General features: G+C 46.8%; 39 protein-coding genes across 39 annotated transcripts in view; 20 read left to right on the plus strand and 19 right to left on the minus strand.

Moving 5' to 3' along the window:
* Positions 1-2,662: 2,662 nt before the first annotated feature.
* Positions 2,663-4,194, minus strand: F5147DRAFT_778356 (uncharacterized protein; the record flags this gene model as incomplete). Its single annotated transcript, XM_041442122.1, has 8 exons — positions 2,663-2,783; positions 2,835-2,989; positions 3,041-3,232; positions 3,281-3,419; positions 3,469-3,659; positions 3,708-3,822; positions 3,868-3,999; positions 4,058-4,194. 8 exons carry the CDS (start codon positions 4,192-4,194, stop codon positions 2,663-2,665), a joined length of 1,182 nt encoding a protein of 393 aa, XP_041288151.1.
* Positions 4,195-5,195: 1,001 nt separating this feature from the next.
* On the minus strand, positions 5,196-6,768 carry F5147DRAFT_656624 (uncharacterized protein; the record flags this gene model as incomplete). Its single annotated transcript, XM_041434137.1, has 8 exons — positions 5,196-5,382; positions 5,434-5,689; positions 5,839-5,882; positions 5,945-5,975; positions 6,059-6,136; positions 6,160-6,261; positions 6,610-6,700; positions 6,721-6,768. The coding sequence occupies 8 exons, from the start codon at positions 6,766-6,768 to the stop codon at positions 5,196-5,198; spliced, it is 837 nt and encodes a 278-aa protein (XP_041288152.1).
* A 705-nt stretch (positions 6,769-7,473) lies between these two features.
* On the plus strand, positions 7,474-8,737 carry F5147DRAFT_778357 (uncharacterized protein; the record flags this gene model as incomplete). Its single annotated transcript, XM_041442123.1, has 4 exons — positions 7,474-7,662; positions 7,712-8,350; positions 8,389-8,625; positions 8,684-8,737. The coding sequence occupies 4 exons, from the start codon at positions 7,474-7,476 to the stop codon at positions 8,735-8,737; spliced, it is 1,119 nt and encodes a 372-aa protein (XP_041288153.1).
* Positions 8,738-9,421: 684 nt separating this feature from the next.
* F5147DRAFT_656626 (uncharacterized protein) lies at positions 9,422-10,452 on the plus strand (the record flags this gene model as incomplete). Its single annotated transcript, XM_041434138.1, has 3 exons — positions 9,422-9,647; positions 9,706-10,001; positions 10,045-10,452. 3 exons carry the CDS (start codon positions 9,422-9,424, stop codon positions 10,450-10,452), a joined length of 930 nt encoding a protein of 309 aa, XP_041288154.1.
* Positions 10,453-14,183: 3,731 nt separating this feature from the next.
* On the plus strand, positions 14,184-17,694 carry F5147DRAFT_818412 (uncharacterized protein; the record flags this gene model as incomplete). The annotated part of the gene is made up of 17 exons (XM_041443607.1): positions 14,184-14,284; positions 14,351-14,471; positions 14,874-14,975; positions 15,025-15,438; positions 15,516-15,609; positions 15,660-15,758; positions 15,807-15,958; positions 16,013-16,049; positions 16,100-16,545; positions 16,621-16,670; positions 16,732-16,763; positions 16,811-16,901; positions 16,954-16,996; positions 17,050-17,268; positions 17,323-17,419; positions 17,472-17,544; positions 17,601-17,694. 17 exons carry the CDS (start codon positions 14,184-14,186, stop codon positions 17,692-17,694), a joined length of 2,265 nt encoding a protein of 754 aa, XP_041288155.1.
* A 478-nt stretch (positions 17,695-18,172) lies between these two features.
* On the minus strand, positions 18,173-19,326 carry F5147DRAFT_656628 (uncharacterized protein; the record flags this gene model as incomplete). Its single annotated transcript, XM_041434139.1, has 7 exons — positions 18,173-18,269; positions 18,316-18,407; positions 18,456-18,557; positions 18,679-18,954; positions 19,017-19,088; positions 19,173-19,244; positions 19,291-19,326. 7 exons carry the CDS (start codon positions 19,324-19,326, stop codon positions 18,173-18,175), a joined length of 747 nt encoding a protein of 248 aa, XP_041288156.1.
* A 981-nt stretch (positions 19,327-20,307) lies between these two features.
* Positions 20,308-21,396, plus strand: F5147DRAFT_656629 (uncharacterized protein; the record flags this gene model as incomplete). The annotated part of the gene is made up of 3 exons (XM_041434140.1): positions 20,308-20,625; positions 20,681-21,145; positions 21,181-21,396. 3 exons carry the CDS (start codon positions 20,308-20,310, stop codon positions 21,394-21,396), a joined length of 999 nt encoding a protein of 332 aa, XP_041288157.1.
* A 4,726-nt stretch (positions 21,397-26,122) lies between these two features.
* On the plus strand, positions 26,123-27,512 carry F5147DRAFT_656630 (uncharacterized protein; the record flags this gene model as incomplete). Its single annotated transcript, XM_041434141.1, has 5 exons — positions 26,123-26,230; positions 26,670-26,757; positions 26,800-26,944; positions 27,125-27,275; positions 27,315-27,512. 5 exons carry the CDS (start codon positions 26,123-26,125, stop codon positions 27,510-27,512), a joined length of 690 nt encoding a protein of 229 aa, XP_041288158.1.
* Positions 27,513-34,330: 6,818 nt separating this feature from the next.
* Positions 34,331-35,194, minus strand: F5147DRAFT_818418 (uncharacterized protein; the record flags this gene model as incomplete). Its single annotated transcript, XM_041443608.1, has 1 exon — positions 34,331-35,194. The coding sequence occupies one exon, from the start codon at positions 35,192-35,194 to the stop codon at positions 34,346-34,348; it is 849 nt and encodes a 282-aa protein (XP_041288159.1). The 3' UTR covers positions 34,331-34,345.
* Positions 35,195-36,292: 1,098 nt separating this feature from the next.
* On the plus strand, positions 36,293-36,732 carry F5147DRAFT_778368 (uncharacterized protein; the record flags this gene model as incomplete). Its single annotated transcript, XM_041442124.1, has 2 exons — positions 36,293-36,561; positions 36,633-36,732. 2 exons carry the CDS (start codon positions 36,293-36,295, stop codon positions 36,730-36,732), a joined length of 369 nt encoding a protein of 122 aa, XP_041288160.1.
* Positions 36,733-37,612: 880 nt separating this feature from the next.
* Positions 37,613-44,626, minus strand: F5147DRAFT_818420 (uncharacterized protein; the record flags this gene model as incomplete). Its single annotated transcript, XM_041443609.1, has 32 exons — positions 37,613-37,853; positions 37,908-38,820; positions 39,063-39,325; positions 39,376-39,590; positions 39,644-39,761; positions 39,814-40,348; positions 40,403-40,478; positions 40,527-40,875; positions 40,925-41,123; positions 41,193-41,481; positions 41,537-41,620; positions 41,667-41,804; positions 41,852-41,888; positions 41,946-42,015; positions 42,065-42,096; positions 42,147-42,403; positions 42,453-42,574; positions 42,632-42,675; positions 42,725-42,787; positions 42,843-43,023; positions 43,077-43,106; positions 43,160-43,319; positions 43,371-43,587; positions 43,654-43,692; positions 43,743-43,808; positions 43,856-43,898; positions 43,948-43,960; positions 44,022-44,042; positions 44,102-44,291; positions 44,345-44,444; positions 44,502-44,514; positions 44,570-44,626. 32 exons carry the CDS (start codon positions 44,624-44,626, stop codon positions 37,613-37,615), a joined length of 5,175 nt encoding a protein of 1,724 aa, XP_041288161.1.
* Positions 44,627-44,729: 103 nt separating this feature from the next.
* Positions 44,730-45,808, minus strand: F5147DRAFT_818424 (uncharacterized protein; the record flags this gene model as incomplete). The annotated part of the gene is made up of 4 exons (XM_041443610.1): positions 44,730-44,772; positions 44,821-45,125; positions 45,175-45,599; positions 45,649-45,808. The coding sequence occupies 4 exons, from the start codon at positions 45,806-45,808 to the stop codon at positions 44,730-44,732; spliced, it is 933 nt and encodes a 310-aa protein (XP_041288162.1).
* A 3,548-nt stretch (positions 45,809-49,356) lies between these two features.
* Positions 49,357-50,897, minus strand: F5147DRAFT_656634 (uncharacterized protein; the record flags this gene model as incomplete). The annotated part of the gene is made up of 9 exons (XM_041434142.1): positions 49,357-49,477; positions 49,538-49,683; positions 49,734-49,925; positions 49,972-50,110; positions 50,157-50,243; positions 50,283-50,337; positions 50,365-50,504; positions 50,569-50,697; positions 50,746-50,897. 9 exons carry the CDS (start codon positions 50,895-50,897, stop codon positions 49,357-49,359), a joined length of 1,161 nt encoding a protein of 386 aa, XP_041288163.1.
* A 7,166-nt stretch (positions 50,898-58,063) lies between these two features.
* Positions 58,064-59,028, minus strand: F5147DRAFT_778373 (uncharacterized protein; the record flags this gene model as incomplete). Its single annotated transcript, XM_041442125.1, has 2 exons — positions 58,064-58,534; positions 58,591-59,028. The coding sequence occupies 2 exons, from the start codon at positions 59,026-59,028 to the stop codon at positions 58,064-58,066; spliced, it is 909 nt and encodes a 302-aa protein (XP_041288164.1).
* Positions 59,029-59,549: 521 nt separating this feature from the next.
* Positions 59,550-61,472, minus strand: F5147DRAFT_656636 (uncharacterized protein; the record flags this gene model as incomplete). The annotated part of the gene is made up of 4 exons (XM_041434143.1): positions 59,550-60,167; positions 60,218-60,478; positions 60,803-61,095; positions 61,154-61,472. 4 exons carry the CDS (start codon positions 61,470-61,472, stop codon positions 59,550-59,552), a joined length of 1,491 nt encoding a protein of 496 aa, XP_041288165.1.
* A 973-nt stretch (positions 61,473-62,445) lies between these two features.
* On the minus strand, positions 62,446-64,990 carry F5147DRAFT_778375 (uncharacterized protein; the record flags this gene model as incomplete). The annotated part of the gene is made up of 5 exons (XM_041442126.1): positions 62,446-62,654; positions 63,553-63,790; positions 63,846-63,932; positions 64,002-64,072; positions 64,126-64,990. 5 exons carry the CDS (start codon positions 64,988-64,990, stop codon positions 62,446-62,448), a joined length of 1,470 nt encoding a protein of 489 aa, XP_041288166.1.
* Positions 64,991-68,606: 3,616 nt separating this feature from the next.
* On the minus strand, positions 68,607-69,062 carry F5147DRAFT_656638 (uncharacterized protein; the record flags this gene model as incomplete). The annotated part of the gene is made up of 3 exons (XM_041434144.1): positions 68,607-68,822; positions 68,869-68,940; positions 68,988-69,062. 3 exons carry the CDS (start codon positions 69,060-69,062, stop codon positions 68,607-68,609), a joined length of 363 nt encoding a protein of 120 aa, XP_041288167.1.
* A 533-nt stretch (positions 69,063-69,595) lies between these two features.
* Positions 69,596-71,162, plus strand: F5147DRAFT_818426 (pyridoxal phosphate-dependent transferase; the record flags this gene model as incomplete). The annotated part of the gene is made up of 8 exons (XM_041443611.1): positions 69,596-69,721; positions 69,777-69,904; positions 69,956-69,974; positions 70,052-70,238; positions 70,291-70,356; positions 70,409-70,652; positions 70,699-70,996; positions 71,049-71,162. 8 exons carry the CDS (start codon positions 69,596-69,598, stop codon positions 71,118-71,120), a joined length of 1,140 nt encoding a protein of 379 aa, XP_041288168.1. The 3' UTR covers positions 71,121-71,162.
* A 5,825-nt stretch (positions 71,163-76,987) lies between these two features.
* Positions 76,988-77,946, minus strand: F5147DRAFT_818445 (uncharacterized protein). Its single transcript, XM_041443612.1, has one exon. It carries the CDS (start codon positions 77,923-77,925, stop codon positions 77,083-77,085), a length of 843 nt encoding a protein of 280 aa, XP_041288169.1. The 5' UTR covers positions 77,926-77,946; the 3' UTR covers positions 76,988-77,082.
* Positions 77,947-78,428: 482 nt separating this feature from the next.
* F5147DRAFT_549422 (uncharacterized protein) lies at positions 78,429-78,620 on the minus strand (the record flags this gene model as incomplete). The annotated part of the gene is made up of 1 exon (XM_041430383.1): positions 78,429-78,620. A coding segment is annotated over one exon (192 nt), but the record flags the coding sequence as incomplete, so codon positions are not given.
* A 582-nt stretch (positions 78,621-79,202) lies between these two features.
* On the plus strand, positions 79,203-79,829 carry F5147DRAFT_818452 (uncharacterized protein; the record flags this gene model as incomplete). Its single annotated transcript, XM_041443613.1, has 3 exons — positions 79,203-79,260; positions 79,398-79,603; positions 79,653-79,829. 3 exons carry the CDS (start codon positions 79,203-79,205, stop codon positions 79,827-79,829), a joined length of 441 nt encoding a protein of 146 aa, XP_041288171.1.
* Positions 79,830-81,804: 1,975 nt separating this feature from the next.
* On the minus strand, positions 81,805-82,124 carry F5147DRAFT_716660 (uncharacterized protein). Its single transcript, XM_041438610.1, is given in 2 exon segments — positions 81,805-81,880; positions 81,896-82,124. 2 exon segments carry the CDS (start codon positions 82,053-82,055, stop codon positions 81,819-81,821), a joined length of 222 nt encoding a protein of 73 aa, XP_041288172.1. The 5' UTR covers positions 82,056-82,124; the 3' UTR covers positions 81,805-81,818.
* Positions 82,125-82,455: 331 nt separating this feature from the next.
* F5147DRAFT_818453 (uncharacterized protein) lies at positions 82,456-83,667 on the minus strand (the record flags this gene model as incomplete). The annotated part of the gene is made up of 1 exon (XM_041443614.1): positions 82,456-83,667. A coding segment is annotated over one exon (1,212 nt), but the record flags the coding sequence as incomplete, so codon positions are not given.
* A 500-nt stretch (positions 83,668-84,167) lies between these two features.
* Positions 84,168-84,676, minus strand: F5147DRAFT_391242 (uncharacterized protein). Its single transcript, XM_041429565.1, has one exon. The coding sequence runs from the start codon at positions 84,465-84,467 to the stop codon at positions 84,204-84,206; it is 264 nt and encodes an 87-aa protein (XP_041288174.1). The 5' UTR covers positions 84,468-84,676; the 3' UTR covers positions 84,168-84,203.
* Positions 84,677-86,323: 1,647 nt separating this feature from the next.
* On the minus strand, positions 86,324-87,118 carry F5147DRAFT_818455 (uncharacterized protein; the record flags this gene model as incomplete). The annotated part of the gene is made up of 1 exon (XM_041443615.1): positions 86,324-87,118. A coding segment is annotated over one exon (795 nt), but the record flags the coding sequence as incomplete, so codon positions are not given.
* Positions 87,119-90,699: 3,581 nt separating this feature from the next.
* F5147DRAFT_391262 (uncharacterized protein) lies at positions 90,700-91,613 on the plus strand. The gene is made up of 2 exons (XM_041429566.1): positions 90,700-91,174; positions 91,230-91,613. Exons 1-2 carry the CDS (start codon positions 90,779-90,781, stop codon positions 91,488-91,490), a joined length of 657 nt encoding a protein of 218 aa, XP_041288176.1. The 5' UTR covers positions 90,700-90,778; the 3' UTR covers positions 91,491-91,613.
* Positions 91,614-92,057: 444 nt separating this feature from the next.
* F5147DRAFT_839983 (uncharacterized protein) lies at positions 92,058-100,330 on the minus strand (the record flags this gene model as incomplete). The annotated part of the gene is made up of 35 exons (XM_041444263.1): positions 92,058-92,313; positions 92,368-93,292; positions 93,347-93,366; positions 93,422-93,485; positions 93,531-93,793; positions 93,842-94,228; positions 94,281-94,945; positions 94,995-95,349; positions 95,399-95,952; positions 96,008-96,091; positions 96,137-96,274; positions 96,322-96,358; positions 96,416-96,485; positions 96,535-96,566; positions 96,617-96,876; positions 96,926-97,047; positions 97,105-97,148; positions 97,198-97,260; positions 97,314-97,497; positions 97,552-97,581; positions 97,635-97,794; positions 97,850-98,171; positions 98,222-98,287; positions 98,336-98,378; positions 98,428-98,440; positions 98,502-98,529; positions 98,584-98,600; positions 98,650-98,779; positions 98,834-98,933; positions 98,990-99,002; positions 99,056-99,091; positions 99,150-99,258; positions 99,307-99,611; positions 99,664-100,121; positions 100,171-100,330. The coding sequence occupies 35 exons, from the start codon at positions 100,328-100,330 to the stop codon at positions 92,058-92,060; spliced, it is 6,513 nt and encodes a 2,170-aa protein (XP_041288177.1).
* Positions 100,331-102,945: 2,615 nt separating this feature from the next.
* On the plus strand, positions 102,946-105,610 carry F5147DRAFT_716690 (asparaginase-domain-containing protein). Its single transcript, XM_041438611.1, has 10 exons — positions 102,946-103,493; positions 103,545-103,584; positions 103,643-103,779; positions 103,831-103,930; positions 103,980-104,090; positions 104,146-104,215; positions 104,268-104,290; positions 104,337-104,605; positions 104,655-105,236; positions 105,286-105,610. Exons 1-10 carry the CDS (start codon positions 103,017-103,019, stop codon positions 105,460-105,462), a joined length of 1,986 nt encoding a protein of 661 aa, XP_041288178.1. The 5' UTR covers positions 102,946-103,016; the 3' UTR covers positions 105,463-105,610.
* A 200-nt stretch (positions 105,611-105,810) lies between these two features.
* On the plus strand, positions 105,811-107,530 carry F5147DRAFT_716693 (uncharacterized protein). Its single transcript, XM_041438612.1, has 2 exons — positions 105,811-105,879; positions 105,943-107,530. Exon 2 carries the CDS (start codon positions 106,087-106,089, stop codon positions 107,176-107,178), a length of 1,092 nt encoding a protein of 363 aa, XP_041288179.1. The 5' UTR covers positions 105,811-105,879; positions 105,943-106,086; the 3' UTR covers positions 107,179-107,530.
* A 93-nt stretch (positions 107,531-107,623) lies between these two features.
* F5147DRAFT_716696 (uncharacterized protein) lies at positions 107,624-109,464 on the plus strand. The gene is made up of 3 exons (XM_041438613.1): positions 107,624-108,021; positions 108,086-108,356; positions 108,409-109,464. Exons 1-3 carry the CDS (start codon positions 107,776-107,778, stop codon positions 109,287-109,289), a joined length of 1,398 nt encoding a protein of 465 aa, XP_041288180.1. The 5' UTR covers positions 107,624-107,775; the 3' UTR covers positions 109,290-109,464.
* Positions 109,465-109,667: 203 nt separating this feature from the next.
* F5147DRAFT_716698 (Dihydroneopterin aldolase-domain-containing protein) lies at positions 109,668-110,579 on the plus strand. Its single transcript, XM_041438614.1, has 2 exons — positions 109,668-110,233; positions 110,297-110,579. Exons 1-2 carry the CDS (start codon positions 109,676-109,678, stop codon positions 110,483-110,485), a joined length of 747 nt encoding a protein of 248 aa, XP_041288181.1. The 5' UTR covers positions 109,668-109,675; the 3' UTR covers positions 110,486-110,579.
* Positions 110,580-111,172: 593 nt separating this feature from the next.
* F5147DRAFT_716703 (uncharacterized protein) lies at positions 111,173-112,930 on the plus strand. Its single transcript, XM_041438615.1, has 3 exons — positions 111,173-111,446; positions 111,534-111,756; positions 111,809-112,930. Exons 1-3 carry the CDS (start codon positions 111,207-111,209, stop codon positions 112,771-112,773), a joined length of 1,428 nt encoding a protein of 475 aa, XP_041288182.1. The 5' UTR covers positions 111,173-111,206; the 3' UTR covers positions 112,774-112,930.
* A 1,606-nt stretch (positions 112,931-114,536) lies between these two features.
* Positions 114,537-116,322, plus strand: F5147DRAFT_391386 (uncharacterized protein). The gene is made up of 3 exons (XM_041429567.1): positions 114,537-114,573; positions 114,632-114,880; positions 114,937-116,322. The coding sequence occupies exons 2-3, from the start codon at positions 114,641-114,643 to the stop codon at positions 116,188-116,190; spliced, it is 1,494 nt and encodes a 497-aa protein (XP_041288183.1). The 5' UTR covers positions 114,537-114,573; positions 114,632-114,640; the 3' UTR covers positions 116,191-116,322.
* Positions 116,323-117,435: 1,113 nt separating this feature from the next.
* On the plus strand, positions 117,436-118,368 carry F5147DRAFT_656648 (uncharacterized protein; the record flags this gene model as incomplete). Its single annotated transcript, XM_041434145.1, has 1 exon — positions 117,436-118,368. The coding sequence occupies one exon, from the start codon at positions 117,436-117,438 to the stop codon at positions 118,366-118,368; it is 933 nt and encodes a 310-aa protein (XP_041288184.1).
* A 1,402-nt stretch (positions 118,369-119,770) lies between these two features.
* F5147DRAFT_584083 (glycoside hydrolase family 20 protein) lies at positions 119,771-122,030 on the plus strand (the record flags this gene model as incomplete). Its single annotated transcript, XM_041431771.1, has 12 exons — positions 119,771-120,310; positions 120,365-120,460; positions 120,505-120,654; positions 120,707-120,727; positions 120,779-121,142; positions 121,200-121,248; positions 121,301-121,385; positions 121,436-121,476; positions 121,535-121,565; positions 121,615-121,675; positions 121,728-121,879; positions 121,932-122,030. The coding sequence occupies 12 exons, from the start codon at positions 119,771-119,773 to the stop codon at positions 122,028-122,030; spliced, it is 1,689 nt and encodes a 562-aa protein (XP_041288185.1).
* A 361-nt stretch (positions 122,031-122,391) lies between these two features.
* Positions 122,392-122,583, plus strand: F5147DRAFT_551628 (uncharacterized protein; the record flags this gene model as incomplete). Its single annotated transcript, XM_041430415.1, has 1 exon — positions 122,392-122,583. A coding segment is annotated over one exon (192 nt), but the record flags the coding sequence as incomplete, so codon positions are not given.
* A 2,134-nt stretch (positions 122,584-124,717) lies between these two features.
* F5147DRAFT_656650 (uncharacterized protein) lies at positions 124,718-126,562 on the plus strand (the record flags this gene model as incomplete). Its single annotated transcript, XM_041434146.1, has 4 exons — positions 124,718-124,837; positions 124,881-124,941; positions 124,969-125,246; positions 125,312-126,562. 4 exons carry the CDS (start codon positions 124,718-124,720, stop codon positions 126,560-126,562), a joined length of 1,710 nt encoding a protein of 569 aa, XP_041288187.1.
* A 1,376-nt stretch (positions 126,563-127,938) lies between these two features.
* Positions 127,939-129,513, minus strand: F5147DRAFT_763562 (uncharacterized protein). The gene is made up of 5 exons (XM_041440647.1): positions 129,087-129,513; positions 128,882-128,937; positions 128,662-128,719; positions 128,499-128,592; positions 127,939-128,177 (listed from the first exon to the last, which is right to left on the minus strand). Exons 1-5 carry the CDS (start codon positions 129,439-129,441, stop codon positions 128,114-128,116), a joined length of 627 nt encoding a protein of 208 aa, XP_041288188.1. The 5' UTR covers positions 129,442-129,513; the 3' UTR covers positions 127,939-128,113.
* Positions 129,514-129,891: 378 nt separating this feature from the next.
* Positions 129,892-132,688, plus strand: part of F5147DRAFT_716731 (uncharacterized protein) — a 6,978-nt gene continuing 4,181 nt past the window's right edge. Inside the window, exons 1-15 of the mRNA XM_041438616.1 lie at positions 129,892-130,783; positions 131,056-131,069; positions 131,097-131,211; positions 131,236-131,246; positions 131,268-131,295; positions 131,323-131,381; positions 131,418-131,478; positions 131,500-131,552; positions 131,574-131,614; positions 131,636-131,743; positions 131,774-131,810; positions 131,892-132,041; positions 132,063-132,347; positions 132,369-132,388; positions 132,542-132,688. The exon at positions 132,542-132,688 is cut by the window's right edge and continues 105 nt beyond it. Coding sequence (XP_041288189.1) covers positions 129,967-130,783; positions 131,056-131,069; positions 131,097-131,211; positions 131,236-131,246; positions 131,268-131,295; positions 131,323-131,381; positions 131,418-131,478; positions 131,500-131,552; positions 131,574-131,614; positions 131,636-131,743; positions 131,774-131,810; positions 131,892-132,041; positions 132,063-132,347; positions 132,369-132,388; positions 132,542-132,688 — 1,946 coding nt within the window. The 5' untranslated portion in view covers positions 129,892-129,966. The remainder of the gene's footprint in view (positions 130,784-131,055; positions 131,070-131,096; positions 131,212-131,235; positions 131,247-131,267; positions 131,296-131,322; positions 131,382-131,417; positions 131,479-131,499; positions 131,553-131,573; positions 131,615-131,635; positions 131,744-131,773; positions 131,811-131,891; positions 132,042-132,062; positions 132,348-132,368; positions 132,389-132,541) is intronic.

Below are 132,688 nucleotides of genomic sequence, written 5' to 3' on the forward strand. Positions count from 1 at the left end.
CATACAGTGCAGAAGATACAATACCCCCAGGAAGTACCGAGAGGCTTGGGACGCGCTCCTGAATCAACACATAGCTGCGGGTCGTCTGCGGCCCTCCTCTAGCCCGTTTGTGTCACCCGCCTTCTTAATACCAAAGAAAGACCCAACGGCCTTGCCTCGATGGGTAAACAACTACAGGGCGCTAAACGCCAATACGATACCGGATAATCACCCACTACCACGCATCGATGAGATCCTGCGTGATTGCGCGAAAGGTGAAATCTTTGGGAAGATTGATATGACTAACTCGTTCTTTCAAACCCGCATCCACCCGGACGACATTAAGTACACCGCGATCGACACTCCAAAAGGCCTCCACGAATGGACGGTGATGCCGCAAGGAGGCAGAAACGCTCCTGCGACACATCAATGCCGAATGTTTATCACACTGCGCCCCCTGATTGGAAAGATCTGCCACGCTTACCTCGACGACATCATCATCTGGTCACAAATGGTGGCCGAACACACCAAAAACGTCAAGCTGGTCCTCGAAGTGTTACGAAAAGCAAGTCTTTTCTGCTCGCCCAAAAAGACTTCGTTGTTCTGCACAGAACTCGACTTCCTGGGCCATCATATCTCGGCTGCCGGCATCGAAGCTGACGCTTCGAAAGCCAAACACATCCTGGACTGGCCTGTACCAGAATGCACGAGTGACGTTAGATCGTTCCTTGGACTGGTCCGTTACCTGGACCAATTCCTACCTCACCTCGCAGACCACACTCGCATCCTAACACCATTGACGACAAAGTCTAATGAACAAGAATGGCCTGGATGGACCGAGGAACACCAACAAGCCTTCGATGCGATCAAACGGCTTGTCGTCAGCCGAGAATGCTTGATAATGATCGACCACGACAACATTGGAGAAAACAAAGTCTTCATAACTTGTGACGCAAGCGACTGGCGGACAGGCGCGATGCTGAGTTTCGGACCCACCGCACAAATGGCTCGACCTGTAGCATTTGACTCTATGCAACTAAACGGTGCGCAACTCAACTACCCAGTACATGAAAAGGAATTGCTGGCTATTGTGCGCGCTCTCAAGAAGTGGTGTATCGAACTATTAGGTACCATCAGAGAACCTGTGAACAAATGAGAAAGATATTTAAAGCAATATATAGTAGAGCATCGCAACAATCTTCGTATATCTGCTGACTACTTTTACATGGGAATATTTGATCTTATCGAGGAAAGACGAATGTACAAACACGCCAGCCTAATGACATTATTTGTTTCAGAAGCTTTTAGGTTTGGATGGACGTAAGGAAAAAAGAGCAGGTACAGGTTCATGAACTTCAGTACAGACTGGTACTGAGAGTGTCAAGGGAGGAGGTTGCCATGTGCTAAAGTGAAATAAACTTTGGCGACGTCCCCAGGAATACAGACACATATTATTCGCCCTTCACTGAACATTTTTTGGTTGCTCAGGGTGATGATGATGTGGATGTAGCTCGCTTGAGGGTAAGAGATATGAGTCTGTGTTGCAACCAGACGGTAACAATAGAATCGTACGTGTTGTGCGAGTATTAGTCGACCGTCACTCAAAGAGATATATTTTACGCAGCACGAAAAGCATACAAGTTTGATTAAGTTCAAAGAGTTCACGGTCACGACAATATTTATTAATGATTTAAAACTGGGTGTGGCGCTGTAAGCATACATAGTGGTAGTGCTACATTGTAATCTTATGCAATCATTGCCATCTTCACAATTTGAACCGTTCTGCCCTTTCTAGCCCGGAAGATATGAAGATCTCATAGACTCCTCAACCACCTCACGGGTACCTCAAAGCAAGCGACCGCAAATGTATAACTTGCTTCAAATCTTTGCCCGGCCTTCTGTCATATTCCGCAACTCGACGATCGTATTTACCTGCAAAACGCACCAAAGAGGTCGGAGCATTGTGCAGACATGGCGCCTCTATGACTCAGTACCTGGGCTCGCGAGTTGACAACGGTGAGTCATGCTTCGCATCTGTTTTTCCTTATCTTTCAACGAACATCTCATGTATTTCGCCCCATACCAGTTACATTGCTTCACTTGCGACAGACATCGTGCCTCTATGGCTCAGTACCTGGGCTTGCAAGTTGACAACAGTGAGTCATGCTTCTCATCGGTGTTTCCCTTCTCATTCAACGAACATCTCATATATTTCGCCCCATACCAGTTACATTGCTTCACTTGCGACAGACGTCGTGCCTCTATGTCTCAGTACCTGGGCTTGCAAGTTGACAACAGTGAGTCATGCTTCGCATCGGTTTTTTCCTTATCATTCAACGAGCGTCTCGTGTATTTACAGAAATAAAAACTTGTGGAAACTGATGGGCAATACCGCACATTTTTTTCTAATCATCTACAAAACACATAGATTTGTTAAAATCACCACTTACGAAGGTGTCTTGTCATAGCTAATTAAACGAGCAGAAGAGACTTATTGACAGCTCGCGACGCACTGTCAGATATATGGATTCAAAGACAAATATTTTGATATCGATAATATTAGTAGCATATGGTACAGTGTAAATGTAGGACTGTACTGAATGCAGTGCAGCAAAGAGTATTCGACGCGGTGATTATAGACCCTTGAAGGACAGCGGAAAAAGCAAGCGAAAATATTAAGTAGCTATTCGGAGTCAAACATGACGTCTTCCATCTCTTGTCTCTGCGCAGCAAGTGCACTCACAGACATCCGGGAAGTTACGTCCATCGTCAAGTCTTCCCGATGATTTCTCCTGAAAACTTTTCTGCACAGGGTATTAGCAATGCAAGTGAGTTACTGATGATCGATGACTGACCTAGTCCACCATTCAAGGAGCTCTCTAACTCTGGCTCGTGCCGCCGGACCCGGGGCGTCCTCGAAGAAATCCATGATGTTGTCCCAGAAAATTTGATAATCGAAATCACCATCTACAGCGCGCCAAGACGTGATATTGGAGAGTGCAAAACGGATCTGCAAAAATAAATTTCAGCCTTACAGTCAGGGACAAGCATTGATGATTACTTGGCAAGTTGCATAAGCGATCGCACGAGGAGTGACTTTCCTCATACCTATAATAGAAGCCACACACATTTTCACTTTAGCCTGATCTGATCGTCTCCTGGCACGACAGTTGTTCTCAATGATATTGGCACCATCGCCATCGCCATCCACTTTGTTGGCAGAGGACAGAGAGGTAAAAATAGCTTTGAACCCCTGCGATGCGATGAGATGCGAATCAGTTGGAAAAATCAAGTTACTCACCATGACCAACAGCTTCGACTTGAAAAGACCACATTCGAGATTCTTGGCATCAGCTTGGTAGTCTTCATACATGAATGCCGGCCATGAATTTTCAGACACGATGAAGGAAGTTGTACAGTCGCGAATGCCAGCCTTGACGCTGGACTCGGAATATCAGTGAGATGTGAGCGACGAAGACCATCACTTACATCGGGTCTCCCCAGCGCCATTCCGCTGGGCAAAGTAATTTACTGCATGCATTGTGCACAAAACCCCGATGATGTTTGTCATCCGTTCTGATGAGGGGAGTCGCATTACACTCGATATTCACCCATGATGCCACGAGCTCTTTGAGAGTTCCCGTGTCGTCACCACGAGCTGAATCCGCGCCCTGCTTGAGCTAAATGGAAAATGAGTAAGAAGTGAACAAACTGGTGTTGGAAAGTACCTTTCTGAGCATGTCTTCCAACTCTTCGTGGTCAAGACATGACAACTTCTCATGAAGCCACGGCAATACTTTAATGAATTCAATATAACCACGTTGGAGGCGGTTTTGGCTGTTCCTTTTTGTAAACAAACATGAGGATATGAACAATGATACTACTCACTCCGGAGTGGGGTCGCTGTCTGCGTTATCTTCACAGTGCCGGTCATTTTCTGCAATGAGATCCTCTATGGGAGTGTAAAGGACCACCAACCGGCGAATCGCTCGTCCCTGTGAAATGTAATAGGTCGTCTTCCTAGTGACAATGAGACACTGAAACCGCTTTCAGTGGTCGAGAAATGATGTGCGCACACCTTTGCTTTGTCGCTTTATCTTGCTTCAAAATTTCGACCTCCTCCATGAGGGCGGCAATCTTTCGCTTTGCCCTAGCGTGAGGAGACATTTGGACACAAAGGGATGTGTTCAAAGAAGGTGCATTCTCAGACGACATGCCAGAGATGAAGTGGGGTGAACGAGAGAGTTGAACCTGCGAGGCCGTCTTATATACTTGCCGAAAGCTCTAACGACCTTGTGATCACGTGAAAATCTCTCATGAGTTGTTCTCGAATAAGTAGAGGAAACTCGCTTTACTTGGTAGTCTGTCTCGAGCCCATTTTGGTGATCTGTAGTAGCCCGTGCCGAGCCTGTTTTTGGGTTAGCATCAGAAACCTCGAAATTTGCAAGTTGCGACGGGCATACAGCGTGCGGAGTGCCCTCGGTAATAAATTGCTGGTTGTAACCTAAAGTAGTAGTCACTTCATTGCCATTTATACAAATAGTGTTCTGTCAACCAGTTAGTGAGTCGACTGGCCGAAATGTTCGCTTTAAAGTCTCCCCGACTCTCGTAATCAGAAAAGTAAGTGTCGGTGGCCTTCACGACAGCGACGACAGCATCCAAATGATTTTCACTTCCTTGCATTTGGCACAAGGTGACCGCGGCCAAGTGCGCGAAAGAGATGCGATGCTGCAAGGCTTGTTAGTAACGAGGATCATTGTGATCAGTGAGAATAAAGTCATCATTCCTACTAACATCGGACTTAGTAAGTGACTCATGTAGGCACCAACATTATTACTGATTAGTACCTCTGAGGCGGTTCAGCCCAATGCGCTTGACTTGCTCGGGTGTCAGAAGCGAGTTCTCGGTAGTGGAAAGCATAGGAGAAGCATTCCGTAGTAATGTTTGAGACCTCTGGTGATTGATTGCTAGCTTTGCTAAGGAGGGTTGGAGACAGTGTTTCCATTCCATATGACAAATATTCGAGTTTTACGGATTAGGAAGTTGGTATTTTTGCCACTGATCAGTGAGTGAACAAAGCTGATCCGCTGAGCAACTATTGGCAATACGTCCCATGCACCGTCTGCGCGTTTTCCTGGTATTCGATTGATATATTGGTAGCATAACGACAGCAATGATAACAAGCAATATACAAAGTGGTCAGTCGAAGCAAGCCATCAACTTTCTACCCTTGTGCACGTAGCATCGTTCGTTTTTGGCGACTTATCACCCGAGTAATGATCTGTTGTGCCATTGGCGGCGACCGGTTCAATAGGTGTAGGCTCGCTTTCCGTGGTCGTTGGAGTATCGACTTCCATCGGCAAATGTCCGCTCGACACGGAGCAAACCATCGTGGTGTGTCCACTAGGACCAGCCATGGGTCAAGCCCGCAGCACCCGAACTCAAGATGCCCACACCGATACTAAACCTCCTTCCACCAGCAATGTCCGCATCGATTGAGCAATATCTGGCAGTTTGATGAACATTCCAGCACCTTCCAAATACCCTCCAAATCCATACCTGTCATATGAATACCGGGAGGCCCTCCCAAATGTTGCAGATGTTTGAGTACAATATTCTTGACACATTCCAGGTACTCCGGTGTATTCATATCCTCTGTATTTGACGTAGTCCGGTCCAAAATACTCGTAGTATTCATTCACGGGTATTTCTAGATCATGTCAGTACGAGGTGAGAGAACTGCACTGAAAAAAGGCCAACCCAGTAGTAGAGGCTTGTTGAAGGACTTCACAAATTGACACAGTTGGCATGCCCTGAATGAAAGTTCAGACAAGTCAAGGGTAACACTTTTGGTCATACCTCGCATAGATAGGTTTAGGCAGCCGAGTTTACCGGTATGATACCTGGTGGGTTTCGATCATCAGGACCATGACATGGTTAGACTCTGCAATTAGAAAGCCCTTACCAGAATAACTCAAGAATGCCCAGCACGATGTCTGCGACATGTAATCAGCATGAAGACAACTGTTGCAGAAAGAGTTTGTATGACCATTGACATAGCGAAAGCTGCTTGCTTCACTTTTCTTCGTGTGGTGAAGACCGCCAGCCCAGTTTACGGCAATATCACATTTGTCTCGACTAAGACGTGCAGCACCCTCTGCAGGACGCATGAGCATTGACTTATGATACCCCGTGAAACACTGTTACCCATGGAGCCTCCAGCTGAGATAGAACAGTAGTCGAACAGCCCATCGAAAACGGGATAGTCATCACCAATGTTGTCTGCGAGAGGAAGCCATGATAGTTAGACGACACGAGAAGATGAGAGGCGAGACTACTTGCATTTATGTTGTTCTTTTATGTACGAGTTCATATTGCTGGGGGTGATGTGACTGAGGAACTCAACGTATTCGTCAGAATGAAACTGTGTCATTTTGCATTTTGTTGCAGGTTTGGCACGCTGCGGGAGGTAAAATTAGGGTCAAGTGAACGTCCGTGCATTCGCAGGTGTACTCATGAATATCTCCATTTTCTTGTACACACCATAGTTCATGACCAAGGAATGACACATTTGTATACGAGTTGGTTTCATCCTCACAATCTTCGGCTTGACAGACAACCATAACTCACGGGTGCCCAGGACCATAGTGGAAACCTCCGATGTCCAAGTTGAAGAAGTAACACTGACGGGGAGGTAAGCATGACTCTGATCAACTCCCGGCTGCAAAGAAGATGACTTACCACCCTCTTCTGACCTTCACCATCAAGGGGTATCATGTTTTGTGACATAGTTGTAGAATGAGTATAATAGTGATAGTGAAGGACTGTCAGTATTTAATGGGCAAGCAGCCTTCACCATCCCCAGAATGCTGAGTAGACCGTGCGACCGAGGTCTCTCAGGCTATCTTATCTGTGTTAGTAAGCATCTGGAAGAGCAATCCGAGTTGGTCGCTTCCATGCATTGTTCTGAATATATTCATTAGTCAGTACATAGTATGCCAATACAATGACAAAGTTGTACCGCCGAGCCTGAGCATGATCATCGCTGGTGGAGGATGAAGCATGCTTCGGCACCTTTAGTCAATCTCCTTCTGGACCATAATAACCTTGACACGCAACAACAACTATCAGAGTGAATGTTGCTATAAAACACTAAGCAAATGCGCTAATGATCGGGTTTTGAAGGAATCTATCGAGTTAGAGTTGTATATGATAACACCTGAACTTTAAGAATAAAGTTCCTATAGTAGCACTTAACGTTCTAAGAGGTAAAATTTTCGACCTGAACAGCATTTGTTACCTAATCAGCTGGGTCAACCAATGTTTACCATGTTTGTAGAACTGCTTATCAAACTTCTGCCTTGCATTCCAGTTGCTTTCGCCGGACGTGATTTTACTCAATCAATAATCTTCACGTGTTCATGGGCAGAAGGCGGGAAATATCTTTATTTGAAGATGTACGTTTTATATCTTTTGCTCGCCTCACTCATCACAATGTCAGGCTGGCCTGGGGACGATGAACAATCGCAGGCCGTTTACGATGATGATTCCCCACATCTTTATATCAACTATACTGCAGACCCTCTGATGGGATTACCAATCTATCCTGACCATCGTCATGATCAGGTAGTTCATCACTCGTTTTTGCTTCACCCTGGTCACAATGTGGTGGCCGCAGTCCCAGTGAGTGATCTATACTGAAACTTGAGTCATGCTCATCGCAGTTCGCTAGCAGGCCCAGGGCAGCCACCATGCACTAGATATAGCGCATCCTGTACCCCGATATGGCATTCCTCCGGTTTTCTACACTGCCTGGTCAATGTCGCGGTCTCCAGATCCCCCACTGGCTATGCACACAGGAGGTGCTTCCATGCATCAAAACGTGAGCTACCCTGAGCACGGGTCCAGTCAGCAGCCCGAGATCACGGTGCCAACGTTAAGCCTAGAACCATCGAATATATTATCATCCCAGTCTAGCGTTACCCTCGAGCCTCCCTCTCATTATAATCTCGACGACATCACCCAACACGCAAAGATCAGCTACCAATGCGGTAAAGTTGGCCCCGCTCGCGCAATCTTCAAGACCGCTAAACTTGTTGGCATGGAGCGAGCCCAGCTTGCCAGGGAAATTCAAGCTGGTGCATCTTCTGCCACCGCTCAAAGCTCGTCCAAGCAATCATCTGAGGCTGACGTGAAGATCGTCCCCGGATCGGGCACCAGAAAGCTGTTAGAACGTTTTCAAGTTGGAATGAGAAAGGCGGCCTTCAATGAATCAATATTACTCTCGATCGGTTCCCTTGGTGCAACGGTGGATTCTTCATGGCAAGCCATGGCCAATGAACTCCAAGGCAAGTCTTTTCCAAAGCTCCAAGTAATATACAAGACTGATTGGAAACAGGAACCGATCAGGACTGGGCCATGGAGATGATGAAGGACAAGAATTACGTTGATGAAAAGATGGGATCTGTGATCGATGAAGTATCTGAGGAGATATGTGGAGTGGCACAGATTTTCACGTATCAGTGCTATGAACTCGACTTTAGCGACATGGCCGTGTTGGTGAAGAAGTCAGACATCGACAAACGCGCGAATCATATTCAAGGTCTGCTGAAAGACGACATATTCATTTATGGTAAACTATTCTCTGTAAGTCTAATCCAAGTTTGGCTCACATTTATAACTCAACACTGATATGTCCTTTGAGGTCGATGAAGCTGACCTTGGCACCATCACATTCACTAGCCCAGCCATAATCTGAATGGCTCGATACTTATTGCACGACAGCGCACATTAATATCACAGGTACATCTCCGATGGCAAGTATGGACCAATACTCGCCATGACCGCTGCGGTTTGTGAGTGGGTACTGCACCAATATGAGACAGGTTACTTTGTCGAAAGCAAGTTTTTGCCAGAAGAAAACATGCGCAAAAACACCAAGTACCTGAACATGTTCAACAATATGGGCGCTGAGGTGATTGCTACCCTTATCTTACATTTGACTAGCAATTCTGCATTGACTCAAGCTTCACTCGTTACCTTTTAATATCTTCAGGTTTAAGTTGTTCCCCCAATTCTTACTGCATGCAGTGACAGCGGTAGTCACATTGTACTTGTAATCTCATGATCCCAAGTTCGCTTTTAGGAAATACTAAGGTATTCGGTTCGGTGACTAGGGTGTTTACTAAGTGAGTACGTACTATCCCGGCAAATGCACCATGGAGCTACTGAGACTTCAAAGCTTCAACATCTAGTACCAAACATGGAAATTGAGTGATCGACAAGGCGCTAGATCATTTCAGGTAATCATATGTCCCAACTCATTTGGTGAAATTTGGAATTTTCCATTGAACTGTAATGATACTGACAAACTGAACTAGAGCTTTGGTATAAAGGTCAGGTGGGCAAAGTTACAGTCTACATTGCCTATCCTTAGTGCACGATGTCTCCCATTACTTGTACTCACAATGATCATGTCGATTCTATTCCATCTGTGACTTGCTGGCGCTCTTCTCGTCAGCACTCTTGTATTCAGACTACTGCGTGTGCACGTAAAGAACTGCCCAATGTTGACGAGGAAAAGATCAATTGCACTCGTGCCATTCAGTCGTGGTACGAGTCAGAGGCGCCGGAAGGGCAACTGACAAACCAGGAGTCTCTTGAGAAAGGTAATTGTCCGTTCGTTCTCAATGGTGACTTCAAATACTCACATCAACTTACTACTAGTCAAATTTTGGATTCCTTTGAACACTGCCAATACAAACAAATCTACGACATACGTCGACCATTTTTATGCCGAGTCTGACCTGAGTCCCCTAGATATGTTCGATTCTATGAGGGCCGCGATGGATCTTCCAAAGACCTACGAGCATTTAGGCTGGCGCATATCTACAGCCCGCCATATGGACCCGCCGCATAGACTTTTGACAGCCGAAGATATCAAGAGTGCTTTCAAAGCTGCAAGAGCAGAACAGCTCTCTGGACGGCACAAGAAAAAAGTTGCAATTGAAGTCGTAGATACTGTACGTGCCTTGCTAATCATAAGTTTCTCGCACGATATGAAAGTACTTGTCACAGCAGATGCCTGTGTTAAAAGGGACAGCGGCAAAGCAACATGCAGGTACTACGCGTTCTGCAGGCGAGCAGAACCATCTACCCGGCACATCCCATTTCGACGACGAAGTTCGTATCTCACGTAAGGAAGGAACCGCGTCCCTTCAGCATGTGCCAACCGAGCTCATATCACCCATAATCCACAATCATGTTCATCTCCCATCTGCGATCAACGACATGTGGGCTTCCGGGTCTAATGGCGTACTTTCTGAACAGCAACATGACAACTCCATGGCTCCTCGACCCCTCAAGAGGACGTATGCACTCTACTTGGAGAGTGACGAAGACACCGATATGAAGAACTGCCGCAAGGCATCGATGAAGTCCTTGCGAACATCCATTCTCACTACCCTGATATGAACTTGTCGCAATACACGAAATCGCTGAAGGAGCATGGCATATTTTATCTGCCCATCGCAACACATTTTAATAGTAGATTTTATGTGGAAAAGGTTGGTATGTCGGAGGGCGCCGCATTTACATTTCACACTTGCATTTCTAAAGCTCACATGAAGGATGGACGTGCGAAGGCGAGAAGGAAGGCGAAAGGGAAAAACAGGGCACAAGCTGACGATAAGGAAAATTTTCATGCTCACTAACGCTCTCAAATAACTTAAATGTGCATTCTTTGTGTGTATACTCCGTGTATTCAAGTTATATAGTATAGTATATCACCATAACTACTAGTAGCAAATAGAGTACTCAGTGGTTGGATCAAATACATGCAATCAGCAGATATACGAAGATTGTTGTGATGCTGTATTATATATTGCTTTAAATGACCTTCTCATTTGTTCATCGGTTCTCTGATGCTTGGTCTGCCGTAATCGATGCCAGCGCTGATGAGTGCTACATCAGCACGAATCCAAACGGTCCCTACTGGAACTATCCCCTCAATCCAAAGTTATGTAGTATCTGCAGCACTCTACAGTTCTTGATATTGTCGTACACAGGTGCTCGTTCAAGCTAACTACTGGTATCTCAGAATTTATAGTAGTACTACTCTGGGCATTTTGCAATACCATCAGAAGATTCCGGATTGAAATTCAAAGGAGTCACCCGGAGGCGGACTCCAAACCTTGATAACAATCTGCCATCCTCCATACTAGTCCTTGCCATAGTAGTGCATCTATTGATAATCATAGTTGACTGTGCCCTCAGGGTTACAGTGAGAGCTGATTTTCATCCTAGTTCACTTTCATTGTACCTGTCATATGGCGGACCAACAATCCCCAACTTCAACCACCACAGCACCAGTGGCAAGCCCTTCTCACCAATGGGATTTTATGCATGGGAGAATTGGCAAAGACATCAGTATAATCATGTGTATCTTCCAATGGAATGGCATGATCATGGTCTTTCTCAAGAGCAACTGGTGCATGGTGGAGATGACAAGGTTAACCTCATTGCAGGCAAGCACGTCCCTTCTACGTCCTCAAGTTAAGCGTTCATCTCAGTATTGTAGCATGTTAAAAGGTACACCTGAAGCAAGGAGTAATGTTATCAAAGTCTCAAAGGTGGTGTGCTTGATTGGATTATCCCCAGGTAGAGCAGCTGGTGCATGGTGGAGATGATGAAGCTAACCTCATTGTAGAGCTGGCAAGTACCTCCCTTCTACGTCCTCAAGTTAAGCGTTCATCTCAGTATTGTAGCATGCTAAAAGGTACACCTGAAGCAAGGGGTAATGTTATCAAAAGTCTCAGAGGCAGTGCCCTTGGTTGGATTACCACCAAGTAGCAGAGTCTCCGTCCCTGCTCTTGCTCGCAACCTGAAGGTATATGGCGTGCGATCTATGTTCTACAGATATTCTGCTGTGCATAAGAACATGCTGTCCAAGCAGAGGAGCCCCCAATGGAGAACCTCATGGAGGTGACGTCTTGCTTCATTATTTCTGACTGGTGTACACTCATAGCATACCACAAAGACTCGGCCAAGGACACCCTCTTCCGTGATTGCGTCTCAGACGCCGCGGACCTTAGAGTTGACACTTGCTGACGAAAGCATACGTATGCCACGGCGAGCTGTCATAGCGAAAAAATTTAGACAACACTGACGATCTAATGAAGGCCTCCCCACCATGCCGGTGCCCACACCCACTCCCGTGCTCCCTCCCATTACAGCTGCAGTCACCGGACTCAACAGCCTCCTGGCTGACATGCCATTCACATCGATCGCTGAAATTCCAGACAACATGTCTTGTGCTACCTCAGCAAAGACGCCGTCATGCGCCTTGCTTGTGTCGCTAAGGGGGTCACCATCGAATCTGCGACACCATTATCCCATTGCGAATTTGCATCATCGCCAAGCACCCGCACAATTTTCACCTGTCAGGATCAGAATGTGCATCTCCCTTTCTCGACCTTGTTCATTCCGACGTCTGTGGTCCAATCCCCACCGTCACTCCTCACAGCAAGCATTATTTCATTCTCTTCCTGAATGATCACACGCACGCTCTCAACACCGACACCGAAACCCAGGACTTTGGTTAAGCCTACTTCTAATAGATGATATCTCCAAAACCAGAACCTGAAGACAAAGACAAAGATGAAACATACCCCACCACCACCTGCCCAAGCAGCAACGTTGGAATAAACATGGAAGTGTCCATCATCCACTCATCCACCATGACAATCTACTAATTTCTCCGTATTCCCAACAGTCTCCTGATCTCATTCAACTCCCGCCAGGAATTCTCGACATATCTCATAGTCTCCTCCAACTCCTGCTCCCTCCGAAATGCCATCAAAGTCAGCCAACACTTGTCTTTGTTACGCACTCAAATAGATCTGTTAGGCGGAGCCCTAAGAGGGGCGTCGTCCGCTAACGTTCGTGACGTAACCGGAAGGATCCGGTATAGCAAGTGAGACTGGCGACGATGAGTCGGCAGCGATCACAGTACGCGCGTGTCATGTGACTTCGTAGACGGATGTCTGAGAAGTCACTCAAGGTCAGGACTGTCTTGTCCGGACAATGAGGTCGATCGAGGTAGACTTAGTCGCGATGAGCGACTAAGAAAAGATACTAGAGACTGAAGCTGAGGGGGCTTCAGAGAGAAGTATGTTCCAGGGAAGATTGAGTAGATTCAAGTTAAAGAATCTAGTACAAGGTGACCGACTACTTATACTAAGTGGAGAGGGTTAAGGGCAAGGCTACCGCACAGTAGGTAAGGGTAAAGGGGATACGAAAGTGGTATAGGTGTGTTGGCAACATAGCCGGATTAGTGATGGGTGGTCGAATGTGGAATGAGACCGAGAAACGTTGGAACGGACCAACGGTAAGAATACAACGTGCGGGAATCCGCAGTCAGGGGAAACAGAAAGAGGAAAGCCACATTGGTGGCACGAGTCAGACCGAGTCATAGGTGCAGGACCACATTGGTGGTCGAATCAGAGGAGGAACGTGCGTGCACGTGCATAGAGGCGGGCGATGCGAGGGACGGGAACGGTCCCGAGGATCCGGTCAACGGAAAGGCGGTAAAGGAGGACGAGCCGGTAGATGGTGAGGGCGAGGATGAGGGGAAAATGATAGGGGGGCCACGTGACCAATGTTACTTGTAACAGTCTTCATCTGTAGTTGTAATCAGCTCGCGCTGCAACGCAGAGCGGTGATTTTGAATTCGGTCCTGAGCCGTTCACGTTGTATTGTTCCATATTGCCTAAAATCTGTTAGTAAATGGTATCTACAGTAGTAGGTGCCACATACGATCACTGAGTCACCGATGATTAATGGTCCTGGGACGTTTAACAGTTCTGGGACGATCAACGGTTCTGGGACGATATGGTCTAGTGGTAGTTGCTGGTGGGTGAGTCCGATACGGTCAGGTGAGCTACTAGGCAGACCTTCAAGAAAATACTTACCACTGGCCCTTGCGCTTGAAAATTGTACTGATTGTTATGGTGTAGGTCAAAAAAAGTGTTTTGCTCCATGGTATGTAGTAGTACTTGATCTTTGCTGGTGCTAGCGCTCGTCGCGGCTGTATAGTAGTGGCAAATGGAGCTGAGTTAGAATGTTTGCCTTTTTTGGATAAACTTCAAGCGGCCAGCACCACTCAGACTCACTGACTTTCTTTTTTTTTTTCAAATTTCAGTAACATGGACTCGCGAGCCATTATCTCTGCCAGCGCACAAGTCGTAATAGGTCCGGACTTGAGTGCGTTTGACGAGGAGGAGAAGCAGACGTCCAAGACGCGTACGTACACAGGCTTTCACGCATCTTTATACTCAACTGATGTTGCATTAACTTGTGATCCTATGTGCAGGCTGCAGGAGGTACCATCAACTCTCCACGCTTCGCGTAGAGAAACGACTATCTCAACGGAATTTGAGATGTGGTCCTCCACTCCATTCAACCCCCCGTTCCGATACACGAACACTCTACTGGTGAGGAACTAACAGCCGGTGCGTGCCTATCAAACCACATAATTTGGCAACTTCACCAATCTTAATGCAGGCACATCTGTGTTACAGAGTACCACCTTGCGTCGCGATCCACCCAAGAGACGCGGGCGATATGCCCAGGCTACGTACTTAGACAAGTGTCCACCTTATTTCAATTGTCTTCTTCCAGCGTTCACCTGCATGTCACAGACATGACTTGTTACACTGGTGGCGAAACTGTTTTTAGCAACCACCAAATGTGTGACATTACTAGTACGCCCTCGGAATGCATCGACATGCTATATACTAATCTTGGTAGACCGCAAGATCTTGGACATGCTTTCCGACCGTTCCTCGCAAGTCACATTCAGTTGCGATAACTCCACTGCGACATGCAGCTTTCAGTTCTGGACCGCACAACAAGAATCCTTTTATTGTACGCTGGACACGTGCTCTTCTGAGGCCCAACCAGGATACGACACGAACACTCAAGTTTCAGGGTTCCATGTACGTAGAGTAATTGAATTGACGTGTTCATGTCCTCACAATCTCATAGCCCATACCCATACCCAAACCCAACAACACCAAATGGATTGCCCTAAGCTCTGCTGGTGCAGGTTTGATTGTTGTCCTGACTGTTGCAATTCTGTGGTACATCGGTCGATCGCACAATGGTGGTGACTTCGGAAAAATCAGCCTGCCGAAAAATGAAGCTTCGAAGCTCATGACAGACCATGTCCCCGCATCCCTCCATTTTTCGAATATATCTTACTTTCTTGGCAACCGCATTATCCTCGACAAAATTTCTGGGGCTGTCAAGCCAGGTCAAGTCATGACGATTATGGGTGCATCCAGCGCGGGTAAATCTACCTTCCTTGATATTCTTGCTCGCAAGCACAAGATGGGCCAAGTCAGTGGCAAGACACTCGTCAACGGGCGAGAGGTCGTGGACGCGGAGTTTGAAAAGGTGGTGAGTTTTATGGATCAGGAGGATACATTAATGAACACATTGACGGTATATATGCGCTATTGCGACTCCTGCAAGAGATGATGAGCTTAGAGACGAAGAAGTACAGGACACTTGAGACAATGAACGAACTCGGTATCCTGGGTATCAAGGACTCGAGAATTGGTGACTCTGGTATGCTTGATGTCTGCTCAGGTTAAGGACGCATACTAACTGTTGTGTAGGATGCTGGTCAATATCTAGAGGGGAAAAGAGACATGTCTCGATAACCTGTAAATTGGTCACTAGCCCTTCGATATTGTTCTTAGATGAGCCTACAAGTAGTGAGATTATGCTTTGACGACTCCCAATAACACGCTGACATTGTACAGGATTGGACTCTTATAATGCCTTTAATGTTGTTGAGAGCCTGGTGACCCTTGCACACGATTGTAATCGGACTGTTATCTTCACCATTCATCAGCCTCGCAGTAACATTGTTGCCTTGTTTGATCATATTGTCCTCCTGGCTCATGGGAAAATGGTGTATTCTGGAGAATTCGCCTAATGCCAAGAATACATCGCTAGCATCGACCAGCCATGTCCACTAGGGTTTAATATCGCGGATTATCTCAGTAAGTAGTGTTATGATTCTACGGTACTGTGCAACTGACCTCTGTCATAGTCGACCTAACAGTGCATGCTGGACTTGAACCACGAAACCTGGACTCTCCTTCTAATAATGCGGTATCATCAACGTCTGGTGACAACCTTTTACATGAGGAGCGTGCCGTTGGTGCATCATCTGTACAATCACGAGGTCGCTCTTCCACTGCGGTGGAGGAAGAAACTGAGCTCCGAACACGTGGCGTCTCTTTCACATCCTCAATCAAATGCAAGACCTCGGAGTTCCTGGAAGCTGTCCGAAGCTCACCATCTGGTAACAGCACACTTACTCCCAAACTTGCGCAGCGTGTCGAGGCGTACCCTACGAGTGAAGTTGCACAGTCGATCAAGGCCGAGACAGAGGAGGTTGCTACTGCACAGCATGGAGTTGATGCATCACATGCGGATGGTGAACTGCGAGACGTTGTGGTTGAAAACTCTTACTGCGGGATTGGAAAAGAGCCAGTTGGGGAACGCAGTTTACGATTTTGAGCGGTCGTGCGTTTGAGAATCTCTACCGTGATCCGGCATTACTGGCAGCTCACTATCTATCCTCTGTCGTACTGGCTTGTGAGCCATCACCTTTTCTTGTGATTTCATATATTCATATACCTTTTCTCAGTGATCTGTGGCCTCTGTTCATAACATCAGCGATGGCATCGCAGGCTTCCAGAACCGGCTTGGTGAGTAGTCTTGTGATAGTTTATTTTATTTGACTGATAGCATTCAGGCCTTTTCTTCACATTGTCGCTCTTCGGCTTCTCGTGCTTATCTAGCCTTGCATTATTTGCGAACGAGAGAGTCCTTTTCATGCATGAAAGGTAGGGAAATTCTTACAAAACATGTTTCCCGCACTCATTCTATATATATCAGAGCAAACAGCTACTATTCGACCTTCACCTACTTCTCTTCAAAGGTAACATCAATTTAATCAGACTGTATTTGTTTTCTAATTTGGCCCTTGGTCAGGTTTTGTTTGATATCCTGCCACTCCGCTTGGTGCCTCCAATTGCCTTTGGTGGCATTGTTTACGGCCTAGTTGGTGCCTACAGTTCCGGCTTTTTGGAAGTTTATATTGACACCCGTGCTATTCAATTTGACAACAGCAAGTGTGATCCTTCTATTGTCGATAGCATCTACCAGTACCGGCGTGGCGAGCTTAGTTGGCACCTTGGTCATGCTTTTCAAGTGAGCCATCCTACGTATCTAAATTCCAGCAGTGTTAATTGATCATCACCACAGCCTCTTCACAGGCCTCCTGATCAACAGGGACACTGTCACACCTGCTTTGCAGTGGTTGCATACTGCCTCATTCTTCCACACTGCTTTCGAGTCGCTGGTGCGTGCCTATTAAACCACATACTTTGGCAACTTCACCAATCTTAATGCAGGCATGTCTGTGTTACAGCGTACCACCTTGCGTCGAGATTCACCCAAGAGACGCGGGCGATATGCCCAGGCTACGTAAGTCCCCCCAGACGATGCTTGCTGCTCACTAACTCCCTGACTCAAACCAACAGTGATGCCACCACTATCAATTCACGCTTTACTGTAAGCAAAGAACCTAATCATGGCGTGAAGTATGATGAAGTAGTCAAGAGCCGTGAGGGGTGAAAAAAGATGCTTGCTGACGATTGTGAATGTTGTCGTGGTGTGCGTGTCCATTTTTCGAAAAATCATTACTCAATCTCCATGCGTCCTAAATAGTACTATGAAGGCATTGGACCACTGCCCAAACCTCTCCAGAAACCACTTTGGTGTTCACCCTCTTCAACACCTACTAAGAAATGCCAGTTATCCTTTGACAGCCTCTCAGACTGCAAGGAAAACTGTGAAGACATCGAACACCACAAGACAGAGATATCACGACATCAGCACCATTGGTATCGTGCCAAGACACCATCCGGCTACTGGGACATCGGTTTCCCTGACACACAAGAGACATCAACCGACGTGCCGCAGAGATGTATGCACAGAAATTGGTAGAGGCTGAAAACAAAGCACGGTATACTAACATCCATATTCTCCAGACTTCTCTAAACTGATTGCATCGCGTAGGAGCGGCAAGGGACGATATGTCTATTCCGTGCTATCATCGACCCTGATCAGTGTTCCTTCGCACTAGCCTAATCGCCTTGTCGATCTTGTCGTACTTCTTCCTCGCCGACGGATCCGCGTTCAGGTAAGGACTATCCAAGTTAGTGAGCGCGCATGGTGTTCAAACTAATTACACACCTTATTTTCCTCCTGAAGCCCAGGACCGATGGCCAAATCACAACTACAATAATGTTCCCCACTTCCCCCTTCTTTGGAATCCGACAACTATCCTGTGGATGGACGATCAGTGAGGAACAAGCCATCGTATCGACACTTACAGTGTTTTGCGGTCCCATCGACACTTCTATACCGTGATATGGATTGATATTGCGATTTGGGATTGTCGATGAGCGCCGTCTTGAAGGGCACCCTTTTAGGTACTGATTAACTAATCACCCGGAATTCGAACTTTGAAGTTCTCGCTGCAGGTGTCTTCATCAGTCACCCCATTGCCAGGAAGTGAGTGGCGGAGTTACTGTTTGCCATTTGCGATGGACTTACATTCATTTGACCAGCAACAAATGGCTCAACACATACTGACGCAGTTTGAAGACCATCCTGATGCATGGACAAGGGTTCCTGACGTTTTGGAGAGATCCTCATTCCCGCAGTCAAAGGTACTGTGTTAACTGTTCTACAGTTCCTAGAAGCCCCTGACTTTAGGAATGTGACGCTCAAATGTCTAGCGGAGATTGCTGGATTGAACGTGGGCCCAGAATATAATCCAAAATTTGTCATATTGTTTCCCATGGTCATAACCTCCGTCAACCGCTCCTTCTACCAACATCGCTGCGGTATATTCTTCAGCATCAGACGCCGGTCAGGAGCTCATTCTTAACCTCGCCCTCTTCCTCTCCAACTTCTTGTCCACCCATCTTCACGCTGGCGAGACTGAGGCGAACCGTGATGTTCTGTTAAATCCACATCTTTGCATGGTCAAGATCTCCCAAGTTGACGAGCAAATTTGCAAAGCAAGTCGATGGTTGCATACGTACTACGATTGCTGATTCGTTTATGATCAGAGGTCCTGGTATCACTGGCACGGCAGGTTCCAATTGAGTGCTTGGCTAATAGCATTTAGTAGGCAGCGCGATACTTCGCTAATCGACTTACCGTGGGTTCTGGTTGTGCTTGAAAGTAGTTTTCCATTGTATGTAGACTCGAGGATTGTAATATACAACGTTAATGATTATCGAGTTGAAGGTCCTACTTACTAGCTAGTACTACATGTTTCAACATGCCTACCTTTTTCGGCACAAATATCTGCAAAATTTCCCATCTGTCAAACCAATATTGTCCAAGATTACCGAGTCGACGACTGACTATCGCTCAACTAGTTGGATCACCCTGAGATTTGGTGTTTGTCCAACAACCAATTATTAGGTCTGACTATCAGACAAAGTCTTGATCCCCCTCGGACACCCACGCCGACACGTTGTTTTTGTTTGTATTTATTTATTACCTTCCTTGTCACTGAACTTGTTATATTCATACTCCGGGCTTGCCAAGTTTCCGAGCGAGTCGCTCCATGGCCACACCTAAGTTATGTTCGATATCTCAATTTGAAACTTCCACACATTACATAGTTTTCCAACACATCTGTCACTAGGTTCGAATTCGTAATTCAAAATTTCATAATGATTCAGGCCTTTCAGAATATATTATCAATGTGGCACACTACTTTGGTTCAGAAGTTTGGAGTTTGAACGTCGGACTGCGGATTTCACGCCGCAGTTCAGGCAAATTTTACCCTGCGGCCTGTGGGCTGAACGTTCCCAAGTACTGGTACACCTGACCTTGCAAACTTCCAAAGGTAAACATAACATTTCCAGCTATAGTAAGCGCTCTTAGTTGCAGTGTGATCATACAAATGACAAAGGTATGGTGCAGTAATACCAAACTCGGATCTTTCACAGATACTTTATAAGTAAGTGATTCACAGCTTCCTGCACTTCAGCTTCAAGGGCAATCAATGAATTACTAACTGTAGTCACCGTGGGAGCCAGTCGTTTTAGAAGTCCGCTCATATTCTCACACTAGTATTGAAAGGTGTCAAAATCAGACAAGGACACAGTCAACATTCACCAAGATCCTTATGCTCACTGTGGCAACGCCTCTCCACTATCAACGATGTCTTCACCTGGTGTTCCTCCTATTTCTCACATATTCGACTCTAGTGATGATAAATCCATGCACGATAGTGCTCATACCCAGCGTCGTCGCGATAACTCTAGTAGGAGAATGAGAACCATAGACTCCAGCTCTCCCAGAGTTGCATGCCTTCCACCCGTGATATATCATATGTCATGCTATGCAAAATGTGCTAGCTCAAGGTTCAAGCCCTATCAGCCGGGCAAGCATGTTCCTACAGCCCTTGAGCACCGTTTCTTGGCGAAAAACATCCTGAAGCACAATGAGGCTGATATCAGTCTGATAGATGTCCAGCAGGTATGTTAGCCTCATTTGTACCACAGATCCAGTCATTGACATATCATCATACTAGGGCAAAGAAATCTTCAATAGAAGCATGCAGTACATGTCAAATGCGACTCTCCGGTCAGCTGCCATTGCAAAGCGAGCTGATGCTGAAAGCAAGTGTTTGCACGCTCTCGCACCAGCGTGGGACCTTGAGTCAACTGAAAGACATGCTGTACTCCTTCAAATGATTCTCAAGGACAATGCGGAACATTATCTTGATAGCCTTGCAGAGGCAACCTTTTTCGAATCAGTGATGGTCAAACGTTCCCACCAGCAGCTCGAAGATGATGCAGACTTCACTATCGCTGCGTATACTCATGACATAACGGCACACAGTATAGCAGACAAGCAACTTGATCATCTAGAAGAGATTGGTGCTGAGCGGAACTTGTCTTTGGAGGACCCAGTCGGCATGGATTCGGAAGATGTTGAGCATCGCTTCGATAAATACTTGGATTCCATCATAGGAGAGGGGAATAATATGATCATGGTTGCCTAAGGTGAGGTGACTGTTATATACTGCAGTGTTCTGCAATATTGATCATGATTGTAGTTCAAATGGCAGTACAAACAGACCACCTGGGTATCATGCATGTCAGCGATGTACATCCCATCATTCCCCTTTCCAAGTATGTACAACACTATTTTCCCTCGCAGCAGCAGAAGAAGAAGAAGAGCAGCTTTATTAGTACTGCATCATTGTTCACTACCATTGACCAGGACATGGTCATGATTCTTTAGTGATGATGATAGTACAAGATGTACGCTATAGTAGTACATCAATAACTTATCATTACTTTTTGGAAGTGATCATGGTAATACAGCGAGAGTCGATGGCATCAGCTGGGATTCTTTTCCGTGCTCGCTGTCCCATTCAAAGTTCATTTTATCCTGAACTCGGCAGAGTAGTGTTTGCCTAGCAGGAGTCACTGCCTGTCTGATATGGCCCTTCGCGTCACGCTGAGTGACTTATTTGTCATAATACATTGATCTGGTCAGTGACCGTCTCACTACGCCAATTAGTATCAACTTGAATGTGCAATGCACATTTTTGAACGTTTCTGGATTGGCTTATTCTTTTTTCTTCTAATGGTGTCTTGTAGCGCACTGGGTTGTTCTTTGGAAAGCCGGGCCACTGACAACCGAGGACTCAGCAGGCATCGCGCGACGTGCCGTTTCTATAAGAAATCTAGCACTCTAGCCAGCCATAGGAGGCAAGAACGGGCGAAAGAGGCCGTTTCTTCAAGCTTGGTTCTGCCTCGTTCAGGCAATGCCACATCAGTGGGTGTCCTTCTGCTTCAAATTTGAACCTCCAGTCATTGTCGACCTCAGGGAATATCTGCTATTCGACACGTACACATGAGAGACCGCTCAAGTTTGAAGCCAATTGCTCCTTGCAGGCTCTTTGGGCCCATGTCTATAGCCGTTGCAGACTCGCAGATGGAATATGAGGAAGCAAACACCTCGAACTATGATCTAGGTTGGTGTCCCTTTTGAGTTGCAACTGTTTCATCAATTGTCATTTTTCAGAGGAAACTAGACTACCAATAAGGAGAATTCCGAGAGCTTTCTGTGATATTGACGTCTCACAGGATGACCTCAACCACTCGGATAATACCAACCTCTCGTCGACCAACCTCTCGTCGGCTCAAAGCTCGACTTTGTTACCCACTCGGTCCAGAATTCAGCGCGTTCTTCTGATGCTCAGGGACACTCTAAAGACCACCTATAACTCATTCGGTCTCTGCTGACTGTACCCTCGTCGTCCCTCCTTCGAGCCAGATAAATTTGTACCATCTTCGTTGCTTTCAAGGACGTCCCCATCGGTTAGCCAACTTGAAGAAACTGATTCTCAACAACAAGGTTTTTCAGCGCCTTACCCCTTTGCTAATATGACTATTTATTGACTCATGTCCTGGATAAATTCTGGGAGTGCTCTGTTGTCTGAAACTAAAGTCTCGCGCTTGGTTAAGGATGTGATCCTGGCGGAAGATTTTGACCCCAAGCACCTTGAGAATTTCTCCGTGAAGCGAAGCTTGCGAGAGCTGGATAGAGATGAGCATGGGAAAAGGATTACCTTTCCTGATGATTGGATCGAGACTGGCGTTACCATTAATATTCCAATGAGATCAAAGGAGGATGGCCCTCAGCCCTATACTATTCCTGGATTTCACTATCGCCCACTTGTTGAAGTATTACGCGCTGCATTTGCAGATGTTCAAGCTCGGGCATTTCATCTCCTCCCGTTCAAATGGTTGTGGAAAGATCCTTTGGATGGCCACGAAGAACACGTATTCGACGAGCTCTATGCATCTGATGCATGGCTGGAAGCTCAGGACAACATTCAGAAACTACCCAGGGAGCCCGGTTGTTCACTGGAACACGTCATTGCTGGTCTGATGTTCTTTTCAGACACCACTCATCTGGCAAACTTTGGGACCGCCAAGGCTTGGCCACTGTACTTGTATTTCGGAAACCTAACAAAATACGCAAGGTCATCACCCCAATCGGGAGCATGCCACCTAGTAGGATTTTTTCTGTCAGTAAGTTTACATGTGTTCACTGTAGTCACCTTTTGCTGCTGATGATGTCAGCTTCCTGATAGCGTCAAAGACATTTTGAGTAATTTATCTCGCATATCGAAGACTGGCATGGCGTCTCTTCAAGCCCACTGCCGCCGGGAGGTGTTTCAATCCTGCTGGGAAATCTTATTGGATGAAGACTTCATTCACGCATATCGTCATGGCATCATTCTTAAATGTGCTGACGGAGTACGGCAGAGGGTCTTTCCCCGGATCTTCACATATTCCGCGGATTACCCTGAAAAGTACGTTCCTCTGCACACCCACTTCAAGAATGCTAAAATACTGTTGATTCACAGGGTATTAATTGCCACCATCAAGGACATGGGATTGTGCCCTTGCCCCCGGTGTCTCACGCTGAAAAAATTATTCAATTCTCTTGGGCTCGTGAGAGACATGAAAAATTGAATGACAAACCTTCAGGTATATGTTCTGGCGAAGGTTAAAAAGGCTCACGAGTTTATCTGTAATGGAAGTACTGTTGACGGTACAAAGGTAGAACATAGTCTCGGTGAGGGCTCATGGGTGCCTGTTGTCGTGAGTGCAACTACTTCCTTACATTTATATTGACTGCATGTAATCTACTGTAGAATCAGTTTGTCAAAAAGCTCGGACCGCTTGGCCTCGATGCGTTTGGCATGCTGGTGGTCGACTTCATGCATGAGTGTGAACTGGGCACCTGGAAATCACTATTTACGCACCTCATCAGGTTGCTCTATGCACTCCCTGGTGGCAGTCAGTTGGTGGCAGCGCTGGACAGCAGGTATGAAGAGTCTACACAAAGCTTTGTTACCTGCTAACTAGTAGTTGACTCCCAAACTTCCATAGGTTTCGAGAGATTCTGACTTTCGGCAATGGTGTAATCCGCAAGTTTTCAAATAATACCTCTGACATGAAGAGATTAGCAGCGCGCGACTTCGAAGATATCTTACAAGTTTGCTGGTTATCTATTTCCTGTCTTATGCTGGTTGACGCCTTTCTAGTGTGCCATTCCGGCCTTTGAAGGGCTGTTTCCCAAACACCACGATGCGATAATACAACCTCTACTGTATCGATTTGCCCAATGGCATGCGCTCGCTAAGCTCAGGCTTCACTCAGAGTCCACCGTTACTTTCCTGGAAGAAACCTTCAAGAAGCTGTCTGGGATGCTGAGAAAGTTCCAACACTATACCTGCACGGCATTCAACGCCGTGGAATTACCCAGAGAGAGGGCAGCACACCAACGAAAGGCTGCTCAACATCCTGAAGCTAACAAAATCTCAGCTGAATTGAGTGGGGCTAGGCCAAAGAAGTTTAATTTAGGTACCTATAAATTCCATGCGATGGGAGATTATGTGAGAACCATCCGGTTCTTTGGCACTACAGATTCCTTCACCACTCAGATTGTACGTACCGTTGGCATTCCAACTATGTGTCTGAAATTAAGTTGACATAGGGAGAGCTCGCTCACAGAGCCCTGAAGGTGTTCTATCCGCTGACTAACAAATTAGATACCCCAGCGCAGCTGGCAAAGCATGAACGTAGGCGTCGGGTTTTGCGGCGGACAGAAGTAGGAGGCACCTCGTCCCCTGGCAATCAATCAGGAGCCAATGCCCCCTGGTCAATGTCCTCAGAAAAGCATCATTATATTGCGACCAATTGGAACAACGCAGTAAAAATAATCACGTTTATCCAGGAACACGAGGGTGATCCAGCTGTCAAGGTAGAAGCTACATTGGACACGCCTACACCTTGCTCACATTGATTGTCAGGAATTCATACCAAAATTAAAGGACCATATCCTCTATAGGCTGCGGAAGCTAGACATTAGTTATTGCGATCATGTCTTCACTGACCAGGAACGTAACTCGGTGATCATCCCAAACAATGTGATGTACTCGGTGCAAACGATGCAGGTGCATTACACCACCTATGACCTGAGGCGTGAGTATGACATCATCAATTCCCGAACTCACAGGGACGTTATGGTGCTGTCAGGGGAGAGGAACCCTAGGCACCCATACTGGTATGCCCGAGTATTACGCATTTATCATATGGAGGTATGGATTAAAGACGAGCATCCGCCTGTGAAACGGTACCTGGACGTTCTATGGGTTAGATGGCTGGCACCTCTGTGGACCCATAAATCTGGCATGAACCATGCTCGCCTTCCGAAGATTGCATTCGTGGAAGAATCGGACCCAGATGTGTTTGGCTTCCTCGATCCAGGACAAGTCATCAGAGGAGCGCATTTGATTCCGGCAATTGCATCCGGACGCAGTATAAGTTCACTCCACTACGGAAAATCACTGGCACGTCCTCAGGGGGAACTGGACGATTGGGAGGAACACTACGTCGGGATGCAAGTGTAAACTTTCCTTGCCCTTGCATTAATCCTGACAAAGCTTTTCAACTAGATTTGTTGATAGAGACATGTTTATGTGCTATACCTACTTTGGTGTCGGTCATTCAGTCACGGTCCGGAGAATCACACGAGACACTCTTGGTACAGATTCAATGGTAAGGACCGAAGCCATGGACGTTGAAGACAGCAAGGAGGATATGGATGGTGGCGAAGATTATCAAGAATGTGACGATGAACAAGAGGACATCGGTGACGAGGATGATGAAGAACTCGACGATGACATTAGTGAAGAAGAAGTAGACTCAGAGGGAATGGACAGCGAGGGGCATGACGATGAGGACAAGTTCGAGGATCATATCTCTTTCTAAAACTCCCTTCCAATCACATTCTATTACTCGAGTCGAATTTATTTTAAAATTAAGTTTTGAACTTCAGATCGAATGCAGGAGAACATATAAATTCACAGCACCGTCACTGCATGCTAAAGCAGAGATGTGCGGGTAAATATGAGGACAAGTACTCACTGATAATCTGATCAGCCATGGCGTACTCAGGCGGTCACGGGTCATGGGTACGGGTCACGGTAGAGACCTGTGACCAACTCTCAGTTAAACTCGCACGAGCCGCCACTGCATTCCTCTGTTTTTATGTCAGTTTCCGCCAGCTAATCTGTCTCGATTGAAGAAGGGTTGGAGGACAACCTTCACACCATGTAACACTGCGAAGTGGTAAGTGAATCGATAACTATCTCTCTGCTACATTGGAACTCACGCTTTGTCAAAGTTTGGATCTTATCACTCATGTAATTTGGCCTTGGATCTAGTACCTGTTCATGCAGCCAGAAACATGAGTTGTGGTTCTCCGATCGGATTGTTCGCCCCAGGAAGGCACAAACATTCACAGCGCACCACAACCAATATTGCTTCAGTGACCTTCATCCTCCATCCCTTACACGCTCAGACACCTACTGCCACCGCGAACACATACCCATTTTCATAACATCTTAATCTATTATCTGCTGGCTCAGGTACATGTATTCCCAGCTTCAATGCCTATATTTTCTAACCATATCTACTTCTTACCTTTAGATGACTCAATCTCCCTCACATCCCTCATCGCACAATTCCGACTCTTCCAATACAAACCAGGACACCCCAAACACTGGCATGTATATGGGTCAATTTCCCTGGCCCCATCCTGCACACATGCATCATCCAGGCTATACCCCCGCACCCCCTGCTGCCTGCACGGTGTCCCTCCCCCATACGCGCCCATCGCACCTTCGTCTGGTGTGGATGCTGGAGTTGTGTATCACGCACCCCAAGCGGGACAACATGGCCATTGCCCTCCTGCAGTGGCCCACGTTTCGCATGCCACTCATGTTGGCCCATACCCACTGCTAACTGCTGCCGCTTCTCCTCCACAACACCCATCCGCGCCCCCCCATACACCATCAATCCTTCCCATCGGGGCATTTTCCAGGAGTCATGACCTCCTATGCAACTTGCATATCATACCAACCAAGCCTCCATCAGCATCACAGAGCCGGGCTGGTAACAGGCTCTGCTTCTCCATCTCTCCCTCAAGCACCAAGTTTGTCGGTTGGCGAGAAGCGCGTCGTGGAAGACCTCCAAGACCGTAACGTCAAGCGAATTAAAATGGGCTCCGGCAAGATAGAGGACGACCTGCTCTTTGTAAGTTTTCTTTTTAATTTTGTGAGGTCACATTTTTAGCCCTTGGGACAGGAACCTATGTTAGATCAATATGGTCGACACAATGGGAGATATGTGTGTTATAAGGACTCTGTCAAGCTCGTCCGTCCTGGCTGTCATAAACGCCATCTCAAGACAGAAAAACATCTTGGTTACAAGTTGAATGGAATTCACATGCCCTGGTTGTCTGGAAACATATGTATCCCTACTCTCAAATAAGTGTGTCTCATCATTGATATTGTTGTGACTAGTTATACCCGACGCGATGCCTGCAAGAGGCATTGGGACGACAGTGTCAATATCTGATGTATTAGTATATAGGCCAGGCAATACAAGAAAGTAGTCTGGTTCTGTCAAAGAGATGTACTCTCCAACGGTGCAAATATGATGTTGTAGTAGGCTATGGCTCTTGGACGGTAATAGTAGAGATCCAAACTTTGCCGCAGCCATTTGCTGGGGAAAGACCCTTGGAAAGCCCGCCAAAATAAGAAAGACCGAGAACAGTTTACAACGTTAAGAGGAGTACGCTGCGATCCCTTGTGTATTGTGATGGCGCAGTGTCACGACTTTATGGTGTACTTTACAATGCCATCCTACATTTTTTGTGCAGGGCCAAGCTACTTCTCATGAGAAAGCCGTGGATAATCTGAGATAGCATCTTAATTTCAATGAAGAACGAGAACAATCAACAACATTGAGAGGAATACGCTGCTATCCCTTGTGTGTTATGATTGCAGTATATCGCGACTTTGTTAAGAAGTCCCACACTATTCTACTTTCGTTAAGCAGTGTCAAAGCTACTTCTCACGAGAATGTCTTGAATGAGGCCGTAATTCAGAGCACAAATGAGGCAAAATGACAATGCACAAAATAATTGGCAGAAGTGTGCTACTACCCCTCATCTACTGCAATAGAGGAAAGCAACAACATTTGTGTGAACTGCTCATGTTGCTCTGGATTTACAGGCATCAATGGTCATGTATTCCCAACCAAAAATTCTCGCCATATAAATGACATTATTTAGGAGGAGCAAAATTGCATTCTACTATAGTTCTCACGGCTACAATATCAAGGACTCATCCATTCGCTGATGACCCCATTCATCGTACATACTGACCACAGAACGCTCGAGAGTTTCATGACTCAGAAAGAGTTATCGCGCAGACAAGCCAGATGGCAGGAATTCTTCGCGCAGTATGACTTCAACATCCAATATATTCGTGGCGAGGACAATTCGGTCGCGGATGCTCTATTGCACCTACCTCCAGATGCTGAGGACATCCCCTCATACGCCGAACGCACTCTACACATGCCAACAAACGTCACAGAGAGCATCAAACCAATAGCATCGATCTTGTCCGTGGCACCGGACCCATCGCTACTCAACGACATAAAAGCTGGATACTTGAAGGACACCTGGTGCATGAAGTTGACAAATCTAACAGACTCGTTCCCCGGCCTACAAAAGCGCAATGGACTCTTATATATCAACAACCGTCTCGTCATTCCCCGCATCATGCATCTGTGAGAGACGGTATTCCGGCTCGCGCATGACGAACTCGGGCACTTTGGAATCAACAAGGCATACGGCGCTATCAAGGAATCATTCTATTGGCCAAATATGAGACGCGATTTAGAGGAAAGCTATATACCTGGTTGCGCAGACTGCGCAAGGAACAAAAGCTGGACAACAAAGCCCACAGGTCCCCTCCACCCGCTACCAGTGCCAGACCAATGCGGCGACTCCATCGCAATGGATTTCATCGGTCCTTTACCCACAGAGAAGGGATACGACGGGATCATGATGATCACCGACAGGCTGGGTGCCGACATACGACTGATCCCTTGCAGAATGAATATGAGTGCGAGAGAAGTTGCCAGCTTGTTCTTCGACCACTGGTACTGTGAGAATGGGCTCCCACTTGACATAATCTCCGACCGTGACAAGCTCTTCACCAGCAAGTTTTGGAAAGCCCTACACCAGCTGATGGGCGTGAAGCTAAAGATGTCAACCGCCTACCATCTGCAAACAGATGGCTCCAGTGAACGAACGAACAAGACTGTCGACCAACAGCTCCGATACTTCGTCAATTGGCACCAGAACAGATGGCTTGACGCACTACCAAGGGTGCGATTCAACATGATGTCAACTATTAACGCGTCCACAGGTTACTCCCCTTTCCATATGCATCTCGGGCATACACCTCGCAGACTACCACCACTGACAGTCGACGGGGTGAAATGAACCCGCGAAAACTTCCCGGCTGATGTGGCAAACGCGCTGGAAGCTATCATGTCACTGAAGACGGACATAGCGGACGCTCATGACGCTCTGATAGCCTCCAAGATCAGTCAAGCTAATGCGGCTAATTTGCACAGAGGAAAATAGCTCACTTTCAACGTCAGGGACCTCGTATACCTCTCAATGGCTCACAGGTGGAGAGAGTACCTCAACGGTAACAGCAGAAGAGTGGCAAAATTCATGCCATGCTTCGATGGTCCCTACAGCATAGTATCAGCAAACGCTGAGTCGTCGACTTACACTCTTGACTTGCCTGACCACACTAACATCTATCCCACTTTTCATGCCTCAGAACTGAAGAAACATGTTCCCAACGACGCCGAGCTATACCCTTCGAGAGAACTACAACGTCCAGGACCCATCATGACCGCTACCGGAACGCACGAATGGGAGATTGAAAAGGTGCTGGATAGAAGAAACCGAGGACACGGCCACCAGTATCTTGTCCAATGGCGCGGCTATGGTCCAGAGAACGACATATGGGTGGCTGGAAGAGATCTCGAAGACACTACCGCACTACAAGCCTACAACGCAAGACTTGAAACGAATACTGCCAAAGAAGACAACAACACAAGAGACACGCCAGAGCTCGAAGAAGAAGATCAAGACAGACCGACACTGAAAGCTGTGAAAGATGCAGAAAGTCCTATGGACACCATGGAAGGTTCTTCGGAGAATGGGAGGGTGTAAGCCAGACGCTTACCATCTACTTACGAATCATGGATCACGTGTTACATTCCCCTTTATATTGCGATGTTCGACGTCATGTTACTCAGACTCGGGTCTCCTACCTACTATCACCTACCCGCTTGTACAATGTTCTAAAGAATCATAACTTCGTCCTGTTAATCCTGTCCGATTCGTCTTAGTGTTACTCGCCGATCCTCAGCAAGTTTCCAACCTTTGTTATACAAAACCCATAGGGGTGAACATCATGGACACGGCAAACAACAAGGAGGGTATTGTTACCGTGGCCGTGAGGGACCTTTATTTGCCTCTGCCACATTGTCCAGTTGTGCACTCCATTTTTGAGTGAGTTCGTTCTGGCGTTTTAGACTCCTGCCATGCCAATTCATCAGCACAAGACCTTGGACATGCAAGGAGGAAAAAAGAGGGAAGAGAAGGTCAACCAACACAAACCTTGACTGATTTTCCAACTCCAACTCCAACTCCCTCTCCTTCGCCCCTTGCCTCTCCCTCTTATGCTTCTCCTCCCCCGCTTTCAACCTTGTCTCATACTCCTTCACCCTCGCCTCCCATTTCTGATCAGCTGTAGTCGTCTTTTGGTTTATGTTCGAAATCATTTCTTCACTTAAGAGGAGCTGGTTTTGAACCACCACTAGGCATTTCTCAGCATTTACTGCGCGGGAAAGGTGCGTCTATGTTTCTTGGGAGTCGCCTTGGGTTGGTCGTCGGGATGTCACTAGTTGCGAGGTTAATGCTGCGTTGGTGGCCTTAGCAAATGAGAGTAAGAGTATCAATCAAAGTCAACGTAAAATCAAAAACACTCATAAAAACACCCACCTTCAACCCCTCAATCTCTCCTTCCTTCGCAGTAAACTTCCGTCTCCATGTAGCCTTTGCCTCACCATACACCTTTACGCTCGACTCAAACTTATCGATCTGTTTCCACCGCACATCAAGCTGCCTCCGCATCTCACCAAGCTACCCAGTGAATTTCCCTTTTGCATCTTGGACGAGCTTTTCGAAGTCGAGTTGGATTAGAGACAAAGCTTTGAGCCGTGTGATGAGGTTGTCGTGGAAGACACTGAAATTGGTGGAGGGCTTTGTTTCTGCTTGATTCTTTCTTCTGCAAAATAACATGATCTTGTGAGTGAATGACGCGTGTTAGAGAGAAACAGAAGAACTCACAGGAGTCTTATCCATGCCGAGGATCTTATCCATGTATTGATATATCATAAGCAGCAATGTATTTCGCTCCGTAAGCTGATCACGATACTGATTCTCAGCACTCAATAACGTCCGCTGGTCTTTAGACAACCGCGTCTCCAGCTCATTCACTCTCGTCCTATACCCAAATGACTCTGCCTCAGCGGTCTTGAGACTGCTCTGTGCACTGTCAAGCTCCTCTGAGAGACTGGGACACGCTTGAGTTTGGGTGCTGAGCTGTGTGGTGAGCTGTTGTACTTCGAGCTGCAGTTTATGAATCAGATGTTCATGATCACGAGTCGTACCCTCTCGGTCGCCGACATCTTTCCTCGTACAAGGTAGTTCGTCCTCTAAATGGTCGACATCACGTTTCAGCCTGTCGACCTCTAGCTGCAACGAGAACCGCGCGGTCGTATGGGTCTCCCCGAGCTCTTTGGACCGTTGTTCCATATCCCGAAGTGTGTTTTGGACGGCTTCGAGGTTGCCTTGGCGTTGTGAGAGGAGGGACTGCGTGCGTGTGAGGTCATTGAGGGTGCTGCGCAGTGCAGAGTCTTTGTCTTCGAGTGCACGGTGTTCGTGTCGGAGCTCAGACTTGTGCGTCTTCTCGATATCGTCGAACTCGCGCTCAAGACTCTCCTGAGCTTCCTGTTCGCGTTTCACCTGTTTCACTAGGTCTTCGATGTGCCCTGCTAGTTCTTCCTGACGGGCTCGGTGTGCGTGCATGTCTTGAAGAGATTGGTCATAGAGTTCTTGGATGTCTTGGAGTTGGGATTTCAGTCCTGAGACTTTCTGTTGCAATATGTGAGCTTTTCAATTCGAGTGAGTGATGAAAATGGATGTACATATTTGAGCGCAGATGCGAGTGCTTCTAGTGTTTCGTGCTCGACTGCGTCCTCCTCTCTCTGATGTTCATGATCCTCAGCCATGTGATCTGTGTCTTCCTCGAGTGCATATACTTGCTTTCCGAGTTGCTCAATCTCCTCATTCACAGCACGGAGCTCGGCATCTTTCTCCTCTGCTTCTTGTTCAAGATGTGCAAGTGTGGCTTCGAACTTGGCATGGAGGTCATTGGTATTGGCTTCGAGCTCTGTGATATTGAGTTGGAGTTCTCTTGCTTCGTTTTCGCATTCTGCAAGGACCTATGCGATAGTGAGAGACAGAACACAGATAGGACAATGAAACAAACATCTCTGAGCTCTTCAACCTGACTCCTGGCCTCTTTGACTTCACCCCTCCACTCCTCCTCGACAACATCAACGATGTGATCATGTTCCTGGATCAAATCATTTATCTCTTTGTTCTTGAGCTCCAATTCGTCCTCCTTCTGTTGTAACTCGATAGTGGCGGCAGCAAGTTTATCCTGGATTGAGTTGAGATCGTCCTCCACAGCCTCACGTTCCTCTCTCTCCTCAAGTATTTGAGCCCGACTCTCGCTCCTTTCAATGCTTTCCGCTTCTCTCCATCGCTGCAAATCCTCGACCTCCAGTTGTAACCGATCAGCATGGTCAGCAAGTGCCTCATTCTCCTCCTCGCGTGCAATGAGAAGTTGATCGTGCTGCTCGAGCTCATGACGAAGTTCCTCATTCTCAGCACGCAGATCCTCAACTTTCCATGCATAACTGGGATCTATGGAGTCGTCCTCACTGCGCTCAATGATAACCTGGGCCTTCCTCAACTCCCTGATCTCATGCTCGCGCTCTTGAAGCTGCATCTCAAGATCGCGTTCCCGCTCGTGTAGCTGTGTCTCCAAGTCGCGCTCGTGCTCGTGCAGCCGCGACTCCAGATCATGGTCGTGCGTCAAGCCACGCTGAAGACGCTCCAACTCATGCTCAAGCTCCAAGACAAGTTTCTTGAGTTTCTTGATCTCAAGACCGCGTTGCTGGACCTCGATCTTCAGGTTAATGTTCTGTTTGAGAGCAGCATCGATCTGGTCAGGTGCAAGCTGTGCAAGACGCTCCTCAAGGAAATGAACGCGTAGTTTGATGTTAAAGTTTTCTTTTTTGAGAGAGTCAATGTGCTGTTGTGTAGATTAGTTTGGATAGAGCCAGTGGGCAGCGGTTTTTGGTGTATCTTTTCTTGGTCTCTTAGAGATAAAGCAGCGCCTTTTCCTCCTGGTGCGCTTTGTCTTGGATGTCGTGCGCGTGGAAGGGGTGTGTCTGGGCCATCACCATTGCTGGGAGCGGGTGATGAAATTGACAGAACATGGAGTGGTCTGCCAGGTGTACTGGGACCTGATATGAATGAACCGAGGGACAGATCCGGGTGAGTACCAGCAGAGATGTCTGCACCATTTGGAACGGAAGACATGCACGTTGAGAGCATGGGGGGAGGGCCTGATTACTAAGCAAAGACCATTCGTCCTTTATAGATAAACGGGCTACCTACAGTACTTAGTCTATTGAGCGTGATCAGGCATTCTCAGGCCCTGCCAAAGTGGATTGCCTAGCCAAACCTGGTCAGCATGATCAGGTATCTTGTGCTCAGATAATTCAGATTTTTCCGACATATCGAGTCCTCACCACTTTCTCGGCTGAGGGTGCCGATGTGCTTCAAACACGCATACTACACCATACTGAGGAAAGCGCCATATTGTATGATAATATAGCCATTTCGTACAATTCCAACTCCTGAAACTACCTCGACAAACCTTTCAAGCAACCTGTATTCACAGGCGAGACGCCTCAGCTCCACTCCAAACCGAAACATTGTAATGATGTTGGAAATCATACTAATGACAGAGAACCAGTGGGTCCTTGGTGATTATGCAGAAGTACTAGTACACCAGTTTATAACTACAGACAACAGCGACAACGATAACGAATGAACGAAAGAACTCGAAGGTATTACAAACTCAATTATTCTAGCAGGCTCCCGCGACATACGGCGCAGTAGCCACTCTCAAAGATTTGAGATGCTTGTTGAATTTATCCCACCTCTTATCTATGCTTAGAACTCGATCGACACAAGGGAGCCAGGCGGAAATGATGCGAGCGAGGGTTTCTGCATCTGCTATTTCAGTCTCCGATGTCTCCAATTCCAGTGATCGTAGGGAGGTATGTTGTATTGGCTCGGAATCAGGATCAACATCGATAGTTGCAATATTGATCGGAACTCGTAGTGTATGCAATTGTGGACACAGACTGAGCGCTGCGAATAATCCACGGAGGGAGACTTCGGAAGAAGAAAGATGGTCGTCTAAGTAGTTGATTTCCAGAGTGCGGATGTGCAGCCAACTAGACATAGCTTGCAAGAGCATGTTATTGTCTAGGTAGATGGAGGAATGAGAAAACTTGAGCTGCAGAGTTCGGAGCTGTGTAAAGCAAAGGAAATGCGGAATTGGTGTCAAAAACTTGTGGTTTTGGGGTCCCACGAATCTGACTTCAAGAGAAGAGATGAAGATTTCTTCTAGAGTCCGACATGCTTTGCAGTGGGACAGAGCATGAAAGAGTTGCTCGGCCTCTTCTGAAGACAGATAGTTGGCTTCAAACTTGAACTCTTTCAGCAAGGGAAATTGCGAGTGTTGCATGAGTGTGATGATGTCTGCAGCATTGCACACATGTAGAAAGGAAAGGCTCGTGATGTTAAGGAATGATAAATTCACAATATCTTGGTTTGACAGCGAAGAAGGGTCATAATACCCTTGATCAATTCCCAATGTGAGAAGGGTAGGGAGCTGGGAGAGATGCTTCCATGTTGCCCAGTCGACCATTGGACAAGACAGAGTTACAAGCCGCGTGCACCAATGAATCCTATCAGATAGCAGGAACAGTTCATTTGCTGTGCTGTCATCATCGTACATTAGAGGAGTGTAGATGCATAAATGCTCCAGAGCAATGCAACATGTCACAAAAGATTGCAGACCTTCGTCGATGCTCAATAGATGACATCGGTGCAGCATGTGAGGCAGAAAGAGGTTCAAATATGTGGTGGAAAAATTTAATGACTTCAGCCTCGGAAATACGCATGCCTCGGCGGGGATGACAGATAGAAGGTGTGGATGATCAGATTGTATGTCCAATGTGCATATACAGGAGGAGTGACACAGAAATTGATGGACCTCATGGGCAGATAATGGCTCGACATCTTTCGCCCAGGGCTCGTTCCACTATTATGTAGACGCTCGGTGAGCTGAAAACAAACAAACAAAGTGTAATAAAGTCGTGCACTAACCCTTGTATGACTATGATTATATATCAGTGGATGTAGCCTTGCTACACAGCCTAGCAGTGGTTCTAACTCATGGATTTCAATCCACAACAAATCCATCGCAGGCTCATGGAAGATTTTGCATGTCCTTGCAAGTGCTGCAAGCAATTTCTGGGTCAATGTTATTTGAGTATATGGTATTGTGTTCACATAGGTGAATATCTCCAGGAGGACTTCGGGAACAAGTAAAGCCTGATGCATCGCTGGGGTACGGTTACCACAGTCATTCAAAACTAGGTTTAACTTTTATGTAAATCTAAAACCATTGCCTGCGTGGGACCAATATCTAACTTATCTCCATCTGATTAGGATATATGACGCCACCACTTGGGAGCAGATCGCTATCCTTGAAACAAAGCATGTCACCGCCATCTCCTTGTCTCGGAACAACCACCTCCTTGCAAGTGCATCTTATGAGAACAGGAACAGACGGCACCTCAAGATGATGATTCAGGAATACAGCATACACCCCGCTCTTCGCTCAGTGACAGGTCATTTTTGGAAGTAGGTGCCGAGTTTGCAATCTTTCTCATTCATTATAACAGTAATATTCTAGCTGCGATGTCCTGGCCAATTTGACAATATAGATGAACTCCCGCCAATGTTTTTTCACGGCATGGAAGCCCCTCAGCCCTCCCCAATGGATAGTTTACACCCACATTCCTCTGCAAATGCATTCCTCGCTCACCTTTTCTCGCTCCTCTGCGGCTTTCTACCCGTCAATGATGAAACGACTGAACTTCCGCAGCCTTCATGGCCTTTGGCGGTCCATCTACGCACACTCCTCACTCGCCTGTCCTTACTCATTCACCGCTTTTCACCTGAAAGTGATGCACCAAATGAACTTCAGCAACCCTCCACGTCTTCCCAGTTAGATCCACATGTGTTCCTGGCTTGCCTTTCCTCACTTTTCCCCTGATCTTGACTCAATACCGATGAAGAAGTCGAACATCATCCAACAATGCCTTCGAGTTCACCTCCGGATGGAAGGTTCATCAGCTGGCTCTCCTCACTCTTCCGCTCTCAACCTCACACCAATGAAAGAATAGAACTTTCGCAACGCCCCAAGTCGTCCTCGCGTTGTCAACGTGGCTGCAGTGTGGGACAAGCAGGTATGGCTCTTCTTGGTACATTTACAATCGCTGTGGTTTAGTGATCTCTGTTTAGACTTTGGTTGTTGCTTGGGGGCCAAATTTTGAGAAAGCAAAACAAGCATATAAGCAACGAACCAAATCGCACGCCCACCAAAACTACCACAACACGTGCAGCAACCCCACAGTCACCACCCATCCCATGGTGGAGTCAGCTCATGTTATTTCCCTGCTGTGCATCTCCACTACATGCCAATAGTCAATGACACAATTAGTGTTGCAGCATTTGGACAACTACTTCACCTTTGTTTCTAGTGATTCTGCACTTATGTCTCATTCCTTATGTCCTTCCAGTACACCATCAATCTCGTTTCCCCGTCATGAGCCTTGTGCAATGCACTGGATAGGATAATACTGATTTTATGAGGGAAGGACCATGTACTTCTAGCCAATAGCCGTAAAAATGAGGACATCTAACCACAGTGCCCAAGTGTGGTGTACTGAAAACCCTGCCATCTCAACAAGTCTCGATGGGTGTCGTATATGATCCTGCCCAAAAGAGCATAGCAGCTCCTCAAAGGGTCGCTGTTGGGCTAGACTGCAGTGTGGTAGCTCGAAGTCCCAGTGCTACATGATCGCAGACTGGGTTATTGGTAGTGGTAAGTATAAATACCTTCGATGATGATGAAAACTTGTTTATTGTCTACTTTTGTTAACGCTTGTTCTCTCGCATGCACAGGCATTGATTTATGGAAATACACACCGTACAATATGATGATATATGATACACCAACAAAATGGCAGTCTTGACTATACAACCTAAACAAAATTTATATCCTCGACATTGAGAGGTATCTATGTCTCCTTCCCACATGAACATTCTTTGCAACAATGCCCTTATAGGCTATTTGAAAGTCGGATTGCATATCTTTCATGTTGCCGGGAACCCCCTGCATGAATTGCTGGACTTCTAGAGCTCCAGATCTGAGTGCATCAATGTCACGGGCATGGTGAGCAGATGAGGAAGGTTCTAGCTGCATGCATAATCTCAATCCCTTCTTGAGGAGGGCTCTGTAAACAGGGCAGTGTTAGTTATTGTATGTTGCTGAGTAAGCGAGGACGGACACTAGCTCGCTTCTCTGCTTGCTCAACTCCTCAAGCTTCTCATGAGACTCCTTGTTGAGAAGGCCTTTCATCTTTGCTTTTGCAGCGTGAGTCAGAGCAATGCCTCGTTCCAAGCACACCAGAAGGTGAGGCAACGGTCCAAGGAAAAGGAAGGTGTAATAACCCGAACACCATTCAGGGGACTGCGTCTCCTTCAGGCATGTCATGAATGTCACGTCAATTTCGGCATTGACTGCACGACTCGAGCGGCATCTGACGTAACGGCGGTATGTGTTCTGAATTTTGCAAGCCGCCTCTTCCTCCTCCACCGATGGTCCATTGGTGCATAGCGACTCGTCAAGATCAGGTGCGAGCAATGTCGCCGCCACATCCCAAGTCTCCCACACATCATGAGTCTCAGTATCAGCATTCGCCGTGACATCCTCTTCCCCTTCTTCTTCTCCTTCGAAATCTTGAGGTCGTGGTTCCGTTATCTCATTCTCATCATGCTGCATGACCTCTAGTCGGTCCTTGCAATGTCCTACACCAGGTACAAAGGCAGGGGCCTCTACTCTCGGGGTAGACCGTGCAATCACTGCGTACGATGAGAGGAGATGGGGGATCTCGATGGTCTTCTCGTATATGAGCCGTCGGTCTATACCAGTATAGACTAGGGTATGCTGGTTCATCATTTTGTGAACAAGATGCACCAGGTTTCCCACTCCTGTATTATTCTCGAAAGCCAGGAGAGCTCGCAGGTAACCGTCTGGAAGTGGCATACATCCTGGCAAGGGTGTCATGCACTCGACCACGTCATCCACGAGTTTCCAATAATTAACTGGATGCCGATTTGAAGGAGGAGTCTTTTTGTGCAGAGAAAGAATGATATTGTCTACTTTGTTTCTCATCAAACAATTCTTGATGTTATGAGCAACTAATGAACACAATTCAGCAGCGGATGGGTATTGAAAAGAGACAAAAAATGTACTGAGGCAGAGAACCCTGCAGCTGTAATACATATAATCAGTATGCACATCGCTGACGAACAGATACTGAACTGGGCTCACATTCGGGAAATGAAAACATTGCGGAGAATAGGTGTAAATTTCGTATGGTTCAGCCAGAGGAAATCTGCCTAATTGTAGTCTCGGATCTCCGAAAAGTCGAGAGACTCACCCATGTCGGCTTCTACATGCAATGCTTCGACCAGCCTCGCTATTTCATCCAGAAGCTTGCCCATCAAAAACAGCTTAGTGTCCTTCTCCATGGTGAATGTGTGGGGAAACAGTAGCCAGTTACATGGAAGGACGACATTATGAAGAGGAAACCTGTTAAAGGTGGGGTCCATTCGATAGTTGATTACAAAAGCACTGCAGACGTCCTCGATACAGTCGCACAACACCGAGAGGTTGACATATAAACGATTATCAAGGATATGTCTGAATTGCACTTAGTTCATTGCATGTAGAGATAAGAAGAACGCGCTTACAGAATATACAAAATCCCTGATGAGATGCTGCTGCAGGTAGCTCCTTGGTAAGAATTGAGCAGGTCATGAACCATATAGCGATTGTCCTCCTTGCGAGCGAATTTGAATGGTCCGGAGATCGTACACTTTGCTCGAGAGATGTAGTCAGGTGTGTCGTTTCTGTCAAAAGCAAAACTAAGACTGGTTATTCCCATCAACACCGTCAAAAATTCAGCCTGGGCATGGAATGGGTCGAGCGAGTAGAAGGATTCGCGATCCAGAGCTTCACCACTTTCATGCCATCTAGACGAAGAGGCATCAGGTTCATGTCGAGGTCCGCAGTGGAACCTTGAATGAATAACGGTGGATTGATAGCCTTGTAGAGATGCTTGAGCCAGTCCCTCATGCTGATAGAGTGATCAATATGAGTACTCGATCATAAGCTACCTCCAGGCGTACCTTTTGCGTCGCTCAATGTATGGGTGAGGCGGATACATGAATTGCAAGATCAGGATCTGCCAGATGTGGATGGCAACTTGCTTGTTGTAATACTGGTGATCCAATTTCGATACTGCAACATGCTCTTTGGGACAGATATCTCTTCGACATACTCCAGATATCAGGAATTCCAGGCATTGCGAGAAAACGGGAGATTTGCAGCACATATCATCGATCTCCGATATTTTGTCTTTCAAGATCGTTCGAATGGATTGTTGTAGCAGCTGGGTGACGACTCTACGAGAAGCTGTGTATCTGGACGGATGTTCCGATACCCAAATGATGCCCTGGCAGATTTCCATCACGTTGTTGTGGAGGAAGGTTCTATCTGGTATGAGAAACTCATCATCGGACAACCGCACAATGAAGAATAGTCTCTGAATACCCCTATGCTCCATGGGGTCAGGGAAGGTCAAAATCAGATAGAGCAGTCGCGCATAGGCGTGAAATTGTTGAAGGAACCATTGCATTTCATCGACCGTGAAAGCTCGAATATCTGTGGTTCAAGAGAATATGTTGTCCAGGCAAAAGAGAGCTGCTAGCTGGTTACCCTGTTTATGGAAGTTAAGCACAAGATTTCTCAACAGCTCATGATTTCCGTGCAAGATGTTTTGAAACATCGATATCTGGATGTCGATCAGTCCAGCGGTCACTTTGAGACTGCTAATACATACTAAATCACGCGTGGCCAGCGTTAGTTTGTTCATCTCCAGCTGATCAGCGATAGCGATGAAATACCGCATTGGCTCATCAACAACGTATTTTGCCATGATTTTGAAGGAGCATCTGCGCCAGAAGTATTCCAATATAGTATCGGCCGCACGAATAGTAGAATTGACGTTGCTTTCATCCTTGATGAATGCCCGCACAGCTGCCAGGGGTCTATTCTCTGATAAGTGGAGCTCTGCGGCCTCATAGTACCTCGAGTGAGATTCAAGTAGTGATGCACGAGCGTAATCAAGATCATAGTCCTCCAGAAATTCGAGTTGTTCATCAATTGCGGAGAAGAGGGGCAAGGGAGCCCTGCGCAATTGCTATTAAATAAAAATATTGTGGAGAATCTAATACTTACTGAGCGTTGTTCCTGCTGCAGTAAAACAGTCTGCACACAGTCCATAACTCCATCTTGGTCTCGTCAGGTATATCCATGCCATGGTCATGAAGGACATGGAGGGTCTTGTCAAACCGTCCAGCCTTGCGATATCTTTTCGCTGCTTGCTCGAACTCTTGAGTATTTAAATAGGCCTCGGCAGCTTTAAGATCATCTCCTGCTCAAACGTAGCAATCCGCCGAGTTATGATAGTATTGGAGCTTCTGATTTCCTGTCGCAGTTGCCCCACAATCAGCAAAGGCATCAGCAGCCACGTTAAAAATTCTTTTTTGGTCGTCGAGTAAGGCTACTCCGACACTAGAACGCGCGACTTCTCGGAGTTGATATGCTTCACAGACCTTCACTTCACAATGAAGGTTGGCACGTTCGAAGCAGTGGATAGCCTGCGAGTAGCGCTTGTGCGAGAATAGTGAGTGCCCGAAGGATGCCCATTCTGCCGGACTCGAGGAGACAGCTAGGTGAGGGACATTGGTGCCAGGGACACAATTATAGATCTGGTTGCGAGACGTCCAGAATATCTGAAGGAAAATAGTTATCAGATCGAGTTACACCAACATGCTACTATCAACGTACATGCATTGGCTCTGATCTATCAGATTTGTCAACGATCCATAGGTTCTTCCTTGCTCGAGTGATCCCCACATAAAGAAGTGTGAGCTGATAAAAGTAAGCCAGTGTTTGTTCCGAGGATCGATGTGCGTACCTCGCTACAAACCCTAGCGTATTGTGCCTCATCTCGTTCAAAGTTTGGTGCATATCTTTGACCCTCTACCCTATTGAGAACTATGCGCCATTGTGACAGATCTACAGCAGAATCCTCGAAAAAGTTGTACAGCAGCACCTGACCGAGGTCAGACATCCATCAGATAGCAAACTTGGCTTTCTCACATCATCGAATTCCATGCCTTTGCTCTCATAAAGCATCCTGCATACATATGTCAACATGAAAATACAGAGCAAAGGTAGTCTCAATATGACTCACATAATTAGTCCAATTTGACCAACTTGGTCTCGTAACTTCTGACGTGCTGCATCGTCATGCACGAGAATGCCTAGATGCCTCGTCAGTGTATGAATGAAACCTCCAACCAATTACTTTACATTGCTGGGCTCCGAACTCAACGTGACTACCGCTAGAAGAATCCTGAGTAGGAAAAGAGGGATATTGTCCAGGCCTACTTACCTCGCCCCAAAGAATGACTGTTCATAACAAAGGGCATCTTTGTCCCAACCAGTAAAAAATACAGGCTTGAGCCCACCAACCACCTCTTTTTCTTGCCGGAAACCATCGATTGTGTTGGGCCAAAATTTTGTGATGAGTTCGATCACAGAATTCACGCAGTTGACAATGCCACCATTCGATCTGTAGTTTGTCATCAATTGAAACATCGTAGGTTGATGAAGACATGCTCCAGTGGAATTGATCGAGGTATTTTGCTGCTGTTCTAAGATATCAATTCAGGCCCGATCTAAGTCACTGTCTGCTAACCTCCATGCGGTAGAGAAACACTTTCAGATAATTGAACCTAAAGGAACTTCCTGCAGAGATTGTCTGTGCGGTGTCACCAGCCCAGAACAAACCATCTGGATGCCCGCATAATTGCCTCAAAACTACAACAGAAAGTTCTCGAGTGATTTCTGTCAACGAGGGATGGTGTAACTACTTACAGAGGGCATCGATCAGAAGGATGTCTTGTACATCGTCCACATAGCTAGTGTAGGTGGTCAGGTGCAAGATGCATTGGTTGGGACAACACGTACATATAATCAATATGTTGGCCAGGGAACCTTTGGCTTCGCAAGACCTTTAGTATCGCATGTGCACTGTTTGGGCATATATCGTGACATTACGTGGGTAAGAAATAGGAATTGGTCGTACCGGTCTGCAACATCATGATGACGTCGCTGCCTCTTAATTTTTGTATAATACTTGAAGATGTCATATAGAATTTCCCTCTGATTAGCAAAATTTGGGTAAGAACGATGAGGAAGACAGATGTAGTTTGGGCGATCGAGAACTCCTTGACAAGTCAGCGCATGTTCGGAGCCTTTGACAATTTCTGTATGTATATTCAAGAATTGTCAGTGTTGATGTAATATAAATAGTACTTACCCATGAATTCACTGAAAACCAACCACAGATCTGATGGGGGAGTGTCAGTACTTCATTGTCATCACAAGAGAAAATGATGCTACTAAGATTCTTAGTGAGATTCTGTGGAAAATGAGGCCAGTATTGATTCGCGAATACGTCATAAATGACGAAACAGTCTTGCGCCTCAGCATCGTCCACATTGAAGAAAAGTCCTGCGCTATCTTTCTTGCTCAAGATATCTGTTGCGACCATTTTCGCCAGCTACATAAACGATTAGCTTAGGAATTGTCCGGAGGATGGATTGGGACATACTCGATCAAAAGTTACAAAAAGGGGAAAGTGCTTGTCCTCAAGCTCGCTGTATGTCATGGGTATACTCATCTGTGATTCTGGCAGGTCGTCGAGATCAACAAGGCCCTCCTGAACACTTTGTGCCTTCATTTTTGCAAGTTCCTCCAGGGTATAACCTGCTAATGCCAGAGATTCGAGAAGCTTTGTGAAATACTCCTCTGCTCTCATAGCGAGCACTCTGGATTTGGTGACGAAGATTTGGCGTGGCTTCGGCATGTCGATGGCACTCATTTCCCAAGCTCACTGAATACCGAGAATCTTGAACAACATCGTCGTGGTTTTTCTAGTTGAGTGTGATAAATAAGCTACTCATATCAGGGGCAGGACGCTCACCCTGTGCCGCTGCGACCCAAGACGTAACTTGACGTGGTGCACTCGACAATATTTTGTTCTTGTGGTCTAAACTAGCATCGATCAATGAATGCGTCTCATTGGGGTAAACTCACGTGAGCTTAAAGACGTGCTCTACGTCTTGGTTTGCGATGAGACCTTTTGCAAAGATGAGAATAAGTGGTGAACCAACTACATGATCGCTCACCATGCAGAAGCGCCTAAAACGAAAGGTTATTAAGTCAATATTCGCGTACATATAAGCTGTATTTATAAGCTTACTTGTGAGAATGTGACATATTTCTCCAAATTACAAAATCGTTAGATGGAAACCAATTTGTATAGATGGCAAAAATTCATACACAAGCAAAGGGTGAAGCTATGTCATGAGTCAATGACCGCACAAATGACAACTCAAAATACTCAACCATGTCTTTATCACTGAGATCAAGTGGGCTTCCTGAGCATTCTGGCTCAAGTTCAGCTGGTGGGAATGATGCAGGCAGAATCGCGCTGTCTTCAGAAAGGACAGGTCTATTCTGAAAGGTACACCTGTGCAAGCAATGATTCACTGAATTGCATCAAGAGCCGAAAAAGGTCCTCACCTTCTATGATATTCTCTGCCCTTGCGTGCAAGATGGCTACCCAAGGCATCCCATATTCTGCCAAACTGTGCATGCATATAAATGCCATATACCTGGATTACTGGAGTTCATATGAGTGCTAATGGTGGAAAAGATGTAATTGCTCTTGATGGCTTACCTTGTCTTTCGGACTGTCAAGACTCCAATCTCAGTATCATGCTCGATGTTAATGTAAGAATGGCTTACCTTTCCATCCTGGTCAGGAATACAATCAATCTGGTACTGAGAGAAAAGGTCGGTCATTTCCTGCTTTAAGCGACGTATGTGAAATTACGCTTACTACTAATCGTAAGTCCCTTGTCACCTTGGCGTCGTAGATGGGTATGCCTGCATTCGGCCCGTTAATTCACTTGTGATTATCATCTGAGAAATGGCCATTCGATAGTTGTCTGTGGCAACAATGAGATCATTGCAACAAAATTCATCAGAAGACAGACTTGATCTTCTTGAAGACGATCTTGAATGTCTTCTGATCTGCTCTATGAAATTCATGCAATTTTTTAAAGACCTCCGTAGATATGAGGATTCGCCACTCTCCGAACCCATCCGCGTTGTCGAAGTAAAGCGCAGCCTTCATAGACTGCACCATTTCGCACGCACTAGGTCGGTTTGTTCGGCTCTCGACATCCTCGGTTGACGAAACTTCAGGTGCAACATCTTCGGCAGACTTCCCAGCATTTTGGAGGAGTAAGGCTTTGATGTCGCCTGCCAATTCCGTCCTCCGGAGAAGCGAGAGGTAGAACTTATGGAGAGCTGTCAGGGGAAACATCAAAAGTAGCGAATATACTCACCGAGAGAGCATTTTTCAGCTCTGCAAGAATGTGAGTAGACAATGATGCAGCAGCCTCACTCGTGAGAGGCACAACCACACCAAGCCTCACGAAGAGCGATGTGTCGATGGCCGTATGGCCTTTCAGGCGATTGCACTTGTACATTTTCTGAGGTACCTTCTTCTTGACGAATCCATTATCAGACTCTGTACCAGAAATTTTCATATTGTTCAGCGCGCAAAGTACAGGTAAAGCGCCCTCGATGAAGCCACTGTGACGACCGATGTCCTTTGAGACATCCATCGCTAGAGACTCAGCTGGAAAAGCCAAAAAGTACATAGACAGATTGTCTAGCATTTTTCTCGCAATGGATGCTGGATATTCTTGAGATTTCGTTGGAAAGTTTGTCATGATCTGTGAGATTATTGCCTCGCGGCGATACCAAACTGTTAGAGAGTCAGAGCTGATGATGCTTGAAGAAAGTTTGTGAGATACCAGAAATAATATATGCAAAGATATGGGGTGATAACAACATATGTTCAACCGTGGCTTGTAATACGGTTGCTCCTGAAGTTGAAATTGCGTCCAGATGATGCAAGGCGGCTCTGAGGCCTGCCTCGTTGACTATTCGATCTTTGGAGAGTAAGTCCAACATGGTCTGTTGAACAAGAGGAGCTTGTGATGATGAAGTGGTTATATGAAAGGTTGGGGAATTTGGACTTGAGTTGTGTCAATGGTACAAAAGAATGCCTTGAGCTTGAAGCAACTCCGACGAGTCCGCAATGAGGTCATCCTTATATCATCGAGCCAACACTTTGTCTGAATTTCCAAACAGGTTGAGGCGCAAATGGTATACCCAAAATTGACACCTGCTGTTACAGTAACATGGCACGAGTCCCCCGCCAGCAGAGAGCCCTCTGCCACCGCACGGCTATAGACGATACCGGAGCCTCACCAGCTCTATAGACGATGATAGATGATGATAGATGAGAGACGATAAGCGGTCTGGACCGCACGTGACATGACATGACGACATAGGTCTAGAAGACCTATTTATGTTATCAAGATAGAAGGCAAGCCTCGTGTTGCCTCATGTACTGATAGAAGGGTACCGCATGGACCCTATCTACGATAGAAGCCCGCCTCATGGATGCTATCTCTGACTCATGTAGATAAGCAGATTAGAACCCAGCTTCGAGCTGAGCTTAGACACGATAGAGTAGCCTTATATAAGGTCGAAGATTAAAGTAGATGTTCCTTACTTTAATCTTACTAGGTACACCCCAGAAACTAGTCTAATCAACTAGGTTTACCCTTGAACTCCTTGTCCCACTAAAGCTACCTGCTCGACATCGACTCGTACCTTCAGTGACGCTTCTCACTGTCTGTAAACCCTGCTATCATCTCAGCGTAACCCCTCGTTAACCACCACGAGCTACATTCGAGTACGCAACCTTTGCTTGTCTGTAAAGGCCGACGACTCTCAGCACTCGGTACCACTGTCGTGGTTGTCGCTGTTTAGATCATCCTAGTCGCACGCGACCGTTTGTCGTAACACCTGCAGGCAACTTGAAGTCATACATAGCGGTAAATTTGGACCCTCAAATGATCCCAGATTGTGACAAGTTGAACGTAGGTGTGGCATTCCGGAATAAATCGGCTCTCTATCTTTATGTAACAGGTCACCTTACACTCGTCTGGTCTAGACTGATCTTTCTTGGAAATGAGGCTACCGTTCAAGTACTCTTGCCTGAAGGCCTGATATCCGATTCCTTTTCCTATGCCATAGGGTATTGGGCATTGTACTAAGTTCAGCTGGTCTTCGAATTGATGGTCCAGCACGGGTTTGCCAAGTTTGAAACCTACGGCAGCCAATCCGCGAGTGTGGAAGGTCGTTATCAGTATGATGCACTTCAGGTAAGTTCAGGCTATTTGTGTGTCCCAGACATGTCCTGACCTCATGTTCACTACTACTAACTATCATGCAAATCTTGACAGAACACATTGCAGAATGTCATAACCCGTTCCTTCCCATGGTCTTCTAGAGGTAAATTGATACACACACCATGGTCGGGCAGACTGACAGAATGTTCATGAACTGGTGATCATTGAGGCCCACTCCCAGCATATGATTCTACGAAGATGAAGACTCGCATCAGTGGACCGGTGAACAAATGAGAATACTATATAAAGCAATATATTGTGAAACACCGCAACAATCGTCTTAAATCTGCTGACCACTTTCACATGGGAATATCTGGCTATATCGAGGAAAGACGAATTTGCAAGCACCTTAGCCCAATAGTACTATTTGCTTTGCGAGCTTTTGTACTTAGATGGATCGACAAAAAAATTAACGCGCATAGGTTCATGAAATTGAATACAGACCAAGACTGAGAGTGTCACTGAAGGAGGTTTCAATGTGCTAAAATGAAACACACTTTGGTGAAGTTCCCCATGGTACAGATGTATATCATCTGGTCTTCACACAATACATTTTCCTAGCTCAAGATGAGCATCACATAAAAGCAAGTTGCTTGAGCGTAAAAAGCACAAGTCTGTGTTGCAGCAAGACAATAACAACAGAGTCGTGCATATTGCACATTTATTGGTCGAACCGTCAGTCAAAATAGTATATTTTATTGAGCACAGACTGTGTGCCAATATACATAAAGGCACATGGTTTTCGGAGTGCCCTTGCAGAGCAAGTCGGGGCATTCTGATCAGCATTGGCAAATGCGAATAGTATGTTCAATTGACATCACAAAGCCAAACGATCGGCAGGAACATGGTGATATGTGTCTTTCGAGGACACGACATTCATTGCAGCGTCGCTCAGACACACGATATCTTGAATGTGTTTGGCAGGGACAATAGCGATTAGTGTCTTTTGAGGAGATGTCGTTCATTGGTGCATCGCTCAGATACGCAATACTTTGAGTGTGTTCGGGAGAGACATGACGGTTCATGTCTTTCGAGGACATAACATTCATTGGTGTGTCGCTTGGACACGGGATACCTTGAATTTGTTCAGCAGGGTGTTGAGAGCCGATGTATCCGAGGAGCATAAGGCCGAGAGAGACAGAGCCGAAGGGGAGAAGGAGAGTACGGCCGAAGAATGAACCACATCGAGTGTGAGCGTCTCCAAACGGAGAACATGGACGACATGTCAATGTCGGCAATCTTTTTGTTCTTAAGTATATATGCTTTCATCAAAAGTCTTGCTGGCACACTCACCGTATAAGAAGAGCCAGCCAAAGTTGTAACATCTCAGTTTCATAAATGAATACTGAGATGTGAGTTGTTATCCCACTGTAACGTTTGAGTAGAGTACTGATGTACAAGTAGATTCATACCTGTTTAGGTACAATGTTTTTTTAATAGAGTTTCATAAATGAATACTGAGATATTCATACCTGTTTAGCGTGTTGCGAAGCCTCCCGCTCGTATAGATTTTCCACACAGGGACATGACAGTCCGTGTGTTTTGAGGACACAACATTCATTGATGTGTCACTCAGACACACGATGTCTTGAATTTGTTTGGCAGGGACATGACGGTCCGTGTGTTTTGAGGACATAACGTTCATTGGTGCATTGCTCAGACACGCGCTACCTTGAATTTGTTCGGCAGGAACATAACGGTCCATGCCTTTTGAGGACATGACATTCATTGATGCGTCGCTCAGACTCTTTCGGAGACATAACATTCATTGCAGCGTTGCTCAGACATGCAATATCTTGCATGTGTTCGGCAGGGATATAAGCATTAATGTCTTTCGAGGAGATGTTGTTCATTGGTGCATCGCTCAGACACACGCTACCTTGAATTTGTTTGGCAGGGACATCATGGTCCGTGTGTTTCGAGGATATAATATTCATTAGTGCGTCGCTCGAACTCACAATACCTTGAATTTGTTTGGCAGGGACATCACGGTCCATGTGTTTCGAGGATATAATGTTCATTAGTGCGTCGCTCGAACACACAATACCTTGAATTTGTTCGGCAGGGACATCACGATCCGTGTGTTTCGAGGATACAATGTTCATTTTGAGGAGACGATGAGGGTCGAAGCTATACATTACACAGCAGAACTAACAATGTTTCAAGATAGTTCTAATAGCACATTAACACTACCATGATATTAATTGTAAGACCAGACATGAGAGTGTAATTAATAGAAATGTAACAAATGTTGTAGAACTAATCAGAGTCAAATGCGGCCGCCTCCATCTCCAGTCTCTGGGCAGCAAGAGCACTGACAGACATTTGGGAAATAACATCTAGTGTCAGGTCCTGCCGGTGATTTCTTCCAAAAACTTTCCTACATGGGACGTTAGCGAATCTAGCGAGTTGCTAACAGTCAGATACTTGCCTTGTCCACCACTCCAGGAGCGCATGTACCCTAGCTCGCGCAGCTCGACCTGGCGCATCTTCAAAGAAATCTACGATGTTATTCCAGAACAGTTGATAATCGAAGTCTGCATCTACAGTGCGCCAGGAGGTGATGTTTGAAAGAGCAAATTGGACCTGCAGAAATAATGTCAAATTCATAGTCAGAGGCAAGAATTGGAGCGTACTTGGCAAGCAGTGTAGGCAATCGCGCGGGGAGTCACCTTCCTCATACCTATGATAGAGGCGACACAAGTCTTGACTCTTGCTTGGTCTGATCGTCTCTTGGCGCGTCGGTTGTTCTCGAGGATATCGGCGCCGTCACTGTCACCATCTGCCTCATTAGCAGAGGATGGAGAAGTAAAGATGGCCTTGAATCCCTATGATGCGATGAACTATGATTCAATTGGAAAAAAGGTCACGTACCATAACTAACAATTTTGACTTCATGAGACCGCGCTCGAGATTCTTGACGGAAGCTTCATAGCCTTCATACATGAACAACGGCCATGAGTTCTCAGAGACGATGTATGCAGTGGTACGGTCACGAATCCCAGCCCTGACGCTGGACAAATCATCAGTAACAGTTAAGAATGAGAATTATTGCTTACACTGGGTCGTCCCAACGCCATTCCGCTGGACAGAGCATGCGACCGCATGCATCATTAACGAAGCCTCGGTGGTGCTTGTCGTCGGTCCTAATGAGCGGAGTCGGATGACAGTCAATATTCACCCACGATGCCACAAGTTCCTTGAGAGTACCCATGTTGTCACCACGAGCTGAGTCCGCGCCTTGTTTGAGCTACATGGAAAATGAACAGGGGATATAATAAAGATGCTGAGGACCACCCTTTCTGAGCATATCTTCCGACTCCTCGTGGTTGAGACTCATCAGCTTCTGGTGAATCCATGGTAGCGTCTTGCTGAGTTCGATGTAGCCACATTGGTGGCGGTCTTGTCTGTGCATTGTCATCAACAAAATCAGTACCACTGTGATGAACACAATCGAATCCGAGTCCTTACTCGATGGTAGTGTCACTGTCGCCATCTTCACAATGCCAGTCATTTTCGGCGATAAGGTCTTCTATGGGAGTATAAAGGGCAACCATACAGCGGATTGCTCGTCCCTGCGAGATGTAATAGGTTGTCTTCCTGCGATGGGGAGTTAAAATCACTTAGAGAATTCGAGAGGATGTATACCTTTGCTTTGTTACCTTGTCCTGTTTCAAAATTTCGACTTCCTCCTCAAGAACGGCAATTCTTCGCTTCGCTCTAGCATGCGGAGACGTCGGGATACACAGGGAAGACTCCTGAGCCCGAGGGCTGCCCGAACTGTTCCCCGATTCCGTCATACCCGAGTTTGAAGTCAGAAAGAGGAGGGCTGCAGTAAGTTGGACGAGGGCGAAAGCCTTCTATGAGGTTGTCTTATATGTGCACGACATCTGCACCAATGACTTAATGAAAGATGAATGCGTATTAATTGGAATTCCCAAACAAGTAGCAGAAGTTGGCCTTTTTAGGATAGTCTAAGGAACGTCATTAGCTAGGTGCAACAGGGTCTTTCTAACATGGGTGGTTTCTCGAACCTTTTCGGGATAGTTCAAGGAACGATGAAAACAGCTCTCTTTGATTGGGACGGAGGCAACTTGAAGTGGCGGCTAGCCCAACAAGATGATGACGCGAGTTGGCCCTGAGAGGGTCCTTGATGTTGAAGATACTGAATGGCGAGTGAGATCGACGTCATAATAACAAGCCAGAGAGTTTTACAGACCTCAAAAGAAGGCCAGGATAGAAGGTGAGCAACAGACTCGGTAGTCCGAGTCTGACACGTAGTCACTGTAACTAAGGATACACAGATTTCTGATGCTCATCATTACGGTATTTGGACCCAGCAGTGATCTGAACCAAGTGTAGCAGGAAGTCATTCAATGTACTAGGGTCTCCCAAGGTATTCTGCCAATGCCGGTGAATGTAGAGGTGATGGCCAAGAGTAGACTTGGAGTAGCCTAAGTCACCCATTAGACTTGCATTGATCGACATGAAAAGAGACGCACGAACTTGAAGAGTCGGTATAACACCTGTAGTATCACCATACCATGATGCTGGTGAAGTATACTGATTGATTGACAATCACATATTCCGAAGTAGCAACTTGAAGGCCTCCCTCGATGGCCAGAGCACCATCACGGTTGCCGGTATCGGCAGGCGCAGGACTGTAGCGTGATATGCTCGAACACTAAGGATGAGGCATGGTCCCAGCAGACAGCTGTGCCATCTCGAAGGTTTGAGCCAAATCTAACGTCCAGGGAATCTATGTTCTATAGAATTGATGGGAGCACATAGAGGTCAATGACAGGTCGACATACCGCTAAGATTGTCAGAGAGAATCAACCGATATGGAAGCAAGCAATAGCAAGAAAACTAGCGCGTGCATAGATACCAAGTTCTTGACAAACGCCAAAATATATTCTTTCCTCTCATCCCCGCTTGCCACTGCACGCAGTAATTTGTTGGTCAGGACTAGATCTTGGATGGCAAGGATAAGGCGACGTGATCTCCCTAGCATTGTTGGTGTCAGAAAAGTCCAGGCATATAATTACGACACTGAATGCCCAAGTGATGCCTACCGTAAAGATTCATAAATGATCGGCGTGAGCCACGGTTAGCAGGACAGACTGTTGTTGAGCAATCCAAGGTTAGTGATCAAGCCAGAATGTGTGAGGTGCTGCGAACCAATTAGTCCTATCAAATGTGATACTCATACATGATTGACATCATATTTTCGAGCTTCTCCGCAAGACCGTCTTCGCGGGGCACGATAAGTCCTGTGAAAAACATAGTGGGTCTGTTCTCTGTACTTCCAGTGAACCTAGAAAACCATAGCAGCGCGATTCTAACCAGCCACATTAGAGATGTTGTACAGGCATGTCCGAGTCAGCAGGACTCGGATCCATAGAGCTGTCATGGTAAGCCTGGAGGTCACATTGACATACTATAGTAGGTGCCAGTAGACTCCAACCAACTACATCATTGCACACGCTAACTGACAGGACAACTTCGACGGCGACCGTTGTGTCCAGGAGCCTCAGTGTGATGAGAATGAGCAAACCCCGCTGATAGCCTGTATAATCAGAAGGGGACACGGTAGAAGAGAATACTATGCACGAGCCTGGCCCAGTATGAGAGCCTACCGTACGCAGTGTGCTTCGGTTCAGGAGACCCCCAAGCATTTCGTTTTCGCTGACAATTCGAAAGAGAGAGGGCTGCGTCATGGTCAAGGACAGCCCGGGAAGGGAGTGACTTGGCCCAAGTGAGAGTGTCAGACTGGAGAACGATGGAGGGAACCGTTGAAGTATCGAATTGGTCACTGGAAGGGTATATGGTATTGAAGAGAAATTTGGAGGTCACTAATCACATGGCAGGATGTCTGAATCGCTATTGCCATCATGGTTAATATCATTGATGATAACTGCGACAAGAAGTAGGTATATTATATGTTTAAAACTAGAACTTTTTTCCTTAACTATCGGAGGCCCAGGTCACCGTGAGGAACATTACAAGCTTCTGCTCACTCGTGAGTCGGACTTGGACTCCGAGTCGATGAGCCTAACAAATCAAAAAGAGAGATCATCAAATGAGTCATTGTCAGACTCTCTCGTATCATCTTCCGATTCTGATTCCTCCAGTCCATCACTTTCATCTCTGGACTCCTCGCAAAGATCACCGTCACAGTCCATCTGTTGTTCATCGCCCTCTTCTTCATCGCACTCGCCATCGCTTCTGCCTTTACCAACGTCCATAGCTTCCACTGGTGCTGCTGACCGGGAGCCAAAACATTCTCTAACGGTCCTCCGCAAAGCTACTGGATGTCCTACACCCAAGTCAGTATAGCGCAAGAACATATCGCGGTCAACAAAACTGGTAGCTCTAACAGGTAAGAGTCATTCAGCAACAAGAAGACGCACTACACTCACATCCCGACATAATACTCTTCCCAATCATCCTGTTCTTCGTTGGGACATGCTAAAGATTTCCCGTACCGAAGCGCACTCGCACCGCGCCCCGAAGCGAATGAAGGGATTAAATGAGCTCCTCGAATCACTTGACCTGGATCAAGAAATCCGAATGCATCGTGATCCAACTCCTCCATGAATGCCACCTTGGTAAGGCGGGCGTGCTGTATGCCAGACTGATATTCCGACAGTATTAATGGTGCGAACCATCGGACATAGAAGACCTCGACCTGCTGTTTTTTGATGCGACCACCAGACCCTTCAAGCCAAGTATCCATGTGGTAGATACCAAGTACGCGAGCATACCAGTATGGATGGGTAGGGGCGGTTTCTCCAGAAAGCACCATCACATCTGCGTGTGTGCGGGGGTTGATAATATCATATTCGCGCCTCATGTCGTAAGTAGTGTAGTGTACCTTCATCATCTGGACCGAATATACCATATTGTTAGGTATAATAACCGTGTTGCATTCCTCGTCTGTGAATGTGTGATCACAATCACAGACATCCAACTTCTTTAGCCTGTATAAAATATGGTCCTTGAGTTTTGGGATGAAATCCTGAAAATCGTCATCATAAACAAAACGGGCCAAAAGTGCAAAGTCATTTTTACCTTGGTAGCTGGATCACTGTCATGTTCCTGGAGGAATGCGAACAGCGAAACCAGATTATTTCGACTACTTGCGATAAAATGATGGTCTTTGGGAAACCATGGAGTGGGTGAGTCGGCTGGAGATTGGTCGCTTGACAAAGTGATATCTGCTGCTTGCCTGATTCGCTGTAGCACACGACGCCTGCGCTCGTGTTTTGCTAGCTGCCCTGGAGTGTCCAATTTCCTCATTAATGGATAGAATGCTTTCAAGGCTCTGTGCGCCAGTTCACCCTGGTCAATAACATAAGTTCCGCAGTGTTCTTGAGAACTAGGGAACAGTACGCACGATCTGAGTGGTAAAAGAGTCGGTAGTGCCGAAGAGCTTGATAGTGCGCACGTAGTCACCCATTGTGTGAAACTTATAGGTGTTTAAATTGAACTTTTTCACTTTTGGTGCACTAGATTCTGAAGAAGGATTATTGGATTCGGCACGTTGGGCCAACCTTCGTTGGTGAGCTGCTGTTTCTCTTTGTAATTCCACAGTGTTAAAGGCGGCGCACATAAAATCACGGAATTTCCGCAACTGTCGAGAGAGCGTTTTGAATGTGTCCTCGAAAAAATTAAGGGTCGACTCCGAATGATTTCTTAACTTGGCAAGTGCGTGCCATTGAGCAAATCTATACAAAAGAGTCTGCACGATCGTGTCATGACTGGCGGGAAACAGCCCTTCGAATGCTGGTATTGCACACTGTAGAGGTCGTCAGGACGCTACATAGATAACGATAAAGTTAAAAGACAAAAAACCTGCAAAATGTCTTCAAAGTCTCGTGCGGCCAGTCTCGTGCGGCCAGTCTCTTCATCTCGGATGTGTTGTTTGCGAAGGTTCAAATGACCCCACTACCGAAAGTTGGGACCTGACGAAGTCTACAGTGTCATAGAATTTGTTACTGATAAGTCACGGTTATGTAGAAACACTGGACAAACGCCTACCTGGAGTCTAAGGTTGCAACTAGCTGGGTTCCGCCTGGTAGTGCATACAGAATCCTGACGAGGTGAGTAAATAGACCCTTCCAAGTACCCAACTCGCACTCGTGCATAAAGTCCACAACGAGCATCCGGAATGGGTCGAGGTGCAGCACTCCGAGCTTCTCAACAAATTTGTTCTGCCGGTTACTCACATGAGCTAATATGACATAGCTGCGGAAAATGTGCACTCACTATCACAGGTACCCAGGACCCCTCTCCAAGCGTCTCTTCAACTTTCACACCGTCCACTGTATTTCCCCACTTATAAATATATTCTCGTGCCGTGGAGATATTGGTCTCGATGTAGACTCTGAGATTATCGAGACGGCTCCTCATGTCCTTAAGGAGGCCTAGAAAATTGAACATACTTTTCGGCGTGAGACAGCATGGGCAGGGACACAAGCCCATGTCTTTGATGGTGGCAATTAAAACCCTGAATTTCGTTGAGTAATCCACCGATCTTTATAAACATGACGTACTTTTCAGGATAGTCAGCTGAATACGTGAATATACGAGGAAATACCCTGCGTAACACTCCATCAGCACACTTTAATATAATACCATGGCGGTATGCTTGAATAAAATCTTGATCTAGTAAGATATCCCAGCATGCGTGGAACAACTCATGTCGGCAATGAGCGTGAAGAGCGGCCACACCACTCTTCGATATTCGAGGCAAGCTGCTTAGGATATCTTTGACCTTATCAGGCAGCTGGTGTGCAATGTCAAATGGTGCTTGAAGGTAGAATAGGAAGACTTACCAACGGTAAAAACCCTACAATGTGACATGCACCGGATTTCGGAGCAGAACGTGCATATTTGGTCAAGTTTCCAAAGTACATATAAACAGGCCAGGCTTTCGCTGTTCCGAAGTTCGCCAGATGTGTGGCATCGGAAAAAAACATCAGGCCCGTGATTACTCGTTCCAGTGAACACCCGGGCTCCCTTGGGAGCTTTTGCAGCTCATCTTGGGCATCTAACCATGAGTCAGACGTGTACAACTCGTCAAAGATTAGTTCCTCGTGACCATCCAATGGATCCTTTCATAAAGGCCTAAAAGGTAAAAGATGGAATGCGTTCACTTGGATATCAGCAAAGGCCGACTTGATCACTTCAACAAGTGGACGGAAATGGAACCCTGGAACAGAAAAAGATCTAGCATCGCCCTCACCCAATTTCATAGGAATATTGATGGTGACATTGGCTTGGGTCCAGTCATCTGGAAACTTGATATTCTTGCTGCTGCCAGGGTCGTCATCCAATTTTCGCAAACTCCTCTTCACCGAGAAGTTCTCTAGGTGCGTTATGTCAAAATCTTTCACCAGCATTACTTCCTTGACGAGACGGGCGACTTCAGTCTCGGATTTCTGGTTACTTCCTGAGTTCATCCAAGACATGAGCCGGTAGATTGTTATGTTGGAAAAGGGGTAAGGAGGCAGGAGGATACCAGGTGAATCAGTCTCCTGCGTCATAGTTGGACACGTTGTTGAAAGTAGCTGGGATGGGACAAATTTATCTGGTTCGAAGGATGTGCAGCGGGGATACAATCGACTGAGTCCAAGAGAATTGAAGGGAGTCTGAAGTGTGTCTCGTAATGTCAGTAGAACTCTCCTTATTCTGGATTGAGGCGGGGCAACATTTTGAGCGCCATGATCAACATGTTTGGAGATATTGACGTCCTCATCAGGAAGAGAGATATCCTCATAGGGCCTGGGTATCCGTCTCACTGGCAGATGGTGTGAAGGTTCTTCTCCTAGGAAAAGTATTTTTAAAAAAGGATCAGTAGACTTCGGGAACACACTGCTGCCAGGAAACTTACTAGTAGTACCCAACTGAGCATGGTGATCAATCACGGGTTCTGTGTCATTGAATCTATCAGCCATATCAAGCTGCTGTTGCGAAGTTTGCTGGAAGTGCCCATGACTTTCCGCTGTGCTAGAAGATGGTCTTCTATGGCCAACCTGAATATTGTACCTGATGGATGGTTTACATGAGGCAATGGGCTTTGGCTGAATAGGCTGCAATACGGTAGTGTTCTAGAAATATGTTTTCAATCACTAACCTGTTATAACTGCATGATGAGACAGAAAAGGCTCCTCACCAACGAGTTGGAACTGCCATGACAAGCTAAGCCTTCCATTGAATTGGCAACTGTTCGCTGCACCATGAAACTGTTCCGAGTCAGTGGAGATCTGGCTGCCTCTTTTGCTCTCTCGTGTCTTTTCTGACTGGCTAGAACTTTGTATTTGTTGTAGGATTGGCAGGTTGCACGATGCCTACTAAGCCCTCGACTGTCGGTTGCTTTCTCCCAGGAGCAGCCTGGAGCTTTGCAAGCCTGAGATGACACCATCAACGAATAGTAGTAAATGACTGAGAGCCAAAGAAGAATGAGCCCGGGCCATAGAATCAACTGTTTGCGCATTCGACGAACAGCTGTTTAGCAGACTCGAGTCGTTATTAATGAATGTACGGTGGGCTCCGTACTACTAGTAAGGTTCGACTCCAGCAGAGTCACTGCTCGGCACCACAGCCGCAGCCCGCTCCGGGGCTCAACAACTTGCACTTCAAGTTATTCTAAGGTTGGAATGCAGGAAGAACTTCAAGATCAGTCACATTAGTGACTTCAATACTAGTACGCTAGTCAAACAAATAAGTTACTAGTAGTTGTTGATACAGTGATAATCTGAATCTTTCTCGCTTCTTCTTCACCTTGAACTGCCGTGGCTGCATACTGCACCGGTCATGACGTTTTGTACACATATACATCTACTATGGATCGATCCGGGAACGTTTGCAACGTCAAGAACACAAGTGAAATGGTATGTACTGTCATTCGCAACACGGTCAGTATCATAACATCTGCAAAAATTCAATGAATCACCCTACCTCAGACAGCCAACTGGGACATAGGGCCATCTGTACTATCTGTAAGAATGGTGTCCAAGCATGTCTTCAAGCGATCTTCAGGAGCTGGATCATCGAAGGGTAGTGACAAGTTGCGCTTATCAACAACACCCTCCAGTTGTTCAAGTTGGCAATCTGCAACAGTGTATTCCGTGAAATCATGAGTATACGCAGCAATGCCAAAGTCCGCGTCATCTTCGAGTTGCTTCCTACTACGTTTGACCAAAAGCTTCTCAAAGAAGGAAGCTTCCGCTACGCTATCAGCATACTTCTTGGCATCGTTCAACAGAAGTGTTTGGAGAAGAATAGCATGTCGTTTGGTTGTCTCGAGCTCCCAAGCTGTTGTGAGAGCTCGCAAGCGCCTAGATTCGCGATTGGATCGCTTTGCTAGGATGGCTGCACGGACGGCGCTGTCAGGCAAAGCATCAATGCCACGATTGAAGACATTGAAACCCTATTGTAATGCCTGTCAACATAAGATGATCTGTGGTCAAAACTAAGCTAGAATACCTTCTGGACATCTATCATACTCATATCAGTCTCACCAGAGTACTTCCCTAGATGTCTTTCAACAAATCGGAGCTCTAGTGCACTGGGAGTATCATGACATGACGTTGCAGGCCGGAATCTTTTGGCCGAGTGCATTGCATAACAAGGCATGTGGCAGGTTACAGAGGGAAGAGATGGAGGTGCATACAATGGGACATCGGAGTCATGATGTCGCTGCGTGATGGAGTCTAGAAGTATACCATGGGGATTACTGGGAGTCTCTGAGTCAGTCACCTCGTCCAATTCGGATGGCTCGGAGCTGTCTGGTAACATGGTTTTAGCCAGGATATGGTCAGCCATACATGCTACATGGTGAAGATCAGGACTGGGTCCTCTGTGAGTGTTCATTGAAGGCACTCTAAGAACTTCGCGGATGCTGGTATATGGGATGCTGGCCATAGTACGGTCATGTTGACTACAATTGTTCCGCCTGATTATATAAGTCGGCGGTGTTTAAAAGCGGCCATGCCGTATTTGGTACCTAGGAGCTACTTGGTGGGAGCATAGTCCCGAAAAATATCAGTGAACAACCTAAGTAAGGTATCACTGCACCAGGTCTTTGTCTTGATACACTGCATTGCTAGTTATATATAACTAGAGGTCCGCGTCATGCCCAGTTCAACATGTCATAGTGATAAATGCCCAGCCAACCTTCCTTAAACTGTTCAATCGCTCACCGATATGTCAGCCTATCAGCTGGTGATTGCTGGAAGGGTCTGGCAATAAATTAAATCGTGACTAGACTAGGACTACTAGTACTATAGCAGAATCTAATCAATGAAATTCAGTCTAAGTTTGGTCCAAGTATCAACAAACAAATTCAAATAAACATCAAGAAGCACCTTGCGGCGTTCCTGCCCCCCGGGGCCCCAGCGCTGCCAACGGTATTAGTAGAAAATATAAGCGACCATCCGTTTAAGTTACTCTAGATTATGAATATTATGAATATTTTCTTTGTCTTTGTCGTCAGGTTGCACCCGTGCCTTCCTTTTCCCTTTTGCATTCCTTCTCATCTTTGCGCATTCCTCCTTCATATGAGCTTTGTGAACACTAGCGTGAAACATGTATGCAGCACCCTCTGGCATCCCGATCTTCTCCTCGTAGAATTGAATACTAAAATGTGCTGCCGTCACCAAATAAAGTATGCCGCAATCCTTCAGCTTATCCACATACTGTGGGAACTTCATAGCAGGGTAGCAAGCATGGATGATTGCAAGGACGTCGTCAATGCCCTGCGGCGGTTGCCAGTCATCGTCCGATTCCTCGTCACTCTCCATGTAGAGTGCATATGTCCTCTTGAGTGGTTTTGGGCCTTGGTCTTGTTGCCCGAAAGGTGGGCCGTTACTAGAAGCCAGCATGTCGTTGATAGCAGGTGAGATGTGAACGTGATTATGGATGACAGGTGATACGAGCTCGGTAGTAGGCACGCGCTGAAGTGGCGACACAGTTCGTTCCTTCCGTGTCTTCCGAAACTCATCAAAATGAGGTGTGCTAGGTAATGTAAGACACGTAGCATCCTCTGGATCCCGAGTTTCATGCTAAAAGTCATAAGCATGGTGCAACGTGATGCTCGCAGGCTAATATGTACCAAATATTTCGCCCACTCCTGCAGGTCTTGGGTACACAACAGATAGTGCGGACTCATGCTTGGCTGTGATGTATCCACCCAACAGAATGTGGCGTCCTCTCCAAGTCGATGCTTGGAGCAACACAATTTGCTCTGGACAATCTGTAACTCCTGCTCATATGGCAGAAGCAATGCTTTAGATTCCATCTTCTGATACCCTGCAGAACACCGTGACATAGCACCTTCCCGCCGTTCTGTTGACTTTCCCTTAACTATAGGCTTCTGCAATTGTCAATTATTACCCTGACGTCTGAGTGCGGTGAAGGTACAACAATTCAGATGGTGAGTCTGAACAATGTTGGGTCTTGCAGAACCTAGCTGCTATTTGACCCTAAAGGGTTTCTGGACCAGGCTCAAGGCTCAGAGGAGAGGAAATGTCATAAAAACTGCTGAATACTCAGACTCATAGTAGAACTGGTGAAAAGGTAACCTCGTTATGTAAGCTACAAAGTGCCAACATAAGGTAAGGTAAAGACAGTCTCTCCAAGCCTAGCCAGAAATGAATCCCTACAGTGGGTGACCCTCAGTGATGAATAAACCACTTACGGTATTGACAATTTCGATAGCAATGTTCTTCTTTTTCTGACCGGACATCTGCTCCTGTGCAGCTCTGAAAGTGTTGCTGATATCTTGCGAGTTCAGAAGCCGGTGGGGTGGGTCTGTGCGGCGGGCTGTAGACAGGTGCCAACCCAAATTTTCGTATGTCTTTGGGACGTCCATGGTGGCCCTCGTGGAGTCTAACAGGTCCTGGGCACTCAGATCTGATTCGGAGTATAAACGGCCCACGTATGTCGTACATTTATCGGTCTCCATGCTATTCAAAGGAATCCGAAACTCAACTACAGTAGTGTGGCCAGGATTAGTATTCAAGTTACTCAGCGAGTGTCATAGAGTCACCTTTCTTTCGCTCGGGCTCGAGCTCTGGCTTTGCGGGTGCAGGAAGTTCTTGCACTGCTCCGATATCTTGAGCTCCTGCTAATGCTGATTGAACAGCACAGATTCGGTTGATTTCTTCGCCGTCTACATCGGGTAGTTTTTGGCGAACACCCAGTAAGTAAGCCGCAGTTTGCACCTGAGATTGCTGATGAGCAGAGAGCATAGAATTTATGGAGTTGCTGATATTCTGCGAGAGAGGTGACTCCTGACCCACTTGGGAGCAGTTCGGATTACAAGCCTGTGCGGGCGCGGAAGACAAAGTTATTGATTTGGGTGGCATCATGCACTAAGATGACTCTGGGACGGATTTGCTCACCTCCAAGCATTTATATTCTGGCCAAATGGAGTGGTCATAATTTACTCTCATGCATAGTAGGTCGACTCACAAAAGAGGAGACTGGTAAGTTCCAAAAAAGGCTCGACAAACAACCTTGTATATGCAACCCTGACACTAGCGCTGTCAGGACTTCGTTCTCTTCCAAACAAGTATCTCAATTGAGCGGGTGTCACGGTATAACATGATAACTTACAGATGAGCATTTATAACGAGCCGGTTACCATATTTGTGAACACGATTCGTTCAAAGTCTTCATTGATTGTACTATGACTGACTCTGATATCTCAGAGGTTCAATTGGTTGTGCAAACCTAATGGTTGGTCTGGTGAGTGGCCAATTAAGAGGATTTAAATTCGGAAGACGGGCCAGCAAGCGGCTTATGCTAGTCTGAGGATGCAGCCAGATGACCTACTACTAGGTAGCAGTCACTGCAAAGAAGAGGACGTGGTAAGGCTTGGTATTGCTTGATACGTATGACATATAAAGTGAATAGGTGGGAGACGACGAGCCTACTAGTAGGTTGGCGATTGTGACGACCTGCTTAAATGTCACAACATGTAACATTACCTGATTAAGAACATTGACGCATGTTAGTATGCATTTTGGCATAACTATGTACAATTTAATTTATTAGTGCCGCTGTAGTAGGTTTCGGTACTAATAAACCTGTGGCACCAGTTCCTCCCCTCCCCATCTTTCCTGCTGGCGCCTGCTTTGCAGTCGCCTCTAACCCTACTATATCAGCAGAACCAAGGTTCGTAAGTTCAATTGGTCGTGTACTAGTTATTGTTACTGACCCTGAGCAATTCATCTAGGCTAGTACTACTTCGCTGCGACTATCGCAATCTCCCGCTCCTACTCGTGCTACACCTCCAACTTATGCCCACGTCCTACTTGCCTTAACACAAACACCCAATTAACCCCCTACGCAAGGAGAAAGAAGAACGTCTTGAGGTGCTAGAGGAAGCTCACCTTGAAGCTGGGAGGGCTGGTGACGTCGTTCAGACTCAGACTCCACTGAGTCAGCCAGCGAGTCTCCAGAACCCGACGACGGCAATGTCTGGAGTTGAATTTCAAAGAGTGGTAAGTCTATGGGTTCTTCTGCCCTCGCATATTTAGAACGACCTAACTATTTCACGAATCATATTCCTTCAATGTCAGTGATACAGAGCAGTCAGTCAATGTCCCACACCTTCAATCAATGCCAGCATCCGCCTTCCTCATCTCACCCACAATACTCAGCCACAATATGGAGCAGGTGGACCAGTCCTCAGCCTGTGAATGAACTGAAGGTCGACGTGTATTTCATACACTACGCAGTCGAGGGAAGGCAGACTCTGTATCCGTGGTGCCAATTGTTTCATGAGGTATTTAAGGGTGAAGTCATACTATTTGACTGCATTATTACGATGGCTTAACGCTTGTTAGGCTGGAGCTGTTCCAGTGCTGACTCAGATGCTCTTGGTCTCATATGGAGAAAGTGTTCAACGCAGTGATATGCATAGCCATGCGGAACCACCTTCAAACCCAGCTTGGCTATCTCAAGGCAGATGCAATGTAGCCAGGTGCGCTTCCACCCACCAGTTCTGCACGATTATCTAACAGAGAGATTGGCCGGGGACACCTTTTGATATGGTTGTCAAGCACTCCGACGGATACACAAGGCTGACTGTTCTCGGCACGAACATCGACTCTTCCAGTGTATCCTTCGCCTTACGCTGGCTCCAGCGTCGAAGAAGGTGAACCTCACCATATCTGGGACATTGAGAGCAAATAGATTCGTATTTTGAGGACACTCCCGTTTGCATAACAAAACGAAGATGATGATGAGCCAGCCGCCTGACTAGTACTAGTACGTGTAAATGAAGAATATATGCAAATTTGGACTAGTCTGAGTTCAAAGGGCAAGTAGCAATTTGGTCGACTAAAATTTGTAACGCAGCCTTTTGCTCTGGGGTCATATTATTGAATCTGTTAACGAGTGTCGTGTGGTAACTATGATTGTTCCTGACCCATAACTCACTGTCGATCACCGTACCCGTTCGCCGCTCTTCTAAGGCCCAGCGAAAGAGAGTGCCTGTCATAGTAAACAGTGGTCGCAACTTCTCAACCGTCATTGTGGATACACCATCGGGCGATGGTTCAGTCGAGCCACTGCTGATATAGCGATGATATTGATACCTGCTGTCGTACAGCAGGTATCCAATGTATGCCATGATAGCTGGGTTTCCAAAAAGAACAGTAATGATACGCCCATTGATCTAACAGCCTTGAAATGGGAACATGATTGACATCGAGAACCGATTCATGACTTACCGTTAGCGTGACATCAAGAAATCTGGATTCATCCTCCGTTAAGTATAAGACTCGAATCCTGCGATTGATAAGGTGCGAGATGTTCATCTGGTAGATTTGTAGGTCATATCAGAAATAAACAAATAACCTCGCAACATCCTTCATGTCACTTCTGACAGAGTCGACTATGTTCACGAGGCCCTTTTCCAGAGAACAGCGAAAATTCTCAGCCCATTCGCGAAGGTCCGCTATTTTCAATTGGTTAGCGACATCTTCGGATCAGATACTTGAGGAAACATACCTGGCTGCCTGCTGATTGCAGTTTCCCAAGAGGTCCGTACCATAATTTTAATCTTGGGCATTGTAGGTAAGAGCGATTCATTGAAAAGTGAATATTTCATCTCTTCACGAAAGTCCAACGTAGCATCTCCGGAGTTCGAAGGTACGAACATGTAGTTTTGAACAGGCATTTCACCCCCCTCTGGCTCAATGCCACTTTTGGCCTTCAGGCGCCGGGATGATGTGCACGTACTAGTTTTAGCAGTGTGTTTGGATCGGCCCTGCTGGGGGGCCGTAGACATTTGACTTGGAGTCACAGTGGGCTGGGCGGTGATCCCAGGCCCCAGCAATGGTGATGGCCCACTGTTGGGCACTGGTCCGGGAATATGGTTATCATTGGATGCGATTTGGAAGTCTTGATCATGAGAGGGCCACTCTCTGGGCCAAACCGCGTTAAAGGAGGTTTGAATGACTTCGTCAAGTTGGAGATTCTGGGGTTGATCCGGAGCCCACTGGGGCAGGAACTGATCATGATGATCTGATGACGGTTGACCCAGCGCAAGCCTTGGCACGACAGGCTGCGGTGAGGGTAACGACTGACGCTGAAGTTCTGCATGACGATAATCACGGTAAGGATCATGGTGGAGTCCCATTGGTGGCACGTTTTGGGGGGGCCACCGCCCACTAGTAGAGCCGATTATCCATGGAAGTTGATGATTGGCATGGTTGTGACCAACTTGAGCCCCAGCCTGAGGATTGTCAAAGTTGAAGAAGCAATCGAGGTGGAGGGCATCTGATGACGCAGCCAGTGATTGTTCAAGCTCGTTTGACAGGCTATGGTCATGGTTGTGCTGGCTGGGGCCAATGTCAGAGGCGTTAAAGTTCATGATGATGATCGGAGTCAGCTGCGGTACTATCGATGGTGGAGATAGTTAGCAAGATTTGAGATTTGCATTTACTCATCTTAAACTTTGACTTGGATTCAAGGCAGGCTCGTACAACAACACATGAACTTTATCGATTGACTAGTGAGTGTACGTTTGTCGATAAAGTTCTGAGTCAATAGCCCTGATAGGAACTTTGATCATCGTCGTGGCGAATTGGCAAGTCTTCAACGCGTTGTCAACAACAAACAAACAAACAAACTCACCAAGTTGGCAATCATGGAAGTCCCTTCACAGAATGATTCCTGTCAGGACTCAGTGGTAGCCAGAGAAAGCGAGAGATGGCACTAGTATGATGACTGCCATGGTACTGGCACCATGAGTCCGGTCTGACTTGGAGTCCTTTGAAAATTGGTGAGAATTTTTTTGTGATGGCTGGAAATCACGACTAAAAAATACTGCCCAGGTCCCATCATGATCATGTCGCGACTCCATACTTGCCAGAATGACTTACTGTGAGCCTAGAGCAATCGACAGTCATTCTGTGCATTGGATCATCTCTAGTCAGATAGTCATCGACCTTCAAGCAGTCATGTAAAAGAACTTGCTGAAAACAGTCTTGCCAACGCCCGTTGTTACGACTGGGATATGTCGAGCTGTCTAAGTCCGAGTGGACTGAGATTCAGCGAGACAGACATGGTTCTTCTCTCGATTGAGAGGTCAAAGGTTTCTGGCTAAGGCGAGTATCGGCGACTCCCTTAGAATAATGGTTCTTAGATAGCAAGGTTGGGGACCTTGCTAAAGGACTATGTTCCAGGTAGAACCCAGTAGATTAAAGTAAAGAATACAAGTGGTACGCTATGTGTCTATATAGCGAGTGTTCAAGCGGAGCTTGTAAATGGCGTATCAAGATAGAAGGCGGACAGCCCGCTTGATAAGAGATAACAGACATGATGCGGACAGCCCACTTGATAAGGGATAAGGCTATACATGGTGACGGTTACTGGAACGGAAGGTGAGCTTGGCGATAATATGAGTAAGGGTCTGGAATGTGATTGGACGTTCAGTAGCAGATACAACAAGGGACCACTGTCCGGTAACGAAGGAAAAGTTAGGGGAATAAGTATACCATAACACCCGTGCTACTGTGAAACAACGGTGTATCACGTCCTCAGTTGACGCCTGTGTACCCAACTGACGTTTAGAAGAGGTTCGGTTTCTCAACTATGGGCTCATGTCTATCGAAGTTATCGACGTGGATGCGGCATAGCCCTGAAGGATTATGAAGGTGTCGGTAAGTCTCGTCCTTTTGGTATCTATGTCACTTGTCACTTCATCGCTCGAAGCATCACACATTCAAACTTGCTGCCTTTGAGGACCTCAACTGTCTTGACCTTTGGTTTTCGCAGCGAAGCCTTGTCTTTACTGTGCAATTTGAGTGATAGTGTTATGCTCACAACTGCTACCGCTAATGAGACCCCGATAAGTGCCATACTTGAAATGGATCGGAACGGCACACTTAGGAATTCCAATTCCAAGATCATAAGATATGCAGGAATTCCTGAATCCACGATACATTGGACACAGCCAACATGGAAAACGCGGAGGGTGATGCCAAGGCTCCTGCTGCTCCTTCCCGGATCATATCGAAAACGGACTTCAACAAGATGCCTCGATAGCCTCGATAACCTCGAACCACCCACCACACATCCCTCCGATCTTTTCTACAAACCAGATTCCTTCTCAGCTGCTTCCCATTCTTCAAACTTTTCCAATACAGCCTTCACAATCTCCTCGGCCGACCCTTATTTTCCTGCACGAACATGCGCCTCGTAGTGGTGTGTTTCGAGTAGATGATGCTCTTTTTGGCTTGTTGACTTTTTACAGGAGGTATGTCAATGCTATGACCGATGCAGCCATCTCGCTAAGAATCCTTTTATAGGTTGAATTGGTCTGGGCAAGTAATGTCTCATGTCAAAGGAACACGCATGAAAATACACTTAATTACAGAGGCAATGCTGGTCGTTAGTGACAGTTCTGTATCTTAGTGTATGTAACTTGTTTGTCGCGGTTGCCATGTTGTGCTGACCTGAAAGTATCCTAGGTGCGCTACCTTGGAATCTTCTTTGCTGCGTGTATTCGGAAAGCTAAACAATCATCTATCTCTCATAAACAGCCTGACCATGCTGCGTATGTCTCCTTAGTTTCGCTGTCTTTTCTTCTTCTGACCAATGGCATACAGTCAATGTTCTGACCATCTTGCTGACAGATACAGTAAGTCTTCTGCACAGATGCCTGCTATTCACCTCCAATTAACCGTGGTGCCTTGTAGGAGTGGGTGTGGTTCTTTACTAACTTCTTGGTTCATTAATGACTGCCACGCTATACTACCATAGATGTGAGTCTGTTTGGAGTGTGCGCTACCGAGGCTGGTCACTGACCGGATTCGTCAGGCTGGATTATGTCTGCCATATGGAATTGGACGGGTATTATGGCATTTGGAATGCTGTGGAGTGAGTTTGGCACTTGCGAGCTCTCAGTGATATTGACTTGACTGAAACATGCTGCTAGTCATTATTATCACTCGGTTATATGCCATGTATCAACAATCCAGAAAGATCCTGATATTGCTCATTATCACCTTGCTGGCTAATGCCATCTGCATTGGAGTGGCAGCCGTAATAATAATGGTACATGCTTCAGTGGGTATGCTTGATTTTGGATGAAAATAAATGTGCACCAGTGGGGCTCATTGATGAATACCAGAGGAATACTATCTCTCCGGCACCTATCAGTGCTCGATTGGCTTTGGGGGAGATCTCCCACTTCTGACTGCCATTATATGAATACTCAGCACTGTGTGGGAAGTCTTCACACTGTGTCTCGCAGTCTGGATCGCAATAAAACATTTTCGTGAACTGCGACAACATCCGACAGGAGGGATTATCATGGACTGTTTCACAGTGTCGATGAAAACTCACGTGCTTTACTTTGCGAGGTAAGTTCATATCGTGATTATCGTTCTTTTTTTCCACTAAAGGGTCGGTCGTGGTAGCTTTGTTGCTGTTTCTTGCCTCCAGCTCATTGTTCCAAGATTGTCAACGGTATGTCAATCTTTCGCTGCTCCTGCGTGCTACCATGGTGTATCGTCTCCATAGGATTTACAGGATGTCCAGATTTATTCTGGGTTTCTTCGGATTTTGGGGGTCGTGCAGATGTTTGTTCTGGGACCACACCTGATCCTTGGTGTCCGAGAATTCAACGCGAAGCTCGTGGCTGATTCCGATGCAGCATCTGTGATCTGGGTACTCCTCGCTCGTCATAGCACAAGCCTCGCCTTCAAGATGTCTAAAGAGAGTCACCTGGCTCGAGCCCCCTAGCGTTTTATCCCTGCCAAGCTTAACTTTGGATACCTCATTGTCACCACTATCATGAAAAAGTACGTTGTCGAATTTTACTCTATTCTCTTGCCCATGTTACAAATTTATAATAGTCCCAAGAAAACTATGAGGACAGCTCTGGCATCACACACTGACCTCGACGACCTCGATTCGCAACCCATATGATCTGTTAATACTCGTAAGTCCGTCCGAAATCTTGTAATTTCTAAATGGCTTACCTAGAAGCGGTGTTCTCTGAGTCCCAGGAGGTATTCCAGTTCCCGCACCTCCATTTCAAACATCCGGTGTTCCCTTGCGATCCATAACACCATCATCGCATGCAGCTCGTCTGGCCAGATCAGAGGTGGCGGATTAGGAGGAAGTGGTAAGGCAGGTTCATAAACTTGTTGGTGCACACGCACTCGAGCGGCGGCCCAAGTGACATACATCAATGCCTTAAAAATGTTAGTATCGTAGCTCATGAATGAGTGAGTGACTCACGAGTTGCTGTCGAGTCATCGTGAACATTACGTTCCATGGCCTTAGTGGGTATTGGAGGAAGTGTTGAGGCATCTGTAGGATATTGGTGAGTAGCCACGGTAAAAAAATCCCCAACGCACCTGGTGATTTTGGTGTCCATCTCCATCCCCGTTTCCGTTTCCAGCTCCTCTGTTAGCGTTAGCGTAGTTATCCATAGTACTAGAATGGTAGATGTAAAAATGGAATCGAGAGTGAATAAATCCTCACTTGCCTTGGTCCTTGAGTTATCAATTAGCGTCTGGAAAGCCGTCCCGATTTGCATAAAGATATATTTATAATGTTTCCGGCATTTTCTGGAGTGGCGTGTGCTACTATGTACATAGTAGCTTGAAAGTACGGCCTGGTGGTTGATAGTACTACTAGGAGTTTAAGTTTTTAGAGTTTGAGTCTTGTCGCGGCTATTATTTAGTTTGTCTTTTCATATTCTACTTGTAATGCACTAGCAGATCTACAAGCTGCCAGACATTTTTTCTCAGATCGCAAACTTCAAGTTGTACCGGTTCTCGCGATGGTTGTTTGTACTTATTGAATTCTAAAGCCTTGAGACTGCTGTCACAGTCACGAGACATAGAATGTTTTCTTCAAAGTCGAGTCCGACTTAAAGTGCAGGACGGTCTCTACTAGTTTACCTCTCTGCATTATAGTGAATAAGTTTCTTTCTCTGATCTTCCCTCCAAATTCTAGGAAGATGTGGATGCGCAGAGCTTTTCGGCCTCAAGTCAGTTTCATCGGGTATGACAAGCGAATTGAACTCAACGGAACATTATACAGGGCCTTTGGACACATTTATTCTCGTATTGACAACCCCACTGTTGTACGTGATTCCTTCATCAATCCTCCTCTACAACCAAGTACTTCTATTCATATAGGATGTCTTCGAGACTCGAATGGCTGCCCTTGAAGGTGGTGTTGCAGCCATCACAACGGCCTCCGGTCAGTCTGCGCAATTCCTTGCTATTTCCACGATAGCCAGTGCAGGTGACAACATTGTTTCAACGTAAGGTCCAATCTTTCAGGTCCAGATCCCCAATTGACATCTCGGCAACAGATCATATCTCTACAGAGGGGTAAGTCTATTATTTTCAGGAGTCAAGGGATTGTTTTAACTGATGAGGTCGCTTGAAGACATACAACCAGTTCAAAGGTTCGCCTGTCAGCATCTTACTACCATATCATGGTGAAAGTGCACATGCTAATCATTGTCAATGGACTGCTGCTCATGTTAAATCAACAGGTTGCACATGATCACGGCATCCCCTTAATCGTGGACAATATCTTTGGAATTGGAGGATACCTCATCCGACCCATCGATTTGGGCGCAGACATTGTTGGTGAGCATGTCCTTCACGTAGGTGATCCGTGGCTCACATAGATGGTCATCAGTGCACAGTGCAACCAAGTGGATCGGAGGTCATGGAACGACGATTGCAGGTGTTGTCATCGATTCAGGTGCGTTCACTTCACGATGCTTTCAATCTGCATATCTCATTTTAGCTGTCAGGCAAATTCAACTGGGCACGCTCCGGCAAGTTCCCGTCGTTCACTTCTCCCTCCGAGGGATACCATGGCCTGATCTTTCACAACACATTTGGTGCTGTTGCTTTCGCTATCAAGCTTCACGTCGAGCTCCTCCGTGATTTGGGACCAGCCTTGAACCCATTCGCCGCATTCTTGCTCATTCAAGGTATTGAAACGCTTAGCTTGAGGGCTCAGAGGCACTCTGAAAACGCTTTAGCGCTTGCTCAGTAAGTTGTCATGCACTGATCTGTGCGTAAATTTTTATTGTTTTAGGTGGCTGTCAAGACATGAGAAAGTCGCATGGGTTTCCTATCTTGGCCTAGAGAGTCACCCGTATCACCAAAGGGCAAAGCAGCTTCTCCGCCCAAACACCTTTGGTGGTGTTCTCAGCTTCAGCGTCAAGGGCGACGTTAGCATGGCAAGCACGGTTGTCGACGGCCTGAAATTGGCTAGTAATCTCGCAAACATCGGCGATGCCAAGACCCTTGTCATCCACCCTGCGTCGACGACGCACCAACAGCTGAGTGACGAGGAGCAGCTGTCTTCGGGGGTCACGCCTGATTTGATCTGGGTGCATGATGCATCTGATGAAAATGTTCAAATTTGACTGATTATTTGGGCAGGTGTCTGTGGGCATCGAACACATTAATGATATCATCGCGGACTTTGAGCAGGCTTTGAGGCAAGCACCCTGATTTTCAAGAAGGAAAGATATATGTAATAGTACTGTTCCCTACGACTATAAGTAACATGTACAACAGCGATCTACTCACAGCTACCCTAAATATAGGTTTCTTCCTCCCGCTGTTGCCTGCGTCGTTCCCTTCGCGTGCGATGTACTTTAGTTGTCCATACAGTAGTAAGCAGCTCTGGGTGACCAATAGTACCGTTCTCAATACTGTTCACACTGGCGAAAACCTTACATAGCGGTAGCAATATTACGCAAATTATATAGCTATCTCTCACCAAAAAATTCAACACCCAAATGATGGAAAATGTGGATTCTCAACAAATCAGGCACCATGACTTATCATTCAATTTCAAGCCATGGTGACGCACTGTCATAACATTGTTGCATCCTGCAATGTGAAAATATATATCGCAACCATTGCTAGTGCTACTTTTCACGATAAAGACATGGATGACTTTGGCATCGGAAAATTAAATTACGATAAATAAGCACGTTTAATAACTCGGATACAATTATGCTATGATCCCTTGCTAAGCTGTGATGTCGCAACATCGCAATCTTGTCAGTGACTCCTTATTGTAGTCTATATTTGCATACATCTATGGCTATGTACCAACAACTCGAATTTCTTGCAGTATAGATAGTTATGTTTAACAGGAGCAGAATTACATCCCTCTATAGTTCCCACGACTACAATATCACGGACTCATCAATTCACTGATGCGGGTGCAGTAAAGGTAGCACGCGCAGATACTGTTTTTGCATTCTAAGATGGAGGATAATTGTTGTGACATCAGTATAGACGTTGCAATCAGCCGACATGGCTCGTGCACTGCTTAGCGGAGTTACGAGAGCATCTGAGTGGCGGAGTAAATAGTTAGTATAATAGAATATCGGAATCGGCCGAATATATTCTGCGCGCCACAAACTCCTATTATCGTCGCTGTTCCTACTAAGCCCGGAACCTGAATCATAAGAGGTTATGAGCCCTGTGATATGTTAAAAAGCAAACATTAAAGCAATACATTGAAATAATAATCAAGATGTCGAATCCCAATCCTAATCCTCTGACTTCTACAGCTACTGGGACTTCCACAACAGTACCTGTCCCTGCGGCAACACAAAAACCTAAAGAGATTAACCTCGGAGCGTTGTTGTCGTATAAAATCGAACCTTTGAAGGAAAAGAATTGGAGTGGATGGAAAGCCTGTATGATGGGCCTTCTCAAGCTTCATGGCGTGTCTGAACATGTAGACGGCACGACGAAAAAGCCTGATCCGAACAAAACGGATGAGTTAGCGTCATGGAATAAACTCGACCAAGTTGCACAGACCTTGATAATGAACAGCATCACTGATGAACAGATGGTGCATGTCACCGAGGCTGCAATGGCCGAACAAATGTGGACAAACTTGATGAGTATTCATCAAGTTCGAGGACAACAGAGTGTCGTCGTCGCGAAGCGAAATCTATTCGCTATGCGAGCAGCTGAAGGCGTCAATATCGTCGAACATATCAATGAGATGAAAAGGCAACAAAATGACTTACATCTTATGGGCGAGATGATTATGGACAAGGAATATAAATCCTTGCTCGTGATGTCCCTACCGGACTCCTGGGATGCCTTCACATCCTCGTACCTTGGTACGCATGCAGATGCGCAAGGGACAAAAGGTATAACGTCCCAGGAGATGACCTCGTTGATTATAGACGAGTATAATCGTAGGGAGACGCACAGTATGCAGGCGCAGGAAAAGGGGTATTATGCTAAGAGTACCGAACGCGGGAAAAAGCGTAAGATCGAGAAGGAAAGACCGAAACAGAACTTACCGGAATGTTCGATTTGTGGAAGACATAACCATGTCACCGCAAAGTGCTATTGGAAAGGCAAGCCGAAGTGTACGTCCTGCGGCAAATTCGGACACGAGACTTCGGCATGCTGGGGAAACAAGACTTCAGGAGCGTCATCTAGACCTGTAAAGCCGAAATGTGCTTACCAAGTGCGAGGCAATATGGAGGATGACGACACCGATATGGAAGTCGAAGACGAACCTAAAATTGCATTTATGGTTCAGTCTGATCTTTCCCCGAAGAGCGAACAAGAATCAATGATCTGGTACGAGTGGTTCGCAGATTCAGGAACAACCTCGCATATAACCAGAGTTCGAACTGCACTTACAGAATATGTCCCAATGAAAAGTGAAGTTGTCGGGATAGGAAACGAGCCCCTTGAAGTGAAAGGGCGAGGCACAGTCAAACTCGAAAGCTATATAGGCAGACAAAAGGTCAAATTTTATCTAAAGAATGTATTATACGTACCGAACACATCAAACAATCTATTATCTGTGCGCCAGCTAGACAAAGATGGCGGATGTGCTAGGTTCGGTGGTGGAAAAGTGGCCTTGTATGCCAAACAAGGACAACACATCGCGGAAGGACATATTGAACATGGCCTATATAAACTAAATGTTAGAGCGAAGTTAAGACTAATAGAAAAGACACATACTGTAAAAGAGAGACCACCAGCTGATTGGCTGACATGGCACAAAAGATATGGCCATGTAGCGGTAACAGGTCTTAAAAAGCTGTATAACGAAAAGTTAGTAGATGGCTTGAATATAGATAAAAGCGAACCTCAATTTGAATGCGAAGCATGCATTCGCACAAAACAAATAAGGGAACCTTTCCCGAAATCAGTAGATCAACGTGCAGAAAAACCATGTGAACTTACCCATAGTGATGTATGGGGTCCAGCAAGGACTCAATCTATAGGAGGAGCCCGCTACTATATCTCCTTCGTGGACGATTGTTCCAGGAGATGTACCGTTGAATTTCTGAAACACAAAAATGAGGCATCATCAAAGGTAAAGCAATATATCGCTTACCTTGAAAGACAACGAACCGAATCACCCAAGACAATTAGGGTAGATAACGGTACTGAATATATAAATAATGAGCTGATAACATGGTGTAAAGAGAAGGGAATAGACTTACAAACAACAGTGCCCTATTCACCACAGCAAAACGGAGTATCAGAAAGACAGAATCAAACGCTAACAGAATTAGCGAGAGCGATGCTAACCGAAAGAGAGTTACCAGAGTTCCTATGGGCAGAAGCGGTTGTACACGCCGCATATGTAAGAAATCGGGCACCAACCCGAGCATTAGATCATTCAACCCCTGAAGAAGTATGGAGTGGTAAGAAACCTGACGTGTCATATTTACAAGAATTTGGTGTACCTGTATATGTTCTCCAGGAGAACGCCAACCAATCTAAGATGCAGCCTAGGTCCATAAAACAAGTCTTCGTCAGCTTTGTGGATGGACCAAAGGCAATATGTTACTATGATGCCCGAACACGTCAGATACGAGTGAGTAGAAACTACAAGTTTATAAACTCACCGGAAAAGATCCCAGAAAGCGCTAATGATGTACAGCGCGAGGGGGAGATAGACGCGCAGACATCAGGGGGAGCTGACATGCAATCACCTATACAAGAACACTCCGTAAATGAACAGCATAGAGATATACGAGAACACTTACAAGAAAAGAGCTCAAATGAGCGTATATCCGCAGATAATAAGCAGAAAGAGCCGCCAGAGACAAATGAGCTGCCCAGAAGAACCAAGAGACAAACAGTTAGAAAAGATTACCAAAAAATGAATGAACCAGACTTACCGGACTTTGATAATGACGAAGATGATAGATCTAAGTCGTATGAAGTTAGAGACGGTAAACTACCATTGCCAGAACTTACAGAAGAAGACATAGTCTTGATTGCGATGGTAGAAGGAGGACACATTGACCCTAATGGGAAGAAGCGATACAAGCAGAACTTACCCAGTTAAACGAAATGGGCACTTGGGAGTTGGTAGAACCACCCGAGAACAGGACGCTCGTAGGAAACAAATGGGTCCTAGTTAAGAAAATAAATAAAGAAGGCGAAATCATTAAGTATAAAGCAAGGTTAGTAGCGAAAGGGTACTCACAAATTCCTGGTATGGATTATACAGATACCTTTGCACCGGTAGTACGTCTTGAGTCGATACGATCGACGATGTCTGTTGCAGCAGCCCTAAATTGGGAAGTTGAGCAGATGGACGTGAAAGGAGCATATTTAAACGGCACCTTAACAGAGGAGGTGTACATGGTCCAACCGGAAGGATATGATGACGGTACTGGAAGAGTGTGTCGACTTTGAAAAACCTTGTATGGATTAAAACAATCTGGACGTGAGTGGAACATTGAGTTAAATAGTCGTCTAACGAAGATAGGATTTAAACGTACTGAGTCGGATCCATGCGTCTATATAAGACAGACCGAGACAGGCACGCAGATTATAACAGTATGGGTAGACGATCTACTCCTGTTTGCAAATAGTGTCAATCTTATGAGTCAGTTAAAGATGCAGCTAAAAGAGATATTGGATGTTACCGACCTGGGAGAACCTAAAAAGATAGTAGGAATTGAAATAACGAGAGACTGTGCCGAGAAAACAATTGAGTTATCTCAAGCACGGTACATAGATTCAATCCTACAAAAATATGGACTCCAGGACTGCAACGCAGTAGGTATGCCCATGGATCTGAAAATTGTATTAGAAAAGGAGGATACCGACACAAAAGGCGAACGAAGTAATAGTTACGCCTCGTTAGTCGGATCTTTAATGTATCTTGCAGTGGCGACACGTCCCGACATCGCGTATGCGATACAAAGGCTAAGCTCTTTTGCCGCAAATCCTGGACTAACACATTGGTCAGCGGCAAACGGGTATTAAGATATCTAGCTGGGATGAAAAACCTTGGAATTAAGTATCGAGGAAATGATTCCATGAACGCCAAAGTCAAATTTGAGGGATGGACAGACGCAGACTATGCTAATGACGTTCGCAATAGAGTCTCAATATCAGGATATGTCTTCAAACTTAGTGAAGGAGCCATTACTTGGAGCTCCAAGAAACAAAACACCGTTTCGCTATCCTCAATGGAGGCAGAATATGCAGTGATGGCGTATGGAGCAAAGGAAGCAGTGTGGCTCCGATATTTGTTCGAAGATTTGAAATTGGCCCAAGAAGGACCAACAATCCTATATGGAGACAATATGGCAGCGTTAGCAATAGCACGAGACCCTCAATATCACGCGAAATCAAAACACTTTGATGTAAAGAATCATTACATCAGAAGTAAGATTCGCGAGAAAATAATACAAGAAGTATACTGTCCTACAGAAAGGATGATAGCAGATGTACTCACTAAACCGCTAGCTAAACCGTCGCATCAGAGACTCTCCAACATGATGGGCATGTCTCCAGATTGAGGGGGAGTGTTGTGACATCAGTATAGACGTTGCAATCAGCCGACATGGCTCGTGCACTGCTTAGCGGAGTTACGAGAGCATCTGAGTGGCGGAGTAAATATTTAGTATAATAGAATATCGGAATCGGCCGAATATATTCTGCACGCCACGAACTCCTATTATCGTCGCTGTTCCTACTAAGCCCGGAACCTGAATCATAAGAATAATCCACACATTGACGTATCTATGCAGAAGCCAGGACGGGCCAATCATCATTGTATCATTTCACTACTCATGCAAGGCCTTGAGGGCCGTAACCGTGACATTGCAGCCGGCAAATGCTTAACGTTGTAACCCGAAGCCAGCCTATCTAGATTCAATATTCAGTAGGCAATGAGGAATACTAGTATTGTGCGATTCCATGAGGCGTACACGACGTCCGTATTTGAAATTAGTCCAGAGTTGGAGTCGTGTTTCGTGCCGTATTACCCTTCCAAAGTACTTCGGCTCCACAAAGCTCCCGAAAACAACGCGTGCATTCAATACCCTCTATGGAGAACATATCCAAGTCAAGTAAGTAAACAGCGACGACAACGATAACGAAAGAACGAAAGAACTCGAAGGTATGTAACAACATTCCCGGACGTGAAGGTATTCCAAACCCAAATATTCTAGGAGGCTCCCGCGACACGCAGCGCAGTAGCCCTTCTCAAAGATTTAAGATGCCTGTTGACTTGAAGCCAACTCAAACCATTTATGTTTTGAACTCGGTCGACACAAGGGAGCCAGGCGGAAATGATGCGAGCGATAGTTTCAGCATCTATTAGAAACTCGGATAAGTCCAAAGCCAATGATCGTAGGGAGGTATGTTGTATTGGCTCGGCATCAGGATTGATGTCGATAGTTGCAATCTTGATTGGAACTTGTAGTGTATGCAATTGTGGACATAGACCGATCGCTGTGAATAATCCACGGAGGGAGATTTCGGAAGAAGGAACACGGTCACCTGAGTCATCAATTTCCAGAGTGCGGATGTGCGGCCAAGTAGACATAGCTTGCAAGAGCATATCATTGTCCAGGTAGATGTAGAAATTATTAAACATGAGCTTCAGGGTTTGGAGCTGTGTGAAGCAAAGGAAATACGGAATTGGTGTCAAAGACTCGTCGTCTCCCACGAATCCGTCATCATAAGAACAAATGGAGATTTCTTCGAGAGTCAGACACGCTGTGCAGTGGGACAGAGCATGAAAGAGTTGCTCGGCCTGTTCTGAAGAGAAATGATGGGCTTCAAACTCGAACTCCTTCAGCGAGGGAAATTGCCAGTGTTGCATGACTGTGATGATGTCTCCGGCATCGTAGAGCTGTTGAAAGGAAAGGCTTGTGATGTTAAGGAATGATAAATTCACGATATCTTGTTTTGGCAGCGAAGGATGGTCATTATACCCTTGATCAATTTCCAATTTGCGAAGGGTAGGGAGGTGGGAGAGGTGCTTCCATGCTGCCAAGTCGACCATTGGACAAGAAAGAGTTACAAGCCGCGTGCACCAATGAATCCTATCGGATAGCAGGGTCAGCTCATCTGCTGTGCTGTCACCATCGCATATTTCAGGAGTGTAGATGCATAGATGCTCCAGAGCAATGCAACGTGTCACAAAAGATTGCAAACCCTCGTCGACGCTCAATAGATGACATCGGTGCAGCATGCGAGGCAGAAAGAGGTTCAAATATGTGGTGGACAGACTTAATGACTTCAGCCTCGGAAATATGCATGCCTCAGTGGGGATGACAGAAAGAAGGTGCGGATGATCAGATTGTATGTCCAATGTGCGTATATGGGAGGAGTGACGCAGAAATTGATGGGCCTCATGGGCAGATAATGGCTCGACGCCTTTCGACCAGGGCTCGTCCCGCTATTATGTAGACGCTCAGTGAGCCGAAAAAAAACGAACAAAGCATAATGAAGTCGTGCACTGACCCTTGTACCACTATGATATATCAGTGGATGTAACCTCGCTACACAGCCTAGCAGTGGTTCTAACTCATGGATTTCAGTCCACAGCAAATCCATCGCAGGCTCGTGGAAGATTTTGCATGTCCTTGCAAGTGCTGCAAGCAATTTCCGGGTCGATGTTGTTTGAGTAGATGGTATTGTTTTCACATAGGCGAATATTTCCAGGAGGACTTCGGGAATAAGTAAAGCCTGATGCATCAGTAGAGTCAGAGCTCAAAACTAGGTTTGATGTAAATCCAAAAACATATTGCCTACTACTTACGTGCTATTTATCGGTGTGGGCTGCATAGCATTGCAGATACAAGGACGAACCGTGAGAATTCAAGCGAGTGAGAAAACCATTTGAGTCTCCTCACTACCAACCACGATGCCACGGCGGCAGATGAATTCTCTTTCCGAATGGATCGTTAGGGTATGGCCAGGCTCAAGGGCAGCACCTATCACAGCAGTCTCAGGTAAATCTTTCCCAACAATCCAAACCAGGTAGTACTGCTAGTTTCGGCAGTGTTAGTAGGGGAGCCGTTGGAAGCTTCAGGTGGTCAGGGAGGTTCTTCCAGAAAGAAGCCCAGAGTTGGATAGCTCATTTTGTCTTGTAAATACAGTTGCTCTGCAGAATTTGATTTTGTTTTCATTTGTTTGCCACACCGATCAAGACGAACGTTCATTTGCACACACCAAGTACTTATCCGTATACATAGCACCACGGTCCACAGGCTGAGCCCTGTGTTTTGCTTCACCCGCTCCCTCTCACGTTCTTAGTCTGCTACCTGAGACTCGGAAATGGGCGAAAGGCCAACTGGAGACAGAGACATCGAGCTCGACGCACCTGGATGTAGATGTCAGTGATAATGGGTGAGTAGACGTAGTTTGTTGCAGTCTGCAGAGCTCCTGACTCATGTGACAAATTCATCTAGACGCCTGGTTGCCCTTACCGCCAAGGTTGTCAAGGAATTGACTTATGCCACTGCTGGGCAGTTTCGGTGACGTTTGGAAATGTCACATCTCTTCTAGCATACTATGCGTTTTTGACTACATGTTCCGACCTAACGTGGATCTCTCACTTCGGGAGTAGCGTACGATGGGCTGCTCCTGAGCTTTTCGAAGTTTTGGACGTCGAGGATGCATCTAGCTCACCAAAACTAGAAAGCGACATTTATTCATTTGGATGCATCGCATACCAGGTTTGTTAACGATGTACATCTGCAGCGCTCTTGTTCTCATTTGTGTCAGGTTCTATCGGGCAAGCTGCCGTACTATAACATTTGCAGTGATAACCAGGTGGTCGTGGCCATACTCAAGGGTGTCAAGCCTGAGCATCCAGATATCGCTGTCATCGAAGATTATCAGTGGAACTTTACAGAGCTGAGCTATCACAGCGACCTCCCATTGCGTATGTCCCAGATTTGATGTGTCACTATAGAGATGCCATGTGATAATTCATGTTTTTGTATCAGGCAAGTACTATGACCATCGACTTCTTGGGATTCTGTGCACATTGATGGATGGTCAGTGGTCGATTTAGAAGAACTAACTTCGGGGATCCATGATCTGATCGTTGAACTAGGCCGGGGGGCTCACAGCCCACAGACAGAGCAAGCAAGGCTGAGATGAGGTGAAGCCACATGACATTAAAGGTGATTCTGGTATCGGTTCTCAGCGACTGCCACTATGCAAGTCATCATTTGTCAGTCATGCATTTGGAGTAGAAAAAGAGGTGGGCCAAACACGACGCTTCAACTAGTACAGCTACTCATGCTCTCAATTCATCGTTGCGCACAATAAGTCAGGCGAGGCCAACATCGACAAGGACTTGATCTCACCTCGGAACGAAAGGTTTGTTCTCCATGATAGCAAAGCCTGCAACGCGATATATTCCAAGGTTCAACTTTAAACGTTCCCCTTGCCCTGCATTTGTCACCATCGCTAACGTCCTACTGCTATTGTCTTCAGGACTTGAAACCATTTCTATCTACGACTAACGACATTTGTCTTGAACATTCGCTCTTCTTGACACCCTTTCCGCTCTTCATTATCGCCTGGTGTGTATTCTATATGATTCTTAGACTATCTTTATAGCACGCTGGACGTAGCTATGGTATCTTATCATGGATGTATCGTTGTTGAATTATATCAAGTACGATCACATGGTTGTTACAGACACAGATATCAAAAGGACTGAACCAGTGAGTTGTTGTTGACGATAATACAGAAGTACTAGTACAGCAGTTTATAACTACGGTCAACAGCGACGACAACGATAACAAATGAATGAAAGAACTCGAAGGTATGTAACAACATTCCCGGACGTGAAGGTATTCCAAACTCAAATAGCATTCTAGGAGGCTCCCACGACACGCGGCGCAGTAGCCGTTCTCAAAGATCTAAGACACCTGTTGACTTTACCCCAACTCAAACTATATATGCTTCGAACTTGGTCGACACAAGGGAGCCAGGTGGAAATGATGCGAGCAAGAGTTTCAGCATCTGCTATTTGTAGTGCTGCCGTGGTCCGGTTCGGTCCGGTTCGGAGGGTCCTAGACGAGAACCAAGAACCGGACCATCGGTTCGGTTCTACAAAATGTCCGAACCCAGAACCGGACCATAGATAACCGTTCTCTATGGTCCGGTTCGGTTTTTTGGGGGTCCGAACCCGAACCGAACCAAAAAAAAAACTGTAAGAGCACGCAAAAAAACATTGACAAAGTACTAAGTAGTATACATGTTGAGTAACTAATCTAATAACATGGCTGCTCCGGATGGCGATCATGAGCATGGGTCAAGGATGGCGGCGAGCAGCAGCAGGAGATGGCAGTGAGCAGCAGCGTGAGATGGTGGCGAGCGCGGGTACCATATACAAATAATAAATTTATTAGACACTGAAACAATAAAATACCATGATGCACCTTTGCAGCTGAGAGAACTCCCCATCTAGAGTCGAGTCTACATGCGCTGCGCGTTTGCGCATGGTGCTGGTGGCATTGGATGTGCTAAGCGGGAGGATGCTGAAGGTAGTGAGAGGGCGCTGAACTTGTCAACTTGATGGCGGGAGGGCTCCAAAGGTAGCAAGAGGGTGCCAAAGGAAGTGAGAGGGTACTGGGAGTTGGGTTGGCACGAGAGGTTCAATCCAAAATATGATGCGACCGGTGGGAACGTTACACATACTTGAGCTCCACAAAGCATGCCAGAGAGAACTCACTGAGTAGCCCAAAACTCGAATGAGACCATTGCGCCACCAAGAGCTACATTCCAGAAAACGGGACCAACTTTCCCGGTGGTGTTGTCAACATGTGGCGTGTCCCGTACATGGGTGGCGTGTCCCGTACATGGAGTGCCAACTTGTTGGCCTAGCAGAGCGCATTCAGTTGTGAGAATATGCAATGAGACATGCATATCGATTCACCTTTGGATCCGAAAGTAGGTCATCGAGGCAGGCTGTGAGAGACGGAGGGTGAGAGACAGCGGGGTGAGAGACAGCGGGGTGAGAGACAGTGGGCGAGAGCAGCCAGCGGGTGTGTGAGACAGTGAGCAAGAGACAGTGGGTGAGTGAGACACGGCGAGCGAGCCAGCAAAAGCCAGCCAGAAAGAACAGCAAGCGAGTGAGAGGGGATGCGGTGAGGTGGCGGGCATCAACATAGGTGCAGGTGGTGTGGCGTGTGATGGGTCGTGCGCTGGTAGTGATGGGTGCTGGCCCTCGAGGGAGCCATCAGAGCACAAATACACACCTCTGCAGCATAGCGCAAGACACAATCCCTCCAAAATCCACCTTGACCACGCCTAACACATCCACCTCCAGTAAAAGGTAGTCTTGCGCAGTGTTGTAGCCAGTCCTCAATGAATAGAACCTCCTGTTATAGAGGTGAGCGGGTGAGAGACTTGAGAGTTTAATTAGTTAGTGCTTACCTTCGAAAAGGCTAAATGTAGCTTGATTAATCAACAACGTGAATCCCGAAGACGACAGTTGTCGAAGTGGAAGTGGATAAGGGTTCAGAATGGTTCGGGAAGGCCGAACCAGAACTGGACCATTTGGGAAGATCTAGAACCGAGAACCGTTTTCCGGTCTGGTTCTGGCTGGCGCGAGAACCATGGACCGAACCGCGGAGAACCGGATCAAAAGTCCGGTTTGAACCATGGTTCTGGACCGGACCGCAGCAGCACTAGCTATTTGAAGCTTGGATTTCTCCAAATCCAATGATCGTAGGGAGGTATGTTGTATTGGCTCGGTATCAGGATCGATGTCGATAGTTGCAAGATTGACTGGAAATCGTAGTGTATGCAATTGCGGACATGGACCGAGCGCTGTGAATAAACCACGGAGGGTGACTTCGGAAGGAGGATCAGATTCTTTGATTTCTAGAGTGCGGATGTGCGGCCAACTAGACATAGCTTGCAAGAGCATGTCATTGTCCAGGTAGATGTGGAATTTCTCAGATATGAGCTTCAGGGTTCGGAGCTGTGTAAAACAAAGGAGATGCGGAATTGGTGTCAAAAACTCGTCGTATTCGGGTCCTATGGAATCGTTATCATAGGAAATAATGGTGATTTCTTCTAGAGTCCGATACGCATTGCAGCAGGACAGAGCATGAAAGAGTTGCTCAGCCTCTTCTGAAGACAGAAAGTGGGCTTCAAACTCGAACTCTTTCAGTGAGGGAAATTGCGAATGTTGCATGACTGTGATGAAGTCTGCAGCATCGAACAGCTGTCGAAAGGAGAGGCTTGTGATGTTAAGAAATGATAGATTCACGATATCTTGTTTTGGCAGCGAAGGAGGGTCAATACATCCTTGATCAATTTTCAATTCGAGAAGGGTAGGGAGGCAGGAGAGGTGCTTCCATGCTGCCCAGTCGAGCATTGGACAAGAAAGAGTTACAAGTCGTGTGCACCAATGAATCCTATCGGATAAGAAGGACAGTTCATTTGCTGTGCTGCCATCATCATCGCTTAGAGGAGTGTAGATGCATAAATGCTCCAGAGCAATGCAACGTGTCACAAAAGATTGCAGACCCTCGTCGACGCTCAATAGATGACGTCGGTGCAGCATGCGAGGCAGAAAGAGGTTCAAATATGTGGTGGAAAAACTTAATGACTTCAGCCTCGGAAATACGCATGCCTCGGCAGGGATGGCAGAGAGAAGATGCGGATATTCAGATTTTATGTTCAATGTGCGTATGCGGGAGGAGTGACGCAGAAATTGATGGGCCTCATGGGCAAATAATGGCTTAACACCTTTTGCCCAGGGCTTGTACGAGTGGTCCCACTAGTGTACCGTGGATAACTGTTTTGGGAGTTATCCACCGTGGATATCCACCCTAGAGAATTTGGGGGTCAGTTATCCACCGGTGAGTAGGGTGGATATCCACCAGCGGCAAAATCGGCCCGGTGGATCCGCGCGCTGCAAAAATTTTCAACCCATGGCGTGTTTTCGCAAAATTTCCGTTCGTTCACCAATACTAAGTAAAGATACATCATGTAACAGCTATTCCATGTCCCAGTCTGCCTCCGTCAGGACCCTTTCCGATGCCTTCGCGAGGGCCTGCAATATGTACAGTGGACCTTTGCATTATAGTAGCAAAAAAATGTCAAAATGACCGGGAAAAACACATTTTTTGGGTGTCAAAAACTCCGTGGGTAGTTTTTCACGGAGCCTTAGTTGGCAGTGCTTTGAGCAGTTCAACTAGCTGATCCTTGAGATGTTGCTGCATGTAAGTTTTTTGGGGGATGAATAACTTGAAGTTCACAATGTTCCATTCCATCAACAAAAGAACAGTTCGCGTGTATGGCTGGTTACTGCCTTTTATGGCTTACAAACCCTGGTAGATGGTTGTATGAGATTGTAGCACATATGCAAGTAGTAACAGACACGTGTAAGATGTAAAACTTGTACCGGAAGGGTACGAAGCTTGTAAAGTAACTAACAGAAGTGCGGAGGTATGCATGAGATCGTAGCATGTATGCAAGCCATAGCAGATATGGGCGAAATGTAAAGCTTGTACATGAAATGTGTGAAGCTTGTACAGTGATTAACAGAAGTGCAGAAGTATGCATCATCAAGATTGCATGTATATGTCATGCACATGTATATATACTAGCTATAGGTCTTATATACATATGGTGATTGGTCTCATGCATATGCATGCATCATGTACCGATCCAAGATGTGCTGCAGTTTGACCACGAATTCGGCCGACAGCAACTTGACATGTACCGTTATAATTTTTGCCAAGTCATTTACCTAGGACCCCGAACTCGAAGCTTGAGCTTGAAGTTCCGACTTCGAGATCTGTCCGTCTCTAAGACTTTTCTCACATAAGTGCCACCCACACGGTGGGCCACACCATTACCTCTTTCCCACCGCGAGTGTTATGTTCTAGCTAATAATGTTCCCTCACCAGCTGCCATCGCCCTCGTAAGTCCTTTTATGTTTTTCTCTTTTTATCAATAGTAGTACTACTCAGAGACTCTTCCTTGCATTGCGCTGCTTACCACACCCTACTGTGACAGCCTACGCCCTGCCGCTGCCACCTCTTGCATTTTGTTGTCCCTCACTGCATCTCTTGCACCCTTGCGTCATTCGAGTGAGTTTATTCCCACATTTACCTGCTAGCTAGCATCTCCCGCACTCAACTCTACGGTAATTTCTTCTTGTTTTGTTCGCTCCCTAAGCTAACCAAAGCTCATACACATGTAAGTTCTATCTTTTCTTTTTGTCTTCTAACTTTGGTAGCCTTCGGCATCCCCCCGCATCCTCTGAAACCTTCCTCCACCCTTCTGCACCATCTCGCACCATCCCTGCATGCTCTCGCACGTTCTTGATCCCTCTCGTGTGCTCTCATACTGTCTAGCGCTGTCACATGTTATTGTGTGCCTTTCACTTTCACTTTTTCCCTTGTCTCTGCTGGCTCACATCATACACATGACTACCTTTGCATCGTCACTTTCATATTCAGTACTTTCCCTTCACATATTCGTATCTCTACTTACTACTTTACTTCCATGCTCATTGCCTATAGCCCAGTGTACTGTAGCTACTACAGTGCAATTTGATGTGGCCATTATCGTGATCAAACAGAGCCTACAATTATTGCACAATATGGTGACAAGACTAGTAGGAGTATGTGTATAAGTTCATTACCCGCACAAGGGACTGCCAGGAAGCACAATTGTCACAACAATTGTAGTGGCATGTATCGAATTTCATCACCTAAACAAGGATCTACCGAGTGATACAAATATAACAAGGCCGGTAATAGTATGTATAAAACCTCGCTGCATCATGCATGCACGGACTTATATGGAGACTGACAAACTCAACACATGTCTGTCATGTGTTTGTGGGGATGGTAGCAATTTGTGCACCTTGTACTGGCTGTTACTGGCTGTCACATGGGATGTACGGTTGTTGTGTTTTTTATGATGTCATTTTTTGTGACGATATTCAACAGTAACCAAACAAACATTGCTTGATATTGCGCGAATTTAAAGTTTTGCCAAAATAAGTTGGCTTGCAATGCGGACTTGTAGTGTTTGCTTTTTAAGTGTATTTAATGTTATTTAATGTAACCCTGGGCACGTACACTGTTTTTTGAGTTATTCACATAATCCACCCTATTGATTTCGGCCTTGAGTGATCCACCTAGTTATCCACGTGGGTGGATAACTCGATGGTTATCCACGGTACACTAGGCCGCACCATCGAAAGTCAGTGATTTGCCGCATTGAATTCAGTGGCCATGTCGACAACAATCAGTGATTTAACTACTGATGTCCATCGTCTTTTCGGGGGATTCAATGGCCGTTGATTCATTGCGCTACCTCATTAGTTTCAGTGGCTCTCTCTATTGATTTTCAATGTTTTCTCCTACTTAAATTCATGGGCTTTCCTTTCCACAGTGTAGGGAGGTATGTTATATTGGCTCAGTATCAGGATCAATGTCGATAGTTGCAAGATTGATTGGAACTCGTAGTCTACGCAATTGTGGACATGGAACAAGCGCTGTGAATAATCCACAGAGGGTGACTTCGGAAGAAGAATCAGAGTCTTTGATTTCCAGAGTGCGGATGTGTGGCCAACTAGACATAGCTTGCAAGAGCATGTTATTTTCCAGGTAGATGCGGTAATTATAAAATGTGAGCTTCAGGGTTCGGAGCTGTGTGAAGCAAAGGAAATGTGGAATTGGTGTCAAATGCTTGCTGTTTAGGGGTACGAGGAATCCCTCAGCAAGAGAACAAATGGATATTTGTTCTAGAGTCGGACACGCTTTGCAGTGGGACAGAACATGAAAGAGTTGCTCGGCCTCTTCTGAAGAGATATATTTGGCTTCAAACTTGAACCTTTTCAGCGAGGGAAATTGCGAGTGTTGCATGATTGTGACAATGTCTTTAGGATCATAGAGCTCTTGAAAGGAAAGGCTTGTGATGTTAAGGAACGATAGATTCACAATATCTCGTTTTGACAGCGAAGGAGGGTCATTACACCCTTGATTAATTCTCAATTTGAGAAGAGTAGGGAGGGAGGAGAGGTGCTTCCATGTTGCCCAGTCGAGCATTGGACAAGAAAGATGTACAAGCTGCATGCACCAATGAATCCTATCAGATAGCAGGGACAGCTCATCTGCTGTGCTGTCATCATCACATATTTCAGGAGTGTAGATGTGTAGATACTCCAGAGCAATGCAACGTGTCACAAAAGATTGAAGACCCTTGTCGACGCTCAATAGATGACATCGGTGCAGCATGTGAGGCAGAAAGTGGTTCAAACATATAGTGGAAAGACTTAATGACATCAGCTTCGGAAATATGCATTCCTCGGGGGGGATGACAGAGAGAAGATGCGGATCTTCGGATTGTATGTCCAATGAGCGTATATGTGAGGATTAGTGGGCAGATAATGGCTCGATGCCTTCAAGTTTGCCCCGCTACATTACATAGTCATCCATACAATCTCAAGGAGTCAGCAAATGAGAACACACAACAAAGTCAGGACAAGGACGCTACAGTCCTTCCGCCGTCATGATCGTGCTATCCCACAGTGTCGCGACAAACTCCAAACATTCCCTTAATGTTTTAGACAATTGATATCTTTTTCATCATGAATAAATTTGATTCGTGTGTCTATAGTATTGTAGCGCGGTAGCAATGCTATGCCTGATTACAATAGCAGTCCCCACCATTTCAAGGAGTCATCAATTCCCTGATGGACGCTCGGTGAGCCGAAAAGAAACAAACAAAGTGTAATGAAGTCATGCACTGACCTTTGTACGACTATGATCATATATCAGTGGATGTAGCCTCGCTACACAGCCTAGCAGCGGTTCTAACCCATGGATTTCAATCCACAACAAATCCATCACAGGCTCATAGAAGATTTTGCATGTCCTTGCAAGCCCTGCAAACAATTTCTGGGTCAATGTTTGAGTAGATGGTATTGTGTTCACATAGGCGAATATCTCTAGGATGACTTTGGGAACAAGTAAAGCTTGATGCATCACTGGGGTACTACGGTAGAGTCAGGACTCAAAACAAGGTTTTGTGTAAACCTAAAAACATTGCCTGCGTGGGACCAATATTAATGGGTGTTATTACCTGCTATTCTCAGAATTCCAGTCAGTAGTATATACAATAACACGTAGTATGAATACAATTTATATAACGTGTGACTCTCATGAATGCGGTCACCGTGACCAAGAGTCTGAGTCAAAGTGTTGGCTGGGTGCATACCCCATCTTGGGCCGCAATGCACCTGATCAGAGGCTTACCTTGACAACAACAACCATAAGCATTGATTCGTGTTCAAAAGGGGTAGCTTGATGTTTTGATTTGCGGACCTCGACCCTGATGCAGATGCTGCATTGCAACGTAAAACCCCCTAAGTATATGGCTGTCTTATGCAAATCCATCATTGCGTCTAGCCAAAACCTTTGATTGAAAGCGGTTAGTTTATTTAGGGTTAGGTTAGTTAGTTAGCTGAACTGTCCGAAGGACAATCTACATGGGATACAAAGGACATGTATATAGGCAATATGAATTACTGGTCTAAAGAATCCTAGGAACAGTCGTAAGTAGCATTTAAATGTGGAGAAAGCATTTCATATTAAGGATCGTTGGATCCAGTTCCTTCATAATGGCATGACTTGCGCGCAAATCGGCTTGACTGGGCTCGTACTATGTACTCGAGCAGAAGACGAAGATTCTAATTTGAAATAACACGAGAAAACGAGATAACTGGAGCACACCGTATCCGCTCGGACTCGGGGTCATTTCTACAAACAACAGTATGAGAGATCGTAGATCAACAACTTGTGAGTATGTACCAGACGACAGGAATACGGCGCAGAACTACACATCTATACGAATGAAAACCATCCTTTGCTCGAGCGACACTTTCGTCTTCACAGCGTGTATGCCCAGGCTACCTTCGTACAGTCCACGGCACTACCATTCTTCGAATCTTTGAACATGTTCTCGTAAAAGGCTTTGACGATGAGTTTTACGATTGCGTCATTGACTACCCAGAAAGTGCCTGAACCACCAGAACGGTAGACCTGCTGCGAGATCAATGCCCTCGTCAGGGGTCCGCTTGTTGCCGTGACACCTGAGCGCTTCATCCACGCAGCCATGAAACTGTGTGAACGAATAACTGCCCAACCTCCTCAACTCCCAACCAACACCCACTGATTTCTGGTCATTGCGCACTGGGCTCGCCTGAAAGGTGCTTCCCGTGAGTGATACCCTAAGTTCTTCTGCCAGTTGAAGCTGACGTCTCGCTTGCCAGCGACTTCAGATACCCACGAAGATTTGTTGCATCTTATCGAATTTAGCAGGATTGAATTCGTCGTCCAAAGCTGTTTTGTGGGCGAGGGTTGGATATTGAATTTTGTAAGTAGTCTATCTCGCGAGTAATGCCCTGTGTGGTTCTGACGAGCATTGAATTTGAAGGAGGTAAGCCCCTGGACTCACCAACAATCATTGCCATTGTCAGATAACGTGGTCTGATTCCAAGATCCCTGGAGACTTCTCTCGCATACACGATCTACCTTATTCGATCACCCAAGCGCCGATCATGCCGTCATCCACCAGTAAGACGGCAGTGGTCACGCCACGCCACACGATGCAGGGTCATGCAAGACAGGTCAACAGTGCTGTGCACTTGCCTGATGGACGACACATCATCACATGTTCGTCGGACGGCTCACTCCGACTATGGGACCTAGAGAGCGGCGCACAGATAGGCGAGGACTGGCGAGACGAGGATAACGTAGTATTTCGATCCCTGGCATTGTCTCCAAACGGCAAGACGATTGCAAGCGGGGACTATGACGGGAAAGTGAGGTTGTGGGATGTCGAGACGAGGAAGGTCATTGCCAGATGGACAGGACATGCCCATACTGTGCAATCATTGTGCTGGAGTGCAGATGATAAACAAGTGGCAAGTGGATCCTGGGATGGGACGGCAAGAATCTGGGAGGTCAAGAAGGGCAAAACTATTCTGAAAATCGAAACCAGTCACGCCCGGGTGAATGCGGTGATGTACTCGCCTGACTCATCAAAACTTGCCACGGGCCGGGGGAATATGAGGAGAACGCTGTAAAAATCTGGGACACGAAAACGGGAAAGCGTCTCAAAACACTCAAACACTCAAACACAGTTCGCAGCTTGGCATGGACGTCCTTGGATGGAAATGGCAAACTTATCTCCGATTCATATGATCTGATTAGGATATACGACACCGCCACTTGGGAACAAATCGCTATCCTTGAAGGTCACACAAAGCATGTCACCGCCCTCTCCTTGTCTCGGAACAACCGCCTCATTGCAAGTGCATCTTATGACAAAACAGCGCGTCTATGGAATCTTGACACCAACCTCCCAGTTGGACTACCCCTCCAGCATGAGAACGTTTTGTGGTCCGTAGCTCTTTCCCCTGATGCAAAGGTGCTAGTTACTGCCGAGGACACAACCGCGTACACTTGGAACGTTTATACCATCCTCAAAGAAGCTGGCCTTGAGGACCTACTTTCCATTGATTCCAATATTGTCACGGTAAGTGTCAACATATCCATATCACCCGCTCTCTCTGACATTGTCTGTTGTTAGGCACCAGAGGAGAGACGGGAACAGGAACAGACGGCACCTCAAGATGATGATTCAGGGATACAGCACACACCCCGCTCTTCCTCATTCATTATAACAGTAATATTCTAGCGTGATGCTACGCGATGTCCTGGCCAATCTGATGATATAGACGAACTTCCTCCAATGTTTTTTCATGGCATGGAAGCCCCTCAGTCCTCCTCAATGGATGGTTTACGCCCACATTTCTCTGCAAATGCATTCATCGCTCGCCTTCTCTCGCTCCTCCGATGGAACGACTGAACTTCCGCAACCTTCACGGCCTTTGGCGGTCCATCTACGCACACTCCTCGCTCGCCTGTCCTCACTCATTCACCGCTTTGCACCTGAAAGTGATGCACCAAATGAACTTCAGCAACCCTCCTGGTCCCTCCACGTCTTCCCGGTTATATCCACACGTGTTCCTGGATCGCCTTTCCTCACTTTTTCCCCGATCTCGACTCAATACCGACGAAGAAGTCGAACATCGTCCAACAATGCTTTCGAGCTCACCTCCAGATGGAAGGTTCATCAGCCGGCTCTCCTCACTCTTCCGCTCTCAACCTCACACCAACGAAAGAATAGAACTTTCGCAACGTCCAAGTCGTCCTCATGTTGTCGACGTGGCTGCAGTGCGAGACAAGCAGGTATGGCTTTCCTTGGTGCATTTACAATCGCTCTGGTTTAGTAATATCTGTTCAGAGTTTGGTTGTTACTCGGAGGCCAAATTGTAAGAAAGCAAAACGAGCATATGAGCAACGAAACAAATTGCACGCTCAAGCCCAGGCATCGTCATCGGGCACTCAGCCTGCCCATGTTTCAACATTAGCGACACCTCCTGTTCCAGGTACTAACACTACCACAATAGGTGCAGCAACCTCACAGTCACAACCCATCCCATGGTGGGGTCAGATCGTGCTATTTCTCTGCTGTGCATCTCCACCACATGCCAATAGTCATTGATACAATTAACGTTGCAGCATTTGGACAACCACTTCACCTTTGCTTCTAGTGATTCTGCACCTATGTCTCTTTCCTTATGTCTTTGAATACACGACCAATCTCGTTTCCTCGTCACAAGCCTCGTACAACGCACCAGACAGAATAATACTAATTTTATGAGGGAAGGACGGTGTATTTCTGGTCGATAGCCGTGAAAATGAGGACGTCTGACCACTCTGCCCAAGTGTGATGCACCGAAAACCTTGCCGTCTCAACAGTTCTCGATGGGTGTCGTATATCCTGCCCAAAAAAGTTTAACAGCTCTTCAAAGGGGTCGCTGTTGGACTAGACTCCAGTGTGGTAGCTTAAAGTCCCAGTACTACACGATCGCAGACTGGGTTATTGGTAGTGGTAAGTATGAATACCTAGTATAAGATGATCATGACGAAAACTTGTTTATTGTCCACTTTCGTTAACGTTTGTTCTGGCGCGCGCACATGCATCGATTTACGGAAATACGCACTGTACAATATGATATATGATACACCAACGCAATGGCAGTCTCGACTCTTTACAACCTAAACAAAATTAATAGTCGTTCATATCCTCGACATTGAGAGCACGTCTTTCTTTCTCCTTTCCCGCACGAACCTTCTTTGCAACAATGCCCTTATAGGCCATTTGAAAGTCAGATTGCATATCTTTCATGCTGCTCGGAACTCCCTGCATGAATTCCTCGACCTCTAGAACTCCAGATCTGAGTGCATCAATGTCACGGGCACGATGAGCGGATGAGGAAGGCTCCAGCTGCTTGCGTAATTTCAATCCCTTCCTGAGGAGCGTTCTGTAAACAGAATCGTGTTAGTTATTGTATGTCGCTGAGTAAGGGAGGACGGACGCGATCCCGCTTCTCTGTTTGCCCAACTCCTCGAGCTTTTCATGAGACTCCTTGTTGAAAAGGCCTTTCGTCTTGGCTTTGACAGCGTGAGTCAGAGCGATACCTCGTTCCAAGCACACCAGAAGGTGAGGCAATGGTCCAAGGAAAAGCAAGCTGTAATAACCCGAACGCCATTCAGGGGACTGCGTCTCCTTCAGGCATGTCATGAATGTCGCGTCGATTTCGGCATTGACTGCACGACTCGAGCGGCGTCTGACGTAACGGCGGTACGTGTTCTGAATTTTGCGAGCCGCCTCTTCTTCCTCCGCCGATGGTCCGTTGGTGCGTAGTGACTCGTCAAGATCAGGTGCAAACAACGCCGTCGCCCCATCCAAAGTCTCCGACGCATCATGGGTCTCTGTATCAGCATTGACCGTGAGATCTCCCTCCCTTTCTCCCTCCCTTTCTCCCTCTCCTTCCAACTCTTGAGGTTGCGGTTCCGTTATCTCTTTCTCATCGTGCTGGATAACCTCTGGTCGGTCCTTGGAATGTCCTAAGCGAGGTACAGAGGCAAGGGCCTCCACTCTCGGGGTAGACTGTGCGATCACTGCGTACGATGAGAGGAGACGGGGGATCTCGATGGTCTTCTCGTATACGAGCCGTCGGCCTATACTAGGATTGACTCGAGTATATTGGTTCATCGTTTTGTGGACAAGATGCACCAGGTTGCCCACTCCTTTATTGTCGTCGAAAGCCAGGAGAGCTCGCAGGTAACCGTCTGGAAGTGGTGTACATCCTGGCAAGGGTGTCACGCACTTGACCACGTCATCCACGAGTTTCCAATAATTAACTGGATGCCGATTCGAAGGAGGGGTTTTTTTGTGCAGAGAAAGAATGATATTGTCTACTTTGTTTCTCAAGAAGGGATGACTGATGTGATGAGCGACTAATGAACACAATTCAGCAGCGGATGGGTATTGAAAAGAGACAATAAACGTACTGAGGCAAAGAACCCTGCAGCTATAATACACGTGATCAATATGTACATCGCTGACGGATACTAAATTGGACTCACATCCGAGAAATGAAAACATTACGGATAATAGGCGTAAATTTCGCGTAGTTCAGCCAGAGGAAATCTGCCTAATTGTAATCTCGGATCTCTGAAAAGTTAAGAGACTCACCCATGCCGACTTCTACGCGCAATGCTTCGACCAGCCTCGCTATCTCATCCAGAAGCTCCCCCATCAAAGGCAGGTTGGTTTTTTTCTCCGTAGTGAATTTGTGGGGAAACAGCAGCCATTTACATGGAAGCACGACGTTATGAAGGGGAAGCTTATTGAAGTATGGGTCGATTCGCCAGTTGATTATAAAAGCGCTGCAGACGTCCTCGATACAGTCGCACAACACCGAGAGGTTGACATATAAACGATTATTTAGAACATGCCTGAATTGCACTTAGTTCGTTGCATGCAGAGACAAGAAGAACGCTCACAGAAGATACAGGATTCCCGATGAGATGCTGCTTAGGGAAGCTCCTTGGTAAGAACTAAGCAGGTCATGAACCATATAGCGTTTGTCCCCCTTGCGAACGAGTTCTAACGGTCCAGAGATCGTACACTTTGCTCGAGAGATGTAGGCAGGTGCATCGTCCCTGTCAAAATCAAAACTTAGACTGGTTATTCCCATCAACGCCGTCAAAAATTCAGCCTGGGTAAAGAATGGGTCGAGCGAGTAGAATGATTCGCAGATCCAGAGCTTCACCACTTTCACGCCATCTAGACGAAGAGGCATCAGGTTCATATCAAGGTCCGCAGGGGAACCTTGAATGAATAAGGGTGGATTGATAGCCTCGTAGAGATGCTTGAGCCAGTCCCTCATGCTGATAAGGTGATCAGTATGAGTACTCGAGTATAAGCTGCCTCCAGGCGTACCTTTTGCGTCGGTCAATTTTTGGGTGAGCGGAATACATGAATTGCAAGATCAGAATCTGCCAGATGTGGATGGCAACACGGTTGTTGTAATACTGGCGATCTAATTTCGATACTGCAACATGCTCTTGGGGGCACTTATCTCTTTGACACACTCCAGATATCAAGAATTGCAGGCATTGCGAGAAAACGGGAGATTCGCAACACTTATCATTGATCCTCGACACTTTGTCTTTCAAGATCGTTCGAGTAGATCGTTGTAGCAACTGGGTGACGTTTTTACGAGAGGCTGTATATCCGGACGGAGTTTCCGATGCCCAAGTGATGCCCTGGCGGATCTCCATAATTTTGTTGTGGAGGAACGTTCCATTTGGTATGCGGAACTCGTCACCGGACAACCGCACGATGGAGAATAGTCTCCGGATACCCCTGTGTTCCATGGGGTCGGGGAAGGTCACAATCAGATAGAGCAGTCGCGCATAGGCGTGAAACTGTTGAAGGAACCGTCGCATTTCATCGACCGTGAAAGCTCGAATATCTATGGTTCGAGAGAATATATGGTCCAGGCAAAGGAGAGCTGCTGGCTTGTTATTCTGTTCATGGAAGTTAAGCGCAAGATTTCTCAGCGACTCGTGATTTCCGCGCAAGATGTTTTGAAACATCGATATCTGGATGTCGATCAGTTCAGTTGGTCACTTTGAGACTGCTAATACGTACTAGATCACGCGTGGCCGGCGTTAGTTTGTTCATCTCCAGCTCATCAGCAAGAGCAATGAAATGCCGCATTGGCTCTGGCTCATCAGCAACGGATTTTGCAGTGATTCTGAAGGAGCATTTGCGCCAAAAGTATTCCAATATAGTATCGGCCGCACGGCTAGTAGAATCGTCCTTGGTATCGTCCTTGATGAATGCCCGGACAGCTTCCAAGGGCCTATTCTCTGACAAGTGGAGCTCTGCGGCCTCATAGTACCTCGAGTGAGATTCAAGCAGTGAGGCACGAGCGTAATCGAGATCATAGTCCTCCAGAAATTCGAGTTCCTCATCAAATGTCGAGAAGAGGGGCAATGGGGGCCTGCGCAATTGCCATTAAATAAAAACATTGTGGAGAGTCTAAGACTTACCGAGTTGTCCTGCTGAAGTAAAATAGTCTGCACACAGTCCATAACTCCGCCGTGGTCTCTTCAGGTATATCCGTGCCATGGTCATTAAGGACATGGAGGGTCTTGTCAAACCGTCCAACCTTGCGATACCTCTTCGCCGCTTGCTCGAACTCTTGAGCACTGAGATAGGCCTCAGCAGCTTTAAGGTCATCTCCTGCTCGAACGTAGCAATCCGCCGAGTTACGATAGTATTGAAGCTTCTGATTTCCTGGTGCGGTTTCTGCGCAATCAGTAAAGGCATCGGCAGCCACGTTAAAAGCTCTTTTTTGGTCGCTGAGTAAGGCCACTCCGACACTAGAACGTGCGACTTCTCGGAGTTGATATGCTTCACAGACCTTCACTTCACGACGAAGGTTGGCACGTTCGAAGCAGTGGATAGCCTGCGAGTAGCGCTTGTGCGAGAATAGTGAGCGCCCGAAGGACGCCCATTCTTCTGGAGTCGAGGAGACGGCTAGATGAGGGACATCTGTGCCGGGGGTACAATTCTGGATCTGATTGCGAGACGTCCAGAATATCTGAAGAGAAAGGGCTATCAGATCGAGTTACGCCAACACGCTGCTCTCAACGTACACGCATCGGCTCTGATCTGTCAGATTTGTCAACGATCCATATGTTCTTCCTTGCTCGTGTGATTCCCACATAAAGAATTTTGAGCTAATAAAGTAAGCCAGAGTTTATTTCGAGGATCGGTGTGCCCACCTCGCTGCAAACCCCAGCGTATCGCGCTTCGTCTCGATCGAAGTTCGGTGCATATCCTTGACCATCTACCCCATTGAGAACTACACGCCATCGTGACAGATCTACAGTAGAATCCTCGAAAAAGTTGTACAAAAGCACCTGACCGAAGTCAGACATCCATCAGATAGCAAACTTAGCTTTCTCACATCATTGAATTCCAGGCCTTTACTCTCATAAAGTGTCCTGAGTACATATGTGAACATGAAAACACGGAGTAAATGTAGTCTTAACACGACTCACATAATCAATCCAACCTCACCAACTTGGTCGCGTAACCTCTGACGTGCTGCATCGTCACGCACAAGAATGCCTAGATATCTTATCAGTGTATGAATGGAACCTTCAAATAATTGCTTTACATTGCTCGGCTCCGAACTCAATGTGACCACCCCTAGAAGAATCTTCAGGAAGAAAGGTGGGCTATCGTCTAGGTCCACTTACTTCGTCCCAAACAAGAACTGCTCATGATGAACGGTGGCTTTATCCCAACCTGTAAAAAACACAGGCTTCAGCCCGTCAACCACCCCCATTTCTGGTCGAAGTGTGTCAATTGTGTTGGGCCAAAACTTTGTAATGAGTTCGATCACAGAACGTGCACAGTTGACGATACCACCGTGCGATCTGTAGTTGATCGCCAATTGAAACATCGCAGGCTGACGAAGACATGCCCCAGCGGAATTGACCGAAGGATTTTGCTGCTGCTGCTCTAAGGTATCAATTCAGGCCCGAGCTAAGTCACTGTCTGCTCACCTCCACACGGTAGAGAAACGCTTTCAGGTCGTCGAACCTGAAGGAACTCCCCGCAGAGATCGTTTGTGCGGTGTCTCCAGCCCAGAACAGACCGTCTGGATTCCTGCATAGTTGCCTCAAAACTATAACAGAAAGTTCTAAAGGGATTTATGTCGACGAAAGATAGAGTAGCTACTTACAGAGTGCGTCGATCAGAAGGTTGTCTTGTGCTTCGTCGACATACCTAGTGCAGGTGGTCAGGGGCAAGATGCATTGGTGGTGATAACACATACAGATAATCGATCTGTTTGCCAGGGAATTCTTTGCTCCGCAAGACCTTGAGTATTGCATGCGTGCTATTTGTGAATATATCGTGACATGCGTGGGTGAGAAGGGGAATAGGTCATACCGGTCTGCAACATCATGATGACATCGCTGCCTCTTGATTTTCGTATAATGCTCGAACATGTCGTACAGAATTCCTCTCTGATTTGCAAAATTTGGATTAGAACGATGAGGAAGACGGAGGTAGTTTGTGCGATCGAGAACTCCTTCAGGACAGGTCAGTGCGTGTTCGGAGCCTTTGACAATCCCTGTATGTATATTGAAAAAAGTGTCGGTGTCAATGTAATACAAATAGTACTCACCCATGAATTCGCTGAAAACCAACCACGGATCTGATGGGGCAGTGTCAGTACTCTATTGTCATCATAAGAGAAAAGGACACTACTGAGAGTTTTGCTGAGATTCTGTGGAAAATGAGGCCAGTATTGATTTGCGAATACGTCATAGGTGACGAAACAGTCATGCGCGTCAGCATCGTCAACATTGAAGAAAACTCCTGCGCTGTCTTTCTTGCTCAAGATATCTGCTGCGATCATTTTCGCCAGCTACGTAAAGTTTCGATTAGCTTGGGAACTGTCTAGACAACGGATTGGGACGCACTCGATCGAAAGTGAGAAAAAGAGGAAAGTGCTTATCCTCAAGTTCGCTGTATTTCATCGGTATATTCATCTGTGAATCGGGCAAGTCGTCGAGATCGACAAGGCCCTCCTGAACACTTCGTGCCTTCATTTTTGCAAGTTCCTCCAGGGTATAGCCTGCTAACGCCAGAGATTCAAGAAGCTTCATGAAATACTCTTCTACTTTCGTAGCGAGCACTCTGGATTTGGTGACAAAGATTTGGCGTGGCTTCGGCATGTCAACAGCGCTCATCTCCCAAGCTCGCTGAATGCCGAGAATCTTAAACAGCATTGTCGTGGTTTTGCTAGTTGAGTATGATAAATAAGCTAGACATGTTAGGGGCAGGACACTTACCCCGTGCCGCTGCGACCCAAGACGTAACATGACGTAGTACACTCGACAATCTTTTGTTCTTGGGGACTGAACCGATATCGATCAGTAAATTCGGTTCATTGGGGCAGGACTTACGTGAGCATAAAGACGTGCTGTACATCTTGGTCTGCGATGAGACCTTTTGCAAAGATGAGAATAAGTGGCGAGCCAACTACATGATCACTCACTATGCAGGAACGCCTAAAACAAGAGGTTATCGAGTCAATATTCGCGTGCCCATAAACCGTATTTATAAGCTTACTTGCGAGAACGTGACATATTTCTCCAAACTAGAAAATTGTTAGATAGAAACCATTTTGTATAAGGATGACGAAAATGCATACACAAGCAAAGAGTGAAGCTATGACAGGGATCAATGACCGCACAAATGACAACTGAAAATACTCAACGTGGTCCATGTCCTTATTACTAAGATTAAGTGGGCCTCCTGAGCATTCTGGCTCAGGTTCAGCTAGTGGGAATGACGCAGGCAGAATCGCGCTATCTTTAGATAGGACTGGCCTGTTCCGAAAGATACACCTGCACAAGCAACGATTCACTGAAATGAATCAAGAGTTGAGAGAATGTCCTCACCTTCTACGATATTCTCTGCCCTTGCGTGCGAGATGGCTACCCAAGGCATCCCATATTCCGTCGAGCTGAGCATCCATATAAATACCGTATATCTTGATTACTGGAGTTCGTATGAGTGCTAATGGCGGAGAGATGTAATTTCACTTCATAGTTTACCTTGTCTTTCGGACTGTCAAGATCAGTCTCAGTATCATGCTCGATGTTGATGTAAAAACGACGTACCTTTCCATCTTGGTCAGGGACACAATCGATTTGGTACTGTTCGAAAATTTTGGTCGCCTCAAGCTCTAAACGACGTACGTGGAATTACACTTACCACTAATTGTAGGTCCTTTGTCATCTTGGCATCGTATATGGGTATGCCTGCATCCGGCCCGTTAAGTCGCTTGTGATTATCATCTGAAAAATGGCCATTCGATAGTTGTCTGTGGGAACGATGAGATGATTGCAGTAAAATTATTCAGAAGACCGACTTGATCTTCTTGAAGATGATCTTGAATGTCTTCTTATCTGCTCTACGGAATTCACGCAAATGTTTGTAGGCCTCCGTAGATATCAGGATTTGCCACTCTCCGAGCCCATCCGCGTTGTCGAAGTAAAGTGCAGCCTTCATAGGCTGCACCATTTGGTATGCATTGAGTCGGTCTGTTGGGCTCTCGACATCCTCGGTTGACGAAACTTCAGGCGCAACATATTTGGCATACTCTCTCACGATTGGGAAGAGTAAAGCTTTGATGTCGCCTGCCAATTCCGTCCTCCGCAGAAGCGAGAAGTAGAACTTACAGAGAGCTGTCAGTGGAAACGTCAAAAAAAACAGCGAATATACTCACCGAGAGAGCATTTTTCAGCTTTGCAAGAATCTGAGTAGACAATGATGTGGCAGCCTCGCTCGTGAGAGGCACAACCACACCAAGCCTCACGAAGAGCGATGTATCGATAGACGTATGAGCTTTCGGGCGATTACGCTTGCGCATTTTCTGAGGCACTTTCTTCTTGACAAATCCATCATCAGATTCGTCGGAGACATCGATCTCGCCTTCAAAGGACCCTGCACCAGAAAATTCCATACTGTTCAACGCGAAAATTACAGGTAAAGCGCCCTCGATGAAGCATCTGTGACGGGTGATGTCCCTAGAGACATCCATCGCTAGAGACTCGGCCGGAAAAGCTAAAAAGTTCATAGACAGATTGTCCAGTATCTTTCTCGCGATGGATGCCGGATATTCTTGAGACTTCGTTGGAAAGTCTGTCATGATCTGTGAGATCATTGCCTCGCGGCGATCCCAAACTGTTACAGAGTCAGAGTTGATGACGCTCGAAGAAAGTCTATGAGATACCAGATATGATATATGCAAAAATATGGGGTGACGACAACATATGTTCGACCGTAGCTTGTAATGCGGTTGCTCCTGAACTTGACATTGCGTCCAGATGACGCAAGGCGGCTCTGAGGCCCGCCTCGTTCACTATTCGATCTTTGGAGAATAAGTCCAACATGGTCTGTTGAACAAGAGGAGCTTATGATGACGAAGCGGTTATATGAAAGGCTGGGGAACTTGGACTTGAGCTGTGTCAATAGTACAAAGTTGAAAGGAATGCCTCGAACTTGAGGCAACTCTGCAAGGATGTTGGAGTCCTTATATCGTCGAGCCAGCGCTCTGCCTGAACTTCCAAACAGGTTGAGGCGCAAATAGCACACCCAAAATCGACACCTGCGGGCAACCTGAAGCTGTACATGAGCGTTAAACTTGGACCCTCAAATGATCCTAGATTGTGACAAGAACACGACCCTTACGTAGGTGGGACCAGAATCACCAAATGTGTAGTTAAGTTAGCATTCCGAAATAAATCGGCTAGGGCTAGTGGAGTCACCTCATTCCAGAATGGCGACAAAAAGTTCGCGTCTAGACTGACCTTTCTTGGAAATAAGGCCACAGGTATCAAGCTGGACTTACAGCGCGTGTTGTAATAGAAGCGGACGAGAGGCACAATATGTTGATTTTTCGGAAATCTCCTACATACATTTTAAATCATACAAGCAAATATCATCCGTTCACCTTCGAATGTTTACTACAATGAATTACAACAAGAGACGTCTGCGTGTACACTGTTGTCCTTCTCTTGCAAATACCGTTCGAATGCCTCGTACTCTTCACTGACATGATATCCTATTGGGATTTTCCCACGCCATAGGGTATTGGGCATTGTGTAATTTGTGTTGACAATACCAAGTACAGCTGAGCGCTGATCACGGTGATGTCGAATTGATGATCCAGCACAGGCTTGCGAAGTTCATCAAACGCACGGCAGCCAATCCGCGATTGTGGAAGGTCGTTATCAGTATGATGCACCTCAGGTAAGTTCAGACCATCTGTATATCTCCCAAGCATGTCCTGACCTCATGTTTACTACTAGTAGTACTATTAACCATCGTGTAAACCTTGACAGAACACGTTGCAAAATGTTGTGATCTGTTCCTTGTCATGTCATCGCCGTGGTCGTCGGTTGAGCAGACTGACAGGATGTTCATTAACTGGTGGTTATTGAGGCGCAGGTACGATTCTACGAAGATGAAGACTTGGGTGCAGCACCGCAGCTGGAGACTTGGAGCATATCAAAAGTGAACGATCATAGTGGGGCAGATGCCATCAAGATCGAGTGGAGCTCCGTGCAGCAACCTCCGCTTTGGTCGAAACGACTCTGACTATAAGGTATGTCATATAGTATCTAAAGACAACTTGAATTAGATCTCATTTTCGTGAACGAAGTTGCCATCTTTCAAATTTACAATGTACCATACACGCAGATACCGTTTTCGCATAATAAGATGGACGATAATCCACACATATTGATGTACTTATTTGTGCAGGAGCCAGGACGAGCCAATCATAATTGTATCATTTCACTATATCACATCTTCACACGAGGTGCAGCTTCGTATCATTCTTCCTTCAAGCTTCAATCTTCCTTTGTCCTTATCATCCTTATGCACAGCCGTATCATATGCCTTCAACCACTCGCTACGATACTTAAAACAGCGCTGTCTAGGTCATCGAATTCCTCCCAACGTTTCAAAGGTCCATCATGCGTCTCAGCCCGGAGTCTCATTCTCAATGTCTCTCTGTCTACTTTCATCTCGATCTTTCATTCCCCTTCAAACTTGCATTTCGCGCCATATTCTTCTTGTGCGGTCGCAATTAAGACTTACATCTTCAAATCCTCACGTCGCGATTTTTGATGTTTCGGGTGAGTAGATCACTCCACCTGTGCCTTTGGACCAAATACTGTTTCTCCGATATTCCACACTCCTGCTGTCCCATAATTGGATCCGCTCACGTGGCCACTCGTTCATCCAGTGCACTAATCGCACCCAATCAGTGTGTCCCGTCTATTTGGCAATGACCCTCCCCGTCTCCACATCTCGCAGCGCCACTATCCTATCAGTGCCTCCACTTGTAATAGTTTTGTCGTTCGGAGACAATGTTACGATGGTGAACGCTAATCACAGATCTAAAGTTCCCTCATCTCGCCATTCCTATCCTATCTGTATCACTCTCCAGGTTCATAGTTCAAGTGACCCATCCCACGAACCTGTGATGACGTGTCGTCCCCCAGGCAGGTGCACAACACCCCTGCACCTTGCCAGGGAGACCTCTCATCGTCTGACCACTGGCATTGGCTGATGTTTGACGTGTCACAGCTGATTGTGAACTTTGGCTACTCCGAGTCATTGTTGGATTGTGCGTCTTGTTCATCTATCCAGTGACCACAACTGAAATTCTGAATACGATGTATTCTTGAACAATCCAAGATTGCAGATCAGACTGTATGTGAGGTGATTTGTTGACGAGGTAAAAATATCATGAACCGGTGGAAATATCGCACGAACCATCGATTCTAGCTAGATTATTTGTGTATTTTGACATCAAAACCGCCTAGGCAATAGATCAAAGATGGGCGTATGCCGGGTGTTTGATGGTTGTTAGTTGGCATGCGTATGCGAGAAAGGTGGGTAACATCTCTCGTGGCTCTGTGGGCGATCCTCAGCGAGAGTATCGGACTCGGCGGCCGGAAGCTATATATCGGAGGTGGAACTCAACCGAACTTGTTAACTTACGTTGGCAACACCACCAAACGTACCGCTACGTACTACGGGCACGTATTCGGAACGACTCTATGCACGATGGAAACACGTTCGGATGAAGCCAGAGTATTGGTTATATACACGGGCGGAACCATCGGAATGCTTGTCAGCTCACGAGGTTACGTTCCAGAGCCTTATTTCCTCACCGATACCCTCCGGAGCCAAAAACGCTTCCATGATCCTTTGCAAGACTCCCTCTTCTCCAACGCTGCATCCGTAGAAGGTTATAGAGAGTGGAGCAATAGCGGAAAGTCCACTCCAGTCAGCACAGATAACGTTGCGACTCCGAGTGCATCAAATCAGCCCACCCTTCTCGTCAAGTCCTCCCGCCCGATTGGTACCACGGTTACCCTTTCTCCGTCTATATTTTCGCAGATTCAGAGAGTGAATGAGCAACCAGAATGTCGAAATGTCGCTGATGGTGTCTATGAGACACGTCTGCCAAGTCTTGTAACTCCACGAAGTGTCGTTCCTGGACACGGTCATACGAAACGCATACGCTATGCAATTCTCGAGGTCAGTCGTCCGCATACACTCATCGCCCAGCCAATAGCTTAACAAAATCAGTGGAATCCACTGCTTGATAGTAGCAACATGGAAATGGACGGTGCTCGTCTTTTACACTACTCTTAGGTTTCTCCCGTTCACAATCTTGACTAGGACAGATTGGATCCGCATAGCCGTCGAGATCGAGCTAAACTACACTTCTTTCGATGCATTCGTAGTATTACATGGTACCGATACCATGTCATACACTTCCAGTGCACTTAGCTTCCTGCTCGAGGATCTCGGTAAAACTGTTGTACGTCTTACGTCCTCCAATGATATGATCATCCTCATGCGACGAGACTAGATCCTCACCGGAGCTCAAATACCTCTCTCACAACTTCGAAACGACGCTGTCGACAATCTTCTTGGCGCACTGTCTATTGCAGGCAACTATATCATACCAGGTAATTCTAACATTTCTATCATGCAGCTGTAGTTTATTATTCGTTCTAGAATGCAGCTTATATTTCAATCACACCTTGTACCGCGGTAATAGAGTATCAAAGGCCTCTTCCTACGACCTCAATGCCTTTCACAGCCCTAATTTTTCCCCGCTTGTGAACGGTACGCGAACACACATATCGTCCTCGCAATGGTCACGAAGTTTTTTCTTTTTCAGTTGGAATAGATATAGTTGTTAACTGGAATGACGTCCTACGTCAGACAAGCCTTCGAAGATTCAGAGCTCACAAAGGAAAGCGTTGATATTTCTACTCATTCAACAATATTACTGACATCTCTCAAAGAAATGAGTCCTCACGTCGGTAAGCACCTACAGGACACATTTTCACCTAACCTGACACTTTCCAGCAACTCTCCGTCTTTTCCCAGGCATGACAGGCGCCACTGCTCGCGCATTCCTTGCACCGCCGACACGCGGTATCGTTCTAGAGACATTCGGTGCTGGAAATGCTTCCCAACGTCCAGATGTCCTGGCTGCATTCAAGGATGCATGTGATGGAGGCGTCGTCATCGTTGCCATCTCTCAATGTATCAAAGGGTCTGTATCAGGTGATTACGAAACAGGACAAACACTTATTCGAGCCGGTGTCGTTCCCGGCGGGGACATGACCCCCGAGGTGTGTCATTTTTTATAGTTTTTATTTTAGTTGACTGGCTATTGGAAAGTGTGCTCTTACCAAGCTTAGCTACCTTCTAGCAAAACCCGAACTTACCGCAGCCGAAGTCCGCTCACTTATAAGTCTTCCTTTAAGAGGCGAACTCACGCCACCGGTGCCATCTCTGGCTGCGGCGCCGTCATTAGACGGTGTGAACATAGACCTGTCTAGACTGCTTTCTCAATTTGTTCGTCTCTCTTCATCTGCAGCGAAGGCAGATATCCCTCAGATTGTGATCGGAGAAGAAGCACAGGACGCTGCAGCTCCGTGGAGCCGTACTGCTGCAGAGCGCGCGAGTACAGAAGCTGCGCTCTTACCGTTTCTCGTGCATCTTGCTGTTGCGCGGGATGACGTCGAGGGACTTGAGTTCTGCATTACTTCAGCAGGCACAGCCTCGTGTTCCGGTATGACTGAGGGAACGGCAGAAGTTGTCGTACCAGGAGGTATCGTAAATTGTCTGGAGGCGGGAAGTGGACGGAGTCCTTTACATGTCGCGGCATTAAACGGGAATATGAGGTGTGTCGAGAAATTACTAGAGAGCGGTGCGTTAGTGCATCTCAGGGACGAATTGGGACACACTGCTTTGTATTATGTGAGTGTCGTGTAATTTTACTTCGGGTTTGAGTGGCTGAGGTCAGCAGGCTGCACGTCAGGGCCATGGTCTCATTGTCGATACACTTGTGAGCGCAGGTGCGAATCTTGGGGGGATGGAGAACGAGGCTGGTTATGTGGGGCTTGCAGCGCAGAATGCAATTAATGCAGGAGATGAAGCTGTGGTAGAAATTTGGAGACGGGCTGGCGCGAAAATTATAGATTAGTTTGTAGTTGAGAAATTTTCTCCGCAACCCTGTGACGTTTCGTTCGTTTCGTCAGTGTTATGTACATGGTTTAGTCGTCTGTAGACGTGTTGGAGAAACTGATTCTGATGATACCGCGGCCAGGATTGCATCTGCGGATCCGGTCAAATCTCAGCCCGAAGCTAGCATCCTTTATTGCCGCACTAACACCAAGTACAACAGAGCGTAGGGCTCAAAACCCGTTTTGTCCTTCATGTAAGTATGCGTTTCCGATTCCGGCATCTTCGCTGAATGTCACGACACACGTGACCGACGCGTCGTGGGATCATGTTTATTTTTATTTGTCTTTAAGAGGATAGCACGCCTCGTGTTCCCCACAAAAGGGTCTTTCACACCTTTCACATTTCCCTTGGACCGGTCAGTCCGCCTTATATAAAGGTCTGAGTTCCGCTGGCGAAAAGATTGGGGCTGACCTTCTCTTCTCTCTATTTCATCTTGCAGCTGGTCATCGCTGGAAGATTCTAACCCCCGCTACCTCTCTCATACTCGTCTTTGGACTACTTTTGCACAACGATCAGATCAGATAACTGATTCCCAGGTTGAAATTTGAGTTCGTGTCAAGTTCGAGTCGAGAAAATCAGCACCATGGCTTTAACGATGGCAGCACACCCAATACTAGTCAGAGACCACGCATCGCGCGTAACACGGGCGGGATCCGTTTTCGCCGATACAACCAACTTGCACCGTCGTATCAAGTCCTCACCATCGACGAAGCACCATAACGCTCTTTTCCCATTCTCCTCCCGCCCGTGCAAAGCCCCACCCACCCTTTCCCTTTCAGCGACATGCGCTAGCTCCTCGCAGTCGCGAGCGCTCCTACCATCTCCCCCCGATCTACCGGATGTCCGGAGTGTCATACCCTTCCCTTCCACGTCACCTGCAGATGATGTTGCTAGCGTAATGGATGTTGATATGTTCGATGGGACAACCGATAGCGTTGATTCGCAGTCTTTCCCATCAGCTCTGTTTTCATCCTGTAATGGCACCGCCTCCCCGTGCTCTGCGCAAACCCGTCTTCGGAAACGGCGATCCCAAGCTATTGCCACGCTCTCCCAGCCATCGAGTCCCAGACGGGATAAAAAGGCCAAGTCAAGGGAGAGTAGCAGGTCCGGGAGTACAGACCCCGTTGTGCGCAAGCGGTCGCGTAAGAGTTGGCGCCAAGTCGCGGACTTGATGATCCTCGCTACCGTGCATCGCAGCCTCGTATCGAACTGCAGTACAGATCCGTGGGACTGTTTTCAGGGAGAGGATGTTGCGCCAGTTGATGCACAGACCCTTGAGGGGCAGGATGTGCTCCTGGCACGCAGGATCCAGACACGATTAATTGAACATGGATGGTCATTGGTAACTGATGGCATCCCAGAGATGCCTCGTGATCGTGACGCGTCCATCCCTTCTTCCGCGCAGGCAGAGTCATCCCAATCTATACACTCCGACACAGTCCTAAACCTCCATAGTCTATCATCTGACACGCCCTCACCACGATCATCCCCACCGCCCACAAGCGCTCCTATGCCCTCTGTCCTCACTATGCCTCAGCTCGTCGCCACACTGATGATGCGAAACAATGACCGATGTAGCACGCGTTCGCGCTCGAGCTGGAAAGCTCGCCGTGCTGATATATCTTCTGGCCATTTCGTCCAGCGGAAGTCGTCCCTGTCTGTGGCTTGTAGCTAGCAGACTTGTGCGTGCTGGCTTCCCTGATGAAGCAGAGATTGAATCTCCGCTGCCAGGCATTGTATCGCGCTGCTGATGCATCATATATCTTCGCCGCGGCCACGATGCATCGTACCTTTGCCACGATGCTTCACATCATTTGCCACGAGGCGTCATATATTTGTCATGAGGCATTTATCTTTTTTATGTATTTTCACGATGTTTAACGAGCGCTACGACATGTCATACTGTGTATTGATAGTCATCTAATTCTTCGCGGAACGGTGCTTGAGTACGTGTACCGCTAATTTGTAGTCTTGCTTGCGAGATTTACGTAGTGCTGTGCAATTCAGTCACGATATTATGATCGAGATAGAATTTTGGTCTGATTGAACTTTATTTTTATCTTCGTGCACGTGGGATGTGCGCAGTACTTCGTCGAACGCATGATTTCGGAATTAGGTTACAGCTCCGGGTAGTGGCGCAGCGCTCCGAGTCAGTGGCACCTACTATGCACCTAAGTTTTTTGTTCTTTGTCTGCTTTGTCTGAGTTACTATAGCATAAAATGGCGAACACTCTCAACAGGTGAGTACTACTACTCCATCAACTGAGAACTGATGCATCGGGCTCTGCTCGTTTCCGATGTCATCCTGTACATATTCACATACGTGGAACAACTACCGCCTACCGTTTACACGCCATCCGTCACGGCATCTCCGGGTCAGAAATGTCTTGCATCGCTTGCAGCAACATGCAAAGCCTTCTACGAGCTCGCGATGGACTTGCTGTGGGCTGATATATATGGGTTAAAGCCACTCCTGGGCTGTGTAATGAGGCTACATCCACTCGTGTATAGTTCATTGGTGAGTGCAGACTACTTTCATTATTTTCGTTCTTCGGCTGATCGACTCAACCTCTACTAAATAGTGGAAGTGGGGTCCACAGCCAGCAGGCGTCGAACCATTATCTGCTGACGAAACCCGTCAATTCTTGCGTCACTCCACTCGTGTTCGCTCGTTGATCATAGAACTCTCTGACGATGGCGCTGTTCCGCTCCTCTCAGTCATCCCTGCCGACGTATGCCTCTTCCCGAGGCTACGGGAGTTACGTCTTTCGGGTTCCAAACATTCAGAGCTATTCCTGTCCCACACCCTGCGCGATTGTTATGTATATTACGATCCAGAGGAAGCGATTCCTGGTACTGCTTTGCTGAATTTATCTATGCAAACAAAATCTTGACAATAACACAGTAGATCAACTGCCCATGCTGTCTGACCGTATCCGTTTGTGCAATCAGCTCGTAACTCTGTCTTGTCCACCCCTCGACTGGGCAACATGGAAGCACCTTTCCAACCTCCCTACCCTGGTGAAAATCGAAGTTCGTAGCAGTCTTGGCGTCCCTCCTTGGCTCGAGGAACAGCATATCTCACCATTCCTTTACCTCACGTCTCTTTCCTTTACGGACAGCAGTGCTGGATACGCGACCACCGTGATGCAACACATGCAATTCCCCTCATTGAAAAATTTCTGGATCGGTATGGAGACTTTGGCTTCGACAGAAGTTGAACCATTTTTTCGTGCACTATCCCAATATAAACAGACCCTGGAAACACTCACTATTATGTGGGAGGAATACGACGACCCCCAACGCAGGCCTTTAACAGCGATCCCACATCTCCTTTCCTTTTCCTTCACACAGCTCCGAAGTCTGCGACTCCGTAGTTATGTTTCCTGCATCTACCTTGACAACAACGTTCTCTTGGAAGTCACGTCAGCTTGGCCGCACCTCCAAGCTCTGCACATAGAAGAGTGCGCTATCTCTCCTTCCGTTACATTCCACGGACTACTCACCGCAATCCGTCAATGTCCTCAGTTGGAAGCGCTCGGAATGTTAATTGACACTGTGAATATCGACGTCGATCCTGACGCTGAGCTCATACAGCATACCTTCTTACATATGTTGCGGTTGGAAACACCCGAGTCTCCCGTAGGAAATGCTGAAGCTATCGCTCGCGTCATTTTCGATTGGCTCCCTTGTGTCTACCAAGTTGCCCAGTACATAGATGAATCGGATTGGGATGAAGTCAATGCACGTCTCGCATCGTTGTTATGTGACTGCTGCACTGCATGACATAGGAGCTTGAATACCTAACTTCAATACAGATGTTCTCGAACATCCTAGAGTGGCTGCATTCATTTCGTGTGCGTTCGTGTCTTTGTCGGTATCATGTTATGTTAGACAATGCTTGTACAATGTATAGATTATTGCAGGAAGGCGATTCAGACTGGCCGTACAATATATAGACGTAGTACTAATCATGACGCATCATGATCCAGGTGGTTTTTACTCATGATTGTTCTCTCGCTGTCGATTGAATTGATGTATTGCATCACTTCATCCATGGCCATCATCAACATGATGGAAAATTAAGAAATCCATATCTTTTCCACAATAAGTACCAAATAAGTACTTACTAATATTGGACCATGACGGAAGTTCCCGAGCGGCTGTTGACGATGTCTTTGCCCACCACCACCGATGTCGTGCTCGTCGACACCATCCAGCTCACGGCAAACATCGGCGCAGATTGCTGGGGACGCTTGCGCGAACAGCCCGTCTCTATTACCGTCCACCTGCATCTCAAGCCCTCCTTCCTTGAGATCTCCGGCCAGTCTGACAATGTCGTAGACTCCATCCACTATGGTCATCTCACGAAAGCTGTCTCAGCGCTCTCGGCATCTTACGCTGATGTTCGTGCACTCGTACATGAGGTCACTCAGAAAGCGTTCGCTCTGGCTGGAGAGAATGTGGACGCCGTGCGCGTCGTCATCGGCCTTCCGAAACAGGTTTTACTTGCGAACGACTTTGAGATTGAGGTGATTACACCGAGGGACAAAGACAGTTTGCAGCAGACTGCAAAGGTGTCTGTCAAAGACCTTGTCATGCCCGTGCTGATTGGCGTCAATCCCCCCGAACGCCTCGCAAAACAGAGGGTGATCACGAACATTACATTCTATGAGAAAGCTGGTATGCACAAAGTGGACTACCCTGCAATCATCAAACAGATATCAGAGGCACGTACTCTCTTTCTTCCGTTGATTACTGAAGAGTGACGATACTGAGTATCATCATGACAGGAAATCGAAAACACTGCGTACCTCACGCTCGAGAAATTCGTCCTGCACATTGTCCGCAGCTCATGCCTCGCATCTGATGCCATCGAAGCTGTAACAACACGATCACAGAAGCCCAGTGCACTGTCTTTCGCTCACTCTTCTGGTGTCGAGATGACCCGGTACCGCGATGCGTTCCAAGGATTGCAGTAAACCCGTGTAGGAAATGTGTGTAACCGATGTCATGTAGCCCATCACCCACATACTCATGCATGTCTGAACAGCCAACATGAAGGCGGGTATTGAAACGCGATCGTTGATTACCTCAACGTTAGTCAGGTATATTATCCCAAACCGTTGCACGCATGATTGATTACATTATTCATCTGAAGAGCGCAAATTTTAAACATACAAGATCGGGTTTTTCAAAGCAAACATCACGAACTCTCGCTGATCTTATAGACGATATGGAAGGAGGAAACGTTGAAACAGTCAGATTCAAGCACCACAAATCACAACAGCCTTTCCGTCAATTAAACATCTACACATACCATTTCTGATGCGCTGGAATGTAGTGAGAGGGCTAGCCGACTTAGAGCTCCTCCAGCGATAGAATAAGGCACTCGAGTTTCCTTTTGGCACCTCCAGGACAGGGCTCACGGAAGAAAGCACCTTCATTTCGCTCGTCCGCTGTGACTTGAAAGGATACCAAAAAAAATTGTGATTACTTTTACATGAGACCAAACCGTCTTCAACGGAAGTAGTTCCTACGACGGAACATTGTCTAATAAAAGACACTATGCCAACTTCATTTGACGCGGATTCGTCTAGAATCCAGACCAAGTCGGAGCATAAATAGGGTAATCGGCACCACTATGCGATCTCCAACTACTTGTCTGTGACGCTTAGCACTCCATCAACATACTTAGGACTGATGCATCAGGCTCTACTTGTTTCCGAAGTCCTCCTGGACATATTCGCACAAGTAAATCAAATACCATCTACTGGGAAAAAACCATTGTCTTGGACGTCCCTTGCATCGCTTGCAGTGACATGCAAAGCCTTCTACGAACCCGCGATGGATTTGCTGTGGGCTAAAGTAGATCGATTGCAACCATTGCTGGGTTGTGTAAGCAGGCTACATCCACTGATATATCATCGCAGCCGTCCGCCGGTGAGTGCAGACTAGTCCTGACTAACCCCGCTCTCTTCTTTTTTTTCGATCATTAGTTGACCGAGCATCTGATAATCAAATGTGTAGTGGGACGACACCTGGGCAGAAGGCATCGAGCCATTGACTGCCGATGAGACCCATCAATTTTTGCATCACTCCGCCCGTATTCGTTCATTGTGCCTACCATCTACTGATCGCCTTTTCCCGCTCCTCTCAGTAATCCCCATCGAGCCATGCGTCTTTCCGAGGCTGCAATCGTTAGCTCTTTTCTCTAATACACGTATGGGCCTATTCCTGCCCCACACCCTACGTCATTGTTCTGTATTTTGCCGTGAATGCAGATCCGCTGAAATCTATTGCAGTTCCTGGTGCTGCTTTGAAGCACTTATCCATCAAAGCTTTCGACAAGAACACAGCAGATCAGCTGTCCATGCTGTCGGACCGCGTCTGTTTGTGCAAGCAGCTTGTAACTCTATCTTGTCCATCCCTCGACTGGGCAGCGTGGAAGCACCTCTCTAACCTCCCTACCTTGGTGGAAGTGGGAATTCGTGAGGTGTGCGGCTATGACGCCCCTCCTGTGCCGTTGGATCGGCACATCGTCGATTTCTCACCATTCCTTAATCTAACGGCTCTTTCCTTCACGGTAGAGAGTCCTGCATACGTGATCACAATCTTGCAGCACTCACAATTCCCCTCGGTGAAAACATTCTGGATCATGATTGAGATGATATTTTCGACAGAGGCCGAAGAACTCTTTTGTGCGCTCTCCTGCTGCAAAAAAACCCTAGAACAACTCACTGTTGTCTTGAACGAATATCACGACCCCCAACACAGCTATTTGAAAGCACTCACACATCTCCTTTGCTTCACACAACTCCGATTTCTTCAGCTCGATTGTCTTGATTCTTGCATCTACCTTGACAACAACCTTCTCTTGGAAGCCACGGCAGCTTGGCCATACATCCATACGCTGAAAATAGAGGACTGCGGTATTCGTCCTTGCGTCACATTCCGCGGACTATTCACCGCAATCCACCAATGTCCACAATTGGAATCACTCCGAGTGTTAATTAACACTGTGAATATTGATATCGATCCTGATGTTCAGCCAACACAGCATACCTCCTTACGAACATTGGACTTGGAAACACCCGAGTCTCCCATAGGAAATGCTGAAGTTCTCGCTCGCATCATCCTCAAATGGCTGCCTTGCGTCGACCAAGTTAACAAAGTCGCGGATGATTGGGAGCCTTGGGATGAAGTCAACGCATATATCACATCTTTGAGAGATGTGCGGCGTGTTATGGGAGATGTATCGAATACCTGATTTCAATGGGATATGTTCATGTTCGGGATCGTTCTAGAGTTGCTACATTCGTTCGCGTCAATTCGTTCGTGTCGTTGTTGATATGGTTGCTTTTACCTATGGTTGCAATTGTTTTATCCCTTCCGACCGTTAAATTGCTTACACAGGTCTTCACGCCTTTCTGTAAAACATCTTCATGTGTTATGATCTACGTAGTGCAGTGCTATGTAATTCGAAGTGTGATGATATGATAGCAGAACTTACTGTATACCTCTACACGGGTGGATCCTCTCGAGGAAACAAACCCTTCAGCAATGAGTTGGAGGCAAAGAATGCAAGGACACAAGAAGTTTGCCAAGAGGCTGCGGTTGTCCATCCTCTACGTGGCACAAATATATCATCGTATATAACTACCTAGGGACACCACATATAAGATGCTCGTGTAGCCCTCCAGACTATATACAATGAGATTAACGACTTGGAAATCTGCAAAGAATCGTCACGCTTCGCAGCCTGGGTCAAAACGCGACTACATACCTTTCCTTCGAAGATGACGAGAAGATCCGCGAATCCGGTTCTTGCTTGTAAGCTTTCCCTATAGGAGAAAAATACATTAATTTTATGTGTTCTAGTGTGAGGATACACGGACGTGGATAATACTTCATCTGATGTGAAACCAATGGGAAGAGAGCAGTCGCGCCGAATACGTGAAGTTACAAGTTGATGAAAGTGACGCGCGTCTTTTGCGAGATGCATCGTGCATGATGGGGCCGTTAAGGAGTACGAGGCTTTGTACTCAGCCCTGTGCACATCTCTGATGCTGCGTGGGTTGGTCTAGGAAGTGGAGAGGATTGGATGTACTCGATGGTTGAGACAATGAAATGAGGAAACAGTCCAATGGCGTTGAAAGAGAAACTGCATCGGAGGGTGAGGGACAAAGAACACTACAAGCTACGATCAAATCATTTAATGTGAGAAGCGGTTAGCAAATATGCAAGGACGACCACTGGACTGACATTGAAGAAGTCTTCGCTCCCCATCTTGGCTAATCTGTTTGTAACATCGAGCTCTAATCTGAGCTATCAGCGTGGGTGGGTTGACCATCAGCCTCAGGATTTACAGCGCACGAGGACAGCTCAGCACGGCTTCTTCGAACGCATCCAAAAAATACCTTGACCACTCAACTGCAGTTTTGCTCAAGGAGGCAACCATGAATTCCACATCGACAAAGCTGTTCTATGCGGAAATACGATCCTGACATCAGTAATGCCTTCGGAAGATGATATCCCTAGTATCACAGCCATATCTTACTTCCCCAATAGCCGTGATGACGCGTATAAGAGGGCAAAAAGGTTGAGTAAGTGCGGGATGTCTGCAGGGCAAGAGACGCCGGTGGCATTATCAACAGATGGTCGATACACCAGGGCATTCGCGTACCCTGAGATGCAGCGGGGCACGGGGCCCCAGAACTAGATAGTACTGTCCAGCATAGAGTAAAAAAAAAACAGATGGTCGATGCTGCTGGCGATCGTCCATCTGCAGAGCCTTGGAAGATTGGAACGGAAACGGAGATTGTGAAAGCATTTCGAGAACACTCGCTAGAGGTGAGCTGCACACATATCTCTGCGGGCAGCACGCTACTGGTGAGTGGCTCAGATAAATCCTGATCATTAATATGGAGGAGCTTGGACGCTGTGGAACTCGTGGTTGGTGAGGGAGACTCAAATGGCCTTCCCACGAAACAGCTGTCGCTTGTATTTTCACGGTTCGTACTTGCAATACACCAAACAGTGAGCCCACATTCATATTGATGAACAGCACGTAGGCAATGATTTTAGATTTACATGGAACCTAGTTTTGAGTCCTGACTCTACCCCAGGGCCCAGTGATGCATCAGGCTTTACTTGTTCCCGAAGTCCTCCTGGATATATTTGCCTATGTGAACACAATACCATCTACTCAAACAACATCGACCCAGAAATTGCTTGCAGCGCTTGCAAGGACATGCAAAATATTCTATGAGCCTGCGATGGATTTGCTGTGGACTGAAATCCATGAGTTGGAACCACTGCTAGGCTGTGTAACAAGGTTACATCCACTGATATATCGTAGTAGGGGTACGACTTGGGTCAGTGCACGACTTCAGTATGTTTCTTTTCGGCTGACCGAGCGTCTACATAACAGCGGGACGATTTTATTTCATGGGCGAAAGGCGTCGAGCCATTATCTGCCCATGAGGCCCATCAATTTCTGCGTCACTCCTCCCGTATACGCACATTGAACATACAATCTGACGATCCCCACCTACTCTCTGTCATTTCCACCGATGCATGCGTATTTCCGAGGCTGAGGTCGTTAAGTCTTTCTACGACATATTTGGACCTCATTCTGCCTCACACGCTGCACCAATGTCATCTATTGACTGTCAATGAAGGTCTGCAATCTCTCGTGCCACGTTGCATTGCTTTGGAGCAATTACGCATTTATCCTCAAATGCGCAATGGTGGCAGTATGGCATATGAGCTATCCCTGCTATGCGATAGAATTCGTTGGTGCACGCGGCTTGTAACTCTGTCTTGTCCAATGCTCGACTCGACAACATGGAAGGACCTCTCCTACGTCCCTACCCTTCTCAAATTGGAAATCGATCAAGGGTATCCTTATAATGACTCTCCTTCACTGTCAGAACAGGATATCGTGAATTTATCATTCCTTAATATCACGAGCCTTTCCTTTCGACGGCTGGACGATGGCGCAGAGATCATCACAATCATACAACACTCACAATTTCCCTCACTGAAAGAGTTCAAGTTTGAAGCCAAGTATCTGATTTCAGGAGAGGCCGAGCGACTCTTTCATGCTTTGTCCCGCTGCAAAGCGTGTCAGACTCTAGAAAAAATCTCCATTTGTTTATTTGATGAATATTTCCCGGAACCCCAAGACGTCGAGACTTTGACACCAATTCCACATTTCCTTTGCTTCACACAGCTTCGAACCCTGCAGCTCATGTGTTACAATTCCTACATCTACCTGGACAATGAATTGCTCTCGCAAGCTATGTCTAGTTGGCCACACATCCACACTCTGGAAATCAACGACTCTGGTGACCATGTTCCTTCTTCCGAAGTCTCCCTCCGTGGATTATTCACAGCGCTTGGTCTATGTCCACAATTGCATAGACTACGAGTCCCGATCAATCTTGCAACTATAGACATTGATCCTGATGCTGAGCCAATACAACATACCTCCCTACGATCATTGATATTGGAGACATCGGAGTCTGAAATAGCAGATGCTGAAACTCTTGCTCGCATCATATCCGCCTGGCTCCCTTGTGTCGACCGAGTTCACAGCATGTATGGGAGTTGGGATGAAGTCAACAAGCATCTCAAATCTTTGACAGCGGCTACTGCGCTGTATGTTGCGGGAGCCTCCTAGAATACTTCACGTCTGGGAATGTTGTTACATACCTTTGCAAAGTTCTTTCGTTATTTTGTTGTCGTTGTCGTCGCCGTTGACTGTAGTTATAAACTGCTATAGTACCTGAACATACTTAATCGCCAGCAAAAACTCACCGGTTCACTGATTAGTATGATTTCCAACACAATTATTGGAGATTTGGAGTCAGGTGCGGGGCCAAATCATCTTCTATCACTGCTTTCTTCATTATATATATACATCTACTCTATCATTTCTAGTCACCCTGTTCCATGGTCTGCCCTGCCGATTGAGTCTCTTGTCTATTGGCTGTGTACTGTATCTGCTGACATGCTATCGCAGTGCATCTGCCTTCTACCCATCGAGACCACTCACTGGAGGTGAGCTGCATACATATCTCTGCGGGCAGCACGCTACTAATGAGTAGGTCAGAGAAATCCTCAGTGCGGATATCATTAATGTGGAGCTTGGAGCCTTGGACGCTGTGGAACTCGTCCTGGTTCCACCGACTCGTGTAGAATGGCTTTCCCACGAAACAGCTGTCGCTTGTATTCTCACGGTTCGTACTTGAGCTCGAGCCCACACCGATAAATAGTACGTAGGCCATGTTTTTAGATTTACATGAAACCTAGTTTTGAGTCCTGACTCTACCACAGTGATGCATTAGGCTTTACTTGTCCCCGAAGTCCTCCTGGAGATATTCGCCTATGTGAATGTAATACCATCTACTCGAGCAGCATCGACCAAGAAATTGCTTGCAGCGCTTGCAAGGACATGCAAAATCTTCCACGAGCCTGCGATGGATTTTCTGTGGAGTGAAATCCATGGGTTAGCACCACTGCTAGGCTGTGTAACAAGGTTACATCCACTGATATATCGTAGGGGTACAAGGGTTAGTGCACGATTTCATTACACTTTGTTCGTTTCTTTTCGGTTCACCGAGCATCTACATAATAGTCACAGCGAAAAGAACCGTGGGCGAAAGGCGTCGAGCCATTATCTGCCCATGAGGCCCGTCAATTTCTGCGTCACTCCTCCCGTATGCGCACATTGAACATAAAAATTACCCATCTCCACTTTCTCTCTGTCATTCCCCCCGAGGCATGCATATTTCCGAGGCTGAGGTCGTTAAGTTTTCCTGACACATATTTGGACCTCTTTCTGCCTCACACGCTGCACCAGTGTCATCTGCAATCTTTTGTGACACGTTGCATTGCTTTGGAGCAATTATGCATCTATCCTGAAATGGACGAGTATGACAATATAGCAAACCCGGTGTCCCTGGTATTCGATAGGATTCGTTGGTGCACGCGGCTTGTAACCCTGTCTTGTCCGATGATCGACGGGGCAATATGGAAGCACCTCTCCCACATCCCTACCCTTCTCAAATTGGAAATTGTTCACGGGTATGATGACCCTCCTTCGCTGTCAAAAAGAGATATCGTGAATTTATCATTCCTTAATCTCACGAGTCTTTCCTTTCGACAGCTGGACGATGGTGCAGACATCATCACAGTCATACAACACTCGCAATTTCCCTCACTGAAAGAGTTCAAGCTTGAAGCCAGCTATCTGACTTCAGAAGCGGCAGAGCGACTCTTTCATGCTTTGTCCCACTGCAAAGCGTGTCAGACTATAGAAACAATCTCCTTTTGTTTATTTGATGAAGATCCCGAAGACGTCGAGACTTTGACACCAATTCCACATTTCCTTTGCTTTACACAGCTTCGAACCCTGCAGCTCATATTCAATGATTCGTACATCTACCTAGACAATGACATGCTCTTGCAAGCTATGTCTAGTTGGCCGCACATCCACACTCTGGAAATCAACTACTCTGTTGACCGTGCTCCTTCTTCCGAAGTCTCCCTCCATGGATTATTCACAGCGCTCGGTCTATGTCCACAATTGCATACACTACTAGTCCCAATCAATATTGCAACTCTCGACGTCGATCCTGATGCTGAGCCAATACAACATACCTCCCTACGATCATTGGGATTGGAGACATCGGAGTCTGAAATAGCAGATGCTGAAACTCTCGCTCGCATCATTTCCGCGTGGCTCCCTTGTGTTGACCGAGTTCAAAGTCTGGACTATATGCGTTGGGATGAAGTCAACAAGCATCTCAAATCTTTGACAGCGGCTGCTGCGCTGTATGTTGTGGGAGCCTCCTAGAATACTTCACGTCTGGGAATGTTGTTACACACCTTTGCAAAGTTCTTTCGTTCTTTCGTTGTCGTTGTCGTCGCCGTTGACTGTAGTTATAAACTGCTGTAGTACCTGAACATACTTAATCGCCAGCAAGAGAGCTTACCGGTTCACTGATTAGTATGATTTCCAACGGAGTCAGGTGGGAGTCAAAGCGTCTTCTGGCTGTTTTCTTCATCATCTATACAAATCTACTCCCTCATGTTCCATGGTCTGCCCTTCCGATTGAGTCTCTTGTACATGTGTACTGTATCTGCTGACGCAGCACGCTACTGGTGAGTGGATCAGAGAAATCCTCAGTGCGGATATCATTATGTAATATGGAGCTTGGACGCTGTGGAACTGGTCCAAATTGGCTTTCCCACGAAACAGCTGTCGCTTGTGTTCGCATGGTTCGTCCTGACCGACCTTGTACAGTACTATTGCAATACTAAGCACCCTTGCGCGCGTGCGCTCTATTACCCACAATATCACAGCTGGTTATAACTTTGAGACCCCGCATGGTTATTCGAATCGTTCGCCTCTCATCACCATTCCTGTCACGCTTGTTCCGTCAAATTTTGTGGTCATGTGGCGTCTCAGTTGTCGTCACGCTTCCGAGTCCGTATCTATTCCTCTGTGTGAGTTTCAGGCATCCAGATATTGCTACTTGTATGCTTCTGCGCTAGTTGACTTCTCGCGCTCGTAACGAGGCGGTCTCCGACCTTGCGTCGAAGTCCGACAATTTTCCGGTTTGGTTCAGATACATTGAACAACAGACCATTGCAACCTAGTGTTGTTGGCAGAACTCAGAAGTTTTGTCTGTTAAAACTGGTTGAACCTGGTCCACGGCAGAACTCATGCGAAGGAAGGGTGGCAGAACCCGGCAGAACTCCGATATAATTTACATTTGATAACACAATTTGAATTCATTAAAACATCATAACATTAACTGACGTCCCTCAAGTAAGATGGTGCATGCTGGAGGATGCCCCCTCGTATCACTGATCAACGACAATTTCGAATGCCCGGAACGAGTTGAGAACAGCTCGAATCGCTACTACTGGAAATGCAAATATTGCAGCGACACTGATAACTCATCAGGTACTCAAGTCTAGGGTCGTGACAACAACCTACCCAACCGTCTTCCTCTTGAGCATGGATGATCCAAACTTCCGAAAGCCATCCACGGACCACACCGGACCTGTCAGTGCTGGACACATGCAAAGTTTCTAGCTGCATTGGAAATCTGGGTCTCTCCTAGGTAATCTTTAATAGAGCACTACGTACGCATTTTGAAAGCTATAACCCTTCACCTACTGATTAGCAGCTGTGACTTTTATAAACAGCTGCAGTTGAACCGGTTGCTCCTTTAACCACATATTGATTCATGGCCTTTTTTCGCTACCTTATCATCCTACCGCTCATTGCAGGGTGCCTCCTCCCTTCTGGTGTCCAGGCTCTCTGGCCCATTCCAACTACTCTCGAAACCGGGCTGACCACCCTCAAAATCTCCTCCGCATTCTATTTTGACGTGCAGGTTGAAGGCGCGCCGTCGGATTTACGTGACGCGGTTGCACAATCACAGTACTATCTCGAAAATGACAAACTTGGACGTCTGGTCGTAGGTCGCGGCGCGAATGACACTGCAGCATTTGCCACCGCGATGACGCTTTCAAAGTTAACGCTGTTCCTCGCGAATGGAGCTGCTGTAGAGCCCATTTCTTCAGAAGCTGTCAAGCCCCTGGGAACCCGTAGTGAGGAGTACGCACTGGTCATTCCAGCAGACGGCTCGGCTGCTACGTTGACAGCGAACTCGACGTTGGGTCTGTACAGAGGACTCACCACTTTCAATCAGCTTTTCTACTACTATGGAGGAGTGACTTACACTTTACTCGCCCCGATTTCTATCAAGGACACTCCTGCATATGTGAGCAGTTATCACTGACACTTTAACGTCAGATGCATGAACCCATATACGTAGCCTTTCCGGGGATTAGGACTGGATACCTCGAGACACTACTATCCGGTCAGTGACATTCAGCGAACTTTGGACGCGATGAGCTGGGTGAAGGCGAGTGTTTTCCTGGTATCTTGTCTTGTCGTCCCTCACAAGCTATACAGATCAACACTTTCCACTGGCATATCACGGATAGTCAGAGCTTTCCACTCGAAGTCGCACAGTATCCCGAGCTCGCCATCAAAGGTGCATACTCTCCTCAAGAAGTTTACACGGCGAGCGATGTCCAATACATCGTGCAGTATGCTGCTGCAGTACGTGTTTCCCTTTACCACGGTCTGTTGTTCGTTGATGGTGTTCTCGCAGAGAGGTATCGATGTCATGATGGTTAGCACTCATCAGTCGATTTTGCAAATAAATTCTCAAACATTCTACTAGGAAATAGATACACCCGGCCACACCGCTATCATGGCAGCCGCTTACCCCGAATATGTTGCGTGCTTTGAGGCTAGTCCATGGGCATTCTTTTCCGGCGAGCCACCTGCTGGCCAGCTTCGTTTTGCACTCCCAGAGGTCGCGAACTTCACTGCTTCCTTGCTCACCAACATCGCAAAGACCCTCCCTTCGCATTATTTCAGCACCGGCGGCGATGAAATCAACAAGAACTGTTACACCAATGACCATCCCACGCAGCAGCAGCTTAAGAGGACTGGCATGACGCTGAACGGTGCTCTTGACACGTTCACACAGATCACTCATGGTGCACTGATTGCCCAGGGAAAGACGCCTGTCGTATGGGAAGGTATACTCTGCCCTTTCTTTGAATGACAGTATCAAATGAAGACGGTTGGTCATTCAGAAATGGCCCTCGACTGGAATGTTACACTCTCAAACGAGACTATTGTGATGTAAGTATGACAATATCATGATCTGACTCCGCTGATTCATCTGTATTGAAAGGGTTTGGATTTCTTCTGCAGATGCTGCAGCATTGGTAGAAAAGGGTTTCAGGATCATCCAAGCACCATCAGATTACTTCTACCTGGTCAGTTGACGAGTTTTTTTCTACAGAACACGATGTCCTTATTATCCTAGGATACTGGTGCTGGTGAGTGGCTGGGAGACAACCCAACTGGGTTAGTCTTTATATCGTCGAATGTACTCGATCTGAACTGGCATCCCCTGGGAGAACAGAAGTAGCGGCCCCTTCAGGACCTGGTCCGAGGTAAGTATGAATGTCGAAGATGGCCACGCATCTCACAATGTTTTGTTAGGCATATACCTTTGATCCATTGGCAAACTTGACTGAGGCGCAGTACGAACTTGTTTTCGGAGGTAAACACGATCTAGCCTCGAGGTTAAATCGATCTTTCTGAGCAATCTGCAGGCGAGCAAATTCTATGGAGTGAACAGTCTGGTCCCCAAAATGTCGACCCAATCGTGTGGCCACGCGCTGCATCATCAGCAGAAATTTTCTGGAGTGGGAAGCAGCCCACTGGCGCTGCACTCAACGTCGCCGAGGCACTTCCTCGTTTGCATGTAAGTAGTGTTTCTTGATGTGGAAGTACTTGATGATATATGAACGATACAGGACGTCAGGTACAGGATGGTACAGCGCGGCATCAATGCCATCCCACTCCAGCCGCAGTGGTGTGCGTTTCGACCGGACGCATGCGATATGAACGCTTGAATCAGAACTTGATCCGAACTGGCCTGCGCTGTTGCTTACAAGATGTGACAGCTCTCGTTCACCACAAACTGACTTATAGTGAGAAATTTGTGCCTCGGCTTTGCAAGAAGTCCCGCGGCGAAATGGAAGTTGACGAAATGTTCGAGTTATGGATGCACTAAACAATGATTAATGATTCAAATATTCATGAAGTATCCACATAAATTGTATCCACACTACGTGTATATATATAGCGCTCCCACATCGATATCTTGACTGCAATTCTGAAAATAGCAGGTAACAGCACGGGCGGTCCCACGCAGGCAATGTTTTTAGATTTACATAAAACCAAGATTTGAGTCCTGACTCTACCGTACCAGTGATGCATCAGGCTTTACTTGTTCCCGATATCCTCCTGGAGATATTCGCCTATGTGAACACAATACCATCTACTCAAACAACATCAACCCAGAAATTGCTTGCAGCGCTTGCAAGGACATGCAAAATCTTCTATGAGCCTGCGATGGATTTGCTGTGGACTGAAATCCATGGGTTAGAACCACTGCTAGGCTGTGTAGCGGGGTTACATCCACTGATATATCATAGGGGTACAAGAGTCGGTGCACGACTTCATTACGCTTTGTTCGTTTCTTTGCGGCTGACCGAGTGTCTACATAACAGCGGGACGAGCGTGTTTACTGGGCAAAAGGCATCGAGCCATTATCTGCCCATGAGGCCCGTCAATTTCTGCGTCACTCCTCCCGTATACGCATATTGAACATAAAAAATGCCCATCCCGACCTTCTCTCTATCATTCCCGCCGAGGCATGCGTATTTCCGATGCTGAGGTCGTTAAGTCTTTCCAGCGCATTTTTGGACCTCTTTCTGCCTCACACGCTGCGCCGATGTCATCTGTTGACCGTTGACGAGGGTCTGCAATCTTTTGTGACACGTTGCATTGCTTTGGAGCATTTGTACATCCACACTGACCCACGACTCGAAGATGGCAGCACAGATCAGCTATCCAATAGGATTCGTTGGTGCACGCGGCTTGTAACTCTGTCTTGTCCAACGCTCAACTTGGCAGCATGGAAGCGCCTCTCCTGCCTCCCTACTCTTCTCAATTTGGAAATTGATTATGTCTCTCCTTTGCTGTCAAAACAAGATATCGTGAATTTATCATTCCTTAATATCACGAGCCTTTCCTTTCGACGGTCGTACAATGGTGCAGACATCATTACAGTCATACAACACTCGCAATTTCCCTCACTGAAAGAGTTCAAGCTTGATGCCAAGTATCTGACTTCAGAAGCGGCCGAGCGACTCTTTAATGCTCTGTCCCACTGCAATGCGTGTGATACTCTAGAAAAAATCTCCATTTGTGTATTTAACTCTAAACGTCTACCGGAACCCCGAGACGAGGAGTTTTTGACACCAATTCCACATTTCCTTTGCTTCACACAGCTTCGAACCCTGCAGCTCATGTGTCAGGATTCCCTCATCTACCTAGACAATGACATGCTCTTGCAAGCTCTGTCTAGTTGGCCACACATCCACACTCTGGCAATCAACTCCTTATACTATTTTTCTCCCTCCGAAGTCTCCCTCCATGGACTATTCACAGCGCTCAGTCTATGTCCACAATTGCATACTCTACGAGTTCCAATCAGTATTGCAACTATCGACGTCGATCCTGATGCTGAGCCAATACAACATACTTCCCTACGATCATTGACATTGGACACATCGAACTCTGAAATAGCGGATGCTGAAACTCTCGCTCTCGCTCGCATCATTTCCGCCTGGCTCCCTTGTGTCGACCGAGTTCAAAGTATGGATAGAAGTTGGGATGAAGTCAACGAGCATCTCAGATCTTTGACAGCGGCTACTGCGCCTGGAGCCTTCTAGAATAGTTAAGTAGGAATACCTCCACGCCCGGGAATGTTGTCACATACCTTTGAGTTCTTTCGTTCCTTCGTTGTAACTTGTCGTTGTCGTTGTCGTCGCCGTTGACTGTAGTCATAAATTGTATTACCTCAACATACTCAATCGCCAGCAAGAACTTACCGGTTCAGTGATTAGTATGATTTCCAACACGATTATTGGCGTGAGGTGGGGATCAATTCATCTTCTGGCAATCTATGACTGCGGCTTTCTTTGTCATATATACACATCTACTCTATCATTTCCAGTCACCCTCATGTTCCGTGGTCTGCCCTTCCGATCGAGTCTCTTGTCTATTGCTTGTGCACTGTATCTGCTGACATGCTATCGCAGTGCATCCGCCTTCTACCTTCCCATGGCCGTCTTAAATGCCCGGTCTCATACGGAGATCAGGTTGGCCAGCATCTGCCACATCCATGAACACGTTATGTATTTACAATTTGCAGGTCGTGAACTGTAGTGTCCTGGGCGATATATAGTCTGCATACTTTCCTGTGTTTCCGGACACTCATTGCATTCCAGCCTTTCTTGAATGTGAGCATGACGCAGACGTCCGAGTCCTTCCCTGCAAATTCTCGTGCCTAGTAGTTAAACAACGGAAGTTACAGCGACGCGAGGACAAAAATTGCAAGAGGGATGCTCAATTGTACAATAATATGGAGCTTGGACGCTGTGAAACTCGTCGTGGTTGGTCCCACGAAGTGTAGAAGAGACTCTTTCATACTTGGTTTTGGCGTCATGCCGTTGCTTACAACTTATACAAGATGTGTACAGCTCTCGTTCACCAAAAACTGACTTATATCGAGAAATTTATGCCTCTGCTCTGCGAGAAGTCACGCGGCGAAATGGAAGTTGACGAAATGTTCGAGTGGAATCCGTACCACGTGCATATGATAAATATCTTGACTGGAATTCCGAGAATAGCAGGTAACAACACCCGTCAATATTGGTCCCACGCAGGCAATTTACATAAAACCTAGTTTAACTTGTGAGTCCTGACTCTACCGCACCCCAGTGATGCATCAGGCTTTACTTGTTCCCGAAGTCCTCCTGGAGATATTCGCCTACGTGAACACAATACCATCTACTACTTGGCAAAAAACAGAGAGATTCGGTTATGTGAACACAATACCACCTACTCAAATAACATCGACGCTTGCAGCGCTTGCAAGGACATGCAAAATCTTCCACGAGCCTGTGATGGATCTGCTGTGGATTGAAATCCATGGCTTAGAACCACTGCTAGGCTGTGTAGCGAGGTTACATCCACTGATATATCGTAGGGGTACAAGGGTCAGTGCACGATTTCATTACGCTTTGTTCGTTTATTTTCGGCTGACCGAGCATCCACATAACAGTGGGATGATATTTTTTCCTGGGCGGAAGGCGTCGAGCCATTATCTGCCCATGAGGCCCGTCAATTTCTGCGTCACTTCTCCCGTATACGCACATTGAACATAGAAAGGACCCATCTCCAACTTATCTCTGTCATTCCCGCCAATGTATACGTATTTCCGAGGCTGAGGTCGTTAAGTCTTTCCATCGCATATTTGAATCACTTTCTGCCTCTCACGCTGCACCCACGTCATCTATTGAACATCGACAAGAGTCGGCAATCTTTTGTGACACGTTGCAGTGCTTTGGAGCATTTGTACATACACACTGACGGCTATTATGACATCGCAAGTCAGCTGTCCCTGCTATCCGATAGGATTCGTCGGTGCACGCGGCTTGTAACTCTGTCTTGTCCAATGCTCAACTGGGAAACATGGAAGCACCTCTCCTGCCTCCCTACTCTTCTCAAATTGGAAATCGATCAAGGGTATGATGACACTCCTTCACTATCAAAACGAGATATCGTGAATTTATCATTCCTTAACATCACGAGCCTTTCCTTTCGAGGGCTGGCCGATGCTGCAGAGATCATCACAGTCATACAACACTCGCAATTTCCCTCACTAAAAAAGTTCAAGCTTGCAGCCCTCTATCTGTATCCAGAAGAGGCCGAGCAACTCTTTCATGCTCTGTCCTGCTGCAAAGCGTGTCAGACTCTAGAAGAAATCACCATTTGTTCTCCTGATGAAGAGCATGGACCCTCAGACAGCGAGCCTTTGACACCAGTTCCACATTTGCTTTGCTTTACACAGCTTCGAACCCTGCAACTCTGGTTTTATAATCCCTGCATCTACCTGGACAATGGCATTCTCTTGCAAGCTATGTTTAGTTGGCCGCACATCCGCACTCTGGAAATCAACTACTTAGATGACTTAGATGATCATCATGCTTCTTCCGAAGTTTCCCTCCATGGATTATTCACAGCGCTCAGTCTATGTCCACAATTGCATACACTACAAATTCTAATCAATCTTGCAACTATCGACGTTGATCCTCATGCTGAGCCAATACAACATACCTCCCTACAAACATTGGAACTTTTGGATATATCCCAGTCTCAAATAGCAGATGCTGAAGCTCTCGCTCGCGTCATTTCCGCCTGGCTCCCTTGTGTCGACAAAGTCAACAGCATTGGTAGCACTTGGGATGAAGTCAACAAGCATCTCAAATCTTCGACAGCGGCTACTGCGCTGTACGTCGCGGAAACCTCCTAGAATGGCTAAGTATGGAATACCTTCACGTCTGGGAATGTTGTTACATACTTTTAGTTCTTTCGTTCCTTCGTTGTCGTTGTCGTTATCGTCGCCGTTGACTGTAGTTATAAACTGTATTACCTTACAACATACTTAATCGCCAGCAAGAAAGGCTCACCGGTTCACTGATTATTGGCTCAATTCATCTTCTGGCAGTGCTTTCTTCGTCATATATACATCTACTCTACCATTTCTAGTCACTCTCACGTTCCGTGGTTTGTCTATTGCCTGTGCGCTATATCCGCAGTGCATCCGCCTTCTAATACCTTTCCATGTCCCGGGCCCGTCTTAAATGCTCGGTCTCGTACGGAAACCAGGTCGGTCAGCAACTGCCACATCCGTGAATCAATACGCTATGTATTTGCAGGTCGTAAACTGTAGTGTCTTGAGCGATATATAGTTTGCATACTTTCCTGTGATTTTCCGGACACTCCTTGCAATCCAGCCTTTCTTGAACGTGAGTATGACGCAGACATCCTTCCCTGCAAATTCTTGTGCCTAGTTAAACAACGAAAGTTACAGCGACGCGATGACAAAAATTGCAAGTTGTAGAGGACGAGCATTTGGCGCAGGAGTATCGCTGTGCTTGGCCGGTCACTGTTCCTCAAATGAATGTTTGCTCTTATCTCAATCACTATTATCAAGCATCAAAGTGGACCGAGTCTCCTATCTGTGTTGTGGGTGCTCGCCATGAATGGGATTCCGTGGTTGTGACCTTCTCCGCTACCGATGCACCTATTTTCCATCTCGAGACCCTCCTTCTCCTTCTCACAGGCTGATTGATCCAGAAGCGCGTTATGCAAGGTTCGTCTGCCACGTTCCCTTTCGATTGCCCGATCATTAATGGCCTCAGTGCTTGAACGCGCACGTGTTGTTGATTGCAGCAGTGACCATGGACCGCCACGACATGAACGGAAGGGTAGGACACATTTCTGTCGCGACTTTAGGCTTCAGAATTCGGATGAAGCCACCATAGGAACCTCGTCTCAGCTCCCAGCTGTACTAATAAAAATCGCCAGTTCGAGAGCATTAGTAGCTACATACTTCTAATGCCGCAGGGTTTCAGGTCTTAGATTTTACGAGATTAGCCTAGGTGCATGAAGCACTCGAGAAGAAACGGACATGAAGCCAGAACTTGAGAAGATATCCCGACTTTCTTTTATTGATCATCGTAGAAGCTTCATGAAATACAGTCCATCCTCTATATGTTTTTATGAACGAAAGCAACAGATTGCTCGAGTAGTGGGCGCAAATCATCGGAGACTGCACGTACGTGATCAGAGGAGTCGGGGAGTGATGAGTGCCCTTTTACGTGACCACCCTTCTGACATACTTCGGCTCCTCAAAGCTCCCAGAAGCAAGGTACGTGCAGCTAGCGCTGCCGCGAATAACTGAAGCGAATTGAAGTGGAAATTTGAGACACTTCAGTAGACTTCGATGAGTCAACGAAGTTATTTGAAGTGCGCTTCGTGGCGCGCGACACAGAGAAGTAGGATAGGTTGACTCTAGCAGCTAAGCAAGTTCGTCGACTCCGAACTTCTCTGCTGCAATGAGCTCATCCGAGTTTATGGCATTCCTAGATACCGGTCAGTATCATAATAAGATAGGGCGTGAAATCCAGCCGGTCGTGCCAGTGCTTATAAGGAAACTTAAGTATCTGTAAAGCTTCGAGAACGGTTGATGCTAGAGGTCAGCACACCGATCTGTGCATGCCTCTTTGCTGGAGGAGAAAACTCATTCAGAAGGGGACAGGGTGAAGCCTGCGTGGAAAGGCCATCGTGATCCATTGTGATACAGAAAAGCAGCGAGAATATATATTCTTTTTGCAACGAAATATTATGTTCATTTGATGAATGGCTAAAAAACTCAAATAGTGCACGTACCTCCAAAAACGAACGATATCAGCTGTGCGTTTAGCCGTAGCATCAAGAAGCGCTGTATTTCTCGCTCGGCATCTGCAGCAGCTCGACATGCTACAGGGGGGTCATATACTAGACATATACATGCAGAGGTGGATAGAGGTTTCGCAAAGTCCTGAAAGAACCTTTGGTGTCACTAACGGTGAAACTGGTGGGCCATGACTGTGTAAAGTTCTTGGACCTGAGGTACAAGCGAGTACTAACGAAGTCAATCAAAATCTCACGTTTCGAAGTGAAGCGAATTTACCTCTTGAAGTCACTTCACTTCGGTAGCAACAAGTATTACCGATGTAGCGTAACATAAGCACGTAATGACAAGACCTCGAAAACCTTGTCAGCTGCAAATTCGCCTCTAACTTACCCGAGTAGTAGGAACAGCGACGGCAAAAACCTCTTGACCACGAACAGGACAACTTCCTGGCGCTCCCCAACGCCAACGATGATTCGCCTATACGAAAAATTCATTACCTATCTCTTTGCTTGTTCAGAAACCCGCCATCGGTATTCATGTAGCTCCTAAGTCAAGTTTCATCACTGCATACGGCGGCGTGCGCCCTTTAACGCACCAAACTCCACTTGTCCGTCACTTTTTTTGCCCTCGGCGACTGAGGGTGCGCTTTTGGCGCCGACAATGCCGGACACGCTGTCACCGAGTGATTCAGCATCGATGTTTCTGGCCTCAACCGTATCTCCCCCAGGTATGGAGGATTGTGCTGCTCGTATCGTATCAGCATTATTACCGCCAGGTATTGTGAAACATGAGCATGTGTCCCCGCCCTCATCAGCCCCAATCACTCTCGCACTCGTGAACAGCAGCGATGACTTGAACATGCCGCCCGTTCCGGGATTTTTCGTTGAAGTTGAAAAACATAGAAACATGCCTCCTTCATTTTTTTGCTTGGAGGCAGCACCAGGCTTCATGAGGTTGTAGTTGGCCTAGCGCCTGATACAGGAGGATGCAAGTTGGAAGTCAGGTGTGGTAGCCTGGTCACGGCGGCGGGAGACTGCAGGTCGGGCATGGTGGGCAAGAGTAGACGCGCAATGGGCGCGATGGCACGATGCTTAACCTTATACACGAGCAGAAAATACCTTACCGAGCGGTGCTGAAGGTCTTGACCTGTCACGGTACTACTATGATGTAACTGCCTCGTTTTCGGGAGCTTGGGGGAGCCGAAGTACTTCGGAAAGGTGACAGGGCACCTAGTACCACGACTCGTCGGGGACTGCCTTCAAGGCGCCATTACGGCAATAAAGCGTTCCGAGAGATAACCCTATGGAAATCAATTAATTACATAAATTAAATTCTAATTCTAAATTTGGACTTAAAAACTGCGCAATCTCCGCTTTAAAGGGTCTCATCACCGTGTGCAACAGCGACCAGACGTAATTTCTTCCATTCTTCGATTTTCATATTAGCTTGAATTTGTACAGGCATAATCTGGCACGATGTCGCAGTGGGGCCAGCCGGGATTTCAGTATCCCATGTCCACAGGCTATCCAGGTCAACAGCAGCAACAGTTTCAGCCTGGCCAGAATCCTCAATTTCAGCAACAACCCAGTTTCCAGCCTGGAGGAATAGCTAGTGGTGGTTTTCAGCCTGGTGGAATTGCTCCACAGCCTACTGGGTTTCCAGGCGTACAACTGCAACAGCCTTACCAGCAGCCTCAACAGACAGGCTACCTGGGCCCGGGTCCCTCTAGACTGGGTGTCTTGCAAGCCCAGCCTACGGGTTTTCCAGGTGGGAGTAGCTTTGCGCAGCAGGCTCGTCCACAGCCTCCGCCTGTTCCGCCCATTCCAAGCCAATTCCAGCAGCCGCCTCAGTTACACCAACAGCCTGGGTTCGCAAATCCACAGCGTTTCGGAGGTCCGTCTTCAGGATTCGGTGGAAACCCAGGTCTTGTACCCCAGCCAACCGGGTTTGCGGGTCGTACTCCTGCGCCCTTGATACCCCAAGTAACTGGCTTTGTAGATCCACGGTTGCAAATGATGTCTAGCTCGTTCTTACCTGCCAATATATCTGCACCATATGGTGCAGGAGGAATTCCCCAGCTTGCTGCCCCTCCCCAGCAGCAGTTGGGTGGTCTATCTTTGCAGCAGTCCTTCCAGCAACATAATCAGGCACGAGGCATAGGGTCTGCACCCAAGATCCCATGGACGCTCTCCAAAGCCGAAAAGAAGCAATATGACCAGATCTTCAGATCCTGGGACGCCCAAGCACTGGTTTCAATCAGCGGTCAGACCGCACTCGAGGTCTTTGGCCAGAGTGGAATCGAAAGAACGAACTGGCTCGCATCTGGTGATTATCAAATTTTTTCTTATTGTGCATCAAGTCTCTAATGTCTATGCAGGACCCTTGCTGACGCTGATAACCGCGGCAAGCTCACCTTGCTGAATTCCATGTCGCAATGGGCCTGATCTACCGCAGTATGTCCTTGCATTTCCTCTCTACTTTACACCACTGACGCAACACCAGAACTTAATGGCATGACATACCCGACGAACTCCCACCCGAACTTATCCCTCCTTCCTCTCGAGATCTTGATACTTCTGTTAATTTTCTCAAGGACATTCTCAAGAATGATACACGCGCCCGCTCTCCATTGGGTCTCGACACTCCTGTCTCGCGTCTCAAAGAACGTTCATTCAATTCTACATCTGCACCAGGTGCTGGCGGGCGACAAGATTGCTACAGTCTACAAGCATACCGATGCAGAGCCCCCTGGCGGGTTCTACCAGCCCCGCAGCAGCACATCGATCGCAGCACTGTGCGCTCGCGTAATGAAGACAACAGCCCTGCCGCAGATATGTCTGATATAAAGCGTCAACTTGCCAACACGCAAAAGATGCTCGATGCAAGCGCAGTAGCAGATGCGGGCGATGACGAACTCGATCGTGAGATGGGCGATCTGCGGTACCGTATCAAGCGTCTGCAAGAAGATCTGGACTACGTCTCCCGCGGTCCGAGGAGCGCGAGCAAAGAGGAGGAACGTAGGAGGTTGGAGAGAGAGCTTGTGCAGCTCATGCACGAGCGCGTACCTGAGCTCGAGCGCAAGATCGAGGACCGCCAGGCGAGGAAAGAGAGGGAGAATCGCGAGTATGCCAGAGAGCGTGATAGGAGGAACGAGAGATCTGGTCGGTTTGACGATACAGATGGCGGGCATTCGCCTTCCTTGGGTTATCGAGATGATGACCGTGATAGACCTTATTCTCGCAGTGCATCGAGGTACGATAGGGATGACAGAGACTACGACAGGGATAGGTCGTACCGTGACCGCCATGGTGACCGCGATGTGTCGACAACAACGCGTACTTCCGCCGCCACCGCCTGCTGCTCCAGCAAACAACATATCGCAACCACCACCAGCCCCTAGCCGCTCGCCTGCTTCAGGAATGAAAAACATGACACCCGAAGAGCGCAAAGCATTTGTCCAAGTCCAAGCCAAGAACGTCTTGAAGAGCGTATGCAAGCTCTAGGTCTTTCTACGCCATCGTCGACTGTATCACCTACCTTGGGTCTCACCGTTGAAGACAGACTCGCCCAGGAGAAGAAGGAAGCGGAAGAGAAAGCCAAGGAAGCTGAGAGACAGGCTGAAGAGCGCGAGAGACTTAGGAGAGAACGACTTGAAGCGAGAAGGCTCTTAGGGAAGGCAAGGCGGCTCCTCAGCTTACGCCTACCGCGCCAACACCTACTACTACCCGCCCCACCTCCTGCCCCTGCACCCAAGATTGCGTCACCAGCTCAGAAGCCCCGTGCACCAGCACCACCCCCACCAAGGAAGGGCTTTGCTCTTCGCCCATCTGCAACTTTATCTTCTTTGCCCTCGCCTGTTCCTGCTCCCCAGCTCCAGCACCAACACCTATGTATAATGTAATTCCCACACCAGCTCCCGTAGCACCTGCTCTTTCACCAGTACCTGCTGTACCCAAGAAGACCCAGAGGATGCAGACTTCAAAGCCCGCGAGGCAGCACTTCGCCAGAAACGAGAAGACCACGCTGCCCTCCTCCGCAAGCTTGAGGAAGAAGAGGAGAGGCGCGTCGCGCTGATGAATTATACCTGGCACGCCGAAAGCAGTTCTTGGCTAGTAAATCTGCCGTGTCCCCCATCACGCCTGCTACACCTACGTCTCCTGTCCCCCCCGCCGCAGCTTGCTTTCGTTCCTGCTCCGC

Source organism: Suillus discolor (genome assembly GCF_016758755.1).
Source record: "Suillus discolor strain FC423 chromosome Unknown F5147scaffold_70, whole genome shotgun sequence".
Lineage (NCBI taxonomy): Eukaryota > Fungi > Basidiomycota > Agaricomycetes > Boletales > Suillaceae > Suillus > Suillus discolor.

Coding starts and splice junctions, on each gene's coding strand:
- F5147DRAFT_763562 (XM_041440647.1), bottom strand. CDS start 129,441: ATGAAGCCTGGTGCTGCCTCCAAGCAAAAAAATGAAGGAGGCATGTTT. Junction 128,938..129,086: donor TGACGGACAAGTGGAGTTTG/GTGCGTTAAAGG, acceptor GGGGAGCGCCAG/GAAGTTGTCCTGTTCGTGGT. Junction 128,720..128,881: donor TCGCTGTTCCTACTACTCGG/GTAAGTTAGAGG, acceptor TGACTTCGTTAG/TACTCGCTTGTACCTCAGGT.
- F5147DRAFT_716698 (XM_041438614.1), top strand. CDS start 109,676: ATGTCTTTGCCCACCACCACCGATGTCGTGCTCGTCGACACCATCCAG. Junction 110,234..110,296: donor TCATCAAACAGATATCAGAG/GCACGTACTCTC, acceptor TCATCATGACAG/GAAATCGAAAACACTGCGTA.
- F5147DRAFT_391262 (XM_041429566.1), top strand. CDS start 90,779: ATGGAACGACTGAACTTCCGCAACCTTCACGGCCTTTGGCGGTCCATC. Junction 91,175..91,229: donor CTGCAGTGCGAGACAAGCAG/GTATGGCTTTCC, acceptor ATATCTGTTCAG/AGTTTGGTTGTTACTCGGAG.
- F5147DRAFT_716690 (XM_041438611.1), top strand. CDS start 103,017: ATGGAAACACGTTCGGATGAAGCCAGAGTATTGGTTATATACACGGGC. Junction 104,216..104,267: donor CTTCGAAGATTCAGAGCTCA/CAAAGGAAAGCG, acceptor ACTGACATCTCT/CAAAGAAATGAGTCCTCACG. Junction 105,237..105,285: donor GACACACTGCTTTGTATTAT/GTGAGTGTCGTG, acceptor TGAGGTCAGCAG/GCTGCACGTCAGGGCCATGG.
- F5147DRAFT_391386 (XM_041429567.1), top strand. CDS start 114,641: ATGCATCAGGCTTTACTTGTTCCCGAAGTCCTCCTGGATATATTTGCC. Junction 114,881..114,936: donor GTAGTAGGGGTACGACTTGG/GTCAGTGCACGA, acceptor TCTACATAACAG/CGGGACGATTTTATTTCATG.
- F5147DRAFT_818445 (XM_041443612.1), bottom strand. CDS start 77,925: ATGGTCGACTTGGCAGCATGGAAGCACCTCTCCCACCTCCCTACCCTT.
- F5147DRAFT_716693 (XM_041438612.1), top strand. CDS start 106,087: ATGGCTTTAACGATGGCAGCACACCCAATACTAGTCAGAGACCACGCA.
- F5147DRAFT_391242 (XM_041429565.1), bottom strand. CDS start 84,467: ATGATGCATACTTCTGCACTTCTGTTAATCACTGTACAAGCTTCACAC.
- F5147DRAFT_716696 (XM_041438613.1), top strand. CDS start 107,776: ATGCATCGGGCTCTGCTCGTTTCCGATGTCATCCTGTACATATTCACA. Junction 108,022..108,085: donor CACTCGTGTATAGTTCATTG/GTGAGTGCAGAC, acceptor TCTACTAAATAG/TGGAAGTGGGGTCCACAGCC. Junction 108,357..108,408: donor TCCAGAGGAAGCGATTCCTG/GTACTGCTTTGC, acceptor ACAATAACACAG/TAGATCAACTGCCCATGCTG.
- F5147DRAFT_716660 (XM_041438610.1), bottom strand. CDS start 82,055: ATGTTGATGCCCGCCACCTCACCGCATCCCCTCTCACTCGCTTGCTGT.
- F5147DRAFT_716703 (XM_041438615.1), top strand. CDS start 111,207: ATGCATCAGGCTCTACTTGTTTCCGAAGTCCTCCTGGACATATTCGCA. Junction 111,447..111,533: donor ATCATCGCAGCCGTCCGCCG/GTGAGTGCAGAC, acceptor TCAAATGTGTAG/TGGGACGACACCTGGGCAGA. Junction 111,757..111,808: donor ATTCCTGCCCCACACCCTAC/GTCATTGTTCTG, acceptor AATCTATTGCAG/TTCCTGGTGCTGCTTTGAAG.